A 144,179-nucleotide genomic window follows, 5' to 3' on the forward strand; every position below is an offset into this window, starting at 1 on the left:
TTCTGTGGGGAATGCAATCAATACAGATCAAGGTCTTGGTATCTAGATGGACTCTTCTTTGAGTGTGTTTCTCTCACTTCTGTATTTTATTCCACCATGGTATTTTTGGTGACCCTTTCTTGCCGGATGTGATTTGGGTCATCGTTGTTCTTATAGTACTTTGTCTTTAATGCCTTCAGGTCAAGAACACTCAAATTTCTTTTGGAATGAGCCCATGTTGGAATGATGGGGGTGTAGGCTGCCCTGCCTCTTATGATGAAAAAAGGTCTGACCCCCGTGGCACTTTTGACGATATGCCTGTAGACCACTATGGCACATTGTACCACTTCATGGCAGTAATTCCATGATTAACTAGCAAGCTATGGCGACTTTTTGAACAACACATTCATCCTTTGAACCTGACCATTGCCTTTGGGGTGATAAAGGGTCACCATCCTCCATGACGAATACCCGTAGACTTCAAAAAGGAAACCATCTAATGCGGGGTATACTGTGCAGAGTAGTTCAGCATCAAGAACTCACGGCATCTCTTATGCTGGACGGTCTGGGAAAGATCGTGTATGCTAGCACTCGTGGTGATTTCTTGCAGGAAAGTGGCCTCCATTTATTTAAAAGGATAGACTGTCAGGACATTAGCGTAATGCTGATCAGGTGGCATGTTGTCCGTTGGGCCACATAAATTGCTCCCTGCCTTCTCTCACATGGTGCCAGTCCCCTCTATGCATGCCTATAGAGTTGTGGATGTCGAGTGTTGTTTCTCACCATCTTAACCCGTCGAAAATGAGATGACGGCACTGTTTACCTCCATATACCTAGCTGGCCACCAGTATTTCTGCTGGAGGCAAAGTTTTGTGATCTCCTTTAGTTTAGCAGTCAGTCTCTTCAACCGGGGGACACATTCTTGATGTCATTGTGAGCCAGTATATGAACCAGAGGAAAATGGTAAGCACAGAAGGGAAATTCTGTTCCTCGCATGTAGGTATGAAAATGCTGTGGGTCAGACGCATGCAAACATTTTATACGCTATCGCAGTGTAGTCCTTCACTGGGTCTGCAAGAGACTGAGGGACAGATGCAACCATGTGTTCTTTTGCATCAGCCTTCTGCATCTTTACAGCCCCTAGCTCATGGGGGCATTCGAATGAAAATGGTGAAGAGTCAGGGCATTGAGGATGTCCAGCTTTATTCCTAAAAAGCTAACTGTATGGCCGGAGACGACTGGAAAGTCCTTCTTCGTGACAGTGCGAAGTGGCTCAGACTTTGTGGAGAACCCTTCAATGAATTTGAGGTAGTACTACATGAGCCCCTCAGAAGGAGCGAACATGATCTTTGGATTGGGTGCAGGCTCATCCTGAAATGGATGTTCTAATGCTATCTGGGCAGTACATCTTCTGAGGAAAGTTCATTGTCAAGGTCGCCCAACTTTATCCATCAAAACTTCACACTTCCCGTTGTGGAGCATCATTACACTATATTGAATCGTCCTGACCACCAAGTCGAAAAGGTACTGTGTGTCTTTTCACATTCTCCACAGACTAACATATCGGGCCTCATTACAAGTTTGCTGGTCCGGGAACAATGGTGCCGGTAAGCTACTGGCAATGTGGTTACCGGACCGGCAAACTACGAGGTCTGCGAGCGGGTGCCTTTCAGCCCGCCAGGTCTGACCTGGTGGGCGGAACGGCACCCACTCGCAGACCTTGACAGAGGCACCGGCACCATTCATGAATGGACAGAGGGAACATTCTGTGACTGCATTGTTATTACGACTGCAGAAGTGAACACAAAGTTGGTGGCCCTTGCTGTTTGGTTTATGAATGAGGACTACAATCATTCTCTGGACTTCACCATTTCAGTGATGCAATCACTCACGAGGAATTGGAATAGACCAGTGAGTTCCTGTTGGGAAATTAAAGGTCCTGTATGCTGGATGCAACATAATCATGTGCACATAGTTCTTGAGGGTACCGAGTTCCTTGTGAAACATTTAAGCATACTGTAGAAGCAGGTCTTAGTAGGAGAGTGTTTCCACAGTGAGTACTTGCTCGGGTACACAGGGATCTAATTTGATCTTTGCAAGATGTTGTTCATCCAAACACAGGCAGGCCTTTTTTTGAAAGATAAACTTTGCTTTTGGCTTGCCTGTTCCTGCAAACTATTGTACTGTTTTTGAAGGGCAGCAGCTGAATTGTCTGCCTTTCTTTGAACCCAGAAAAATATAAAGTGTCACCTTACATACCAGGGGAAACAGTTCAGCATGCACTGCCTCAGGTATAACTCTGTATCCCGACGCAGACTCAGTACAGGTTTACTTATTTGCCATCGTTCAAAAGTGTACAGTATGGTTTTCTTCTTTATCAGAGTCTGGGATGGTGGTCAAGCTAAGGAATATTTGGTACATGGTATCTGTGCATGCACAGTAAGAAACCTGCTGCCGCTGCCCTGGAACATTTAAAATTGCACACTTTTGTCATGACCTGTTTTCTTGCATGTAGAATACTCAGCATTTCTTCAGTGGCATGCACAGTCGTTTTCAATGTATGTCCCACTATCACATCAAAACAATTGATACGATATGATGAGTCATTTATAACGCACCTGTGCACAAGTGTTTCTAGGCGCGAAAGTTGACATGACAACCTTTGTGCCTTGTGCTTATCTGTCTTATCATCTGGGTGATTGTGGTACTCTGTCCTCATTGCCATATGTATCAACGTTAGTCTTTCCTTACGGTGCACACGTCATGCAGATTTCAGTCTTAACCACTTCTTTCATGCAATGCAGGGAATGTTCAATAGTGATGACTTGCTCTAATCAAGGGTCGTTATGCACCCAAAATGTACTTTGGGGTTATGAAACCGCAGAAGTAATAGGTCTCTAATGAGCTTGTTCAATCCTTGCTCTGCGGGACTGCCATGGGCACCCAACATTACTCCAACACATCTTTATTCTCTCTGTGCCATCCTCTCTCTCTCCATGTCTCCTCGTCATTTTCTAACTGTGGCACGTTCTGGGCTCCACCCCTTACAACCACTACAGTGAGACTCAGGACATTAAAACGTCCACCGGTATTATATATCGGGTTCATTACACTTCTCCATTTCTTCAATGAGTCTATGAAGTTGACAAGCTCTTTGTGGCCTCTCTGGCCTCTCCCCCATCGCTCCTCCAACCTGTCTTTCACCAGAGTGTCCTGGGAATCACTGCCAGGCTCCTGCCCATGTCCTTGTTAGGAGACATAAGACTGCTGAGTATCCTCTCCGCCTAATTCATCCCTTTGAGTTCTCCAGACTTCACCAATCACCTTCTTAAAGTCTGATGAGTTTTGAGTTACTTGCCGATGATCTCCCTCTGCTGTTATCAAGGATTTTTATTTTCTTGGTGACTACTAGAGGGTCTTAATGAAATGTGGCTATGTGTTTGTGGGTTTGTGGCTGCTTCACCACTACGACATCCCCAACCTCCAGACTGGACCCTTTGGCCCTCTGCCTCATATCTGCATACCTTTTCATCTTAATAAATGTCTCAATCTCGCTGCACCATCATACCTTTCACAAACCATATCAAGGACCACATCCTCCCGCCCCATCAGAACAAGCTACACCAATCAAATTAACATCCTGCACATCAACAGGGCCAAAGCAGGGGGGATAGGCTTCCCGTTCTTAGCCCCCAAGATCTGGAACGCTCTCCCTACTGCCCTAAGAACTGAGACGTCCCTTGCAGCCTTCCGGAAATACCTGAAAACCTCCCTCTTCAATTAACACCCTTCCCTACTGCCTCCTGCTACATCAACATCCTACATCCCATACACTTTCACACATTTTCTCACAACGCACTATGTACATCGTGTAAAATGTAATGTGTTAAGTTTGTATTATGTTTTTATTGGCTTCCACTCTGCAACTAAGCTCTGCCCTAATCTCTGTAACTAAGCTCTGATCAGTCTCTGTAACTAAGCTCTGATCAGTCTCTGTAACAAGCGCCACAATGCCTAAGGGCTCCTGTTGCCTCTACAAATATGAATACATTAATAAATAATAAACCTTCTTTTTCGCTTCTTCATCTTTCCTTCTTCTGTCTTCTTCCTCTTTGTAGTCTTCTGATGCCTTTGGGATGTATGGTATTCAAGTTCATAAATTTCTTCCAGACATTATTTCCGAGAGACATTTCCCTGTCGTGCTGTTTGGCGTGCTCCAGTAGTCATATGGTTTTCCAGTGAGGTTTGCTATTTCAGAGGAGCACACCTTCGGTTTTCCATGAATCTCTACACAGTTCTGTTGGCCTGGGGCCATAGTGGTGTCACCTGCCGATATTTAAGCCCCATATATTCCGGGAATGTTCAGATGTCTGGGCCTCGTTGTCTGACTTAATGATCCTGGGTATGCCATATGCAGTGAACATCCTATCTAGAATCAGGATGACATGGTGTGCAGCAGTGGATCCTACCATTTGGGCCGCTGGGAACCTGGAATACTCATCTATGGCTATCAGTACATATTGACCTCCATCTGCTGGCCCAAAGAAGTTGATGGCAACCATGTCCTATACATTCTCTGGCAATTCTGTCATTTGAAAGGTTCAGTCTGCGTAGTGGGCATTATGAGACAGCATGTGTGGCACCCTTTTATCAATTCCTCTACTTGACTGTCGAGCGTTGGAAACCACAATTTCTGTCTCAGTAACCCCTTGGTCGAGACTATGGCCCTGTGTCCCTCATGATCTATTTCCATGACCTGTCATCTCATGGTTGCCAGTAGGACCAGTTTTCTTCTTTGAGTAGCAGCCCCTTTCTTAGACATGGATAGTTCATCTTTTACCAGTATAAGGTTTATGATGTCATTCTGTACGTCCGGTGATCCCCTTTCCGATGCTTTCTTAGTACTCCACCATTTCCCTGATTTCAGACATTCTCTCATGACTTGGAAGGCTCTGTCTTGTTCTGTCTCCTTTAAAATGTGCAGCTGGTCTGGGCACAGCTTGTTTGACAATGTAGTGATGTATCTATCAGTCACCAATGGTCCTGTTATTGCTGACTGGTTGGCGTGTCGGGATCGGAAATCAGCTATGTTTTCTTCCTTCCCTGGTGTGTGGATTATACTGACTGCATATTCCTCTAGAAGTAGACCCCATCTTGCAATACATGGGGTCATTCTTGCTTGAGGGTTCCCATAGATGAATAGCAAAGATTGATGGTCTGTGACTATTGTGAGGGGTTTTCCGTATAGGAAGAAGTGGAAGTCCTTGCACACCCATACCATAGCCAGGCTCTCTTTTACGGCTTTTGAGTAAGCTTGCTCTGTCTTTGAGAAACTTCTGCTGGCATACAACACAATATGTTGTCAATGTTTCAATGTGATGCATCTTCCCCCACTTGGGCCAGTATGGCTCCCAGTCCCAATGGGCTGGTATCCACGGTCAGTTCAGTTTCTCTCCAGGTGGCAAAATAGGCCATATTCTCTGCAGTTGAGATTCTACTACATATGTCGTTGAATGCTTCCTGGCAGCTGGACAGCCATTGATACATGCTGCTTTGTGAGAGCCTTCAGGGGCTTGCTGATGGTTGCAAAGGCTTTGATGTGCCTCGTGCAATAGCCGGTGAGCCCTAAGAGCGATCTTAGCTCAGAAACATTTGTTGGTTGGGGTGTCTCATTCAGGGCTGCAACTTTGTTGGGATGGCGTGTTATACTTTGCTCTGAGGATATGTGCCTGGAGAAATGCAAGGTGCCGTTGCAAAATTCATATTTGTCTCGGTTTAGGGTGAGGGTGGCTGCCACCAGCACCATGCACACCCTGGCTAGTGTGTGCCTTTCTGTGTTGGTGCCAAATACTAATATGTCATTGCTATATTATAGGCAGTTCGGTATGTGCTTTATGACATTATGAATTTCAGGCTGAAATATTTCTGCTGCCGACGAGATTCCGAAACTCAGTCTCTTGTACCGGTATAGCCCCAGGTCCACAAACATGGTGATGTATCTTGTTATGTTATGCATGTAACAGGAAAGTCTTCAGCTTCTTCCTTAAGGTGAGTACATTCCTTTCCAATCGCAATTCCAGCCGGAGGTTGTTCCAGAAACGTGTTGCTCACACAAAGGGAAAGACTGACCATTTCCCCATGCACGCTTTATTTTTGGACAGGCCAACAATTTCACGTCTGTAGATCGAGTAATTGTGACCGATTGTCGAACTGAAACATGTTTTTTTAGGTACAAAGGAGCTTGACGAAACAAATATCCATGAGTAATGAGATTTATTTTTAACTGAATTCTTGTTTCCATCGGAAGCCAATGAAGCTTCCTTCTAAGTTCAGAATCTTCCATAGGTATACTTTTTACAATTCTCACTTCATCATTTTGCAGTGTCTGCAGTCTCTTCATACAGCCTTTTCCGGCGCCCCCCAATAAAGCATTACAGTAGTCCAGCCTCGGTAAAATCAAGGACGAACCAGTGTCCCACAGTTTACAGGGGATACTTACGGCTTCATCAGGCGTAGGAGTATTAGTAGCATCCATACTAAGTGTTGAATCTAGCATTACAGCAAGCATCTTCACCTAGTTCACCTCTTTGATCATATGTTGATCAATGCTGAAACTTGAGAACTGTGCATCCAATTTGGCCTGTGATTTTAGAGACCCATAAATCAATAATTCAGTCTTGGAGCTGTTTAGACAAAAGCCATTCCTAGTCATCCAGGATTTAATGGAGTCAAAGATGAAGGAAATGCGCTCAGCATCTTTCTCGTAGTTACCACTCAGCTCCCGAATGAGCTGAGTGTCATCTGCGTAATTCGTGAAATAGAGTCCTAGGGAATCTAGAGATTGCATAAAGAGCGGCAGAACACATTGAAAAGTGCTGGGGACAAACATGCACCCTGGGGCACTCCACAATTTATCTTCTTGGCCTCAGAAAGGGCATTCCCCCGTGTAATGTTGACCATTCTGTAACTCAGGAAAGATTCAAATCATGCAATCGCACTTTCAGAGCATTGTCGAGTAGTAGCTAACCTATTACCAATTTTTCATGATCGTTTAAATCAAAGGCTGCTGATAGATCTAACATCATCAGCAGCCCAGATTTGCTTTCATCTATGATGCTTAACATTTCTGTTTGCAGGTCAAGTAAGGCGCTTTCGGTGCTATGCCGAGATCAAAACTCCAATTTACAGGCATGCAGCATGTTTCGCTTATCCAAATGTTCTGGCAATGTAGCTATTTTGTCTATCAACTTCAGGAGAAAGGGAACATTGGTGATAGGTCTGTAGTTGGCCAGGTTTTTAGGATCTAAAGAGTATTCTTTTTATCAATGGGGTGACGGTCACATTTTTCAAAAGGTCTGATACCTTGTTTTCCTTAAAAGAGGCATTAACATAACACATCAAGAAGGGGGAAAACAGGTCTACATACTGAAGTACAATCCTAGATGGAATAATGTTGTTGGGTGCATGCCTTTGAGCGTTTTTTGCATGTGCTTGATGGTAATATGAAACGCAAATAAAGGTTTTCCTGGGTCCGGGGGTTCTCCTGAAGATAATTTTTAACTGTGCAGAGCAGATTTTTTCTGAGAATACTTCCTGTATATTATCCCAGTTGTTGTTTGTAGGAACAAATTGATTTTATAACACTGAGGGCTTTCAATGTTTCTCGGGACATCAAATAACCTCTTTGCGTTATTTCCTGAGTTAGTGATCTGTACATTAAAAAACTCTCTTTTAGCCTTGAACATCTCATCTCAAAATTTTCTTTTAATTGTCTTCCATTTATCTCTATTTGTCTGAGTTTGTGTTTTGTCCCAGGTCCGCTCTGCTCTTGTCTCTCTCTACTCTTATTTGAGAGCAGAGTTAGTCGGAATGTACCATTTATGACTATTACCTCTATCTCTGACCACTCGAAATTTAAAAGGAGCAACCTTATTCAATATCTGTTAATTTCACTTCGTAACTTTTCACCAATGAGCATGGTGAATCAGAGTCGGAGGTAGAGTCCCGGGAGGATAGCTTAACGGCAACGTGCGTGCCTTGGAAGCAAGACGACACGAAGCAACACAGGTTCGATCCCCGGGTCCGCGCTTAGAAACCTCTGGGTGTTTAAGCGCGTTATGCCCGCGGGCTGTGTGAGCGCTTTAAAAATGCAAAATAAAAAAAAAATTTAAAAAAAGAGTCCCAGAGATCCCCAAGACAATGTCCCACGTCATTTTCAGTTATGTTATTGATGTTCCTACTTCAGACTTTTTTTACCCTGTTTTATTTAGGCTTAACCTCGGTAGGAAGAATAAGCACAAATGTAATAGTGTAGTGATCCGACCAGTTACAAGGTTGAATATGTGCTAATTGCAGGCACACCTTTTTGGCGCTCTCCCACTGTAGCGTATTGCCAAGTATATGTGTAGGTTCCTTACTGAGCATGTTGAACCCACGAAGATCAAGCACATGTTCAATGATCATGTCTTCACAATCTAGTGGATTTCCCAAGCATCTGTTAAAGTCACCACAGACTACAATCGGATTGTTGGGTTTGTTATAGTACGATAGGACCGGCAACAGGGGAGACGGTACAAGAGAACGAAGTTTAAGCAGTCGCTTGGAGAGGGGTCATTTTTAAATGGATTTTACACTCCTCAGAGGCAATGGGCTTTTAAAACATACCCAGCACCTGTCTTGCAATGATGGCCACTCCCCCACCCCTCCTGGTATCTCTATTTTGACCATTAAACGTGTACCCATCCCAAGTGGGCCCAATGTTGGGCCCACTTGAGGCCTTCATCTGGGTCTCTGTAACACACATAACATCTATTTTCTGGTCTAAGATGTATTCCCGAACGTCTATGGCATGCCTCTCTAGAGACCTTGTGTTTAAAAGGCACATTTCTGTTACGTCTTGAGGTAATTGTGCGCATGCGCGAGCCTCGTTCTGGCCGCGCATGCGCGTTCGGAATAAAGACGGTCCGTGCGGCAGTTGCCGCCGGGACCCTGGAACGTACGGACGTGTGATTAATGGTGTAAGTGTATGCATGCGTGTATGTGCTAGTACAGGGCGGCCCGAGGCACGGGTGCACCCATCACATTGGCGACGAGGTGGGACATGGGGAGAGAAACGCTCGACACGTGAAAATGTGTTGTTATGAGCATTTCCTCTTCGCGTGTGCTACGACCTTCCCACTAGTGATGGCGGCCATTTTGTTTTCAGCATATACGGCAGTGGCGGCCCGCGAGGGCGCTCGTGCGCTGCCCAAATACTGAGGGTAAACAATTCCTCAATTTTTGGACACCCTGCAGCCCCCCCAGTTGGATGGCTGCACTTCTGACCTGGGCATACAGGTTTTAGGAGAGAAGCAGCCAAAGGACATCACCACAGTACCTCAGCCCAAGAGTCCAGGTACGTCGAAGCCCATTTCAGCCAGGTTTGCGGCCTCTACTACGGATTGAGGTGCCTGTGCGACCTGTGAACATGGCGGACAGCGACGGAGAAGCTCCTGTGGTGGCAAGAGTGGTGAGAAGGCAGCATGGTTCCTTACAACCCATGCAGGAATTTGATACATCAGGCCCTCATTCAAAACTGGGCCCAAGATGGCTTCTATGGATCAAAAAACTTGACATGTTCTTCGCTGCTACCGGAGAAACCGACAATGATGCGACAGTAGTGACGCTACAATATTCGGAAGGTACAGAAATACTGTGTATTTACGAATCCTTCTCCTTACCAGCAGCAACCTACATTGCTGTCAAGACTGCACTCCATGATTACTTTATCCCTCTATCCAATGTTGACTTTGACAGATTTGTCATGTGCGGGGAGAAGCAGCATGAAGACGAGTTGTTAGATCAGTTTCGTGGTCGCCTAAGACAGCTAGCAAGCACGTGCAGATGGGCAGATACAGATGTGATGGTTCCCAATCAACTGATCCAGGGCTGCAGCTCCGGCAAGCTGCGGAGGAAGATTCTGATGGAGCCGGGCATGACTCTAGCTCAAACATTGGACAATGGAAGGGTGTACGAACTGGCTGAAAGTAGAGGGGCGAAGATGGACGCAGCAGTACGCCCAGGCAAACACAAGGAGGCCTTTGCTGTGGGGAGACAACCTCAATCGAAACCCCGGTGGAGCCAAAAGAGGCAGGAAGCGGCATCCCCGCAAGGTGGCGTTGCCATTTGCCAGTATTGTGGGTATGACTTGCCGCACTCCGAAGACTGTCCAGCAAAAACGAGAGTCTGCGGGAGATGCAACACGCCCGGACACTATGCCAGGATGTGGCGGGCCGCTGCCCCGATCACCACGCAGAGAGGGCCAGCCAGGTCAGGTGGTGGTTTCAGGAGACAACGCAGTGTCGCCGCACTGGAGCAAGATGCCCAGAGGCTCAACATAGCCGAGGAGGAAGAGGATGATGAATAGGTCTTCTTCATTTCGAATTTGGGTACGGGGGCAAAGAAACGCAGACAACCGACGTGCATTGTAGAGATTCAAGGGACCCCCACACAAGTGCTAATAGACACAGGGGCCTCGGTGTGTGTACTGGCCACAGAACATTATGAGGCCATTCCATGCCCGCCTCCCCTGGAAAAGTCGAGAGCCAGAATTTTCACATTTGGAGGTGACACTCCCCTACCAATCAAGGGGGTATTTGTGGCCCCAGTGTCCCGTGGAGGCAAAGTGATCAAAGCCAGGTTTTTCGTCACCGACGTCAGTCCACGTTCCCTGTTGAGTTGTGCTGCCTCGGAAGCGTTGGACCTTGTGAACTTTGCGCTGGAGGTCTACCAAGGTGACATTGAGACGCTTCTGGAGAAGTTTGCTAGCACCTTTCAGGGGACTGGCATGCTGAAGGCTGAACCTGTGCGGCTGCACATTGATGAGACCATCCGGCCGACAGTGCTGAAGCACCGCAGGATTCCATCCTCCTCCGTTCCCAAGTGGAGGAGGAACTCAAAACACTCATCAGTATGGACATTATTGAAAGGGTGGAGGGGCCGACTCCATGGGTCTCGCTCATCGTGGTAGCGCAAAAGCCCAAACAACCTGGCGCGGTACGCATGTGCGTAGACATGTGACTTCCGAATGTGGCCATCAAGCGTGAACGCCACTTAACTCCCACGCTTGACGACATCATCGGCGAACTGCAGGGAGCCAAGATATTTTCTAAGCTGGATCTGAGAGCAGGTTACCACCAGCTTGAACTGCACCCAGACTCGAGGTACATTACCACCTTTACCATGCACAAGGGTCTGTACCAGTTCAAGCGCCTCAGTTTTGGCATATCCTCGGCCGCAGAGGTTTTCCAAAATACCATCAGAGGTGCTCTGGCAGGACGGGTGTTATTAATATGAGTGATGACATTCTCGTCTTTGCTACGTCCCATGCAGAGCACATGAAGCGGCTGGAGGCGACCCTGAAAAGGCTGAGTGACCTAGGCCTACCCTGCATAGGGAGAAATGCGAGTTCTTCAGGGACCGCATTGGGTTCTTTGGGTTCGTTTTCCATGCGAGCCGAGTGTCTCCAGACCCGGAAAAGATCAAGGACATCTGAGAGGCGGCAGCGCCCCAGTCACCCACGGAGGTGCGCAGCTTTCTGGGGATGGTGAATTATTGTGGCAGATTCATCAAAGGACTGGCCTCTCTCTCCGAGCCCCTGGGGGCCCTGACCAAGAATGACGCTGTGTGGGTCTGGGACAAGTGTGAACAGGAGGCGTTCTTGGCGATCAAGAGCGCACTATCGGACCAGGACACGATGACATACTTTGACCCCACTGCAGAGTCTGAGATCGTCGTGGACGCTAGTCCCGTGGCCTGGAGGCAGTTCTCATGCAGGCGGATGCCAGGGGCGAAATGCTACCCATTCGCATACGCGAGTAAGGCCCTTACAGAGACAGAGAGACGCTACTCACAGATTGAGAGGGAGGCGCTAGCGATCCTTTGGGGCTGCAGGCATTTTTGTTTGCACATCCTCGGAAAGCCGGTTACTGTCGTGACCGATCACAAACCTCTCCTGCCCATCCTCCACGGATAGAGCGGCGGTGGAGGCTCGCTCTCATCGAATATGGCGTCAAATTACTGTACAGGCCAGGGACGAACAACCTGGTGGATTATCTGTCCCGCCACCCCAACAAGGACTGCACGACAGGCCAAGGGGCGGTGGTGGAGTGCCAAGAATTCATCCACAACATCATTGAAGGGGCGATGCCGGTAGCCTTAGCCAGCGAGGTGGTGGCAAGTGAGTCATCCAAAGACGAGGTGTTTAAGATCATCCAGGCCGCGATTCGCAGCGGGGAATGGAGAGATGTCCTGCTGCAGAACAACACTAGGCGGGAAGACAGAGCCCAGAAGGACTTGCAGTCGCTATGGAAAGTCCGTGACGAACTGTCAATCTCGGATGACGGACTGCTGCTGCGGGGGCGGCAGATAGTCATACCTCAGGCGCTATAGGCCAGAGTCCTGGAGCTGGCCCATACAGGGCACCAAGGGGTAGCGAAAACAAAGGCAAGACTGCAACCCAAAGTATGGTTCCCCGACCTAGAAGGCCTAGTTGAGTCACACATGAAGGGGTGCCTGCCGTCTCAAGCGGCAAGCCCCCTTCAAAGAGCACCACCGATCAACTCCATGGAAAGGAGTGAAAGTCCGTTGGGCACTGTCCATGCCGACTTCGGGTCAACTGGGAGGGGCATGTACATTTTGGCAGTGGTGGACCAATACTCAAGGTATCCAGAGGTGGAGCTAGTGGACTCAACTGCTGGGGAACACATGATCCTGGCCCTGGAAAAGATGATTGCCACTCACGGCTTCCCGGAAATCCTGTGTTCAGACAATGGACTGCCCTTCACCGGAAGCCAGTTTGCGCAATTTATGAAGGAAAAAGGGTTCCATCACAGAAAAGTTTCACTGCTCCGGCCCCCGAATGGCGAAGCGGAGAGGCTCATGAGGACACTCAATAAGGTCTTCCGCATAGCGGTCAATGGTGGAGGAGAACTGAAGAGGAACCTCTTCAAATTTCTCAGGGAGCACAGAACAACCCCCCACCAGTCGACGGGGGTTGCACCAGCTGAGGCATTGTTTGGGCGCTGCCCGAGAGGCCTTCTCCCAGAAGTGGAGGGCCGTGAGCCGGGGGGTCATAGACAATGACCGAGTGAGGCAAGAGCGAGAGGCCCACAACGAGAAGGAAAGCGGAAGGAGAGGATTGCAAGACAGGGAAGTAGTTGTGGGAGACTCTGTGCTAGTCCGGAACCGCAGACCCGAAGGGAAGCTGTTGCTGCCATACGAACCGCAACCCTGGACCGTCACCCACGTGAAGGGGTCGATGGTAACTGCGGCTAGCGAAAGGGGGACGGTCACCCGAAACAGGTCATTCTTCAAAAAGGTCGACGTCCGGCCCAGAGAGACTGGTTTGATGGAATCGGCATCGCAGGAGGACAACGCAGAGAACCCTGAAGGAGACCCAGCGATGGACCCGCCGCCAGTGGTAGGGACCCCGCTACCGACCCCGAGGAGCGGGAGGCGGTACCCGACGTGACAGAGTCGCAACCCACCTGTTCGGCTCAAGGACTACATCCTGGACTCAGGAGACTGAACACGAGACTGGCAGATGTCAGCAACCCATTGGTGGGCAAGTTAAAGTTGTTGGTTATTGCATTGTTTTGTTTAAAGAAAAAAAGGGATGTTACGTCTTGAGGTAATTGTGCGCATGCACGAGCCTCGTTCTGGCCACGCATGCGCGTTCGGAATAAAGACGGTCCGTGCGGCAGTTGCCGCCGGGACCCTGGAATGTACGGACGTGTGATTACTGGTGTCAGTGTATGCATGCGTGTATGTGCTAGTAAGGGCGGCCCAAGGCACGGGTGTGCCCATCACAATTTCTATCTCTCTTGTCCTTCTCCCCGGATAACGGCGGGTTGACATTTTCCTGCCTGAACGCTGTTGTATTAGCCAGCGGGTTGTGTGAAAAACAATTTGTCATGCTTAAAGCTAAGTGTATGTTAATTTAGAGGAAAGACAACCATACTATAACAAATAACACACTGTATAATAAGCGAGATATTAGCTGTCCGTTCAGAAAGGGAAAGTAAAGAAACACAACACTTACCCCTGTATAGCGACCAAGGCTGGAGAGAGAGTAAGGAGAAATAATGCTAGATGGTTGGCGTCTGCATTGGCACGTACTGCGTGGAGTCATGCAGACTGGCTAAACGCTGACGTGCGGGCGCTGACGCATCTGACCAGTAAAAGTATACCCCAAGGAACAACACACGATCTAGGGAGCGGTAGTTTGAAACTATTTAAATTCTCATGGCGGCAAGCAAAGCAGGCACCAAGCATTACACGTATTCCGAAGTTTAAATATATAAAAACAATCCTAAAAGCAGTACAAAACAAAAAAACACATTTAAAAAGGCTTACATTCAATACATTTCTACTCTCAAAACACAATGAAATCTACTTAGCAAAACTAATTCTGCTGCAACAAAGTAACTCGTGCTATGTTAAATGAGTTAAAAGTGCTTTGTGCTAAGTTAAATGAGTGCTTCAAGTGCAGGGGGGCAAGGACAGGCTATTTATCGTTGCGCAGACTGGTTAACATGGACGCGCTGGCGGTGACGTGCCTGAACAGTAAAAATATACCCTAAGGAACTGCACACGCTCTAGGGAGCTGTAGTTTGCAAGTATTTAAATTCTCGTGGCGGCGAGTAAATCAGGCAGCAAGCGTTACACGTACTCTGAAGTTTATATTTATAAAAACTATCCTAAAAGCAGTACAAAGTAAAATAACACGTTTAAAAAGGCTTACATTGAATACATTTCTACTTTCAAAACACTGGCTCTTTGATGTCCTGCTATAGTAGCTTATGTAGCTCGTTCTCCACTTGTTTTTGAATGTTCATGGGTATACCCTGGTAGTGTTGCGCCACACGTGTGATGGTGGGGTCTATATACATTTGAATCTGCCTCTGTTTTAGCTTTCCTAGTCTCCTGATCAGTGCTGGGAACAGCTTGTCCCTCTTGACTATGGTGTTTATGTACTTGTGCACCAATTATCTATAAAGGATGTGGATTGAACCCATTGCCATGGCAGCCTTGAAACTGAGGATGCAGCCAAAATCTGCCGCCGCCTCCAGTACGTCTAAAGGTATCTTCTTCTCCTGCGTCTTATTTAGGAGTGCCGCCTCAAAATATTCTTTGCACGGTAGAGGAATCTTAGATCCATAGGGGTTGATGTCTGTCTTTAAATCTCATTGGCCCTGGTACTTCTCTTTTGCCTTTTGGTGGGTTTCTCGGTATTCCGCATACTGCCTTGAAGTGGTTTCTGCCCCACACTCCAAGCATAGTTCATCTATCACTGGACATGATCCTTCATGTGGAAATTCATACCTACACTGGAAGCAGAATTGGTCGGTCTTCCCGTGTGACATGGGAGCCATGGACAACTTGTGGATCGAGTATGCAGGTGCCTGCATGATCTTCGTCCTGTTCATGCCTTCTGCCTGTCGTTCCACTGCTAATTCAGCTCTTACCAGCATCAATATATCTTCCATCGAGCATGTTTTTGAAGGAGTTTCTTCCGAAGGTTTGGGGACTCACAGCCAGCAATTATTTGAGAACTCAACACCTCATTATTAGTAGTTGTTGAAGTCACAGTGCTTCAGTCTTATCTGCAGGCACATTACAAGCACATCCATGGTTTCCCCTTTGTGTTGGATCGTGGTGTGGAAGATGTGCCTCTCATAGTCCACTTTGGGGAGTGGAGTGAAGTATCCGGTAAACACCATCTTCAGCCGTGTCTTGAGGCAGTTCATCTATGATGTCCCTTGTGGCCGGACCTACTGCCTTTTTGAGGAGACATTTCCATCTTTCCTACGTATACCTCAAAGTTCCTCGCCCACCTCGCCCATCAGGGTCCCATGTTGCTGGTGTCTGTGATGTCAAACACCACAGGAAGATGTAATGACAGTGCCTCTTTTAATCTTGCCTGACCTGGGTTGGGTGGAGTTACAGTCGCTGTGGCGGGGATGTCCTGGCCTGACATGCTTGGATCTTACAGTGAGTGTCTGCACCTTCCTTACCTTCTGTTGTGCTTTATTTACATGTTCCTGGTGATGGGGTACCCTGGTGGTGATTGCTCCTCCTTCTGTGAAGATGTTTGATGTGGTTGTCTGTGGTGCACCCCCGTGAGCTCAGATGCCACGTGCACTGTCAGGCAGTGTGGCTGTGTGCCCCTGTTCTGGGCAATGCCGCAGGGCAGCCCAAAGCGAGGCAGAGTAAATGATGTTACCATCCGGCAGGCTAGGAGAGGGGCAGCTCCCGCCCCCACGCCTGCTCCTCCCCCCCACAAACGCAGAGACACGCAGTCTCTGTCACACAAAGCCGAGGAAGGGTGAGGTGTGAACAAGCGCCTCACTCTTCCTCCAAACAACAAGGTGCTAAGCACCTACGGAAAACCAACAGGCACGCAGGGCCCAGGTTCAAAGACCTGCCCCCTCCTCAGGGGGCCAGACATGTCGGCTATCTGGCCGGAGGCTGGTGCACAGCCCCCACTACTATACACATCAAAGTCTTATAAATAGACACTACTATACACAATCTGTTTCTGGACCCTGAACGGGGACCCAAACTGACAGGAGGTTCTCTGTTCACTCAGCGTCTTCCACACTTTGCTTCTTTAGCAGTCTTTAAAAGTTCACTACTTACGCAGCGTCTTTTCTCCCCTCCTTTGAACATTGTACTGTTCAGAAAACGTTCAACTACAGGCAAACGCAGAGAAACTGCACTGAAACAGAAGACACCCCGGGGAGAACGCGTGTAGAAGCAGGATCCAAGGCCGGCACGAACGAGCATGGAGGAAAAACAAACAAAGCACCCAGATGCAGGCATCCATGTCTATTTCAGCTTTGCAGACCTAAAAAGACATGGGGCACAAGCGAAAACCACGGGAACCTCCAGCACTGTCCCAGAAACCGAAATCACCCCACTTGCTAGCAGCCATGGAGGCAGCGGAGCACTACGGCTGGACCTGGGTCAGAGAAAATATGTACAGCTTACCAAAAGAAGGGGTCCCCATACCAACCAGGCATGGGGACGAGACGACACCGGTAAAAAGAAGGAAGTCTGCGGAAGGCATGGGAAAAAGTAACAAAAAATGGTCTAAATTGTACGAGAACATGAGTGAGATGCAGCAATTATTGCTAGAAATTAGGGGCAAACACACACTTCACACAGCTGAGTCCAGGCATGCAGACCCCACCTCACCACTAATACCGGACATCACAGTTACCACCCCCCCACCAGCAGCAGCTGCAGCAGCACCAATGCCAGCAACACCAATAACGCAGGTGCCAACAACACCAACATCAGCTGTCACAGTTTTAACTATGCCAACTACGACAGCTCCTGACACAACGGGTGCTTTAAAAGCATGGTCAGTCCCCAATACAAATACCCCATGACAGTCAGGAGCGAGCAAAAACAAACCGTCAGACACAGTAATGATCAGCAGTTCTCAATTAGACCAAAAACTTAAATCTTTTGAAACAGAAATATTGAACAGATACAAAAGGTGTTTAGCATGGAACATTGACATAACAATCAAAGAAGCCATATGGGCAAAAGAGTTCATCGAAATCCTTTCACTGATAGAAGCTCAACGCAAGGGGAAGGATGCTTTTAGGGATCCAAAAAAGATAGAGGAGAAAGCCATAGCCAGAAACGCCCAGGTAGAAAAAAATTGGGACAGCTGTCTACAGGCTTTCGCCATCTTGGCAACTATTTACGAAGAAAAATTCCCCCACGATGGCAGAAAATTATGGGCATACGTAGATAAAAACAGAGAAGTAAAAATCGCGCAAAAAGGGAAAACCTGGCTAGCATACGATATTAGATTCAGGAGAAGCATGTCAGAGAGACCAGCCATAGAATGGGACGAGGTCCAGAACGACTTATACATGTTAAACGCAGCGCCTCCTTCAGAAGAAGAGACCACGCAGACAACCCCCAAAAATGGCAAAAACTCACAGGGCCCCAGACCCTCCGACAATGAAAAACCACAAAAAAGGGGAACAGCCCTGTCGGAAGAACAAGCCATGGGCGGCTAAATCTAATACCCACAGGCAGCACAAAAACCATTCTCAAACAGCCAACACCCCATGCAAGAACTTTGGGAAAAACTAGTGCACATCTGGAAAAGAATGCTGGAACAAACACATGTGCACAAACTGCAACGGTGACCACGCAGCAAGTAACTGCACTAGACTACCAGCCAATAATACAAAAGAATAGCATCAGACGCACCCCGCCAACCCCATCGCTAACCATGAGCTGCTCCCCCATCAATCCAGACAATTTTAGAGAGGCCCGCATGAATTATCCAGACAGAGAAACCAGCGAAACAATCCGGTAGGGTTTCACCAAGGGTTTTGTCATCCCGTTCAAGGGCATCGGGTCGCTGAATGTTCCAAACAACCTAAAGTCAGCCAGGGATAACCCACAAATGGTTGAAAGCAAAATTGAGAAGGAATTACTATTAGGCAGGATCGCGGGACCTTGGGACCGCATGCCTCTCAAAGAGTACATAATATCGCCTCTAGGACTGGTCCCCAAAAAAGAACCTGGGAAAATGAGGCTAATTCATCACCTATCTTATCCCAAAGGCAATCACTAAACGACGGCATTCCGCACACGGAATCCGCGGTATCATACACACATTTTCAAGAAGCGGTAAGACTCATACAGGAATGCGGCACGAATGCCCTGATGGCCAAACTGGATATCGAATCCGCTTTCAGATTACTGCCAGTTCATCCAGACTCACAGCGATGGCTAGGTTTCACTTTTAATTTTTTTTTTATGTAGACAGGTGCCTCCCCATGGGATGCGCAGTATCTTGCGCCCTATTTGAACAATTCAGTTCCTTTTCCAATGGGCCTTTCAAAGACAGAGACCATGGTCCAGGATAGTACACTACCTCTATGATTTCATGGTAATGGTGCCAGCAAATTCTGAAGAATACAGCAGAGCCCTAGCGATGTTAGAAGAAATGGCCACACAATGGGGCATCCCCCTGGTAGCCGAAAAAAATGACCAAACCAGCAACCAACATAATTTTTTTAGGCATTGAAATAGACTCCGCAAAGGGCCTATGCAAAATTCCAGAAACAAAAATATTAGAACTCCTGGAAAAAATACAAAGCTTGACAACAAAAGACAAAGGCACAGTGAAAGAAATCCAGTCACTAGCTGGAAGCCTCAACTTCGCAGCCAGAATTATCCCTCAGGGTAGGGTATTCTCCAGAAGTCTGGAACTAAAAATCAAATCTTGCACCAAATCCCACCTACACATCCGACTAGGCGCAGAGGTGAAACGAGATCTGGAAATTTGGGGGAATTTCCTTAAAGATTTTAACGGGACAACACTTTGGCATACGCCATTGAACACATTGACAAAAAGGGTCCTTTTCACTGATGCAGCCGGGAGCAGGGGGTTTGGAGCCATACTAGACTCAGAATGGGTGGCAGGACACTGGCCCATAACATGGCAAGCGGCAGGGTGGACAAAAAATATCACCCTCCTAGAAATATTTCCAATTCCGCTTACTTTACACATCTGGAACAGTCAGCTAGCGAACACGGAACTCTTGGTCTGGTGCGACAACATGGCCGTGGTAGGCTCCATAAACAGAAGATCCACTAAATGCCCTTTAGTGCTGAAAGTCCTACGAACCATTACAGCCATCACACTACAAGAAAACATTGTGGTCAAAGCAAAGCACTTTGCAGGAGCAAACAATAATATTGCAGATGCTTTATCTCGCTTTCAGTGGCCAAGATTCTGGGAGCTAGCACTGCACGCCCACGAACAGATGACGCCAATACCAGCAGAATGCTGGGCAATAATGGGAACTAAAAAATAACGGCATCAACACCAGCGCCAAAGAGCAATGGACGGGTTACCCAACAAGAACCAGGCACCTCAAAAACAGGTGCCAACAAAATAACGGCATCAACGCCAGCACCAAAGAGAAATGGCCGGGTTGCCCAACAAGAACCAGGCACCTCAAAAACGGGTGCCAACAAAATAACGGCATCAACGCCGGCGCCAAAAGAGCAATGGCTGGGGTGTTCACCAAAAAACAGGCACCTCAAAAATGGGGGCCTACAAAATAACGGCATCAACGCCAGCGCCAAAGAGCAATGGCCGGGGTGCTCAAAAAGAAACAGGCACCTCAAAAAGGGGTGCCAACAAAATACCGACATCAACGCCTGCGCCAGTGAGCCCAGGCCGGGATGTCCAACATGATACAGGCACTTTTAAAACGGGTGCCAACAACTCACTGCCCATAGAAAATATGAATCCTGGCCCAGGGTTCTTAATATAGATGGCAGAGAGAGCACTGGCAAGCACTACTGCAACTCAGTACAGTAAGTGCTTACAAATGGTATTTAGAGCCACAGGGTTAAACCATGTCGAGTTAATAACGATTAAAGACATAGAAATATTCTTAAAATGGGCGCATGAGCAGGGCTTTAAGAAGAACTGGGCAAAAAGACACCTAGTAGCAATCTCATATTTCTCAAAATTACGTGGTGACTCAGATCCCACCCAGAACACCCTCATTTCCTATGCTATGAAGGGATGGGCCAGAGTGGAAGGGCCCCAGATAGACACTCGCCGCCCCCTCGATTTCCACAAACTGGTAAAAACAGCAGACCAGTTGGAAGCCATATGCTGGCAACCATATGACATCGTACTATTCAAAACAGCATTTTTTCTGGCCTACTTCGGAGCCTTCCGGGTGGGAGAGCTCATCGCCTCCAGCACCAAGGCCATAAACGGTTTAGGCGTCATGGAAGTCAGGGTCAGACAAGACAGCGTCAACATAGAAATCCAAAAAACAAAAACTGGGGCCAAAAGAACCATTAACATTTGTTGCATCGACGATGCAAAAAACTGCCCAGTATGTATCACCAACCTTTATTATGCACAAAGGCCCAAGGTTGGGGGGAGGTTTTTAATCCACCGAGATACATCGGCACTAAGCCGCTACCAATTTAAAGGGGTGCTGATGAAAGCGATCGGCAACGCGGGATGGGACCCAAAGGACTTTGGTACCCACTCCTTCAGAATAGGTGCCGCCACCTCAGCGTGGCAGGGAGGCCTGGCACCAGCACAGCTAAAAAAACATAGGGGGATGGAAATCAGATTGCTACAAAAGATACATCAGACCACAGCTAATATAGCCATCCCCGTTCTTTTTCTCCCCCCCCCTGTGGAACCAACAGGCGACGAAAAGACCTTGCTCAATTCAGCATGGATTGTCGGCCACTCATTCGTCTTCAGGACAGGCCGATGGCAGGAAGAAACCAAAGAAGGTCAGCTGTCTAAAAATACCATTGCTTCATGGTGGGGTTACAGGCGCCGACATCCACGAAACACTAGCAGAGCTGGTCGCATACAGAGACCCGCCTGAATTTCTCATAATACACTTGGGGGGCAATGACCTGGTGAACTCAGGAAGGAGAAACTTATTTGAGGAAATCGGCTCCTCCTTGGCGGGCATTTCCCACAACTGGAGGGAAACAGAAATATATTTTTCTGCCATCCTTCCCAGAAAGAAATGGCTGGGGGCCCACTGTTACAAATCCGTAGACATTGCTAGAAGAAAACTCAACAGGGGACTAGAGAAATCTTGTGCAGCAAGAGGGCTGGGTTTCATAAAACACCCAGCCATTACCTGGGTGATCCGGATCTTTTTCACAAAGACGGCACCCACTTATCAATCCAAGGCATGGAACATTTCTTTCGGGAAATCTCGGCAACTCTCGCATCTAGAGGCTATTATTAGGAGATACTTTCGGGGGAACACGGCCAGACAGTAACCTGCCCGTGTGTGGCGGCACGGGCCAGAGGGGGTAACCTCAGGACCTGGTGCCCAAAAGTATGATATTATTATGATATGTGATTATTTGTTTATCTGCATAACCATATCTGTACAATAAAATCCTACGGCCTTTTATTGCCAACACTTGACAAAATGTTGTGAGACAAATCATTTCGGGTGAGGGTCGGGTTTCGGCCTACAACGATGCATGCATATGGGTTCATCAGTTATGGGCAATGCCGCAGGGCCGCCCAAGTCGAGGCAGAGTAAATGATGTTACCATCCGGCAGGTTAGGAGAGGGGCAGCTCCCGCCCCCACACCTTCTCCTCTCCCTCACAAGTGCAGAGACACGCAGTCTCTGTCACACAAAGCCGAGGAAGGGTGAGGTGTGAACAAGCACCTCACCCTTCCTCCAAACAACAAGGTGCTAAGCACCTACGGAAAACCAACAGGCACACAGGACCCAGGTTAAAAGACCTGCCCCCTCCTCAGGTGGACAGACATGTCGGCTATCCGGCCGGGGGCTGGCGCACAGCTCCCACCACTATACACATCAAAAACCCAGGGCTTCCCTGGGTCTTATAAATAAGATCAGAATGCTCTAAGAGAACACAATCTGTTTGTGGACCCTGAATGGGGACCTAAACTGACAGGAGGTTCGCTGTTCACCCAGCGTCTTCCACACTTTACTTCTTTACCACAAAACCCTTCCACCCTACAAATAAGGGAGAAGAACAAAGGAAAAGAAGTACAGGGCACTGTACGGTGTCCACAACGAGTCGTGGGACATGAGAAGGCGGCACGGGCCAGAGGGGGTAACCTCAGGACCCACTGCCCAAAAGTTTAATATTATTATAATATGTGATTATTTGTTTATCTGCATAACCATATCTGTACAATAAAATCCTACGGCCTTTTATTGCCAACACTTTGTTGTGAGACAAATCATTTCGGGCGAGGGTCGGGGTTCGGCCTACAACGATGCATGCATATGGGTTCATCTTTTATTATCACGTGTAGCGACGTATCTCACCTCTGCAGCGCCTACATTTTCTTTTGTTCATCACCACCCCACAGCGTAAATAATTCTAGTGGACGTGCGCCACTGTCCCGATTTCACTGCTGCTGCCTGCGGTTCACTGGCGCACTGCTATGCCCGATCTGGCACTGAGAGCCCTTGGAAATGCCCTTGCGAACCACCATTACAGCGGTGACCTCATGCAAGTGCGAGCATGTTCGCCTGTTGCCAGTGTTCGATCCTTGCTTTATGGGACTGCCACGGGCACCCAACGTTAGTCCCACATTGCGTACTTTATTAAATAAGGACGCACAGACAACTTCAACACATCTTTATTCCTTCCGTTCCATCCTCTCTCACCCTGTGCCCCCTCGTCACTTCCTTCCACCATCCACTACCTGGGTTCCGCCCTTTAGAACCACTAGAGCAAGCCTCAACACATTACAGAGTTGTTCAGTCATTGACCCGAAAAAACTTTGCTTGAATGTTTTGTGACATCGAAGACAAAGTTCTTAATGGATTCAGAGGTCACTAGTACATTATAGAACTTTTGACATTCCAATACTATGTTAATCTGTTTTCCAGCAATACTCTGCACTGGCCAGAGTTTCTTTGAAGACATTACCATAAACCAAGTCATTAGAGTGCACAACCAGTGCGACCAGTCTCTGGACCTTAATGCCAAGTAAATTAAGAAGCAGAAGCAGGACGGACTGCCTGCTTTCATCAAAGTAAAGGCATTGCACTCCTTTTCAGGTAGGTCTCAAACGATGCCTTCAATTGCTTCGAAGGAACACAGTACTGACGGAAAACCATGGGGGCATCACAGTCTGGATGTCTGGTTTTAGCTGCAACCCAGACATCCGCAGTTGCTCTGGGCCCGTGGATGAGTCAGCAGAGTGGAAGCGTCACTTGTTCTGCAACGTAACGTCGAGAGCACAACGGAGGTTCTTAGCTTTAAAACGTATCACTACTGTGGTGTTTGAAAAAAGCTTTGGCAAAGCCAATAGTTTTGGCGTTTACTGCTGGCGTGATATTTCGAATTTATACGCACCAGGGTGTAAGGCGGAGAGTGTAGAGTTTCAAAGGAGGATGCGATAAGGGGTGCAAGAGAGTGAGAATGCGAAGGGACTAGAACAATGGAGGAAGTCATTGATAGAGGGTGTCACTGATGATGAGAAAGAGGAAATTAAGCGAGAAAGGGTGAGTGCGAAAGGGTAAGAAATAAAACGAGAGTGGGAGAGGAAGGATGAGAGGGGGTAGAGAGAGGGGGTAGGGTGGGTGGAGGAACAGAGGGGGTAGGGTGGGTGAGGGTAGATAGAGTGGGGGTAGGGTGGGTGATGCAGAGATTGGGTGTATGGTGGGTGGCAGTAGAGAGTGGGATATAATGGGTGTGTGGTGGTAGAGATAGTGGGTGTAGCATGGGTGGTGGTAGAGAGAGTGGAGGTGGGTAGGATGGGTGGGTGTAGAGAAAGTCAGGGTGGGTGGGTTGGGTGGTTAGATTGCATTTAAGGTGGGAGGGTGGAGGTAGAGAGAGTGGGGGATAGTGGAGGTAGAAAGAGTGGGGTTAGTGTAGGAGGGTGGTGGTGGTAGAGAGAGTGGGAGTAGGATGGGGAGGCGGGGGTAGATATAGCGGAGTACAATGGGAGGATGAGGTAGAGAGAGTGGGGGACGGATGTGAGGGTGGGGTAGAGAGAGTGGGGGTAGCTTTGGAGGGTTAGGGTTTAGAGAGGTGGGGTGGGTGGGTGGTTGGGGTAGAGAGTGTGTGGTAGGTTGGGTGGATGAGGGTAAGGTGAGTGAGTGGGTGTAGCATAGGTGGGGGTATATAGAGTGGCGGAAGGATGAGGGGTAGAGAGAGTAGGGGTTGGGGGTCGAGATAGTGGGGCAAGGTGGGTGGGGAAGAGAGAGTGGGGGTAGGGTGGAAATAGAGAGCGTGGGGATTAGTTAAGGTAGAAAGAGTCGGAGTAGGTAGAGAGAGTGGCATAGAATGGGAGTGGCATGGGTAAAGAGTGGGTGTAGGGTGGGAGGGCAGAGAGAGTGGGGGTATGGTGGGATGGTGGGGGTACATAGAGTGGGCGTAGGGTAGGAGGATAGGGCTAGAGATAGTGGGGGTAAGGTGGGAGTGTGGGGGTAGAGTTGGTGTTGTTTTGGAGGGTTGGGGTTTAAAGAGTGGGTGTAGGGTTGGAGGGTGGGGGCAGAGAGAGTGGGGATAGGGTGGGTGGATAGGGGTACAGTGAATGGGGGTAGCATGGGTGGTGTGGAGAGAGTGGGGGTAGGTTGTGTGATGTAAGAGAGCTTGGGGGAAGGGTGGATGAGGGTAGAGAAAGTGGGTATGTGAGGGAGTAGAGAAAGTAGGGGTGGGGGAGTGGATGAGGAAGGCAAAGTGGGGGTGGAGTGGGTGGGTGTTGGTAGTTGGCAGAAAATATGAATAGGAAAGCAGCGTCTGGAGGGCTTGTCAAAAGTAGCTAAACATAGCTCAAACAAACCTAACCATCATGTGTAATGGGGGTTGGCTGGGGAAGTGGGGGTACAGCGAGTGGGTCTAGGGTCGGTGGGGGTAGAGAGGCAGATTAAAAAAAGATCTGCTGTCAAAGGTAGCCTAAAAACAACCCAATTGTATTTGAAATGGTTAAATGTGATTTTACCTACGGACATTACAGAGACATTTCATTGTGGTCAAAACACCGAAAAAACACCACATTTGTTGTTTTGTTTTATTTGGGGGGTTCCCTTCCAAGCCCCTTGATTTTCCAGCCTTATAACATCACCACAACCCCATCCCGACCCATTTTAACCCCATACCCCGCTACCTTTTTTATATTTATTTAATGTTTTTCAGTGTTATAGTCCGCAGTGAAATGTACCACTCTTTAATGTTTTCGATAAATTGACAGGGCACCTTTGAAACTGCCCAACATAGCCTAATATCACAACTTTACAAATCAATGTCCGGCTGGGAAATGCAAAGCCTGGCACCTGACTTCTTTTTTACAAAGCTGCTGACTGCAGTAGATATTGTTAGGGAACTCCTCCTTGGGTAGTACAGCGAAGGAGTTTGTGAAAATAAACTTGAGGGATTTGTCATTTTTATGCCGTGGCATTGCCGGATGCAATGGCAACCAGATATTCTCAGTTCAGAACTCCCTTTCCTCTGTCTCTTCTGTAACACTGGTTTTTGCAATTTTGTGGCCAAAGTGCCACAACAATTTGCCAAAAAGAACAAAAATGGTCGCTCACCTCTGTTTATTCAACGCCTTTCTTTGACCTCTGTAGCGTTTGGAAGTAACCTCCATATCCAGGAATGCTATGCAAAGCAATATGTACACAGTTAGCAGTATGCATAGTAGAGATTCTGCTGCCACTCGCCTTTCTGTCCTTTCACTTCCGCTGCATGCACACTGGGGCTATGTGAACCATGGGACGTGCACGTCAACTCAGATGCACTGGAATGGAGGTATGCAGGTGACTTGGCTAGCCACAATCCGCTTTCAACAGGCAGGCAGTGCTCGACTCTTTTTGCACAGGTTGTTTGCCGTTTGCAAACATATGGCAACGTAAAAACCTTACACAAATGTTAAATGTTAAATGTTAAAGGTATTTTTACCGCGCACCGTCACCAACGGAATTGGTCGCCAGGCGCTCAGGCGGATCTGTAAATGATAAAGGTGGGATGGGTTAGTAGGTTGAAGAAGGGAGTAGGATAGTGATGGGAGTAGTGTTCTGTTGGCAGCTTTAACTCAGTATACACTGGGTGCTGAGCTTTGGTGCGGGTATCGGATCGGAGTCAGTCCGCGTGTGCTGTTGTTACGGCTTATGTGTTGTTGCAGTGTTGTGAAGTGCGTGCGGCTTGTTGTGCGTGAGATGGTTGTGTGAGTTTTATGAGTGAGATAAGTATGCAGAGTTTGAGCTTATATTGGTTAGTGGGTTACCTGACCTATACCATGCTAACATTCACAGTTCTGTGTGAGTGTGGCACTTATTGGCCCTCACATTCCCATCTAGACGCGGCGCAGGCCAATGTTTAGGACTCCATCCAGGTGTGGGCATGCCAACATTCACAACTCCATCCGAACCCCACGCAGGCTGGTGTTCACAACTCTAAGTGTGGCACATGCTAGCATTCACGTTTTTTCTAGGCGCGGGCATGTTATCCTTCAATCAATCCTATCCAGATGTGACGCAGGCTAACGTCTATTTAGGTGCGTCTGCCGGTCTGGATATGTTCGTCCGGTACGTACGAGTGAGAGAGTCACTTGAGGGCTTTCGCCTGGGTCTAGGTATGTGGTCAGTCTCTGCAGCCTTCCTTTGTGGCTATTTTTCATGATGTCTTATGCTCTGTCGAGTGGTTGGTTCTTTGGTTTGAGTGTTTGTCCAATTTGAGAGTGGCTGAGGTTGGAGTTATTTTCATCATTGTTTTAATGTCTGGGCATTCTAGTGCATCTCCGTTGTGGTTACGCTTTGAAGAGCCATGAAACACAAGGCTGTGATACAGCTGGTTTGTAACATGTGGTCCAACGTGTATTTTATCCTTTCCATATAGTTTACCTAAAACTAAACTGTAAGGATTGTAAAAGATGTCATAATGGCTTTTTTTGGCTGGTTCACCAATCTACTTCCCAGTTTTGTATTACTTTTTTCAAATTTGTGATGCTTTAGCTGGTGAGGTGACCGTGGTGAAAATGGTTAGGGGGTATTCAGGCTCAGGGCTTAAGCCCCTCCAAACCACCCGTTTCCCCATGTTTTTAACCCCAGCAACACTCTACCCACCTGTTGTAACCCCTTACCCATATATATATATATTTTTTTTTTTCTTTATTTTTTTAAATCGATATTTATTTCGGTAAAATCGGTTAACCCAGGCATTTTGGTGAAATTACATCATTGCTAGGCATCCTTTGTGTGGTAATCTATTTTATTTCCAAATGTTCTCATAGGAAAAGTGTTGGGCTTCCTGAAAATGGGTAATATGGAGCCACTGTGAAGATTATTTCCGCGGCCTCTTCTGGTTGCCAGTCAACCCCTGATACGGAGTGGGACAAACCATGTTTGCTTCATTCGCTATTATACAAGCAGCAAAATGTTTACACTAGTTCAAATGTTAGATAATTTTGCCCTTGGTGCTCGCTCATTCACCGTCTTTTTTTGATTTCATAAAGCTTCATATATTTGTAATTGTTTGCATCAAAGCTTGATGTTTATTATAACAAATGTGCATTGCCTGCCCTACTGAATTCTCTACAAATGACTGCATGCGGCATGTATGCTGTATAAACTAGCAATATTTTACTTTAGGTTCTTGGATGCGCATTAGCCTGTGACAGAGCAAAAACGCAGCCATTTCTGTTGTAGTGACACAGTAGCTTCAGCCATACTATGGGAGGTGGCGCAGAGCAAAAGATGAGTGGTTGGCAATTGCATAAACGCCCATAAGGCCATGTGAGCACGATGTTAGCCACTACCTGAGGCACAGATACGCTCAGTTACGCTCAGATACGCTCAGTTACAAGCCCCATGTTATGTCATTTTTGAGTGCTGTGCTGGTGCTCCCTGGCTGTGAGTGATTAACGGAGATGGGCCGCAGCACGTACATTCCTTCCCTTCTCCATGAAACAAACACATTACATTATACTCCTGGTACATCATAAAAGCCTTTACTCGTGCACATAGTCACTTAGCTCGTCTGGCAGCCGCAACGCCGTTCTCAGGTGGTATCGACTGTGCTGCCGTCTGGTCAGGCTCGGATGGGGGCTGGATATCTACTATTTGGCCAACTGTTGTCCTGAGCTGCCACTCGGCTCGGATTCAAGGTTGCCATGCTCCCCTTCGTCCCCGTCCGGATGCGCCCTGTCCTGAGAGCCTCCTGTCTGGTGCCAGCTCTCCATTTGTCCTTGCTGACTTGTTGTTGGTTCACCTTGACGTCTGTCCTCATTTCTTCTCAGGTCACAGCTTTCTTTCCATAGTGTCCTCGGCACTTGTTTGAACCACGAGGCATTCCGGATGAGCAGCTTCCCATCTTTGCTGGCTGTGACCATGGTTCCTTTTTGTCACAGCACTGTCAATGGCTCAGTCTCATAGGTGCTTGCTAGCTTCGATCTCGATGGGTTGTGGTGGACTAACACCGGGTCCCCAGATTTGGTATGTGACTTCCTGGCTTATCTCTTGCGACTCATGTATTTGTTCCTCCTCAGTCTCTTCTGCCCTGTTTTCCTATTTTCTATCGACTTGGCTCTGTTCCGGCTCTGGTGCCTTATGGAGGATAATAGCATGGCCCTAAAAGTGACATCGTTTGGGGGGTGTTTGTTGATGCGTGGGGAGTCATGCAGGTCCCATGGGGCGGATTGAGACTTAGCAATCCTCAGGACTTTGTTCAGCGTCCTCATGAACCGTTCGACATCCCCATTTGCCTGTGGCCATCTTGGCATGATGAGGTGGTGTACGATCTGGAGGTCTTCTATGTATTTGGCGAACTCAGCTCCTTGGAAAGGAGCTCCGTTGTCCCTCTTCAACTGCTTTGGCATACCTTAGGTTGCAAACCTTTTTTCAAGTGCCGGTATGACAACTGCCGCTGCAGTGGAGCGAACAATCTGAACCTCTGGGTAGCGAGAGTGTTCGTCAATGATGACTAGGAGGTAGGTCCCCTCTTGTACAGTGTAAAAGTCAGTGCACACTGAGTCCCAGCGTGATGTGCCCCTCAGTGCATTTTGGATTGGTTCATGCTTTGGCAGGGCTCCGGTGGATAACCAAGGGAGGCAGGTCGTGATCACGTCCTCAACTTTGGAGTCAAGGTGGGGGCACCATGCCCTATCCCTGATTCTTGCTTTTGTGCGCACCATCCCCTGTTGTCCTTCATGTGCCAGTGTGATTATTCTCCCTTGTAGGGACGGCAGGATCATGATGCAGACCCCCTTTAGGATGAGGCCTTTCTCCGTGATTGATAGTTCATGGCGGACGGTGAAAATGGCTGTTTGGAACTCCCTTGCTTCTGCGGTGTGGTTGTGCTTGTGTTGTGGTTGTGTTGGAGGAACCTGTTCCATGCCCCTCCTAGAATGGCATTTTCCAACATGGTGCAGCAGGGGTCGTTGTTTGTGACTTCAAATAGCTCTGGTATGCTTACTGCCTTGGGTTTCGCCATATCCACAAGGGAGCAGATGTGTTCTTCAGTCTTGTGTGACTCTGCTACTTTGGACATTGGGGAAGCACGTTGGTGTCTCGACCGGAAATCTGCAGGGTTGTCCGCCCCTGGTTTGTATATAAGGTCAAAGTTGTATTGTTGTAGTTGGAGCAACCACTTGCCCACCCGTGCTAGAAGGTGTGGCGCAGAGCCCATGAAGATAGGGATTACCGGCTTGTGATCTGTAAATGTTTTGAACTTTGTCCCTACAAATAGAGGTGAAAATGTCTACACCTCCAGGGCTCTGGACGCATATGGTATGGGACGTGTGTCTCCTGGTGGGGAGGTTTGCACCAGTACTGCTCCCAATCCGACCGGGCTTGCGTCGAAGTGTAGCTCTGTCTGTATGTTGACGTCATAGTATGCCATTGTGGTGATGGTCGACAATGCTTCCTTGATGCTATTGAAGGCATCCTGGCATCTCGCATCCCATTCCCACTTTGCACCTGTCTTGGATAGTGCCATAACAGCTCAGATAAAGTGGCCAGGTTGTTTTTAAATATTCCACAGTAGGTTGCCATGGCCAGGAAACTGCGAATTCCCATTGGTGTGGTGTGGGCGTTGCCTCCTTCATGTCGGCATCCGTCAGTGGGTCAAATGACACGCACCGGCTGTTGAAAATTTACCCAAAGAACGTGAGTTCCTCCTTATGTATGGTTCCAGGCTTGCATGTACAAGAATATGGTTACTGACGTTTAGGACTCCCGGAAGTTCTTGCAGGACAGTGTGGATTGTCTGCTGGAAGACTTTGGCTGCTGACGAAATTCCAAAGTTTAGGTATTTGTACCTCCTCAGCCCAAAGTGTGTTGAAAATATGGTGATGTACCTTGAATATCTGTGTAGCTTGAGTTGATGGTAGCCTGCCTTTAAATCAATTTTTGAGAATATCCTGGACCCTGTGAGGTCTGCAATGATCTCGTCGAGGGTCGGTGTGATCTGTCTTTCCCACACAATGGCCACGTTCGGGAGGTGCATGGCGATACAGATCCTAATCTTACCAGGTTACTTCGTATTTTTGTGACAACCATCGGGTAGACCCATGGTGTTGGCCTGGTCACCTCCTCAATGATCCCTGCTTTTTCCAGGTCATGCAGCTCCTTTGTGACCAGGTCCCTCATGTGAAATGGGGTCCGCCGATGTCATACTGCCTGCGGCTGTACGTTTGGGTCGATGTGCAACTTTATGACCCTGCCTTTAAGACATCTGATCTCTTCAAATAGTTTGGTATGTTGTGCTAAGTTGTCGTGGACCTCATTGTTGCTCGAGATATCAAAGATTAACTTTATGAGGCCTAGATCCTCTGCAGAGTCCCATCTGAGCAAACATCCGATCCCTGCGTCCACCACATATATTTTTGACTGAATAGATGGCCCCGCCGTTCGGCTGAGTGTGGTGCAGAAATGTCCGACTATGGATAGCGGCTTCCGGCTCCCATATGTGTAGAGCTGGGTGTTCGTAGGCTTCAATGTAAGTCGGGGTATTAGTACGTGTAGGGTTCTGAGTGGCATTACGTTGACTGAGGCACTGGTGTCGATCGTCATAGTGACCTTGTGCTCCCCTACCATGATGTTGCATCAAGGCCTCCTTTTCTTTCTTCTGTCTTTCTGGTCTCCTCATAGTAGCGCTGATATAAGGTGTACTATCCCCTTCTTTCTCCTGGCCTGGTAGGTTGCAATTGTCGCCATAATTTGGCTTTCCTTCCCTTCTGATTCTGCTGACGAGGAGTTGTTATCCGCCTCGACCTGGTGTGCCTTAGCTTGTTTCCTGTCTCTGCAAGTCGGTTTGCCTGCAGGGCTGCGCTGGCTGACTGGGTTGATCGAGGACTGGCAGACTTTGGTATAGTGGTCCATGCGGCTGCATGCGCTGCACGTGGTACCCTGTGCCGGGCAGTTGCGTTTCCTGTGTTGCTGTCCACCGCCCCACCCAAAGTTGTTTGTTCCAGGTATTTGATGACGCCCCACCATGCGGCGGCGGTGGTCTATCAATGATGGCAGCCACCATTGGGGTAGGATGAATTTGCAGCCTGTGGAGCTTGGTGCCCATGTGTGTGGCTCGGGAATGTGTGAGTTCTCTCTGTCGGCCATATTCTAGGATGAGAGGCAGGGAGATTCATTTCTCACTCAGTACGATCCTCTGTAATTTTTCAGAATGCATCCCATTGATGACTTGCCATCTAATTTCTCTGTCTACAATTTAAAATTTGCATGATACGGCAAGTTGTCGCAAACGAGTGTGGTATGAGTCAAATGTACCTGCCTCATTTTGTACAGTCGTGCAGAAATTAAAGATTTCATTGTCTGGGTTGAGTTGGGGCATGAATTGATGTTTCAGGGCGTCCTTTGCTGACTGGTATACATCATCTGTGTCCTGGTCCAATGGCAGCTAGTTGAAATGTGCAGTGTGTTATCACCTACGCTCAGTAGCACGTGTGAGTGCATCTTCCCGACGTGGCTTTGTCTTTGCACTCCATCGCCATCTCAAATGTCTGTAGCCACAGGGCCCAATTGGGTCCCACCAACGATGGTAATAGGTATGGGTCAAACAGGGCCATGGGAACTCCTCCATGCCCCCATATCCTTGGATGCATGGCGTGGGGTTAAGATTAAAGTTTGTGGCCAGCCTGGCAGGGGTTGCTGGGGTAGTGGCCATCATGTGTGGCTTTGCGTTGTGCTGGTGACTGCTTGTAGATGGCAGCATGCCTGTGCCTCTCCCCTGCCTGCAGCCTTGATTGGCGAGTGTGTCCTGACTCACCAACTGTTTCTGGTGCAGGGGCTGCTGCCGGGCGACTGCTTGGCCTTCAAGAGTTGGTGAGGGAGAGAGAGAGATGCTGGCGCTGTGCTTGTAATTACTTCCAACGCGGATTGATCCCGCCTTGTCGCCAGTGTTGAGTGCTGTGCCGGCGCCCCCGGCTCTGAGTGATTTACGGGTATGGGCTGGGACGCAGTGTGCACTGGTCGCAGCACGCAAGAACATGCCACACCAGTTTCACTTTTTGCCCATTACTGACTTCCTTGTCAGGAGATGTCCCAGCGTTTATTTCACGTCACCAGGTGGTCTGTATCACATGGGTTGGTCGAGCGTAATTGTACCAAGCTTAGATGGTGCTGTAAACCCATACACCCCACAAGGTAAAGAGGATGTACTGTTTTGAACACCATTGTCAATGTAACCAACTAAATGTATCATAATTATTTTTTTGTATTACGCTCGTTGTGCAAAACCATATGAGACCTTTGAGGTTGCTTTGCTCCGAGGACTCTGTTTTCGCATGGAGATACTTTGTTAGTTTGTTGACCCTTGTCCGTATAGTTATATGGAAATAAACCTTGTCTCTGGGTATTTGGTGATATGTTGCAGGTTTCCACACGGCTTTCATTTATTGTGGGAGTTGTACTCCAGTATTTGCACTGCACCCTGATGTTAGGCTTCCAGTTCTTAGGTACTTGGGGTTGCTAGCTGTATTGAGTGCACACATTATTCATTCTGTTGCATTTAAAGCACATTTTGTTGTATTTAAAGCACATTATAGTTATATTACGTTCATACCAAGGTAATGTATGTTTGCAGCTTAACTAGTAGGAGAAACCAGAAGGTGTCTCACCCACTAGTCCCTGGGGATCTGTTATCCAGGTGGCCAGGACACGGCCATCGCTAGCGGATCCAGTTCCTGAGGGTGGACGAGTGCGGGGGGATCACCTCGGTGAGGGGCCTTCGGGTAGTGGGAGTGGGACACCGGATGGTGAGATGCGGTATCCCCTTCCCTGTAACACATTTACCCCATCCGGCTATTGATTCTTTTGTGTGTTATTTCTGAGAAACGACTCCAGGTGTATTAATTTGGATTGGATCATTGCTAGAAGTGCTGTTTGATCCTTTAATGTGTTGTTCATCATTTCATACAGTTTGATGTATGGATTTAGAGCTACAGCAAGGCCGGCCACTATGGTGTTTTGAATTTGAGATAGTGTGGGCACTAACATTTGAGGGTCCATCAGTTCCCTCGAGGAAGAGGATGATGAACTTCTTTGTAAAAGAAGACAACTCTGTTGATGAGTGAGAGGACTGTAGAATGTTAGAGTTTCCTGCTTGTTGGTCATGGTCAGCCATATTCAATGAACTCCCTCTTGGCTCATTAGGATTTTTAGGATTGGCCCGGTGGCTTGGTTGCCACATTGGTCTTTTCTATCTGTCGAGTTATGTCCAGTGAGCTTGAGAGGTTCCCCGTAGGTGACGAGTGTACCTTTAGCCATGAGCCACTCAGTCTTCTTTGCCATTCAATGGTGGATCACATGTCGATGATATCACGAGAGAGTCGCGCCACGAGGGCAGAATGTTGGTCTTCCAATGCGTTGTATGTAGATGGTTGTTCAAGCATTGGATGGGAAGCTTCAGGGATTTAGATAGCCAGAAGCAATCTTGTTGTAAAGGACGTTACGGACTGAGGCCTATCCGGTATAGGAAAAACATCTTCCCAATAGGTAAAATCGATTCCTAGGGCAAATGGGCCATTTGTAGGGACTTGTTCTTTATAGCCGTCCAGAAACTCAGAATAGAAAGGGATCCCCGACTGAGATTGTCTTGATAATTCCAAGTCATTTACTTTCCCAATAGTCGGGGGCAGCTGGTTTATTTTTGTTTTCAATAAAATCCCTGTTTTGTTAGGGTTGCTAGTTATCAAAGCATTAGGATTATTGTCTGAAAACTCCTCAAGCGACGTCATCAGCTCCATATTATCATTCATTTGCTTTACAGTGTTCATGTCTTTTGCATCCACTGTGCAAATTGCTAGGATGGTGATCGTATCACTCCTATCTTCCTCAGGCTTCTGTTACCGTTGAGGTTCCTCCATCAAAGGAGTGAATGTCATGTTGGAATTTAAAGATGATGAATCCTTTAGCACAGACCGTTCTGTGGATTTGTGGGAACCTAGTAACGGCATTATCTGTGTAGCTCGCTCCACATTGTTTGGAGACTGTGCTGATGCTGCCTCCTCACTTTTCTTGATTTGTCTCCGTTTGGAGCAGATGTTTATCATTGTTTCCACTGGTAGAATGTTATATTCAGGCGAAAACAAGTAACACAGGGACGTGTTCGCAGCAATAAGATGGAGGGGACAGGATATTTTGAAGGCCGTTCTTACCTCGTTTAGATTTCTTAGATTAGGGTTTCCAAGACTTGCCTTCTCCCCTCCGACCTGCAGGGACTGCAATGACGGCTCCTACTCTGCATTGAATCCGCTGTGCACTCAGCACACCGTCAGGGGTTTTAAGGAATAGAAGGCTCCTTCTCCACGCTGGTATCAAGGGCAGCAAGTGAAGGCAGACTTCTGGATTCAACTGCAATGACTGCTCTGACTCTGCAGTGACTCTGCTGTGTTTTATGGTCACTAAAGACACAACATCAGCTCTGCTTCCCCATCTAATTTCACTAATTTCACCTTTGAACAAATCTTTGATCAACTACTTACTCTGACCCCCTCATTATCCTTTGCAAATACTGCTCACCTGACACCCACAATCGGTTCTTCGCTGACCTTGACTTACTATTTGAATCGCTCCAAAAAGATATCGTTTATGGGAGAACTAAACCTGGCCCATAAACTTCCTCTGGATCTCCCCAACCACTCCTTGATCACCTTACACATCTTTCCTAAGTACGCTCGTTTGACCTTACCTTCATTCTAACCTTTCTTGACTCCGCTGATACCATGCCTCAACATCTGATCACTCACTCACTCATAAACTTCAACGTCCCCATCTCCCCTCACCTCCGCTGTTGCTTTCTCAACCATTATGAACAGAAAATACAAACCTGACTCTATGGTCACCTATTTTAACCATGCACCTCAATACTGAATTAGCAATTACCTTTTGACAATCAGTCTTCAGCCCACTCCTTCCCTCTGTTCTGCTTCCAACCATATATCGCCCCACCCATCCAACAACTAAGGGCAACCATAAGCCTCTAAATATATCTTTGGTTTAAAGCTCTCTTCACTGCTCGCCCCACTGCTTACACTTACTCTTTCTTCACTTTCCCACTACTCTTGACTCTGCCAAATCCTCCTAATACATCAATCTTATATGCTCTATTTGCTCACACCCTCGCAGGTTGTGCATTACTCTCCAGAGCATATTCAACCCCTCAAACTCTGCTCCATATAGTCCTCTTTCTCTGCTGATGATTTTGCTTTCTACTTCTCTAAGATCACCAAGATATGAGATCATCTATCCACGCTCCAGTTCCCTTCATCCTTCGCTCCTCCTTCCCCTACCCCAACCATCTCTTCTCTTACTACTTGCCCATCTCACCTGCTGAGCTTACACCCATCATATCCTGCCATTAATCACTTTGCTCCCTGCATGATACATTAGCTAACTCAAGTCACCTGTGTTCATGTCTCCCCCCTCTTCAATCTCTTTTTAGCATATGATATCTTTCCAGCCTGCAACAAGGTGGCCATGGCCATACCCATCAAGAAAACAACTACTGCTACCCCTAACAATCTCTCTTTAACACAACCTGTTTCTATCTGCCCCACGGCTCCAATATACTTGAGAAGGTAGTCTTCAAACTCATTGCTAACTACCTTGAGGAACACTCACTATTCAACATCCTCCAATCTGCGTTATGTAATAAACACTTCACTGAAACTGCTCTGACGCAGGTCTCCAAATGTCCTACAACTGCTCACTACTTACACATCTCCTCCATATTTATTTTACTTGCATGCTCCACCTCCTTTGACTTACTCATGCGTGATCTAAAAGCCACTCACAGTCTCTAGGTTTTTATAGTTTTGTGAGTCCTTCTTTTTGGTTCTGTGCCGTTTTTGACTGAAGCAGGGGTCACCAGGGCCACGCATTGGTCATCCTGGACTCAGCTACCAGGTATTACTACCCAATACCTTAAGTTTACGACAGGGACAGGCTTCGGTGGTGCACTAACCATTAAACCCCCAAGTATTTTCTTCCCCTTTGCCCACAGGTGGTCTACAAAAGCCTCCCAGATTAAGGCTGGACTAGGGATTACCGTAATACGTTTTTCCTGCTTAGATCAAACCCATTTGCGCTAACATAGGAGCATGCCTCAGACCCAAGTCTAAAAGGGGTCTACTCTCTTTTATTTAATTCCAGTACTTGCTCCACACTTTTAGTTCAACAGCTCTTCAATATTTAGGGGACACATTCCCTCCTCCTTTCTAGCTATCCATTTCCCCACTGGATTAATTTCCCTCTCCTCTCTTTGCTGTTCCTCCTCCTCTTGGTGTTGGTTTTGCTGCACCTCCCTTCCTTCACTCTCCAAATTGTCTTCTTCTGCCTCCTTTTCCTCTATCTAGGAGTTCTTCAACATCATCTACTTTTTGTGTTCTGAGATGTCGCTCTTCCACGTCCTCCCTTTCCCCTCTCTTTAGGAGTTAATTTCACCTCCTCCTTCACCTCTACTCCTTCTTTCTTTAAATATTCCACTTCATCCTATGATTCACTTTTCTTTAGGAGTCTCTGTTGCACCTCTGCTCCTTCCGCTCACTTTATATGTTTCACCTCCTTCCCTCCTTCTTAGATATTACACCTACTCCTACTCTCTTCCCCTCCTAGATGTTTCTCCTCCTATTTTCAAATATGTTTCCTTCTCTGCCTCTCTTTTCTCTTCTTATATTTCACCCTCACATTCTCTGCCTCAATTCGCTCCAACCTCTACCTACTCTCAACTCCACCCTCCACTCCACTTGCCTCGCTGTGAGTTCTCCAACAGTCGCTTCACCCACATACTCCCTCCTTTGGTATCCTTCCTTTACCTACTCCATTCGGGGATGGAATGAGGCCTATGATAGGGTGATGCACTGCAGCTGTGCGCTACTTGGGATAAGGTCTTTTGATTGGCTGGGATTGTAGCAACCTACAATTCCCCTAGGTTTTGTTGTTTGTCTGGTGAGTGACATGGAATCTCTCCATGGCAAGGTGAGTCCAAGAGCAGTCACGATTTTCCAGTTAGGTGATCCTTCTTTCATGGCCACCCGACTTATGGGTAGTTAAAGCCTGGACATCTGCTGTTGAATTCCTCTGTTTGTGTTCTCCTTTTGACTGTAAGGTCCTTTCGATTGATGTGGGGCTATTCTGTGGTGCATCCAACTAATTATGCATGTGCCCCTTCTCAGCACTGTCACCTAGCATGTATCAACGGTAACATGTGGTTTGCAGAGCCCCATGATCACATGTTTGTGAATGCTGATTCCCATGTACCATCTGTCTCTTTTCTCAGCTTGTATGTAGTATTTTAATGACACAGGAGGGATTCCATGGCCTTTGTGGATTACATAACACATGAGGCTAAGGATGGGGTGGAGTCCATGTGGCCTTCCTAGTATATCTGCATCATGGAGCCAACAGTGGTCCCTGTCCCCATTGCCACCTAAACCACATTCCTTAGCCTCTCAGCTGTAACTGAGTCGCACATGTCAGTCCCAATCTTGACAGTAGAAGGGCTCCCAGACCTTGTTGTGCATTTTTAGGCACTTTGGGTTTCACCCTGAGTTACCCAGGGTAATCTGGATCTGGACCCCTTGTTCACTGTGCTTAGAGAGAGTCACAGCTTCACCTCACTGATGAGGCCCGACTAGGCCAAGAAATGTGTCTGGGGTTGCTGTTGGTAACCTTGTTCAGAGGAGAATTGCTTAGAATTTCGGTGCTGGACTGCCCAATTGGGTGGGACAAAGATTGATATGCAAATGTATATTTCTCCTCTGTGAAAGGTACAGTGAGCTAAAACGTGGTTGTAAACTCTCCCGAGTGGGCAACTTCCCATAGAGCATGTTATTTGGCTGTGTTCGTTCTCAGTAGAGGGGCTTCCAGACCTCGTTTTGCATGTTTAGGAACTTGGGTTTCACTCTAACTCACCCAGGGTTATCCAGACGTGGACCCCTTGTTCACTGTGCTTAGAAAGGCTAAGCTTCACCTGATGAGGCCTGACTAGGCCAAAACACGTGTCTGGTGTTGCTGTTGGTACTCTTGATCAGAGGAGAATTGCCTAAAATTTCGGTGCTGAACTGCCCAAGTGGGTGGAACAAAGACTGATGTGCAAATTGATATTTCTCTTCTGTGAAAGGTACAGTGAGCTAAAACGTAGTTGCAGACCCTCCCGAGTGGGCACCTTCCAAAAGAACAGTTTATTTGGCTGTGTTTGTGCTTGGTGAACGGGCTCCCAGACCTCTTTTTGCAAGATACAAGCAGTGCAAACCCCAGACATTCTGGCTGAATGAAAAAGAAATCCGATATAGGTGGGGCTTCCCCTTCTCCTTGATTTTCCAATACAGGGATTCACACTTTCAACTGATGGACACGGAAGATATCCTATCGCTGATGGTGGAATTGCAGGGAAAAGTGGACCTGGGCATGGGTTTGGAGAGTGACGCACGGTGGGATGAGTTTTTAAAGGCATTCTCCAGGCATGCAATGAGGGGGAAGGTGACTGGCATGAGGAAGTTCAACAAAGTTGTCGCGCTGTCTCCCAAACATCAAAAGGGGCATACTTAACTAAATGGTTGTTTAAGTCAGAGCAATGAAAGACGGCCCGAGGAGTGCATGTTGCTCATGCTAAAGGGGGTTGTGGGAACTATTGTAAATGGTGGACACATTTTTTGGGGAATTTCAACAGGGGCTGAACTTAAGGGGGGAGGATGGGATGAAAATGGCGGCTTGCAGATCACCAGGTGTCACAGAAAGTAGTTATGCCTTGAAGAAGGACCTATGATTCTATATGTTGTTTTGATTCGTGTTTTGGTTTCTATAGTTCAAAAGGGGGAACTGAGCTTCCAATATCTTTCTGATAACCACATGGAATTTCTGCATGCTAAGGTTTCGGAAGTGGTCCTTTATGCAAGGGTGTGAGGGCTAGTAGGAATGCCTTTTCTACAAAATGACATAAGGTACGAGTGGTCACCATCAATGTGAATGGACTCAACTCCCCAACTAAGAGATCTACGCTGGGAAGGGAAATGTAACAGAAATAATTTTGTGTTCTGTTTATCCAGGAAATACACTATAGGAAAGGGGTGGAGCATAAACTCCATGGTAAAGGAGTGGGGAGCCAATTCTGGTCCTTTGGACACATGAAGAAGGCGGGGATAGGTGTTCTACTGACACCTGACACACAGTTGCAAAACGTGGAAATAAAGACCAGCAGGGAAGGAAGATGGCTGGGGATGAGGGTGAAATTAAGGGGGAAATTAAGTGGAAGAAACATCACGTTCGGGGTGTCTACGCCCCAAATGTAAACACGCTTCAGTATCTCAAAGACACCTTTAATTGAGCAGACGACTGGAGATTTTTACATGGTGATGAACTCTGTCCTGGACTGGCTTTCTGGCAGGGGGAAGCGAACAGTACGTTAAGGGGATGGTGGGTGGTCATAATTTCGAAAAAAAATGTCGACAGACAAAAATGTCGACAAAAAAATGTCGAAAAAAAAAATGTCGACTTTCATATTTTTTAATTATATATTTATTTTAGGGGTTCGGGAGTTAAAAAAAAGTGAAAAATTAAAAAAAAAATTAAAAAAGGGGGGTGGGGGTGGGGGGGGGAACCCCCCATTTAAAAAAAAATGCATTGAAAAAAAAAGTCGACATTTTTTTTTTCGACATTTTTTTTTCGATATTTTGACGTTCGACATTTTTGTTGTCGAAATTATGACTATACACCTAAGGGGACAGCAGTGCAAATTAGAACAATAGGTGAAACATTTCAGGTGGGAGGATGTTTGGGGGCCAATACACCCAAAGGGGAAGGGATATACTTTTTATTCACACCCCCATGAATCATTCTCTAGAATTGACTACTTGCTGTTGGAAGGGGGGAGTGCACCTTGTACTCAAGGATTGTATTGTCATTGTTGGATGGGCGGATCACCATATGGTCAGTGTGGATCTAAAATGTGATGGCAACCACGACAATGCCGATGGAGAGTTAATGCACTTTACTGAAGGACCTGCTCTTCAGAGAATTTTTAAGGGATGAAATAAAGCAGTATTTTACAATTAAAAGCTCCAGAGAGGTGGACTTGCACACAGTTTGGGAGGCTGGGAAAGCCATGATAAGAGGGTTGCTCGTGGCTGAAGTGGAAAGAAAAAAAGAGAAAGATTTTTAACAGCATCTGAGTTGACTAGGGAGATTCAGGAGCTTAAAAGTGGTCTGGGCGATCCAGGGTGCAACCAGGGAGAAAGAGTTACGCAAATTAATTTGAAAAACAATCTTTGAGAGAACTGGAGAAGGGAAAGGCCTACAGGCATAGGAATAGGGTAAAACAAATATATTACAAAAAGGGAAGGAGGGCTGGTTCACCACTGGCCAGTAAGATATAGTTCAAGGCAGCCGGGACAAAGGTTCACAAGATAATGGATGGGGGTGGTCAAGTCCAGACCGCCCCTGTGGCGGTGGATTGATTTGATGACTTCTACCAATCCTTGTATGCAGAGGAAAACATCCAGAAAGATGGCGATTACTAAAGCTATTGAGTTACCCTCCCGCACCTATTCCCAATAGAGATAGAAGTCCTGGACAGGGCGATATCCTGGGAAGGAATACTGTCAGCAATTAGGGCGCTGAAATTGGGTGAAGACGGCTACACCCCAACATTTTACAAAACATATGCAAGGTCATTACCCTCTTTTTTGGGAGGCTTTATAACAGCCTCCTTTTGGGGGAAGCGGTTCTGCCTTCATTACTCCAAGCACACATTTTTGTGATACCCAAAGAAGGGAAGGACCATACGAGGAGCAAGTCCTATAGGCCCATCGCATTACTGCATCTTGATGTTAGGATTCTGACTAAAATACTGGCTATTAGATTGGAGAAGCTCCTCCCCCCCTTGTTGCACCCTGCACAGGTAGGGTTTCTCAGAGGCCACCATGTGGCAGATAACATGCAAAAAGTTTTTGACCTACTGGCGACCCTTGGGCACATCCATATGGATGCGTTCATTCTAAAACTGGACACAGAAAAGGCCTTTGACAGGGTGGACTGCGGTTTCTTAGGGGGTGCTTCACATGGCTGGATTTGGGCATGGTTGTCTGACTTGGCAGAGTAAACTATATTCTGAACCTACTGCTAGGGTTGGGGTTAACGGACAGCTCTCACAAACCATCCGCTTGTGCAGATCTATGCGGCAGGGGTTCTTATTGTCTCTGCTGTTTTATGATTTGGTAATGGAGCACCTGGTAGAGAGGCTGAGGAAGAACACAGCGGTGCAGGGGCTGACGGTGAAAGGTCAGGAATATAAGCTTGCATTGCTCGTAGATGACATTTGGGTAGTGGCAAAAGATCCAGAGAACATCCTGGGGGCCATCATGGAGGAGTTGGATTTGTATGGGTGATATTTGGCATTCCCGGTAAACTACACCAAGTCAGTGGTTTTTCCCACAGGTACCCTGCCGCTCGCAGCAAGGACATTCCTGATAGGTCCATGTTTCGGTATAAAGAGGATACAATTAGATACTTAGTGGTAGAGGTGGCTAGGTCTAACGAGATCATGTTCAATGACAATAAAGCACACTTATGGGAAGATGTAGTAACAGACGTTGATAGATGAAATAAACTAGTCTTGTGTTGGATGGCCAGAGTGAATATTATTAAAATGAATATCTCCTGCATTTCCTGTACCTATTTCAAATGCTCCCTATATGGGTCCCGAAGGCTTTTTTTACAAAACTAAAGAAGCTCTTCTGAACGTTCTGTGGAACAGGGCAACGCCTATGATTTCATATAGGGTCTTGATCCGACTGAATGATAAAGGGGAAGTGGGTTTCCCGGACTTCGAGACATACTTTAAGGCTTCCCAATTAAGAGTCATGCTGGAACACCTTACCCCAGAAGTGGCCAAATATGGGTGGACCTAGAAAACGTGGTGCTGTACCCATATTATTATTATTATTATTATTATTATTATTATTATTATTATTATTATTATTATTATTATTATTATTATTATTATTATTATTATTATTATCCATGGGAGACGGGCTATGGGTCTAAAGGAACAAGATATGTGACAGAATTCTACACCACCCAGTACTCGGGGTGCTCTGGGGCCTGTGGAGAGACAGCAGTGATAATAGGTGGCTATCCACTTGGCAATCTCCACTACGCAGCATTTGGCCAACTCTGACTTGAAGGGGGGTTTCTGTCAATTGCCCAGTTCGAGGACTTCCTGATAATTGGACCCCTCTCAATCTTTTTATATTTGCAACTAAAAGGAGTTCTCTTGGACAGAAGGTAGGAGGCCAACCTGTGCAGGGAATTTACCTATTTTGAGACTCTACTAATTAAGAGAGGAGACAACAAGGATTACATACCCCGGATATATAGGGCTCTGTTGTTATCGGAGCCCTTGGATGGCATGGAAGTTAGAGCCCAATGGGGAAAAGATTTAGGGCCTCATCACAAGTCTGGCGGTAACCCTTAAATGCGGCGGTAGTGCTATTACCGCCGCATTTAAGGATCCACCGGATCATGGGCTTGGCAGATTTATGTTATGTTAATGAAACGTGTTAAGCGCACGTACACCCAAAGGCATCATGGCGCTAGACGCGATCCAGTGAGACACAGTCGAAAAAAGGGATGCTCACAGTTATTGAAATAAAAAGGTTTTCAGATGACGGTGAAAGTTCAAGTGGTTTGACATACTTCGAAGTTCCAAAGGCACCCTATTCCATAGACAGGCAGAGGCGACAGAGAAAGCTCAGTGAATTCTTGGCACTAATACCCAGAAATCTGCAGAAGAGCGGAGTGGGCATGCCGGCACATAGAAACAGAATTTATGCTCCAAATAATCAGGCCCTTGGCCGTTAAATGCATGGTGAACTAGGCACAATGCTTTAAACTCCACTCGTTGAGCCACTGGGCTACACCTTCCTGAAGAAACATGATCACGGGAGGAGAGGCCAAGACCTGCTCGGACTGCAGTGTTTTGCAATATCTGCAGTCAATCCAGAAGATAAACTGGTTGAGCCATGTACAGGGCATTGCAGTAATCCAGAGTACTCAGAATCAGAGAGGCCAACAATGGGGCCTGCAGGCCAACAGACAGAAACAGAAGTATTTTACGTAAAACTATATGTTTAAAATGGCTTGTTTGGCAAACTTCACTGACCTGTGCTGCCATTGAAAGGGAGGCCAGTATCTTGAAACCCAAAGTCATTGCCACAGGTACAGTTTGAGTAAAAGAGCCAGTGCTAATATGTCTATTGAGGAGAGCACAAGCAGAGAAACACAGATGATGGGGCTGGCATGAATAGTCTTGATATTTAGAAATTGTTATTTAAAAGAGGTTGACACACTAGGAACAGTTTGGAGTAGATAATGGGTTGAGGTAATATGAAAACATAGAACCATGGAGCTCTGTAGTGAGAAAGAGGAACATGAGGGTTTGAGATCAAACATGTTAGGATTTCATTTTTGTTTTAGAACAAACACTTATGATTGATGCCTGTAAAACTGTGAAATGGGCTGTTCCTTCTTTACTAACTTGGTTGAAATACAAATAAAATATATTTGGAAAAAAGAGTGTCTGTAGTAATTGTGCACATTAGGGAGGTTTATCAGATCTGGATGAAGCTTTGTGAGCCCAGAGTTTGTGGTGTCAGGCTTAGTTGTGGGGATGGTAGATGAGGCAATCAACCTGGAAGGGCAGCAGATGAAGAGGCATGAGCAGACACAAGCCACTTTAGAGAGATTCAGGTTGGGCAGGGTTACTTGCACATTATTCCTATGTAGCCACACAAGGTATTGATGGTAGATTTGTCTATTGTGCAGAAGTATCTGTAGTTGTCATCAAGATGTGTAATCAAGAGTTTGAATGGATACAGGCTTCCTGTGACAACTACCTAATTAAGGACTTTTCATATCACACAATAAGGCGGTGCAGATGACATATATTACTATCGTGAGGGGCTTTCGGTATAGGAAGAAGTGGAAATGCTTGTACACCCATACAATAGCCAGGCTCTCTTTTACGGCTTTTGAGTAAGCTTGCTCTGTCTTCGAGGAACTTCTGCTGGCATACGACACAATATGTTGTCAATGTGTCAATGTGATGCATCTTTCCCCACTTGAGGCAGTATGGCTCCCAGTCCTACTGTGCACGTATCCACGGTCAGTTCAGTTTCTCTCAGGGGCCAGATTACAGAAACTTTGCACCACTGCAAGTGCAAAGTTTGCACGGTATTAGGACTAGGGCAAAGTTTGCCCTATTTTTCAAAACACTTGGACACATTAAAAAACCATTGCACCTCGACAAGTGCAGTTTGGCATATTAAAAGCACCAGGGCAAAAATTGTCCTGGTCCAAAAAGATTCATTTTCACTACATGTTTGCACCAGGGCAAAGTTTGTCCTAGTGCTAATACAGAATTGTATTAGCACTAGGGTAAACTTTTCCCTGATTCAAAAATACATCAAAAATGTATCTTTTTTGCACTAGGGCAATTTTAGCCCCGTTGCTTTTAATATGTCAAAGTGAACTTGTTGAGGTGCAATGTTTTTTTAATGTGTCCCAGTGTTTGCACTTGCACCGGGGAAATGTTTCTGTAATATGGCCCTAGGTGTCAAAATAGGCCATATTCTCTGCAGTTGAGATTCTACTGCATATGTCGTTGAACGCTTCCTGGCAGCTGGACAACCATTGATACGTAGTGTGCTGCTTTGTGACAGCCTTCAGGGGCTTGTTGATGGATGCAAAGGCTTTGATGTGCCTCGTGTAATAGCCGGCGAGCCCTAAGAACGATCTTAGCTCGGAAACGTTTGTTGGTTGGGATGTCTCATTCAGGGCTGCAACTTTGTTGGGATCCAGTGTTATACCTTGCTCTGAGGATATATGTCTGGAGAAATGCAAGGTGTCATTGCAACATTCGTATTTGTCTTGGTTTAGGGTGAGGGTGGTTGCCACCAGTACCATGCACACCCTGGCTGGTGTGTGGCTTTCTGTGTTGGTGCCAAAGACTAATATGTCATTGCTATAGTATAGGCAGTTTGGTATGTGCTTTATGACATTATGAATTTCGGGCTGAAATATTTCTGCTGCCGACGAGATTCCGAAACTCAGTCTCTTAAACCGTTATAGCCCCAGGTGTGTCACAAACGTGGTGATGCATCTTGTTGTGTTATGCATGTAATTATTATGCATCGAAAGCCCACAGGCATCAGGGCGTGGGAAGACAACTACAGACACAGTAGCAAGAACCTTTTAAGAACTGAACAAATAGGAGGGAAAACTTGTTAAATAAACAGGAAAGTCTTCAGCTTCTTCCTGAAGGTGAGTACATTCCTTTCCAACTGCAATTCCAGCCGGAGGTTGTTCCAGAAACGTGTTGCTCACACAAAGGGAAAGACTGACCATTTCCCCATGCATGCTTTCTTTTTGGACAGGTCTACAGTTTCACGTCTCTAGATCGAGTAATTGTGACCGATTGTCGAACTGAAACACGTTTTTTTAGGTACAAAGGAGCTTGACAAAACAAACATCTATGAGTAATAAGATTTATTTTGAACTGAATTCTTGTTTCCATCGGAAGCCAATGAAGCTTGGCCATGTTCACGGCTAGGTGCAGCCCTTCAGTCTTTTTCGTAAAACATTGGTCCATTCTCTGAGGCATTGCCCATATATCTGTCCCTGATGTCAACATCAGAATTGTTTGCCTGGAATTACATCTATTAAACAAAAGAGTCAATGCCAAGGGTGAGCTTGCCACCAGGACCAGCAGGGTCATATATTACTCTCCTGGCAACCAAAGACATTCATTTGGAAAATCCACTGATGCTGTACTTATACTAAAAGTATTTGGCCAGAGTAAGTGTCAGGATTACATCAGAAGAGATTGAGGCATGGTTATCTTTCTCACAGAACATTCAAATTGCATATACGAAAGTGATTGTTATAGTTATATTGTTACCTGTTTCTATTACCTGTCTGCCTTTTTCAATTGTCATCTCATGATGCACCTTGGAACGTTGGGTTTTAATGATATGAGCAGTGATCATATTTTTCCCGGACTCTCCTAAAGACACTTTGCCTGTAGCATCTGGGGCAGAAGGATGGGGAGCCTTTTGCTAAACCTCTGCTAACATGTAGTTATCTCTGCAAGAGTGGTACTGAGCAGGTCTGCAGCACCCCTTGAATACTGCCTGCAAGTGTGTCAAAAGTATCTGTGAAGGATGATTGAAGTGGCAGGTGGCAACTTCTGAGTATTGACTGCAACTGAGTCTCAAGGAATGCCTGGGGAACAAAGAATAAGTGGCTAAGAGGATTGGAAACCAAGAGCTTGTTGAAGGCTGCACGCCTAGGGGAGCACAAAGGAATAGTCTGAATTGAAGATCAAGCTGCATTATGAGTGGCTGTCATCTTGTAAGAACATTAATCTGTATTGTGTAGGACCTCCATGCTGCATAGCTCCAAATGTCAAATATCATGGTGTGCCAGGAGACTAGTTGGGCGACAAGCATTTGTCTGTTTGCAGTGAGCACTGCTATACTGATTGGTGACTCCCAGTGACATGCAGCCCATATGAAAGTTGTTAAGCTAAATATGGGTATGGCATACTCCTTGCCAGAAGGTTAAGGCAATGCCCTGCACTGTCACATGTTCCCCACTGATTCCACAAGAGCCAATAAAGGAGCTGTTTTGAACAAAGGGGTGCAAGCATTTGGTCTCACCGTGCTTGAGCAAGCAACACAGCAACAAAGTACCAACCAATGGCACAAGGTATTAAAGAGACATCACTCTGGTGAGGCCTACATAATGTAGTTCAAGGATACTCTGAAGGGATGCCTTTCAAGTATAGTTGAGGGTGGCATGTGGTCATCGGTTTAACAATGCTCAAAAGGAGGCACTGCCTGGTCATTTATTTATTTATTTTATTTGACATTTGTAAAGCGCACTTAGCCCAGAGGCATCACAGTACATCAGTACTTAGGGTGACGGTTACAGAGATTGCAATGGGTAACATAAGGTGACAGTTACAGTAAGTGAGAGCCATTTGCAATGAAATACTTAAGATAGCTTAAAGGTGTTAGTTACAGTAGATGATAACAGGTTACAGTAGAATACATGAGGTGATGGTTGCTGTTTAGTACAGGTGAAATCAGCCGCTCAAGTGAAATCAGCCACTCAGGTACAGTATGGTATAGTTAAACAAAAATGACATATCTATTTTAGTATAGTGCATCTTACTTGGAGTGTACATGCTAGTGTCTAATTCACCTGCGGCTAACATATGTTTGTTGTTGTAAAGTCTAGTTTTCAGGCTTTTTCGGAATGACCATATGGATGGATCATTTCTCAGATGTAGTGGCAAGTAGTTCCATAGGTTGGCTGGAAAGCTAGATTGACCTGCTTTTACTCTCTTGAATCTGGGAGTGGTGATACAGTTGGAGTAGGAGGATCTGGTGGATCTGTTAGAGTGTCTTCTGGTGACTTGGTTGCAGAGATAAGCTGGTGCGTTGTTGGCAAGGCTTTTGTGGGTGAGGATTCTGAATGTGATCCTATCATGGACCGGGAGCCAGTGTATGAGTCACCTAATGGAGGATATATGCTCCTTATTAGGTATGCTACGTCCTGCTCTAATAGTGTTGTTTTGTACAACTTGAAGTTTTTTGATGTTTCTTGTGCTAGTGCCTGCAAAGAGTGAGTTACAGTAATCTAACCTCGAGAGGATCAATGCTCTTGCTACAGTAATGCTATTGTCAGTTGAGAGGAAGGGTCTACTGGCTCTAATAAGTTTGGATGTGTAGGCAGCAGAAGAGACAATGGCATTGACCTGTCTAGTGAGGGAGAGAGTTGAGTCAATGTAAACCCCCAATGTTTTTATTTCTTTTGCGACTTTGATCATGTTGCCGTCGATATTGAAGGATTCATATTGTTTTGGAAGATTATCTAATTTGGATTTGTTCCCTATTAGAATTAACTCTGTTTTGTCATCGTTGAGGCATAATTCATTTTGTGCCATCCAAGCCTGGATGGTGAGGTATATTTTGTTGGTATTGTGAGTGTCAGTGTCCTGTTATTGGTATTAGTATTTGTGTATCATCTGCGTAATTTGGTATATGTGATACCCATGTTGTCTAATTTATCGAATAGGAGCTTTGTCAAGGCGTTGTATAATGTGGGTGATACACATGAGCCTTGTGGGACACTGCATGTTACCGGACTGGGGGTGGCTGCTGATGTAAGAGAGAAGACTCTCATTGTACGGTTGGAAAGAAAGGATTCTATCCATTTGATAGCTTCAGGGGAGAAGTTAACTGCAGTTTCAAGGTGATGACATAATATTTTGTGGTTGACCAGGTCAAAGGCAGCAGAGTGGTCTAAAAGAAGGAGGATACAGAGGTCTCCTTTGTCTTTGATCTGGTCCATCTGTATTTTTAAATCTAGTAAGGCCATCTCTGTGCCGTGGCCCGGTCTGAACCCCGACTGTCTTAGTTCTAGTATTTTGTTTGCTTCTAGGAATTGTTGGATCTGCAGGTAGGTTGTGCGGTCAAGGATTTTTAATAAGAAAAATACTGTAGTGATGGGTCAAAAATTAGATGGGATATTTGGATCCAAGGTCATTTTTTTTAGCAATGGTAGTACACAGAACTATTGATGATGGCAGTGATGAGTGGGGCTAGTTCATGTGCACATTCTTTTATCAATGTTGCAGGGCAAATGTCCCCTTTACATCTGGACGGTTTTAGTCCTTTGATGATATTAGTAGTTTCTACTGTAGACACAGTTCTAAACGAAAAATTGTTAGGCAAGGGTGATCCTTGGGTCACAAGTAAAGGTTGGTGGTCCAGGTCAAGTTTGGATTTTTTAATTTCAATTTTGTTTTGCAAGGGAGTGATTTTGTCTGCTAAAGGTTTTTGGACATTAGTGCACCAGAGTTGATCTTTGATAGAGTGGTCTGGGGCTGGGGCCGGTGATTTAAGTTCCCGAAGGATGGCGAATAGTTCCCTCGGATGTGATTGGGCATTCTGGATTCTAGTGTTGTATAGATTACTTTTTGCTTTGGTGATTGCTTCCTTGTAACTGTTGGCTAGATATTGGAATATAGCTTTGTTTATGGGTGATGGTGATTTCCGCCGGTTACATTCAGCTGTCCTTTTGGTTGCATGCAGAGTTTGTAGTTCTGAAGTGAACCATGTGTTAGTATGAGTTTTAGGTTTAACGTTCTTTGATTTCATAGGAGCAACTATGTTCATTGCTGCTGACATAGTTTTATTATATAGCTTGACTAGAGGAGATGGATCATTTTCCAGGTAAGTGAGGTTTGTTAAAGGTGCTAGCAGGGGTAACATACTATCACGACTGATATTTTTTAGACTTCTAGATGGCAGTATAGGTGACGGTGAGGGTACTTTAGTACATATGGGAGTTATAGTGGTGGAGAAAATTATTGTGTTGTGGTCTGACCATGGTGATGTGGTGTTAGATAAAATGTCCGTGACACAGTTGATATTGGCAATCCAATCTAGTGTGCAACCTTTTTCGTCTGTAGGTGTACTGATGTGAATTTTGAAACCTTGAGCTTTCATGGAATCTGCAAGAGAACCTGCGAGAGTATCCGAAGGATCATCTAGGCCTAGGTTAACGTTGCCTAGAATGATAGCTTTAGAGTGTAGTTTCATGTTGAAGGCTAGGAGAGAGGTAATGGGCCTCATTACGAGGTGGGTGCAAAGGGATACCAGGCACCGTTAAGGGCATTGGTGCCGGTAATCCCTTTGTGCCCTATTCCGAGGTCCCTTAGCGGGTCCCGCTATGGGCGCCTGGTTTTACCAGGCACCCTTAGCGGGAGCCGCAAAGGGACCAGGGAGCAAATAACGGTAATTGCGGGACCGTTATTAGCTCCCTCCCCATTCCCATTGAGCCCTATGGGGGCTCAAATGGGAATGGGTATTGCCTTTTTCAATGGGGACTTACCGGTCCCGCAAAGTTCGGAATAGAGCGACCCATTGAACCAGGGCGGACTCGGTACCGGTATTGGAGGTAGTCATGGCACTAATTTATTTATTTATTTATTTATTTATTTATTTATTTATTTATTCGCATTTGTTAAGCGCACATACAGCCCATAGGGCATCGTGGCGCTTGTTACAGAGATGACTTGTTATACATACAAAGAAGTCATTACTTAGTTACAAGAGAGTAGTAAGGAGAAGATAGGAAAGGAAGAGGAGATGATGTTGTACGACGAGCTAGTTGAACAAGGTGGTTTTCAGTTTTTTTCGGAAGGCAAAGAGAGATGTTTCTGCTCTGAGTGTGCTAGGAAGTGCGTTCCATAGCTTCGGTGCAATGTAAGGGAAGCTTATTCCACCTGCTCTGGCTCGTTTGATGCGTGGGACCCTAAGCTGGTTGGTGTGGCATTGTCTGGTTGGTCTAGTGGAGTGCGATCTGACTAGCGTGTCAGACAGGTAGGAAGGTGCAGATCTTTGACAGTATTGACGGAGAGGGTCTGTTGGGGGTGTAGAGCCCTATAGTGTTCTGCTATTTTAGTTTGGAGAAGGTCTATTTTATTTAACATCGCTGTTTGGATGCTATTGCACCAGGCTTCATCCTTAACGATCTCATCTGTGCAGATAGGGGGGATAGTGAGCTCTTTAAAGATGGTGAAGAGCTCTTAGCGCCATGACTACCTCCAACTTCGTAATGAGGCCCAATGTCATCTTCGAAGGTGGATGGTGGACCTGGTGGACTGTATACGATATGTATAGTTATGTGCAAGTATGGTTAAGCTAAATTATTAGGGTGATCACTTCGGCCGAGGTGATAGATAGTACTTCTGGTATTCTGAGGTTGAATTAGTTTTTAGCTATGAGGGCTACTCCCCCTCCGGACGTGGTTCTGTCCTTCCTGTATATGGTGTATCCTTCAGGGATAGCTAGGGTGAGGCTGGGACCTTAGGCCTCATTCAACCAGGTTTCCATAATAGCCAATAGGTATATGTCATGGACTTTAATAAGGTCTGCTATGCCTAAACCATGGGCAGTGATAGATCTTGCATTAATGAAGGCACTCCTTAGGTGTAAATTGTCTTCAGATTTAGTATGAAGGGTGGTGCGAGGCTTAGAGTTTAGGCTCTTGTTGGTTAGGGAATTTAGCAGATGTTGAGGTATTAGGTTGGGATGTGTCATCCTTGTTGTAGGTAGTGTTCTGTTAGTTGACTTAGGCAGTGTCAGTGCTAAGGGGTTCGAAATCTGCTTGGTAGATAATGTTTGCCATATAATTCTCATTGAATGAGTTCGCATTTATTATAGCCTAGACAAACCGTTTGCAGGAGGGAGTGATGAAGAAGCGAGATCCAGCTTCAGCGCTCATTGTGACACTGCACTGGACAAACATTAAAACTAAATTTGGGAACAAACCAAACATATTCCTGGAAAGATGCAGGTTCTTCTCCTGCAAACAATTCATAGGCGAAGTAGTAAATAATGACATTGTTATCTTGCAGGTGTTAATAGGCACATGACAATTCATCGGCCCAGTAGATAAATATATGTGGAGATAAGTAATGAGGCATTAGGATTGTGTATGCCAATGAAACGTTAAGGGTGATCCAATCCAAGGAGAAGGGAATTCATATGGAGGACTGCATGGAAAAACAAAGGATTGCAACAATAATTATCTACAGAAATGACAGGCATCAGACCTGCAAAGGCAAACTGGTCCAAATGAAGGGATATTAGAAACTAGGGGGAAGTAACCATATTGAATAATGATGCCAGATGCTGCAGGTGTCATATAGGAACCGCAGTGAGGACCAGGAATGTCCTGCCCTTAGAGGAGATTGTGCTTGATGAGGCAATATGAAGCTCTTTTCTGGGTGTGTTCAATGATTTGTGCAAGCAGGGTAAGGGCAAGTCATGTTGGTGAAGAGTCAGAGGATAAAGACTCCCACTTCCTCTTAGCGGTAATGGACAAAAGAAAATAGGACTGCAGGATGTGGCGCAGATAGATGATGAGGGCATCAAAATGTTTTTCGACCCAAGCCCACCTTATACCTTCAAATCAAAGCACATATAAGCATCTATTCTTAAAGGAGGGGCAGTAAACCTTTCACATTAAATATTTTTAACAAAAGGATTACTGCTTTGCAGGAGTAGCAGGATCTCACCTTCACCCATGCATGAGCAGCACAAGTGTCACATGTGCAACTGCCAGTAGGGTCCTGATGGGTCAATGGGTAGCGTGCTCCTCTACCCGCGCACTGAGCGAGTGAACTGACACAGCTTTCACACCACTTCAGGGTCCACCACACCTCATTCCCCAGATGATCCTGGTGCTCGCTGTTGCTGCACATGCCATGGCCCCCAATCCCCCCACTCCATTACACTATGGAAGGGCGGGATCCCTTCCCATTCTTCTCTTCACGCAAGCCACCATGACCACATGACAGCACTGTCATTCGCTCCAGGCAGTCTCAAGCGTGCATTGGCTCAGACCCCAACCCAGTCCTTTGCTGAAACCCTAATGGCAGCCCAGGACTTGGACGTGCATGGCCACCATATCTCCCCTTTTATCTCATCCACAGAGCAGTAAAATATCGCTCTTGATGATGCCATTATGGAGCGGCTTTCCCTTCCTACTTATGTTAAACGTATTTATATAGCGCACCATCACCAACGGAATTGGTCCCCAGGCGCTCCGGTGGATGTGTAACCAAGAAGGAGGGTGGGTCGGGTTAGTCGGTCGAGAGGGAGTAGGAGAGTTGGAGAAGTGGTGTGCTGTTGGTGGCTTCAGTTCGGTATACACTGTGCGCTGAGTTTTGGTGCAAGTATCAGACTGGGCGAGACCTCGTGTGCTGTTGGTGCTGTTTGTGTATTTGTGTGTTGTTGATGCAGTGTTGTAAAGTGCGTGCAGATTGCTGGGTGAAAGATGGTTGTGTGAGTTTAGGGTGGGTTAGGTATGCAGAGGGTTGAAAGTAGAGTTAGTGGGTTCTGTATCCTGGCTCTAGGTGGGGTGTTACTGATTTCTTATTGGCTGTCTGGCTGTATCGTGTGATGTTGCTGCGCAGTCCCAGCTCTATTCTCTGAGCATTGCACAGTGTATTCGGTATGTCTAGTTTCTATTCCTCTATTGTGGGAGCTGAGGATGGGGGTTCCCTATTCCCTTGTTATCTATTGTGAGATTGGTCTGTTGGCGCTAGGTGTGGTTCAGGGCCAGGTTCTATTGATGTGTCGTCCTAGTACTCCCGTCTTGGTCAGCCTATGGATTCGGTATTAAGTGTCCTCCTAACATGGCTATCTTTCAGTTAGTCGTTCGGAATGTCGTGGGGTATCTTCCTTAAAATCTATTATTCGGCTGTTGCATGTGTGATGGTGCAGCGCATTCCCAGCTGTATCCTAATGAGCTTTGTATAGTTTGATTGGGTATGTCTATTCCTCACCGTCTGGTTTCAGAGCTAGGAGATGGGTGTTCCCTATTCTTTGAGGGTGCCAATGATGATTCGTCCCAGTACTTCCATCTTGGTTTTGCTATGTATTCGGTCTTTAGTTTCCTGTCATGGCTATCTCTCGGCTAGTCGTTCGCTATGTCGTAGAGTGTCTTTCTTGGAATCTGTTCCCATTCGATTGCTTGGTTTGAATCGGGGTCTGTCTCTTCACTCATCGTTGTTTCGGTTTTGTGTGTGTCCCTGTAGGCGGTCTTCCAGTTATGAAGTGAAGAGCCATGTTTTAGTAGTTTCCTGAATAGTAGGTGGTTTCTAGTGTTGCGTATGTTCTTTGGTAGGTCATTCCAATTTTTCGGCGCCAGGTGAGAGAAAGATGATCCTCTGAGTTTTCTTTTTTTGTAGGGTTTCAGTTCCAGGCGGATGTTGTTGCTTGATCTGAGCATTCTTGTTGCTTGATGTAGGTGCAATCTGTCTCTCAGGAACTCAGTGCCTTGTTTGTGTACTGCTCTGTGCGTGATGCACATTGTTTGAATGACAGTTCCCGGTCAGAGCCCCAGATGGCTGTGCAAGGCAGCAGCCCTCAGGGATTATTTCTGCCTTGCTACTCCTCTCTTCATTTTAACCACCTCTATACAGCTGCTGCTTGGCTTTCCCCAGCCAGGCTGGTCACCTGAAGGTGTTTGCATCCAGACCACCATTCTAGCTGGACCATACAATAGTGACTCAAGGTATGGCACAGCTCATGGCCTGAACTGCTGATAGCTCAACACACAAAATAAAATATTTCACATCATTATTAAATACACTATATTGAATTAATGATTGTGTGTGTGTGTTGTTCTTTTTCAGTTTATGGCCAGCAGTAGATGTTTACATGATATAATCGAAACCTGCGCCTGTTCTATTTGTGCGATGAGTTACACCAAGGCAGCAGGAAGAAGGAAGTCTGAGTGTCACCAAGCCCCGGAGCTTTCACTATGTGCTGGGTCACTTAAACTGATCTACGGCTGAATTCAATATGGTCCCTCGCCTCCCATTTTGGGTGACATTACTCTGTTCCCAAACACCGGCCTTCCTCTTCCTCTTCTGCGAGTCAGGATAATCTCAAAGCTATGGGAATCTTCCCACTTTCTTCTTTCCTCACTTACTGTACAGCACTTTAACACTCTGCTACATGCTCATTCACCCACCACTCCTCAGTTCTCTCCTCCCATACTCATAGCATTCCTGCTCCTTCTCCCATTCTAGCTCAGCCCCTCCTGGGCATAATAACTCCACCTCTCCTCCTTGGCTTTCCCTTTTATACTCCTCAGTTATCACAAACTCTTTAGTCTTTCCCTCCTTCTTATTTCCCTTGATGTTCCTTACTGCAACACCTCCTCCTCCTTGTCAACTGCTCTTTACTCTTCCCCTCCTTCTTCTTACTTTCCTCCTATTTGTTGGAGTGCCTAACTTTCCTCCTTGTCTGCTCTTCCATAACTTTCACCTCCTCTTTGTTCTCCACCTCATCCTCAATGAAACAAGTCTTTTTAGCAGCTGGAGACCACCTTATATTTGAGCAATGCCCATGTCTGGTGTGGGGGTGGGGTGCGTAGCAGGGTTACTCACTTTGCAGTTTTAGCAAGCACTCCTTGCTCGCAGACTAGATTTCCAATGCACTCTAAGGCCCTTGCTTGGTGAGTGGGCATCTCACCGACTCAGAACCAGGCATGATTTGATGGACATTTTTTAAAGGGTGGGGGGCGGCTTCAGAACCAAAGGACACTTTCATGTCAGGAATAAAGGGGCCAAACAGCCTTGTGTCCCTTTGAAACAAACCCCTGCCATGCGACTGTGGTGTAGTTGGGTAAGCCAGAAATCCTCCTGTCACCAGGCCTGGGATGATCTTCACTTGGCAGGCAGCAGCACCAGACCCCCATGGCTATTCCCCGTTATTCCCAATAGTCAGGCAGAGGACTGATATCACAAGGAGGAGGCCCATGAACAAATGTAATCCAATGTTGATATCTAGGCTAAAAGCATTGTGGTACACTTGTTCAATGTATTACAAAGTGTTAACAGTAACAAACCCAAAATACATGAGTTCTAAGACACTAGCAATGCATTGAAGTGCTAAGAGTTGTACGTGGGAAGGTCGGGAAGACGAGAAATTAAGCCAGATGCGAGATGATAAGCCAGCCCAACCTGTGTGCATTATTCTGCTGCGGTTATAGGGTGTAGGTGAGGATAACGCACCCGATCTAAATACACCCACTTGGATATGGTTTATGGGTTAAAGATATACCCGCCTGTGGAGAAGGAGTATGACGCCGGGAACTCAGAGAGGGTTACCAGGATGACCCAGACCATAATGCATCATATTGGAGAAAAGGACCCTATAGATGCGTTCAGACACGGGATAACGTAGCACTGGCTATTTAAGACGTGAGCGTCATAAGGAAGGTAAACCCGGCACAGACGAGTCGCGCAGGCATACAAAGGGATGTTTTCCTGTGAATGAGTGAGGCCAAATGCGACCGGAAGCGAAACTGCACACCCAGGGCAGCGAGAGATCGAATCTACTTAATCAGGTAAGCACTCATAAACCGCTGCGCGAAATGTTCAGTGCAGGGCTAGATGTAGTGATAGACTAGGACATCTGAGCCAAGCACGGATGACTGATAAACTAGCTTTAAATGTCTGTCTATTTCCCTTTAGATTGGGACATGCTGAAGAAGGGGATGGAAGGACAGATGACCGTGCCCTTATCCTGATGTTGCATATTGTTTCCATATACAAGAGAGGCGAGAGGTCAGACCTGTTGAACTACAGACCGATTGCTCTTCTAGATGTAGAAAAGCAAGATCTTTGCAAGTGTTCTGTTAGGCTCCTGGAAACACGGACAAAGAAGACATGCAGTTTAGACCGCTTCCAAACTGGTTTTCGGAGCAGTCACTGCACTAACATAAGTGGAGTTGTTCTGCGTGAATTACAAGAATCAGCCTGGAGTTCTCAAAATTAAAGTATTTGGGTCACGTCAATAGATTTGTCTGTAGCATTTGATAGGGTAGATTGCACAAGGTTGTGGTCCAAATGATCTAAATGGGAGTGCCCGAAGGCCTCCTGCTTTTAATGATTTGCTTATACTCCAACACATCAATTTGTATTCGATTAAATCAAGCTGGTAATCTCTCACGTAGAATTACAATTTACCAATACTTAAGACAAGGCTGTGTGTTAGCTGCCTGTCTGTTCAATCTGTATGTTTCTGACATTGGGGAGACCCTTAATCGAGCTGCCCTAATCCCTCCTAAATTCGGTTCACTAAAAACTACATGGATGGCCTACACAGACTATTTTTTATTATTCGATCAAGCAAATATTGGGATGCGTAGAAAACTGTTAGCATTTACCAACTATGCAAATAGTTTTTTGTGATTAACCCACAAAAAACAAAAATGATGGGGGTCTCCAGGGCTAGAAAATTCAATCCTCGTAAATGGCTGCTTCAGTCTCAAAGAATTAGAAGTTGTTTCAAGTCTGATATATTTGGGCTTTCATTCCTCCTCAAGACCTAGCTTTGAAGCAATGCAGGCCTCAGTAATTGTAAGGCAAAAAATCTAATTAATCAATTGAGTTTCAATGATAGAAAATATGTGAGGTATTCTATCAAAGCAACCTTACAATTCTACGAGGGGAAGATAATTCCAAAGCTGATTTATGGGCTGGAGCTATGGCCTAATAAATCCCAAACCTGGTTAGACACCATAGAAGGGAAAATGTGGAGACAGGTTATGCGAGTACCCAATGCGGTCCCGGTAGTGGCCATAAGATTCAAACTAGGACTTGTTTTTGCTCAAGCCTCGTGTTCAAAGGCAGATGTTACTTTTGTACCATACAATTTTGATATCGGAACATGATACCTTATATTCAGATACCCGTGAGGTCCGTCATCGCCATACTGGGCCACGCTTGGTTGGTTTCGTATCAAAGCTGAAATCCCATTGTGAACTAACACTTTCCGTCTTGGGATTGAATGTGGGAGTTTTGAAACTCACACAGAGCAAGGTTAAAACCGCCCTACATGATCAATACTGGATAGAAACAACTGATGCACTATGTGGTTTTGTTTCACTACAACATCTGTCACACGAAGACAAGCGTAGAGGCTTCGTAGCCCCTCCTCTCTTGATCTTTCCAAACAGATACTATTGTTGTTTGATACTGCGTCTTCGATGGAATTTATTCCATACTAAGGAGATCTTAATAAGAAGGGGAGCCGTCGATCCTTCGGATTCTGCCTGTCGACATTGTAAAGACACCAATGTTTTAGAGAATATCAAACATCTGTTTATGGTTTATCTTGCCTTGCTCTTTCGAACGAACTTTAACAAAATTGTGGGTGCACTAATACATTCCATTTAACTGAACTGTGGAAAAACCAACTGAATCCGATATCGACTGCCGAAGCAGTAGCAGTTGCTGCATTTGTAAAATAATGCGAAATCTCAACTTTTAAAGCATCATTTTAAAATGTATATATGTATGGAATTTTTAAGAAACACACGTTTGATGCAATTGTTTAAGAAAAAGCTTATCTTGTTTTTCTTATTACTTTCGTCTTTGCTATTTGCACAAGCAACACTATGATGTTATAAGTAAGGTTTTTTTAAAAATATTGCAATATGTAATGTTCGTTATTTATATATAAGTTGTCTATGTAATTAAGCTTTTTTGTTCTTTTTTGTAAAGGTTTGGACAAACCAATCACAAATAGAATTACAAGCAATAATTATCCCAACTTTTCTGAACTTCTTTTACAGTATGCCATTTTGATTATAATGTTTTTGATTTTTTTGAACAGCGTGTGCCCCAAACTGCGCGGATTTGGATCATCAGTATTGTTTTCATATTGAGGGTGAAATTCCTTCTTGCGAGTGCCTGCCCAATTACCACAATATCTCCGGCACATGTGAAGTGTAAGTTTTAGCACCTCAAAGTATATGCATGGACATTGCGTTCTGGTACTGAAAAATGAAGCCTTTCCTAAATACTTTTATGCTATGTGCCATTTGCATGAAATATATGATACAATGGTCCTCTTTAAGCAACAAAGAAGGTTCTCCATTGATATGACAAACACGTGAGTGAGGAAAATATCTGTATGTGTTTTCCATAGGTCAGCTAATCTAGTGTGCAGTTCTTCTTGGACAGGCTAAGGCAGCGCAACAATACTTGTTGTTGTCATGTGGTTCTTATTAGGGCATATCTCTGCCTACTATTGTCTTCAGTAGTCTTCAGCACCCATGGAAAAGCCGGTTGTCAAAGACTAGCGCTGGGGGAAAGAGTGTCGCGCATTAGTTTAAGATCGAAGACTATGTGGCATTATTTGAAGATCTAACAAAAACACTTTTCCTGGCTCTCCACTTTTATTGCTCCTGTCTCTTATCAAAACAGGAGATGGGCACAGTCAAATATTTGGAACAACCTAGAACCTTAAATGAGTAAGTTGAAATGCCACTAACATTTCAAAACTTGCCACCACCTCAGAGTTATTTCCCTTTAATCTTTTTTATGCATCATACATCCTTGCAGGATTGTTGGTTCATTAATGCAGCTATGCAGCAGGTTTTCCTTTCCATACATGGAGCGACAAAGGGTCGCTGGAGATACGTTGGATACATGAGCAGGCCTATTTGAATGGAGTCGCTCAGCAGCAGCACCTGGCTGTTCTCAACCACTGTCTAATTTGGTGATTAGGGCAAAGAATATATTCTCGGACCACAGTTTGAAGACTCCTATAGCAGATGGAGGAGGAAACTAGGAAGGCACATTGCTGTACTCTTTCCACATAGACACCACTGCTAATTCTTCATGCCACCTTGTCTATCAATTCATGGAACTGTCCATGGTCGCGAGCATCAACTCCTCCATTGAATGGTGAGTCCCCTTGCATCGACTTGATTCATGAAGAAGTCTGCCACTGGACCCACTGTTCAGAGGATATGGAGAGGAAGAGGCTGGTGTCTGTGAGGGGCAGCATAGTGGAAGAAGCAAGTCCATCCTCTCTTGGACAGGCGGAGCCCTGAAGTGCCCTGAAAGCAAAGAATCTGAAAATAGAAGATTTCTACACATGGACTTTTCCTGTCTAACACCCCATTTCTAGATTATTCGGATGATGGGTTCCTGACACCAGCATCTTTAATAAAACCCAGAAAGAGTATGCTGGGGGTACTCCTTGTAATAGCTCATGGGTCATCTAGAAATGCCGTGAATCATCCACAGCCATCTCCTGCAATACTGCATCATGTTAGCATATTTGGCTATCCAACACAGTCTATGCAGTTCCTCAGCATTTCATATTATCATGCGCCTAGTAAATCTGATACTTAGGTTCCTAAAGCTGACACAAAATACATCTTTTTGGCATTGTAACGTTTTCTGTTCACTCCCTATTCCTGTTCACCATCACCCAAACAGAATGAAGACCTTCCAATAAGTAACACCGAGAATACAGACGACATGCAGCCTGTCTCCTAAGAGCAGTAGATGGGACATTCTAAGAAATGTGACTGAGACATGTGAAATACTACTTCATGCATTATTTTGAATCTATCTGGACAGTATTTTAGCTATGCAAAATACAAGAGGTGATTGCTGGAAAGTTTGGAATTAATGCAGACCTCTGGCATTGCTCTGGGCAACACTCCAGACCATCTTTCTTCAGCGTGCCAAGCCATTACAGAAGGAGAAAAACACTATGCAAATTAGGTTTGGAGCCATCCCAAAATTGGCATTCCAGCCCACACTGCTAGGTCATATCCCTTCTGCACTAGACCTCAAGCATCCCCAGACATGTTCCAGCCTCATTGGGCGTCGTCAGTGAGAAGTGGCTTTGGATCTCTAGGCCCAACAGGCTGGATCGAGACCCATGTCTGGGCATACTCTTCCCACTCAGGGTGACTATGCAAATCAAAAGAGGTGATGGCTGGAAGGTTTAGAATTAATACTAACCTTTGGTATTGCTTTGGGCAACCCTCCAGACCATTGTTCTTCAGACTGCCAAGCCATTACAGAAGGGGAACAACCATATGCAAATCAGGCTTGGTACCACCCCAAAAGGGGCAGTCCAGCCAGAACTGCACAAGACCACAAGCATCCTCAGACATGTTTCACCCTCATTCTTTTCAACTATACACCACATCTAACCTTGACATATCAGCTGTCTACATCATAACTACGTCAACTTTAAGATCTCTTTTACAAAATGACTTGTATTATAATGCATTATGATGCAGGTCTAGGAGGCAAGAAGACTGCTAAATGTGGCAATGTGGGAAGTATTGCAATACATGTGATAAATGAAAGGACAGCTTACAAGACGTGAGATTGCTGTTACCATTTCTGAAGTAGAACTCAGAAAGCCGAGGATAGTGCCCAATGCCTCAAAAATAACATTTGTAGTCAATATCCCTAGAAAACATTTGAAATGTATCTAGTAGGTAGGTCACATGCCTCAATATCACTGTCTGTTCTGCAGTGCCTTGACTCTCTAAATAAGCACTTGATAAGCACACTAACAGTCAATCCTTTTTAAAAAATCATTGATTCCTCTAAAGCAAGTAAGTCATTGAATTACTTGACGTTGGAAGCCTTCAAATAGAACTAGATAAGTACAATGAAGTATGTCATTACTGGACAGATTCTATTTGAAGGTCAATAGCAAAGACTAAGTTGAATGTATTCACCTTCTAAACCGTCTATAGCCAAAGTTCTCATCTGTATGTTGCCATTGGATTATTTCCACTTGATGGGCATTATAGATTTTCAAGGGTGCAATGATTTCTCTACTATGCTTCAATAATTTCATAGTTCTCTACAACATGGAATGGAATATATTATTGGAAAGGTTATATTAAGGTGTCTGTATTAGGAATGTTCCCAGTCATACTGGCCCCTTTCACTCCCAGAGATGTGTGTTTATGCCATATGAGTTTACATGGTGCATAAGTGTTAAAGTAATTTTGTTCAGCAGGCTCATCCTCTTCTCCAAGATAACCGATCTCCTCCTTGCCCAGTTCCGTCCAAAACTGTTACCCTATTAACGACTTCCTTTGGCCTGCCATTATTTCTTGAATTGTTCTGAATCATGTCTGTTGATTACTGCATCACCTCTTTCTTTCATTATTAAAAACGCCAATTTTCCATACTTCCAAGGCATAAGTCATGGGTATCTAATGGGGAATTTGGGTTATCCCTTTCTCAGGATCACTCCACACAGGAGTTATAGAAGCGGGGTATAGTGCATTAAGGATTTACTTCCTCTTCCATGTCTACCTGGCCAGTGTCTTTCTCATAATGAGCTCTTCTCCCTCCAATGATAGGCCTTTTGTCTGTCCACAATCAGCAGGATCTGCTTCTTTGGTAGCTACTGTATTGAATACGCTTGATTTCTTTTAGCACTCCTGTCCCTTTATTTCATGGTGGCAATAGATGGAATTCTGTTTCTCATCACCTAACTGGACATGACACTCTTCAATAATATTAGTACCCTGGAGTTGGGGGCCACCATCTGTCCTCTCTAGCTTGGCAGGTAAGTGCTCTTCACCTGCCCCCCCGCTTCGCATCCCCCACTCCCACTACCCCTTTCCACATATTTCGCCGCCCCACTCTCTCCCCACTTACCTTCAGCTTTATTGTTTGTTGCCGGCACCCAGAATTGTAGTGTTCCCGGCACAGCTCCAGCATCTGAATGACTGCCATGGAAAGGGTCTAAGTGAAGTCCCTTTTCCCCGATCCATGGCGGCCATTTTTTTTTAAAAAGTTGCGAAACAACAAATCTGTTGTTTCGCAACTTAAACACTATTAGTATCCTGGCAGTGTCAGGATACAAATAGCAATAAAACTCCCGCTGGGGTGTGCAGGGGGTGCTTAGCTCGGCCCTATAACTATGGCCCCGGGGCATTACCTGACGTGGTAATGCCCCCCCCAGCTCTGGGTTTATTTCTTAATTATCCCCTTATGGCTGCACTACTGCAATGAGATATTCAGCTCTCAGAGATAAAGTGCCTTTAACTCAATGTGCAAAAGTACATCAAACAAACACTAGGGCAGCTACACTTGTGGAGGAGGGAGTGCATGTCATATGTTTTTGCTTTCTCCATCATGCAGTTTAGAAAAAAGCCTCTGACATCCTGCATCATCCTTCACAAAATCAAATGACTCCTAAATCTCCACCTATCAACCTCTTAAACAGTGACCTCTGCCCCCAGGGATCTATGATAGAGCCACCTGGCTTCCACTTTTACACGTATACTGATGACATATATATAACGGTGGTCTTTATAATGCTTGAAAGGAGTCAGAGGTTTGATAGCTCTGGGCAGAGCAGCTGAGTGGCTAGGGCTAGGCTCTCTGGGGGTTCGATAGGCTTGTATATCTCTCATGGATATTAAAGAAAAATAACACAACAAAGTTAGACCCAGTGAAAATATTCATAATTTCAAAATATTTATCAGTGTATATACACCCTTAAATAACACAAAAACATGCACAGAGCATATTTTGAACAGAAGTTGTTACACTTTGGAAAAACGGGCTTACTTTTACAACAACCTCTATGAATGACAAACATGTAGCAGTTTTAGTGAAATATTTGGATTGCTAGATGAAGAGGGGGAAATGCAACCATTCATTAAAGTTTCCTTCGTAGTAAAATACACGTTCTAAGTCTGCTGTATACAAGCGCGAGGGTCATTTCAGTCTGTAAAATAACATAGGGCCATAGAAGCAGATGACAGACTTTGGGACACCAGTGAGTTTGGTGCTAGTTCCATCAGCAATATTGCCATATTTGCACAGCTCGGAAAAACTACGAATGAGCATCTTTGTACTGAAACCATTTCAAACAATGAAAGTAGACTGATTTCAGGAAGTGAAGGTGGAGAGCAGCGTGACGAAATGACCACTGCTCTGCAGGGGTGCGGTGATCAGTAGTGGCTTAATTGTCTACTTAGCACCACACTGCAGCCAAACCAGTAGTGATCCCAATCATAAAGGAGAAACAGGCAAAGCCCAAAAGATATACCTCTTTTTCCTTGTGTGGTGGTGCAGGCCAAGGGCAGGCTACATCTTCAGGAGGGGTGTGAACTGATAACAGTAGCAACTCAAACAATTTAAGTACAATGGTTCCAAAATAAAAGAATGTCTGCAGTTCTATAAAAATATATAAAGGCAAACAACTGATCAGAAAACACTACAAGAACCCACTCCTGTAGAGGAAACGCAGAGAATGCAGACTTTTATGAAAGGGCACCCTGGATAGAGGAGCAGGGGTGTTCAGGCAGTACATCGGCAACAATGTCACTGTTTAAGGATATGTCTTTGAAGAAAAAGGTGGCAAATAGGGGGCTAAACGTCACTATGGTCACAGAAAGTGGACTGGGGGAAAGGGGCTCTTTAGAGTACCTTTATTCTTGTCTTTGGACGTTCAACAGCCTCATGCTGAGCTTCTAGGCACTTTTACTGCAGTCGAGCTGGTGTTGAAATATTCCAGTCCATGAGATCCCACTGGCAGTCAGTGGTGAGTCAGTTTAAAGATGCAGGGCTTCCAATCGGTTGAGTCGGCGTTCAAGACAAGACACTGGGCCTCATTACGAGTCCGGTGGTAAACGGCAGTGGTAAAACCGCCTGGTTACTGCCGGATTCGTATTACCATTTTGCTTCTGTGATTCCCGGAATTACCGGGGCATTACAACCCCGGTTTCCCGGGAATCACGGGAAATCCCCATTCCCATTGTGTCCCATGGGAATGGGGATCATGGAAACACCGGCAGCATCTCGTAATGCTGCCGGTGTTTCCTCGTCCGCCAGACCTGGCGGGAACATCACCTCCCGCCTGCAGGAGTTGTGATCGCCTGGCATGGAAACAACGGTGGCGGCGGTAATGGATGATTTGTAATGAGGCCAAATGGCTTCCAATGGTTCCAGGCAGCAGAAAGATGATGGCTTTGCTAGGTTGTGTCGGAGTTCAAGGTGGCAATCTCAGTGGCTTCCAACAGTCATGTCACTGCTTGGGTTAGTTGGTCCCACAATGTCAAGCCCACGATCAGGTTGAGACAAGTCGCTCCGCTTCAATGGGTTGAACCAGCATCTACATGGCTTGAAGAGCAGCAAGTGGTATACATGTGCTTAAAGTGCCAAAAATTGCGCCACCGTTCCTGTGGTGGCTTGAAGGTGGTGAGCATGAGCGATCAGGCTCAAACATATCTCATGGTAGGAAACTGGATTCTAACTGCTTCTGCGTTGCTGGCTGTCCCAATACAGGGGCTCCATGAAAATGTGAGTCCTTCTGTTCTGTACTCCCAGTCCAGTGAGCTTGGCTGGCACCTATAGGGGATGCGTCACCTCCAGTGAACAGGAGCCTGGTTCCAGTGCAACCACCCAAGAGGCTGTGCTCCACAGTCATTCACTCCCACTGCTCCCGGGAAATTATTAGGGGACAGAGCTCTCCTCTGCCCTGGATGCCTTCTGTCTTAACCTCCCTGGCAGAAGACTTTGGACAACAAGTGCCCTTCACCTTCTGACATTACACCCAGAGTGTCCAGTTTGCACTAAGAAGCTGAGAGCCATAACAGAAACCAAGATGGTGTAACCCTTCTCTCATCCCACAACTCCCTTCTAACTTCTCTAACTTTGCCCTCTTACCATGCCTGATGACTTCAAAGTGACTCCAGTGGTCAGCCTCCTGGTGTGAGCGTGGCTTTGTCATTTTGTGAAAATGGCTTTTTCAGTGCTGCCTTTAAAGCATTCACTCCCAGACGACCATCTGGGGGTGTCCCTATGCCCTTGGACAAAGTTGTTGGCCTTCCTCTGAGCAATGAAAGAGGCAGCATCCTGGTCATTGTTCCACACGGCAGTTATGAAAATAGTCACACCAGATACAAATCCACATAATTCCTATCATAGCTGTTCGCTGCTCACAAAGCTGACACTATTTTGATTTAATAGTTGCTGTAGTTATATAATTGTGTGCTATTAGCAGTCATCATGCCACAAGGCATGGCTTATATTTAAAGATACACATGCCACTGTACTGCTTAAGGCCTACAATTATTATAATTTAGATCAGATGTGCAGAAGAGTAAAAAGCCACCTCTGCCAGCAGGATCGTTGTGTTCTGGCAGCAGTCTGGAATGCACATGTGAACTTTGAACCTGCACTATGCCAATGTAGAGTTATGGCTGAAGGTACATACAGGCTACCTCAGCAAAGGCCAGGGGTGTTGCTAGGTGTGGAAATGATCCGGGGCTACACTAATGTCAGGACTGTTGGGACTGGGGGCTAGCCAGCCTTTTGGTTGTAGCCCCTGAGATTCTATCCAGGGCTACAACCAAAAGACCCGGGGCTATAGTCCCCTAAGCCCCCCCTTTCAACGCCTCTGCAAAGTCGCTTTTTTAAACTATAAACTTGTCATGGAGCATTTATAAAAGGGGGCCTGATTGGCAAAAAACAGAATAACCCCCATCATTTTATGTTACTAAAAATCAAAAAAAGCAGGGCTTTCACGCAGTCGCAGATGGCAATCCGCACGGATCAGTCTGAGGAGATGTTTTTTTGTCGGTCTTTAACGGGTGCTTTTCTTGGCAAAGGGAGCTTGCCGTAGACACTAAAAAGAATTTCAGGGAAAAGGAGGATGAGCATTTGCAAGTTTAACATAGACTCGTTTCAGGAAGACCAGTTTTCCATTTAGGTCAGGAATGAACAGGGTTACTAGGGGAAAAGTGGATTACGTGGCATCAACATGAGATTACTCCTGGTCAAGGTGAACAGATTAGGGTGCCTGAAATGGTTTTCTAGGCACTAAGTACTAAAAAGGGGTTGGGAGGTAAATTAGAAGTCCCTTTTAAAGGGGAAAAGGTACCATTTTTTTTTTTTTTTTTTTACTTGTGTTTATTTGTATTACAATTTTTACAAGATTTTTCCCTTCACTCGATTCATCATGTTTCCTTTTACTGTTTGGTTTATTTGTGCTTTCTGCTACCTTCTATGATATTCATTTTCTTCTTAGAAGAGGAGAACAATTTCCTATTTGTTCTCAGGTGTCTTTTCTTCCAGCTTCAAGCTGTCCAGAAATTTTGTCACTATAGTCAGGGTAGTTGAATCCCCGCTCATCAACCTGTTCCACCAATCCTCTTCGCTGACAGTCTGATACTTTAATCCGTGTGGGTGGGAATAGGTTTGTCTAAGTTTGTTCGTTCCTGGGCAGTGAAGAAGTAGATGTCGTAGTGTTTCGGTATCCAACCTTTTACAATAACGGCAGTTGTTATTCTCCGATTGTTTCCTGAGAAAGAGAATCTCATTTGTCTTCAGAACATTCAGACGTGCTCTCAAGAAGATTTTTCGCAGTCTTTTATCTGGGAACTTTTTTAGATAGTTTCTTACTTCATTCAGCTTTTGAGTGTTGGTTGTATGATGGGTCGGGATTGTGTATTCTTCTGCTTTTTCTAACGTATCGATCCAGTCTTGTAACTTCAATTTCTTCTTTATTTTCCCTGGAATACGTTCGATTTCCCATTCAGAACAACCAATTTGTGCTGCTTGCTCCAAAAGGCTGTTATACCAAGTTGTTAACATAGGGTTTTTGCCGCTCTTCATTTCTTTGAAAATGATGTCCAAAATGTTTGGTCTGGGCAGCCTTAAGATTTTTCCCAGAAACAGCAGACTGTTTCTCTCCACCACTGATTTCAATGATTGCAAACTTAGTTCGCGTCGGAGGTTTGCCACAGGGGTGGAGTTTGGCAAACGGAGCACCCTCCGCCAAAATATGCCTTCCAGTTTTGCCCACAGCGTCTTCGGGAGATGACATTGCCTCTGCTCCATAGGTCAGAGCCGGGGTGACTTTTGCTTTAAAGAATGTTATTATCGGTAGAGTTGAAAATTTACCGAATTTTCGTTCCAGGGATAGTGCTTGGGCTGCTAATGTTTTCACCTTAGAAAACAGATGTTCTCGCATCGTTATTTCAATTCTGCTGCAAGATACTTTCACTCTCAGGTTTGTGAAACTCTTTACTGCATCCAGTTTTTCTGAGTTTGCAAACCATTGAAGGCATTTACTTGGTCTAGATGCTTTTCCCAAGATCATTATTTTGGTCTTTGAAGTGTTTAATTCCAGGTCGTTTTTCTTTAAGTAGCGGGTAAGACTATCCAGTTGTCTCTGGAGCCCGATGGGCGTTTGGTCCAGTAAAAGGATGTCGTCTGCGTAGAGCAGGCGAGTCACTTTCGACTCACCTATTTGGGGAGGAAAGGAACGGGTGTCATTTTCTGCATCCATTATGTCCGCCATGTATGCCTTGTACAGCGCCGGCGCCAGGGGACAACCTTGCTTGACTCCTCTGGCCGTCTGTATGGTTGTTGACAACAAGCCGGCTGCATTGAGCCAGACTCTGATTGAAGTGTCGCTATGCAAGGCCTTCATGGGTTCGAGGATAAATAGTGGGCAGTTTTGTTTTTCCAGTTTTTTCCATAATTTGCCTCTATTTACACGGTCGAAAGCTTGGACCAGATCAATCGTGGCGATAAAAGTTGTAGGTTGATCCTCAAGGACTTTGGATTTCAAGATGCTAATCAGCATAATATTGACAGAGGTGCCTAAATTCTTTTCGAACCCTGATTGTAATGGGTCCTCTGTTTTTGCCTCCTTTTGCCATGTCTGAAGTTCGTCCAACACCAAGGAGCCAAAAAGTTTCCCGAGCACATCCAGGAGTGCAATCGGCCTATAATTTTTTCGGGTCGTTCCTCAAGCCCTTCTTGTAAATAGGAACGATATTGGCTGTTTTCCACGTGTCGGGAATGGATCTCGTAATCCTGCATCTTCGGAAAATTTCCGTTATTAACGGTGCCCAGGCTTTTGCATCCTGTTTTAGGTGATTGTTAGAAATTCCATCTGGGCCAGGTGCACGAGAGTTGTTTAACTTCCTGATCTTTTTCAGAATAACCTGCTCGGAGCATGTTATCCATTGCGATGTATCCCGTTTTACCACTTTAGTTTCTTTTGGCGTTGGTTCTTTGAATAGTTCGGTAAAATATTCAACCCATTTCTCTTCTGAGACACTGTTGGTAATGGTCTTATCTGCGACTGCCAATTTGTTTTTTATTAGCTTCCAAAAGTCTTGCGAGTTCTTTTTACACACTGCTCTCAACATGGACTCTGCGTCTTCTTGATACAGTTCCCATCGAACCGATTGAACCCATGCTTTGTAACCTTTTTTTTGTGTAGTTACCAATTTAAGATTTGTTTGTGTTGGGTTTAGTTTAGCCTGTCGTGTTACTTTTCGTAAGTAGGATTTCATTATCCTCAGTTCTTCATTATATTTATGCAGATGAGTTTTTTCCGGTCTTCTCTTATGCATTGGGCACAAGTAGGGAATGAAGAGTGGACGGTAGTCCAGTTTTTCAGTGAGAATTTTTGCACTGGATTGTCTATTATAAATTGCTGTAATGTCAATTAAGGCATCTGATGTCATTTTCAACCGATTCCCTTGTGAATTTGTTTCGAGCTTGTATGGCATTACCAGCGATGCGTGTGTTGTTACTGACCATGTCGCAGTTAATAGATTGTGATCACTGCTGGTGGTTTTCACTACCGTAAAGCTCTTGATTATTGAATATAGCTCTTTAGAGGCAAAGATGTAATCGATAGTACTTTCCTTTCCTTCACTTTCCCATGTTGGAATCTTGGGACTAGCAGTTTCTAGGGAGTTCAAGTTATATAGGTCCAGGGATTTCATCAACTCAGACCATGCAAGTCCTCGTGCTGTTGATTGTAAATTAGCTGTGTTTCGCAGTGTCTTTGTAGCTTTAGAAACAGGACAAGTAGCGTTCAGGTCGCCGCATATCAAGATGTGATCCACATCATAAGTTTCAGCGACATCTGTTAATATTTTTTCCACGGTGATCAGAAAGTCATTTGTTTTGGGTTCCATTGGGTTCCAATAGATGTTCAATAAGAGGATAAGGTCGTGACTTGGCTTTTCCTGGGATGTTTCCTCTTTTGCCCATTTCAACAGTATTGCCTGGATTGCCAAGGACGATCTCAGGTTGTGGGCTATTCTCAAGGTCCCCCCTGACCTGACAGCTGTTAAAAGGCCTGATTTAGGTCGGCCTCTGTCCCCTTTTAGAGCAGGGGAGAGTAAGACTTCGTAGCCATCCAAGCTAGGCGGGTAGAGCAGCCAGGTCTCTTGCAAGGTTATAAGGTCAAATCGGCCGAGATTTATCTCCCCAGGTTGAGTCAGATGGGTGTGGCCTCTGGTGTTCCATGAGCCAATAATGATCTTTTGCTCCTGCTTCTGTGCGCCATGCATTTGCTTTGATGAGACCCTTCCACTACTCACCGGGGGACGGTTTGATTGCTATTTCTTGACATAGCGTGTCAGTACCGATGGAATCCATGCCCATTTTTTGGGATCGTTTTCAACCTTATCTGCGTGATTCTGGGTCAGAGGCTTATCTCGTACGCTGTGTGTTTCTTTTTCCCTTGCGACCAATCGGGGGAGTGGGCCCCTTGGTTTTCTATTTGATATACTTCCTGAGGCCTCCTCGTTTGTTCTCCACCGCCCTTTGATGGTGGAGCTTTCGCTGGTCTTTGCTCTTTCTTTATCTCTTCTGATGTATGACGAGTTTGGACTTATGGTTTCTCGAACTATGCTTCTTTCATGTGCGTTTTTTCGCTCATTCTTCTCTGGTGTATGCTTACATTTTCTCTTCATTCTAAGAGTGTCTTTCACATTTGGAGTTCTCTGTGCCGGTTTCCATCTTTCTTTTTCGTTGGTCTCATAATTACGTTCTGGTTTTGTTACGTGTGAATGGGCTCTCCTGTGACCTCTTTCTTCTGATGTAGTTTCTCTTAGGAGATACCCTCTCTTTGACAGTTCTCCTGCCGCCAAGAGCAAGAGTTTTTTTACTGTCTGAGACGTGAAATGCAGAAAGATACTGTCTGTCCTAGCTTTGTGTGCGAATTCCACTATGTTTATGTCCGCACTTCTGATTTGGTCTCCTTTATGAATTTTTTCCAAGAGCTTCATAGTTGCTCTTCTGTTTAGGACAATTTTTTCTCCCGTTCTGTCACGTCGTTCTAGTTTCAGCGTGCGTGACGAGTGACTCTTGTGAATGAAGATTGCAGATGTATGCGTAGGATTTTGCTGTGAAGGCGAGACAAAGAGTCTTCGATTTGATCTGGTTGTCCTGTCCAGGGATTTATCTCTTTGTCTGGTTTCTTCAGTCCTGTGACTAGTTTTTCTGTATGTTCGAGTATTCGAGTTTTTTTGTTTTTCACTTTGATAAATCGAGTACTTGCGTCTACAGTGAAAGTCACTATTTGGTGTCTCTTCGAGTCTTGCAGCATCGAGTTTTTCCTTTTTTCTATGTAAACGAGAATAATCGTTTCCTCCAGGCTTCAGTTCGGTTTTGTTGATCTTTGTATTAGCCAAGCGGAACAGCGTTTTCCTCTCTGGAGTAATCTGACTTCTTCTATCGCTTGTGTCTTCTGCTTTATCTTTCTTTTTTATTGATGTTGATATTTGAGTCTGATGTTGTGTATCCTTTGGACCTTGCTTCGGAGATTTGTCGTCCAAAAAAGACACCTTTCTTTTTGTTATGGACGGTCGAGGTATTTCTGACTCCGATGTTTCAATGGAGCAGACACTTAAATTGGATAGGTCAAGTGAGTTATCTTCAATGACTTGACCCGACTCTCCTGATTTGATGTTCTGTTGGGAGTAGTTTTTCGTGGGCTTTGATTTTTGATCAATCACCGTTATCCATTTAGTCATGAGTTTGTTTGTGTTGCTTTCGGTTGACATTTTCTTCTGTATGTGGAGTGTTTTTATGTTTTGTTTTTCTTTCACTAATGATTGATTTTTTATAGTCTTTTCTCTCAGCAGTTGTTGGACACTTTCTTTGTTCTGCGAATTGAATTGAACTTCATCAGTTTGATCTTTAGGAATCTTTTCCATGTTGCAAGGCTTTACGTGTGAGCTCTTGTCTCTTTTAGTGATGCGTGATTGTCGTGAATGCTCCTCGAGTGTTTCTTTGTTATAGGTATATGTTGGCCTCTCGCCAATTTTATTAATGGTCGTTGAGTGTGCATCTTCAATTTTTTTTTCCTTGTTCTCAATCCAGTCGGTTTGAGAACTGACGTTCACTGATTTGTTTTTGAACTGAAATACCTCGGGATTATCAGTCATGGAGCCTTGGTCGTTTGTGCTTGCCTTCCATGCTTCTAGGGCCATTATATAGCCTTCAAGATGGATTAGCTTTGAATTGCATGCCGCTAGTAGTGAGGTGTGGTCCCTCAACGTATCATTAATGGTTTCATATAATTTCCCAAATGGTGCGAGCGCAATAGTCACGGCTGACATGATAGGTAATATGTCAATGCTTTTGGTGGGTGAGTTTTTCTCCTTTTTTTTTGCATTTCATTTTCCATCATTGCTTTATCTGGAGTAGAAAATTGCAGTCGTAAGTCGTCCACTGAGACGTCGTGCTTTCTTTGGTGAGGGGCAGGTTTCCTACTTGAAATTATGTCTCTGAGTTTTAACATGTTTTTGTAATTTACTATTGCCTCCGCCAATTTGATTTCTTCCTGTTTTCTCTGATGGTTTGGTTGTGTCATTGTTAAATTGTTTTCCCTTTCTTTCTCCTTCACCATATTAGTTTCATCGGATAGTTCAACTTTTTCCGTTTCATCTAACGATCCTGGTATCAAAAGCAGTAGTTTTTGGCTCATGGTAAATTCTGACATTTTTGCTACTTCATGATTTCTTTCTTCGATCAAATCTAATTGTGGTATAATTTCTTGTTTCTTTTCTTCCCCATCTGTGGGGACAGCTGGTTGTTTCGGGACATTTCTTTGTCCTTCATTGTTGTTTTCCGACTTTTGCTCCGTAATTCTTGAATCTGTGATAATGTTGATTGTTTCAGTTTTTTGTTGAGATGTGGATGGGTTGTAGTGCCAGCGTATTTGTGGTAATGAGCTGGCATTTTCCATTCGCTGTATTAAAACTGGTTGTTTAAGTACGTTTCTTCGGGGAGATGGCGGGATCCCCTCCAAGATTTCCAGGTCGGACAGTTCAAACCGGTTCACCGGTGGGATCTTTCCCAATTTTTCAAAGAACCTTCCGATCGGGTTATTTGTCGGGGTTATTATTTTTCCTGTTCTTTTCATCTGTGTTTTTGATGGTAATCTATTATTGGGTGTTGATGAGCCAGTTGGCTTAGATTTTTTTTCCCCTTGACTTTTTGTGTTTTGATTAAATGAGGTTTCCTTTGATTTGAAATCTGGAAGGTTTACCTTTTCATCACCATCTTTTCGGAAGTTGAATGAATGATCCAAAGCTGTTTTGGACTGAGATCTGTCTTGTGCTTATGTCGTTGAGTAAGTGTATATCTTGCCCCAGTTGTGTTCTCTCAAGATGTTCAAATCATCTGTTACGTCTGCGTCAGGGTCCTCCAGGTATGATATTGTTCTGTTGGAGCAATTTTGGTTCCTGTTGTCCATTAGATCCAAGTCAGGGCTCAATAGAGCAGCTCTTATAATCACTGGGTGAGTCTCACTTTCAATCCTTGGTTTTTTGCAGGGTGCGCTTTTTTCCCCACCAGTGTATTTTTTCGCAAAAGTTTTATCCAGAAATTCCTTCAATCCTTTCTCAGTGGTTAGGTTGTTACCCTTGACTTCATCTGAATTCCCTGCTCCATGTAGCGGTTCCATTCTGCCACCAGAGGGCATGTCACGGCAGCACTCAGTCTCGGGCTCTCCGCCCTCCGCTTCCTGAAGCGCCGGACTCGATCCCGGGCACGCTTGGATAAGGCCCGGCCCCGCCCCCCCCCTCCTCCACACCCGGGCCCTCCGAAATGGGACCCCCAGCGACCCCAACGGCACCCCACTCGGGGGGCGGCGGAGCCAGCTCAGTCGCCGCCGGGATCCCGCCCCTGCCCCCACGGCCCCGCCAAGAAGCCGGCGGCAAGGCACCTCCACCGGAGAGAAGACACCCCCCGGCCATCCGACTCGCTCCGGCGCCCGCGGGCCCAACGTCCGACGACGCGGCCTCCCCTCGAGGTAGGTCATGTTGATGCCGATGGGGAGATCTAAGGGGAGGAATCGGGGGTGAGCGTGTAGGCGTTCCTACTTGCTGCATATCCATCGTACTATTTTTGATTTCTTGTTTGGTACGTGCGTGTGGTTCAAATGACAATTTTAATGTTAGAAGGCCACTTCTTAGCACTCGGCCAGTTTCTTCGTAATTAGTGGGCCCTAGCTCGGGCTCTTCTATCGGGGGGGGGGTCCTCCATAAGCACGCAGTTTGCAATCGATGACAAGTGACCGTATAGTATTCAAGAGAATTCTTAGTTTCTTGTACTTAGGCGGATTTAACAGGGAGCGGTCCGGGGAGCAATCCGCCAACACGCCAGCAGCCGGACTGCCAGACTGCACCTCCTCGCAGCTCTCCGCGGCCGCTCCGTGGCCGGAATGGGTTTTTAAACCCTGTGCCTTAATGAAAGGCAAAAACAGACTTCAGGTAGCAGAAAAAACAGACTTCAGGTAGCAGAAAAAAGGTTCAGGATTCACTGCCAGACTGCACCTCCTCACAGCTCTCCGGTGTTTCCGAGGATTTGTTTACACACTGCGATTCTTCCTGAATCTGTGCACTCTCTGCATTCCTCATGGTGCTGGCAAGTTCCCTCCAAAATCTAGGGAACTTCGTCAAGTGGGAGTCAGCTCTACTCTTCGTCAAGCAGAGGTCAGTCAATGGCTTTTTTCTTTCCAGGTAGTAGGTTTACTTGTTTTCTTGGGTTAAAATTGTGAGGGTGTTCTATGCTTGTTAGCAACAGTGATCGTAAATCGGCAGCCAATGACTTGCATGTCGGTCTCTTAGCTTCCAGCGGGGAAAATGGACTTCAAGTGACAAAAATGTAATGGGTGTAAAATGGACATCCTAGTTTTCAAGGGACATGAGGAACTTGCTACATGCAGCTAGAAGTCAGACACTTGGGTATTTTTCTGGATATTCATCCTCTGGGTGGGTTGCTAAATTCTGATCTAAGTTGTGATCTTTTGTACTAAAGTCATTAAGGACATTATTCCCTCAAGACATCTACAAGCTGCCTTAGATTCTGGACACAGTCTCCACGAGCGCTGAGACAGAGGATCACGTGTTTATGGGCAGGTGGGCAGCGCGAAAGTGCCTACGGGTCATAGAGCACGTGGAGCAAGGTATTATCACAAGTGTTTGTTGTACACTATGTAGATGACTGTGACATGTCCAGTGCAAAATGAAGTGTAGAAAAATAAAGACCATAAAAGCCACCTTTTTAGTTTTGGCTATTAGGTTGCACTTTAGCGCCACCTATAAGCCGAAACCATTGCATTAGATTACAGCAAGGGAGAAATGGCATCTGAAGAGGTGCACAAAACGTGTAGGTTTTATTTGGTTATTTGCCCACCCATTGACTGCCCATGGCCATGTTGATCCCTATGGCAACTCCAACCCAGATCCTGCCTTGCTCGCCGGAAACACATCCTCCTGGGACCTCTGTGGGATGGCTTCATCAAGCCTTACCATCAGGAGTGCCTGGCAGTGGGTCTTCTGAGAGTTAATTACTTATTTCATCCTTGTAGCCAATGATATGAAGTGACCTCCTGGTACAGATGACACTGGAGTCTCAGGTACACAAGGGGCACAGGTAGGGCACATACTTCAGGAGACATCCACCAGCAAGGTAATGTCAGGCAAGCTCTCTCCAACTGACCCTCTCAGAACACATGGCTCATAAAATTCTCTCAGCATACTGTATTCAGGCACTCATAACACTCAATCACAAGTCACAACAACCTACACAAAGGATGTTTACATAGTTGAGTCCTGTTGGGATGAGTGATATAATGGACATGGTTTTGCAGCAAGATCAACGAGTCACCTGATGCTTCAGTAACCCCATTGCAAATCAGCTTCTGTGCCTTTCCCGTTTTTTCCCTCTGTCTTTCTTTATTTACTTAACTTAACTGACCCTCTCCTAGTCGCGATTTTCCCTTTGTTTTCCTTCTTTCTTTCTTTGTTTCTTTCATTAACTTCTCATACCCTCTCCTCATCGTGCTTTTCCCGTTGTATTTCTTTTCTTTAACCTTTGTGAACCTCTCCTGGTCGTGCCTTTTCCCACTCCTGCTCCCTCCCAGTTTCGCTTCTTGCCCTTTCACCCTGCGGGCACAACAAGCCTTGATTGGCTTTTAAGACACAATGGCTCCCAGAGCACTAGAGTCTTTACCGTGCACATTGCTCTCTCTTGCCATTTGCAGCAAGATCATGACACATGACGCTGCGGTAACTCCATTGGAAATACGCTTCTATGCCTTTCCCGTGTTTTCCTTCTGTCTTTCCTTGTTTATTTACCTTTTCTGTCCATTTCTTGGTAATGGTTTTCCCATGTCTTTGCTCTGTCTTTCTTTATTTAAATTTTCTGACCCTATCCTGGTTTTTCTTTCTTTCTTTCTTTCTTTCTTTCTTTCTTTCTTTCTTTCTTTCTTTCTTTCTTTCTTTCTTTCTTTCTTTCTTTCTTTCTTTCTTTCTTTCTTTCTCGTGAACTGAAGTCCTCCATTTTAGTGGCACTCTCAGGGCAGCCTTATCCTGGCTGCCGACTAAGGGCTAGAGGCAAATGGCATCCCCCTAGGGCAGCCCCCCATGTCTGTTTGCCCCTGTGCGCCCATGGATGCTTGACGAGACATCCTACAGCGACGCCCAGTTAAGGTGGTACGGACGGGGAGCACAGCCATTACTGTTCTCTAGAAAAACACTGCCACTCCCACATTACTATCTCCTACTCATTCATTGTTGATCTGATCTTTGCACTGGTATTACAATGCATTGAACTTAGGTGAATTGTGAGGGTAGGTCCATGCTTGAACCTAGAGGAACAGCCAGAGATAACCCATGTATTACATTTTGAATTGTTTAGTTTAGCCTATGCCCTGCACTTAGATAGAATTGTGAAAACTAGCCTATGCGTTGCACTTAGATTTGTGCAATTTAGCCTATGCGCTGCAATTAAATAGAATTATGAAAACTAAACTATGTGTTGCACTTAGATACAATTTGTGTAGTTTAGCCTGTGCGATGCAATTAGATAGAATTGTGAAAACTAGCCCATGAATTGCACTTAAATAGAATTGTATAGTTTAGCCTGTGCGCTGCACTTAGATAGAATTCTATAGTTAGCCTATGCACCACACTTAGCCAATGTATTGCGAAGGCTAGCCTATGTATCGCACTTAGAAGAACTGCTAAGGTTAGCCTTTGTACTGCACTTTGAAGATGGTGAAGGCTAGCCTATGTGCTGCTCCTAGAAAAATCTTGAAGGTTAGTCCACTTATTACACTCAGAATATTTTGTAGGTTAGACAATGTTTTGCACCTAGAAGAGATGTAAAGGTTACTCTATGTAGTGGTCTTAGAAGAATTGGGAAGGTTAGCCAATGCATTGCACTTGAAGGAATTGCAAGGATAGTCATGTACTGCAGTCAGATGATTCTTTGAGAGTAGCCATTGTATTGCACTTATATCATATTATTGATCGAATCTAGGTTATTGCAGAATATAGCCTATGCATTGTAATCCAAGTGAAGGCATAATGTAGCCTGGTTTTGGAACGTAGGTGGATGTGACATGTGTTCATTGTTTTGAATCTAAATGGGTGTTAATTGTAGCCTTGTATTAGTCTAGGTAATTGTTAGAAAGTAGTCAATGTATTGAGCCTTTCACATTCCATGCTTATCAAAATTAGCCAAAGGCATGGTCACCAACCTGCACGCATCTGCCATCATACACCACTCAAAGACACTTCGCACAACCCCTCTGCCATAAGCTTGCCACTCGTCTGAACCATTTGAATACCTTAAGTTCTCTTGACATGTGCTAAATGCCTTTACTATGAGCCAACTGTTTGCCCCAAGTTCCCTTGATATGTAGTTAACGTCCTCTCTATGTAACATGTAACCAGCACCTTGATGCCTCCGAGTTTAGTGCGCTTAACAAATGAAAAAGTAAATAAAATGAATAAATGCAACTACTGTTCATGACAAAAATTCGATAGATAACTGCACACATAATGACCAGTCCGCTCTTGCATACCCACTCTAGACTGCCTCTCGGCACCCATCACACATGCTGGCTCGACATGGGTGGCTAGCAGGGACTTGGCGTCCTCTTCCTATCTTCATACTGGCCGTTATTCACACAGGTATACTAGCATTTCTCGATTTTCCCATACCAGGACTTTGGTCGCCCAAGGACGTTCAACCTAAAGCGCGTTGTGACCATACCAATGGTGAAAGGTGCTATACAAAGGATGCAATACAATACCAAGTATAAATGCACAGGTTCCACTGGCAGTAGGGCACCTCTTCCAAACACCAAGTAGTAGGGTGTAAATCAGGTGCCATCATTATTTGCATAGTTGTAGGTATGGATGAGGTTGGCCACATGCTGACTTTATCTAGGCTTTTTTTCTTACCACAGGGTGCTCAGCATCTTCAAGAGAGTGTGATTGAACATCTCGACTTGGGCCTGTTCCTACAAATAAAAAGTGGTTGTATGGGTCTTTCTGATACCAACCAGCTCCAGCATCTGTTTGATGAGTGTTGACGCAAAATATGGTTGTTGATCCAAGGCCAACCATAGCGTACAAAGTATTTTTTCCACAGCACGCGGGCAAGTTTTAAAATATTTTTTTAAATGTATTATTTATTTATTTCACCCTTTATAGCACGCACAATTGACCCTTGGGTATGATGGTGCAACAAAACATAGAATACAAAGAGTTATAAACAAAAAATAAACATGAAAAGGAGCTATTACTATCCAGAAAAATACAGCCCAGACTTAGGAGAACCAATAACACATGGCTACATCTGAGAGATCAATTCAGACAATATTCATCTTTGAGATCGATGATAGGTGCTTCAGTTTAGAAAGTCAATGTAAAAACAAAGGTAAGCTGCTTGATCCGCATCCCACCACGATACAGTGATGATGGTGGTATGCTGTTACGTGGTTGTAATTGCCTATTCATACAGAACAAGGTGGCCTGTTACTACCATGATGCTTGCACCCCTTTACCAATCCATCTCTAGACTTAGAAAGTTGATGCAGATGAGATCCATGGGCCAAGAGCACTACAGGTTGTGAAATTAGGCTGCAAGATGAGCCACCGTCTTTCTGTTGACACACCTGGCAAAAGTGCTGGCATTGATGCTCTGCATTGGCAGAGAGTTGTAGCCAGCACATTTAGTAGACCAATTGACATGATGTATTGCTGCTAATATGTATGCTGGTCGTGGAGCATGCACAGTACAGCCTGGCAGAATCGATGTGGCAGCACCAGGCAATGTAATGTCCAGTCGTGATGCTCATTGTACAGAATTCCACCATTCTATATGAACATCCTCATTCCCTCAGCAATACTGCATGGCCGTGGTTCTCTGGGTTGCATTTGGGCACATGACCTTGACTGGTCTAGTTTGAAGGAGAGGGTTATGCCAGGACCCGCTTGCTGGGATAGCTAGATCTCATCCCGGGTCAGACACAGTAGCTCAGATGAATCCAGACTGGTGATGTTGCAGTACACTGCTGGCACAGCCTCAGCTGGTACTGAACAGTCCACTCTCCTGGCTCTGTCTATTTACTGGTAACTGGCAGTCTGGCAGACAGCTCTGACACCTGCGGTAGGTAGCCTCCAGGAGATTGCATCATCATTGATGTTGATGTGGCCAGGTAGGTGAACCACTGAGGTCCCGTGGCATCCAGCTTTGAATCCTTTAACACATAAATAAGGGGGTCACTTTCTGCCAGAGGACATAGCACCTGAAGTGTATAGGGGCGGGTGCATTGACCAGGATCCCAATTTCTCAGGAAAGGCCTACAAGTGTGCCAGGAAGATAATGCAGGGCACTCTCATAATCCAGAGGAGTGTGAGTACACAACCTACAATGTCAAGAAGTGGAGGCTGGAGAGGGAGCTGTCCCAGTGCATGGATCTGTGAGGGTAGAATGCAGTGAAGGTGTCCAGGGCTGGGGCACTCACAATGTTCCCATATGTGGAGGGAGTGGAGTGTCACTGCACAGGTAAGGATAGCCCCATCATCCCATTCAGGTAAAATGGAAGCCGCTTTGGAGGCCCCTCGCCACTAACAGCAGATAGCAGCAGATGGATGGGTAGTACATGTGCGGGAAGACTAGGGCCCATCATAGATCCTCACCCGAGGATGTTCAGGTGGTGCTGTGGAAAAGTCGGTGTAGTTTTGTGCAGCGCCTATTGAGGTATAAAATTGCATAGGCTTGCCTTTTGGACTGGGCAGAGAAGCCAGAACAAGGGATGTGCCCTGAGCTTTCGGGAAAGAGAGTAAAGTTGTCCTGCAGCTGGGGTCTCTTTGACCCCAGTGGAGTTGTGCTGGTACTGCTGGAGAGGAGAACTCCCTGCTGGCCAGGGGTGGGGATGGGAGAACATGAGGGGGAACACCAAGATGCACCCCCACCTGCCCCACTCTGTAAAAAATCAATTGATCAATTAACTGGTGATGTTCTGAATGAAGGTACCCTCTGGGGGGCTGCAGCTGTCCAGTTTGCATAGAGGGAGTTTTTGCATTCTTGTTTTGCATGCTGCTGCATTCAAAGTGCTGTTACCTATTCACTCACTGATGCATCTGAGGGTTCTATTGCCTACCCACACCCTGTCATATTCAAGCCGCTATATTGCCTATGTTGCTGGGACTTATGAGACCAACTGAATGACATGGTTGGACTGTTCAAGAGGAAGTGAATGACTAAATCCCATATTGGTTGGCAATTTAAGGTTTGTGTTTGCCATTGATGTTTTTAAATGTATTGTGAACACGACACAGAGAACAGTTTTCCTGCTTTCTGGGATGCTAATACAGCAGCCTGACTCTCCCTGGGGTTGCCAGCTCTTCCAACTATTAACCTGGACTTCCAAGACTGTCCCACATTCCCATCTGATCCCACCTAATTTCTTTTACCAGTTGGTGCCTTAGCTATTGCCTTGAATTTCAAATTTGGGTGTGTTTGGGAAAGTCAAATTTGGGTGTGTTTGGGAAAGTCAAATTTGGGTGTGTTTGGGAAAGTCAAATTGGGGTGTTTAAGAAAGTCAAATTTGGGTGTTTGGGAAAGTCAAATTTGGGTGTGTTTGGGAAAGTCAAATTTGGGTGTGTTTGGTAAAGTCAAAGTTGGGGGTGTTTGGAAGAGTCACATTTCAGTGTGTTTGGGAAAGTCAAATTGGGGGTGTTTGAGAGAGTCAAATTTGGATGTGTTTGGGAAAGTCAAATTTGGGGTTGTTTGGGAAAGCCAAATTTGGGTGTGTTTAAGAAAGTCAAATTTGGGTGATTTTGGGAAAGTCAAATGGGGGGTTGTTGGGAAAGTCAAATTTTGGTGTGTTTGGGAAAATCAAATTTGGGTGTGTTTGGGAAAGTCACATTTGGGTGTTTAAGAAAGTCAAATTTGGGTGTTTGGGAAAGTCAAATGTGGGTGTGTTTGGTAAAGTCAAAGTTGGGTGTGTTTGGGAAAGTCAAATTTGGGTGTGTTTGGTAAAGTCAAAGTTGGGGGTGTTTGGGAGAGTCACATTTCAGTGTGTTTGGGAAAGTCAAATTGGGGGTGTTTGAGAGAGTCAAATTTGGATGTGTTTAGGAAAGTCAAATTTGGGGTTGTTTGGGAAAGCCAAATTTGGTTGTGTTTAAGAAAGTCAAATTTGGGTGTGTTTGGGAAAGTCAAATTTGGGTGTGTTTGGGAAAGTCAAAGTTGGGTGTGTTTGGGAAAGTCAAAGTTGGGTGTGTTTGGGAAAGTCAAAGTTGGGTGTGTTTGAGAAAGTCAAATTTGGGTGTGTTTGGGAAAGTCAAAGTTGGGTGCATTTGGGAAAGTCAAAGTTGGGTGTGTTTAAGAAAGTCAAATTTTGGTGTGTTTGGGAAAGTCAAATTTGGGTGTGTTTGGGAAAGTCAAATGTGGGTGTGTTGAGTCAAATTTGGGTGTTTAAGAAAGTCAAATTTGGGTGTGTTTGGGAAAGTCAAAGTTGGGTGTGTTTGGGAAAGTCAAATTTGGGTGTGTTTGGGAAAGTCAAAGTTGGGTGTGTTTGGGAAAGTCAAAGTTTGGTGCGTTTGGGAAAGTCAAAGTTGGGTGTGTTTAAGAAAGTCAAATTTGGGTGTGTTTGGGAAAGTCAAATTTGGGTGTGTTTGGGAAAGTCAAATTTGGGTGTGTTAAGTCAAATTTGGGTGTGTTTGGGAAAGTCAAATTTGGGTGTGTTTGGGAAAGTCAAAGTTGGGTGTGTTTGGGAAAGTCAAATTTGGGTGTGTTTGGGAAAGTCAAAGTTGGGTGTGTTTTTGAAAGTCAAAGTTGGGTGTGTTTAGGAAAGTCAAATTTGGGTGTGTTTGGTAAAGTCAAAGTTGGGGATGTTTGGGGAAAGTCAAATTTGGGTGTGTTTGGGAAAGTCAAATTTGGGGTTGTTTGGGAAAGTCAAATTTGGGTGTGTTTAAGAAAGTCAAATTCGGGTGTATTTGGGAAAGTCAAAGTTGGGGGTGTTTGTGAAAGTTAAAGTTGGGTGTGTTTGGGGAAAGTCAAAGTTGTGAGTGTTTGGGAAAGCCAAATTTGGGGGTGTTTGGGAAAGTCTAATGTGGGTGCGTTTTTGTTCACCTTACTTTGGCCCTAAATTGTTACCTGCTAGCCCAGTGACTGCTCCATACCTCTGATCTTGTATATTTCTCCTACTGCCTCCTCTCTCTACCTATATGCAAAATATACAGAAATATACAGAAATATACAGCATGTAAGGAATGTAAAAGCATGTATTTACAGTCCTGAGCAGGAATTCCTAGGCTTGGGTAGGTCCAGGCAGTAGAAGATCTAAGGTGTGTCTGCGTTTTTGATCCACGTTATAAGGTTGTGTCTGAAGGTGGGGTAGGGTTGGTCAGTCTTTAAGGTGGATGGTAGGGCGTTCCAGAGTTGAGCTGCCTTAACCTGAAAGCTGCAGCCACCGACTTTAGTCAGTTTGACTCTAGGTATGGATAGGTTATTGGAGTTAGCATATCTAGTAAGTCTTGTTGGTTTTAGTTTGGTGAATCTGGCAGATAGGTACTGGGGTGCGGCGTTGTTAAGGCATTTGTGGACCAAAGAGGCAACTTTTAGTTGGATTTTCTCCTGCGTAGAGAGCCAGTTGTTAGCTCGTCTGAGTGCGGTGATGTCGGCTCTCCTAGGAATGCGAAGTGCTGCTCTGAGCGCGTTGTTCTGCAGAATTTGGATTCTTTTGATGACTTCCTTGTTAGCCCCAATGTAGAGCGAGTTGCAGTAGTCCAGTTTTGATAACACGAGCGCTCTCGCGAGTCTGATGCAGCTATCGTTTGATAGGGAGGGTTTGCCTGCTCTTATCAATTTGCAGGTGTAGGCGGTTGCTGAAGCCATCGCATTGACCTGCTTGTTGAAAGAAAGGGTGGAATCCAGGTAGAGACCCAGCGTTTTAACCGCATGGGTGGTTGTGTTTCTCTATCAACTTTCCTTCCCTTCTCACTAAGTCTGGTAAGAAGAAATTAAAAAGGATACCTTGGTTTCCAACCCTGGTCTCCCCATCGCTGATACCTATTCCAGCGCCTCTGCCAGACAAACCCTCACTGACATCCTCGTTTTCGGTCCCTCACCAGATCTCTGGACCCCTCATATGATCTCTATGCTCTGTCCTGTCTCCTCCTCTCCCATTAATGGTGGTACCGCTGAGAAGTACGTATGGATCTCTTTGACTCCTCCATTAACATCTATCTAAATGGTACTGTCATTGTGCAAGGCCCTCAGGCTAATCTCCTCCTTTTTGATAGGCAGTTCCCTCGCCTCATCAACTTCCTCTCATCTCCAGCTGTCCCCTACTCTCTTCCCCTGGCTACCTTGCCCTCCCCCCCTTCCTCCTTTGTCCCATCTCAAGCTCCTTCCACACCTCTGCAGGGCGTACCTCTGATCTGTACCCCTCCCCAGAATGTCTTTAAGGCTGGCAACCTTCTCCATCTTGCCACATTCAATTCTCGCTCGGCTGTTAAACACTCCTCTAACATCTGTCACCTCCTAGAAGAACTCGACCTTGATGTCCTCGGTCTCACTGAGACATGGTTCACAGCCAGCTCTATCACAAGTTTTGACACTCTCCTCCCCAGCGGCTACAAGATCCTCTCAGCCCCAGATCCAATCGGCCTGGAGGGGGTGTAGCCCTTATCTTCCCTGAGTGGATCCCTGCCTCTCTCATTCCCACTCAAGCTTACTCCTCATTTGAATGCCTAGTCTGCAGGCTCTCTCTCTCTCTCTCTCCTAGCCACTCTTACTGTTGCTACTCTCTACCGGCCCCCTAGTCAAATCACCTCTTTTCTCTCCGAGTGGGCTAACCTCTCCTCCTCCCTCTTGGCCTCAACCACTCAACTTCTCCACCTTGGTGACCTAAACATCCATCTTGATTCTACCTGTCCCTCATCTTCACTCTTTCGCGACGTCTGAGATTCACTCTCCCTCTCTATCCTTCCCTCCGGCCCGACTCACTTGACTGGCCACACACTTGATGTCTTGATCGCTTCAGGACTCCCCCTCTGTACCTCCCTTACCACTCCTCTCTCCTGGAGTGATGACTGCCTCCTCTCCTCTCATCTCTCCATCTCCTCCCCCCAAGCCAAGTCCACTCCTAGATTGCCACCCACCTTCTCAGATATCCGGCCCATGAAGCGTGTGTCAGTCGAGGCCTTTGCTGCAATCTCCCCACCCCTCCACCCCAGGCTGACTCACACCCTGACACAGCCCTCTCTCTTTTCTGCTCCTCTAGTTCTGCTACTCTTGATACTCTTGCCCCCGTCATGAGGATCCGTTTGAAGTCCAAAGCCAAGTGTAATTCTTGGTATGACTCGGACCTAGCTACACTTAAACGGAAGTGTAGGGTAACAGAGAGGAAATGGAGGGCGTCTTGCTGATCCTCTGACAAACTGGCCTGCCGCCTGCTCCAAAGGCAATATTGACTCGCTGTCCGCACTAAGAAGAGAGTCCACATACAAGCCTGCGTCTCTGCATCATCTAACAATTTGGCCGAACTTTTTAAAATCTGCAAGGAGCTAGCCAACCCTGCTGCAGTCTCCACCCTTCCTCACACCTCCCAGGATCTTTGCAATGCCCTTGTCTCTCACTTTATCTCTAAAACCCAGGACATCCTGTCCACACCCTCTCCTCTGCTCCCCCTCCTCCCTCTCCCTTTCAGCCTGCTGACCCTCTCTCAGTTACCCTCCATGCCCCTTTCTCCTCCTCTCCTCTTTTCTCCCCTGATGAGGTATCTAGACAAGTCCGATCTATAAAAACCTCGTCAAAACAGTCCATCCTTGTTCCTCTAAAACCATTAAGGACCACATTGACACCCTTGCGCCGGCCCTTGCTGATTTCTACAACCTCTCCTTTGCCTTTGACTCTTTCCCCTCCCCTCTTAAACACTCCCTTGTGCATCCTCTCCTCAAGAAATCCACTGCTGATCCATCATGTCTGGCAAACTACTGCCCAATTTCCATTACTCCATTTCTGGGTAAGCTCCTGGAAAAGCTGGCCATCTCACAGCTTAATCTCCATTCCGACTCTGTTGGATCGCTCCATGATTATCATTCTGGCTGCAGAGCTGCCAGAAGTACGGAAACTGCTCTCCTGAACATCCGTGAAGACCTGCACTCCAACTTCGATTCTAACATTCCTTCTGTCCTCATCCAACTTGATCTCTCCTCTGCGTTCGACATGGTCATTCATACCACCCTGCTCAATCGTCTTCGTGACAACCTGGGTACACTAATTAGGCTCTGGCCTGACTGACCTCTTTTCTCTCTGATCGACCCTCCCAGGTACAACTTGGGTCCTTCCTATCTTCAATCTCCCTCTCCACATGTGGTGTCCCCCAGGGGTCTATCCTCTCACTCTGGATTTTCAACCAAAACCTGGCACACAATGTTCTGCTCAACTTTCCAGTGCTATGCTGATGACACCCAACTCTTTTTCAGGCTTTCTTCAGCCTCCTCCTCTCCTTCCCTCATCTCTGATTGTCTAATCGCCATTCAAAATTGGTGTGCCGCAAATGATCTATGTCTAAATGCTAACAAGACTGAGATCCTCCTTATTGGTACACCATCTCCATCCTTTATTCTCACTCTCTGACCGCATCACTTGGCTCTCCTCCCAGCCCCACCTGCGCGGCTAAGAACCTTGGGGTTATCTTTGACTCTACACTTTCCTGATGTCTCCAAAAAATCTAACTTTTTACTTCACCTCCTTAGAGGTACTCTTCCTTTCCTCTCCTTCCCTCAAAAGCTCACTGTCTCCCAAGCTCTGGTTCTTCCCAGACTGGATTAGTCTAACAGCCTCTTTCTAAATCTACCTGCCTCCACTCTCCGCCCTCTACAACTGACCAGAACTGGACTGCGAGACTTGTCATTGGCCTCAAGCCCTGGGATCGTATCTCTCCAGCCTTGAAATCGCTTCTTTGGCTCCCAGTGGATGCAAGGATTAAAACCCTCTGCATTGTCCACAAGGCTTTCTGGGGCCTGGGTCCAAAATACCTTCAACTATCCCTCTGTAAATACCACCCCTCCCTTCGCTCCTCTACTTCTAACTCCCTCAGGGTTTGTCATTTTGCAAAAAAACAAGCTGGAGGTAGATCTCTGTCTTTGGCTGTCTTCGGCTGGTGCCTCCCTTTGGAACAGCCTCCCGGCCACCTTGAAACTTGAGGAAAAACATCTTCAGTTCCGGAATCATCTCAAGACCTTCCTCTTTGCCTCTGCCTTTGCCCCCCTTCTCCCCTGTTGATCTGTTTCTTCTCTTGGCATTGTGCACCTGGCCACCCTCTGTTCATTCAGGCCCAGGTACCTGCTCACCCTGCCACCCTCCTGCACTGCCTCCAGGCCACTATCTGCACTAGAGTTCTGTATCTGTACCCATACAGTCCCACTCCCACTTTTCTTCTGCACTTATCAGATAAACCTTTCTGACTAACTTTCACCTGCCACTTGCTGGCTTCACTACCATGGGATATCGCCCTTGTTTATTTTTTATTCTATTTAATATTAATTTAGGTTTTCTCTTCTCTGCCTCGTACTTTCCACTCTCCCCCCCCATGCACTTTTCCCCCGTTTTCCTTTTCCATGCACTTGCGCTTTCTTAAATGTCACTGGGCCTAGTAAGATCACTGTTTTTCTGTTTTTTTCTCCCTTGTTCCCCACCATTTTTGCCTGGTCGCGCTCTGAAACACTTGTGTACGAGCACAATATAAATAAAATATCATTTCATTTAATTTCTTGCAGCTCTGACACTCCTGCAGTCTCAAGTCTTCTAGCGCAATGCCTTTTCATACTGCTTCAGACCCAAAATGTTGAGCGTGCAAGAGTGGAAAAGCAATGTGCCCTGGTTCGGTTGTTGCACAGTTAAAGTACTATAATACAGAGCCTGTCCTCTGTAGCGGTGAATGCTTGAGTTTATCTCACAAGTACCACCATAAATGTGTTTTTGCGAGTTGAGGCATGCTGACATTAAGAGCTAGGGAACCATATAAGAGAGGAGAGGGGGCAGAAGTCTAACAATGGTCAAATATAGTGACTATTCAGCTGATTGGTGGGCAGGTTCAACTGGTGGGTGGAATCTGAGAATCCCATCACACTCCACCTCCAAGTATCTCTTGACACTGTCCCGAGGATCCTGGCAATCTGGCTTTCCTGGTCCCCAGTCCTTTGCAGCTCTTGAGAAGGGGACAGGACACTGACTTTGTCACAGGTTAGAAATATTGTGGAGAGAGGATTTGGGAAATAGACCGATTTTCAGATGCCTCTTGAATTTCAGATAGTTTTCTTTTTTTTTTGTTTATACCTGGGTAGGGTTTCTCCAAAGCATGCTGCCTGCCACCCCAACGGCTCTCCTACTCACTGGATTTCCTAAAATGTGGAATGAGTAGTTATCTGGATCCACAAAATGGTAGATCTCTTACAAGAATCCAACCAGTTAATTTTGCGATCACTGCTGGCCAAAGCTATACAATTCAGGCAGAGGAATTTACTTTTTTTTGTCAACAGGAGGCCAGTACAATCCTGCTAATTTCCCCTTACACAACCTCCAAAAGAACAATCAATCTGGATTCTGGCCAACATGCAGAACTGAGACTGGCACCACCCAGGCCATCAATGATGACACTGTGCTTAGCTGGATTACAAGCCAGGTCTCTATGGTCTGATCAATGATGATGCAGAATCCAAGAATCCAGCTCCCTCTGAAATATACATGTGTAAACTCATATAGTTGTATTACTGGGAACTAATGGACTTTGTGTTCCAAAGACCAGTACACTCCGAAATAGAAACTGTATGTAAATAAAGTCCCCGCAAACAACGCTATGTAGTTGTAAAGGTAGAGCACTGGAAAGGCCCAGCGCTAGCGGAACACACAGGCACAAAAGTCCTGCGCCCAATTATGGAAATAGTCACGGTAAACGGCAACGGTCTGTTTTTATAAATAATATAACACAGGGACAGCAATACACACCAAGGTCTTCACACTCTCCTTCTGAAGCATATCAACAGAACACAAAACACATTGAGACTGAAGTTTCATCACAATCTTGTTCACAAAAACCTACAGGGACTGGGGATTTGTTAGTGGAATTGTCTATAGATGCAATGTGTAAGGGTTAGTGTTATCATTGGATATAGATATTTGATGGCCGCACCTTAGACCACCCTATAAACAATACAGTTAAAAAGACATCATCAAAGTAACAAACTATTGGCTACTGCAACTGTTACAAGACGGCATAATTTGTGAGCAGTGATTGGTTGGCCTTGGATTTGCTAACCATGCTACTTGGCAGGTCATCAGCACATAAGTAGAAATAGTGGTAGGGGGAGTGGCATCAAGGTGCTGCTTCTTCCAATTAAATAAGACACTATCTCTGATTTCCTTGGCCACAAGCCAGAATTTTAGCTTTGAACTTGGCTTTGTATGGTAACTTTGTTCTGAGAAGTCAAGGGGAGTGAATGGAGTGTGGTAAGGGACTAAGCGAAGGTAAATACCGGGCATGGTGGGCCATTATGCCGGTCCGATAGCACAGAGAGTAGAGCACTTGCTTTGACATCCGTGCAGAGCTTGCTAATGCAGGTTCGAATCCCGGCAGGGCCAATCTCAGCCTTTCATCCTTCCAAGGTGGATGAGTGAGCACCACACACTGTGGGTAATAATAAGCAGCGCTCAGATACCTGAGGGTTCGTAGAGCTATATAAATGCTAAATTATTTTTATTATTACCACATGGCATAGCCCAAGCCTGAAGCCTCTCTGGGCAATAGCATCCTTCAGGGTTCCCAGAGCGCAAAGGGAAATAGAAAACAAATGAGGGCAATGAAAGGATGTGGAGAGGTCAGGTGAGAGAGAAGGCATGACGTTAAGGTACAGCAGGCCCAGAGAGACTGGAGAAACAGGAGTAGGCTGAAGAAGAGCTGGGCTGGAAATGCGGTGGCTGGAAGTTACGTGTGGGGAACTGTTACCAACTTTGATACTGGATTTTCCTTTGGTTTTGCCATGAGGCTGCTCTGATGCGATGAGACTAGACAACAGCTGTACAGCTGTGCCAAGCAAGGTCGCATCGCTGGGCAATGCGTCTTACGCCTCAGGCAGCCCGGGCAAGCTCATGGCCCCCTCCTTAGAAGATGCCCAGCTGATGGCACTGCAGGAACTTGATTGGATCGCCATGGCCAGAGGCCGCCTCACAGATATGACAGAGAAAAAGCAATTTGAAACTGTCCTCCCTTTTCCTTTCCTTTTGACTTTTTTGTTATTATCCGTGCTGTTTCATGTGTGTAGAACGGGTTTAGCCATTCCATTTGTATATAGGATGAGCTGGGCCTGGGGGGAGGGTGGGGTAGAGCAGTGAGCAGACCTCCCATCCGCTGGTCTGTGTGCATTACATGCCATTTGTCTTTACTTCTAGTCTCCTGTGTATTATTTGTTTCTGAGTTCCAGAGGGGTCGTGGGGGAGCAGGACGAGTCTGAAACAGGAACCAGGCAAAATGGCAGCCTATTGGAGAATGGGGAATGTGGGCTTGTCCTGCCAGATAAATCGTCACATTTCTCGTGTCCTGACTAGATGCTCAAACTCCTGAACCAGGGCAACTAACCCAGCCCTTTAAGACAAGGTAGCAATACTTAGAGATGGATGGTGATGCAGAATATACTCAAACATCAATAATCAAACAGACTCAGGAAGTTGGCAAAGTTCAACTGTTTTAATGTCAATTGTCTAAAACAGGGAGCAGAACGGACATCATCCGACGTCGCATAGCAATCTCTCAAAGCATTTCTGAAAAATCAACATTCTTATACTAAAAGTTCATCATCATTGATGACTACCTGCGTGGCAAACTACAAAACCTACTTGGAATGGTGATAGACTTACAGGGAACATCTAGGTATATGTGCCATACTGGTTAAGAAAGGTGATTGGATATCTAATATCAGGTGGGCAACTAAGCCCTCCCCTAGTGCACTCATCATGAACGCCATCAAATACACGACGTCCCATTGATTACACAAACTATAGGGCTCTCTATTACGTGTCCCTCTATAATTGGTTGGCACCCTTGTACCCCTGTGTAATATTCCACATGCATAAGCAGCATGCAGGCTGGCACCCAGGTGCTTGGTGGGTTGGTCATAACCATAGCCTCCCACCAATTAGCCTTACAATCCATCATCAGTCTGCTGTCTTCCAGTCAATTAGCACTTTGAAGACCGGCCTTGAGTTTGTTCTTTGTGCCTGGGAATATGAGGCAGTGTAGGCATCCCCTGCCTCCCAGTTTCAGTTCAGCTCAGCCCACTGTCTATTTTCATCCTTCCACGTGACTGCAGACCATGATTTCAGAGCATTTTGCTGTATTAATGTCAAAACCGTAAGGGATGATAGGAGATCGACCCCCTCTCCCGAACCACAGAAGCCGAATAGATCGAAACTCCCACCGTGGTTGGCACGGGCGTCTGAGTATTAATATAACAGAGAACCACGTGGCAGCCAATGGGGGGAAGACGGAGTTAGGAAAAGGGGGTGGATTGACAAAGGAAAGATGGGGAGACAACATACAATTCACAATTCCTATACAACAACTTCCTAGCCTCCTACCGAGTCTGTACTCCTAATCCTGATCACCCACCTATCTCAGACTCTGAAATATCCTACCTAAACCTGACCATGTAAGTTACATAGAACATGAATCACCAACATTGTGCAGCAATGACATGAAACCACATAAGCAGCCAGCTGGATGAGACAAACAAGGAAGCTGCTTCCATTATGAAGAAGACATGAACACATGGCCCAAAGGGCAGGCAAAGCAACATAAACACATGAAACAGAGCAAAATATTGGGACAAGACTCTGCCCCGTGATTCAGGTGCAGATAAGTAACAAGGTACCATATGTCAGGGATTGTTTAACACTCATCAGCATAATCATAGCATGTGTGTGGATTCCCTGGTATGTATACTTTCACACTCAAGAATGGTCTATTGCCACATCATAGACCTTCACTCTCGTAGAAGACGAGTGCAGAGCTCATGGAACTTAATTTGGCGTACTCCAAAACATAAAGGCTCCATCAGGAAATAGACATCCTCGTGTCTCATACGGAAAACATATAACAACAGAAAAACCAGTTATCTGTATGTCCGGGTGCCTTGTAAGCGCACCCGGACACCCAGCAGTGGCGCAGTAAATCCTCTGTGAACTGGATGCTCACTGCCGAGGAAGGCAGCGGTGCACGGAGCTCAAGCACCGCTTAACAGCTTGTCCAAAGTGCTCCCAGCTGTCTCCGGCAACCAAGCCTCGAGCGTGGAACTCAGCGTGGCTCCGCTCATGATTCACTGCTCGGAATTAGAGTCCACGCCTGCATGCTTCTTCTTCCGCTGGCACCCAACATGAAACCGCCGTGACCGCCCGTGCTGCACAATCAACAATTATCAGCACCAGTACACGGGCGGCCAATGGTTTAGTAGATGCCTCAATCACCAGCAGCTGAATACTGGCGCGTGACCTGAACTACAGCCGCCCCTCAGACTACTGAGAAATGTAGTTTTCTCATCATTTCTTGTGATACGGCCGCCTAGGCTTGCCCCATTTCTGATTTCTGACAATTAAACTCTGTTAAATGAAGAACCTCTGACGTCTTTAGTGCTTCTCCATCTCACCTCAGTAGGAATTTGTTCTTTTCACACGTTAATTGTAACTTCTGCAAGAACATCTTGACCCACAGTGTCCTTGACTGCTTGGTGCTAGGCCAACCAAGCCCTTCTTGATTCATCTCCATGGTTAAGTTTGATTTCGAATTGCAACATGCTGAAAAAAAACCTTTCGTTCATGGTGTCCAGCTCCTGCAAAAGTGCATTAGGAATATCTGTATTCCATGTATTCCGATACAGATACGTTGGCGCATTGCTGCAATCTATCCACTATATAGCCAGCCTTAAAGAATACTTGTCTACTTGCGTTGCTGAGACTGTACATTTGAAAAATGACTTAATATCTTCTTCATTATTTCTGTAGCATGAGCAGCTTCATCTCGAGCCCAAAATATTGCTCATCTTTAGCATTTCCTCCTTTCTTCTATAGATGCTTATATTCTTTAATCTCTTCTTATGAGTGTGTCAGCTCTTCTCTGTATGACGTTACCAATCCGCACTTTCGCCCGTCTTTCTCATTTTCTATGGGATTTCATTCAAATGGCCATCATATTGTCGTGAATGCATGTATGGCTTTCTCAATGGGAACCTTTCTTCCATGATCCTCTTTGGTATTGGTATTCTTACTGGCACTGCACTTGTCTCACACTCTGGCTCCCAACATGTAGGCAACATGGGGGAGGAGCTTTTGGGTGGGGGTACTTGGCTCCAACTTTACACGCCCCCGTCTGGGCGATTCATTGACCACTCTCTCTTCAGTCATCACATCTAGTCACCCTTGTCTGCAGAAAGGCTTCTTTGGGACCCATATCTTTATAAGTCCTTTCAGGCATCCCGCTGATTTCACATGCTCGTCTTTATTCCAAAACATAAGCATACATTGTCCACTTGGACTACAGTAAATCCATTTTCTCACATACTTCTTGTGGTTTTCCAGGTACAGGAACTTTGTTCCCTCTGGTGCAGGAATGATGGCCTTCACATAGTCTCTGATTTCTTCATCTGTCAGTTCTTTAGTCTTCCATCTTAATTCACCATCAATCATGATCTTCATTCCTGCCGCTTCCTTAGCAGTTTTCTTGCATTGTGAGATTATTATCCTGATCAGACAGAATCCAAGCATTAGCATCACTATCATGGCTTCAAGTAACTTGAATATATCTGCCATCCATTGTCGAACCCACGAAAAGAGTGATCCAAACCAACTATCATGAGCAATGTCTTCCACTTCGTCTATCATCTGGCCGTGTAACTTCGTCAGCATCTTTATGGATTTCGTCAAAGTACCATTCTCGTTGTTGTGAGAAGGTATACATGTGCAACATGATTCTTCAATTTTGGCACAAGCACCTCCATCCATAGCTGTGATCATGTCCAAGACACATCTGTTCTGAAGAATCATCAGTAGTATGGCGCTCAGCTCTTTCCTGATAGCATTAAATCCCTTTATGGATGTGTTAATCGTCTGAAGAAGCTCCTAGGGTTATCTGCAACCATTTGGTGTTTGCTGCAGTCTGGATCCTTGGGCATGAAGATTATCATGAATATTGATGAAGTCTGACTGAACAGTCTGTGCTCATATGGAATTGAGTCAAAAGCTTCTAATTGACTTGGCTGAACAAAAACTCACTGTCTTCATTCAATTTAGTAACTCAGCAGATCTCTTCTTCCTCAGATGAGCATCTGCTTTCGGAAATTTGCCAATGTTCAGGTCACTTTTAGGAATCACTAATGTTGGAACATGGACGTTCACTATAGGACATAGCCCTCGACAGTCCTTAGGCAGCTTCATATAAGCTCTGGATCCACAGTCCCAGTAGTGATCCATTATCACTACTGTTCCAATGCTCATTCCTGGCACGTCAAAGATTGGACCACAATTCTGGTTTTCTCCCATTGTTCTTGTGCCATTATTTCTGAAACACAGCTTTGCACTTTCCAGAGGCACTATCTGCAAGGGTCCTCCTTTATCTTCGAACCATGTCAGTAATTTAGCAAGTCTTGGCCATAAAGGCTTGAATCCATCCTGTACAATATCAATAGTCGGTTTGTAGGATCCAATCACTACCCAGGCTCTGCAGATAACCACTCCTTCTTCCCAACTATCTGGAGAAAGCACTGAACCCCAGATTTGCATTTGCCCTCTGTTCTTCCAGCTTCAAATTTCTTCTGCAGACTTCCCTGGACTTTCAAGTCTTCTGTTTACTTCCACTCTGATACCAGCCCCTTTCACTCCAGGCTGTTTGTATCTTATTACATGATTTTTGGTGTGCATTCTTGCTCTTGTCTTTAAATCTTGTACATAATCATCTTCATATGGATCTGTCCATTCTGTTGCCCATGCTAGATTAATAAATTGACCTCTTGTTTGACAGAGTCCGATGTGAGGCAATGTGCTATTTGAACATCTATTTCAATAGCTATGAATAACTTAGATTTCCCCATGCTATAAGGCAGGAGTGCACATAGATATCATTCCTCCTCTGAAGTTAATTTGTCTACCTCGTTCATGTGCTGATACCACACATTATTCCCCATAGATGCTGTGCTGTCTAGATTATCATTCAATTCATGATCATCTTCCCTTGTATTTCTCTTAGGTCGCTTTCTTGCTTCATGAGCTCTTAAAATCATCTCATGAAGTATGTCAGCATAATTCCTTCTCACAGGGGGAATCATGGAGACATCTGTTAGTGCAACTGGTGTCATTACATGTGCTACTGGTGTAGAATCAGTCACAAAATGTGTCTTTCTTCTGGCATAATAAGAGGGTAACCAACTATCATGAAAAACATACAAAGCTGTCCTCCCTCCAAATAGAAGCTTAGACGTATCTGTCCCAGGACTAGGCACTTTCTCATGTACCACTGGAGTAGGAATAATCACATAAGGCTTTGGTGGTCTTATACTTGCCACATCTGTACCCTCCTGCTTCATAAGAAGATACACATGAACTATTGCTTATTTGGATCTACATAATAGACAGTACGTACTGTAAGAGAAAGTAGAATAATGATTAACATAATGATTAACATAATGCAGGTATATATGATATATCTGTAGGTCCAGCGGATGCAGCAATAGCCTCTTTCACGTCATGGTGGTCTCTCATTGTTTGCCACATTATTATTACTATCCATGTTGCCCATTTTCTATTTTTACTTTTAAGGAAGAAAAAAACAAATTTTATTCGGGCAGTCTCATAAAGTATTCAGGAAGTTGCTGGATCTGTTCCACAAGCTCCACGAGCAGCTGGCCGATTGCAAGACGGTTAACAGGGTTCCTGATGACTATAAAAGAGCTGTCCTTTCACCAAACCAGATGTGGATGAACTTCCAATAGGTAATTGAAGTCCAAGTAGTAAGTTTTAAATATCCTCTTTCGTCAACACCACCAGGAAGCTCACTGCATTTCCGCAGAAAATAAGTGGACTTGCTTGATGATGTCACGTAGCAATTGATTGATTGCAACTTGATTCCTAGGATCTCTCAGGAATGAACGAGCATCAATCTGTCTTCCAACAGGATGCAGCATTCTTGAATCAGGTAATAAAAGACCATTCCAGCTAGTCTATGAGCATTGTCATCAGACAGGGGCATCAGTACTTTCCATATGTTACTCAAGAAGCTGTAGTATGTGCTTGATTATAGCTGTGAGCAATCTCCTCATGATTAGACAATTTTTAGGATTTTGCAGGAAAATGTGTATGCTAACAGTTCTCCCAACCAGTGCAGGATAAGCACGAAGAATGAAGAGGAAAACAGCAAATATGATCCGATGAACGTTGCCATCAGGCACCACCATGGGCGGTTCCAAAAAGAAACTTGGTGAAAAAGAATCAGGATACTGCTTCCTCTTCCAGTTGCTGACACAGAAGTTCAATTTTCGCATTCTTTGTTACAATCCAAAAGTCTCTAGTGCATGTACCTCTGTGGCTCAAGAACAATAGCTTCTTCACGCTTTACTTAGCAGCTGCAAAGAATGTCTCAAAGAAACCACAGTTCAATGAACTCTTTATTTGTCTCCTGGACAGTCTCTGTGTCCTTCTTCCTCGTCATTGATCTAGTCTGCATATGCAGAACTTCTTCTCCGTTGCTTGCTTCCGAATGGGGTGGGAATGTGGGGGCCTCGCCGCTGTAGATCTTCATGTCACTAAGTAATATCCATGCACATCTTCCTTGCACCTTAACTGCCGATGGAGTGACGTCCTCTACAACAAAAAGACCATTAGACTGGGGCTGATGCCATTTGCGAGCAAAGTTTTTAATCAGGATTCGATCACCGGGAAAAAGTTTAGGCAATAAATGTTATTTTAGTCCGGTTGTTGTATGGTCTTCATCTGTGTTCTGAGACCTGCACCCCGTCTATTTGAGTTGATCTGAAATGACAGAGACACTCGTTGTCATACATGTTAAGTACGCACGTAACTCATTTATTTATTTATTTATTACATTTATATAGCACGCAAACAGCCCAATGGCATTGAGGCGCTGTTACTTCCAAGAGCTTAGTTACAGGTTTACAGAAGTGGTAGCAGTAGTATGGTGCATTACAAATCAGTACAAAACTACAAATATTACATAATTCCATCAATACAGCTTATGCAGTGGGTAGGCAGTAGAAGTGAGTATTCAAGTCTGATAGAGTGGGCATTATGAGAAGAGGATGGTTTTCATAGCTTTACGGAAAGAGATGAGGAATGCCTCACCTTGGAGCGTGGGAGGGAGGATATTCCAGTGTGTGGGTGTGAGGTACAGGAAGCTGGATCCGCCTGCTCTGGCTCTTTTACTAGGGGAACACATAGCATGTTGGTATAGGGTGATCTGATTGGCCTCTTGGAGGAGACGGGGTGGATCCTTTGTGAGAGGTATTCAGGAGCAGTGAGGTGAATGCATTTATGGGTCAGTGTAAGGGCTTTGAAGATGATTTTCTCCTTTATTGGTAGCCAGTGAGCTAGCTTCCTGGCGTCAGAGATGTGTTCTCTCTTAGCAATGCCTTGGGCTGCACGGAGAGCACTATTCTGAATGACTTGGAGTCTCTCCAAGTTTTTTGTGGAGATACCTAACAAGAGTATGTTGAAGTAGACTAGCCTAGAGCCAGTAATGGCTCTGGCTATGTTTGTGCAGTTCTCTTTGGAGAGAAAGGGCCTAACTGCATTGATTAATTTAGCATGATGTGTGGCGGAGGAGGCTATTGCATTGATTTGCCTGTCCATGGATAGGTTGGAATCCAAGTAGACTCCAAGAGTTTTGACTTAGTCTGAAACAGGTATTTTGATGGAGTCAATGGAAAAGTGACTGAATTGGGAGTCTAGATTTCTTACGGTGTCGAGGGAACCTACCAGGAGGAGTTCGGTCTTGTCCGAGTTAAGGCATAGCTCATTGTCTGCCATCCAGGCTGGATGGTGTTGTAGAGGTTATTGAGTGTCAAGGAATCTGTGTCATAGTTGCCAGTGAGGGTGAGGAGGATCTGGGTATCATCTGAGTAGTTGGTGAAGGAGATACCCATAGTGTCGAGGATGCGGAAGAGGGGCCGTGTAAAGATGTTGTAGAGGGTGGGGGAGAGGCAGGAGCCTTGGGACACACCACAAAGCATGATGGTGGGTGAGGCAGAAGCTAGGTCCTAGAATACTTGCATAGTTCTGTCTTGTAGGAAGGAGGTGATCCAGGCTGTGGCGTTGGGGGAGAACTTGGCATTGGAGGAGAGGTGGTGGCAGAGAACATCATGATCTATGAGATCGAATGCCGCTGAGAGGTCAAGAAGTAGGAGAAGTGCTGGTTTTTCCCATGTCTCTGGCATCGTCCATCTGGTTTTTCAGGTCAAGTAGGGCGGTTTCAGTCCTGTGTCTAGGGCGGAACCCAGATTGGCGGAGTCCTTAGAGTTTATTCTTTCCAATGCAGTGTTGAACTTGCAGGTAGGCTGCTTTGTCCAGTATTTTGAGGAGGAATGGGACAGTCGTGATGGGTTCATAGTTGTTAGGGGAGGTGGGATTGAGAGTCATTTTTATTAAGTGAGGATGGACCCAAGCTTCCTTGAGGGAGGTGGGGACTATCCCTGTGTCAAAGGAGGCGTTCACAAAGGCAGTCAGAAAAGGTGCTATGGCTTCAGTACAGTCCTTGATGAGAGATGCTGGGCATGCATCACCTTTACAGTTAGAAGGTTTGATGTTCCTCGTTACATTGATGATGTCTTGTTCCTGTATGGGTTTGAAGGAGAAGGGTTCGTTTGGGTCTGAGGCTGGCGGTGGGGTGGGAATTTGAGTATTAGGTAGAGCTTGTTTGGTAGCTAGTATTTTATTTTGAAGAAGGCTGAGTTTGGTTTGCATGGCCAATTGTATTTCATCGCACCAGACTTTGTCTTTGGTGAAGTTCTGGGGGGCGGGAGTGGGTGTCTCTATCTCTCTAAAGATGGCGAAGATTTCTTTTGTGCTAGATTGGGCTTCAGAGATTCTGGAATCAAAGGATTTGGCCTTTGCTTGGGTGATTGCCTTTTTGTATTTGTTGGAGACAGCTTTGAAGATCGTCTTGTCTTTGTCGGAGTGGGTCGTTTGCCACTGTGTGAGTGCAACTTTTTTCTTGGTGCGACGTAAGAGAAGGTCAGGGGTGAACCATGAGTTTGAATGGGTAGTGGGTTTGGATCTGTGGGGTTTGATTGGGCTATGGAGTTGATAGCTGCTTTGATGGCAGCATCATAGGTTGATGCAAGGGTTTCTGGCTCTGAGGAGAAAGGTGTCTGAAAGTTGGACCTCATCTCCTAACAATTCTGCTGTTGTCTGGGCATCACTTCTAGTCCTCGATGGAGAGTGAGAGGCGTTCTCATTCACCTCCTCGTTATTAGTTCATGGGGTGTAAGAAGGTGGTCAGAGCCTGGCTGATTCCTCAACGCGTATAATGCAAGAGGCAGCCAATGCAGTCATCCTTTTTTCAATGTTAATTTAAGGTTGGCTATCCTTCCTTTAAGCAGGCCGTTTAGCCTCTCACAGATTCCATTTGCTTGCGGGTGATAAGCTGAAGAAAACCTATGCTTTATACTGAGTAATAAGCTAATTTGCTCGAACACTTTGTTTACAAAATGTGGGCCATTATCTGATCTTAATACCTCACAAATTCCCCATCTGGGAAAAACTTCTCGAACCAAAAATTTTGCAGTGCAATTGGCATCTGGATGTATGCACAGACCAGCCTCGATCTACCTTGAGAAAGAGCACACCACCACTATAATATATCTGTATCCGTTACAGACCCGCAGCATGTCAACATAATCAATATGTAAATGCTGAAATGGACCCTTGGTCGAGGGATAACACCTCAGACTTTTGGCAGCATGTGCCCAGCAGTAAACCTTTGACATACGATGCAATTTACTACAAAAATGCAACGTGTTCTAATAAATTTGATACAAACAATTCCTCAGCAATTGTTGCTGTGAGGCTTTCTCTAGTTACATGCGCGGGGTAGTGTAGCTGTTCCAATGCCACCCTTAATAACGCTACAGGCATCACCTGTTTACCAGTGCTTTCCTGTCACAATTCCTTGGACGGGGATAAAGAACAGCCCCTCCACATCCACAAGTCTTTCTCGTCCTGTGGTGCTTCACCTTGGACTTCCATTAATTGGGTTTTAGATAAATTATTAAAACTTTCATTTATAATCATCTTCACCACCATTTGTTCATTCACATCAGGTGAATGAATGTTCATTCACATCAAAGCTCATTATATCCTTTGAATATGCAGCCCTTTTGGCTTCTTCATCTGCTGCTTGGTTTCCACATGAGATAAAGTCTGCTCTCTTAGTGTACGCTGCACACTTAACTATCGCGATGGCTACCGGGAGTTGTAGCACCTTAATAAGTATGTCCAATTAAGTTGCATGCTGCACTGTAGTGCCATCCGCTCAGAGGTAACCCCTCCTTTTCCAACGTGCTAGCCCTGCGTGTACTGTCAACGTCACATAGGCAGAGTCACTGTACACAGTTACTTCCTGGTCTGCATGATTCTCGAGTGCGACAATCAGCGCCACTAATTCTGCAGCCTGTGCTGAAAAGTGAGACGGTAGTCGTGCACTCGCCATGAATTCAAATTCCCCATTAGCCATGTGCCTTACCACAGTGGCACCTGAATATCTTTGGCCATCAGTTTGATCAATTTTCGACGAACCATCAATAAAGAGAATCTCCCCAGCTGCTAAAGTGTTTTCTTTCACCCTCAGAATCTCATCATAAAATTCCTCATAGTTTGAGCAATCGTGTGCATGCTCGTCTGCTGACAGTGGTTCAGCTACAAACGTGGCAGGGTTAACTGTTTTACATCTGACTATTTTGATCACTGGATTCGATATCAGCACCTCATAAACAGAAGCTCTTTGAGATGTCATTGTACCTTTAAGCTTCTCTAAAACTGAAAATAATGCATGCTCAACAAACATTGTCATGGAACACTCTATTACTTTGCTGGCAGACGTTTCAATAGCGAACGCGGTGGCTGCCAGCGATTGTTTGCAAGGGAAGTGACCCCTCATTGTTGGGTCTAAAATCCCACTGTAGTATGCTAAAGGCTTGTACCCCAACGTAGTTCTCTGCGTGAGTACTGCCGTCATTACTGTTCCATTTGTGTGCAAGAATAAAAATAATTCCTCCGAATAATTGGGAATCCCTAGAACTGGAGCCATGCGAATTGCCTTTTTTAATTCATCAAACCCTTTCTCCATTTCCACAGTCCATAAAATATTTTCTTGATTCTGTTGCACCTTTTTCAGGACCTGCAACAATGGCCTCATATATGTATTATAATCAAATACACATGCTTTCACATAGTTGCACAATTCCAAAAATGACTGCATGTGCTTTATCGTGTGTGGTTTTGCAGTTTTCAAAATTGCCTCAGCCCTTTCAGGTGTAACTTTCTTTCCTTCATGCAAGATTAACTGGCCTATGTATAACACCTCTTTTTGGCAATATTGTAATTTCTTTTTGTCCACTTTATATCCCTTCTCAGCTAGAATAATCATTAGCTGAACTGAGTCACGTCTGCACTCTTCTTCTGACATGCTGCAAAATGAAATGTCATCCATGTATTGCAGTACGACACTTGGCAAATCAATATTGCTCAGGCCATCTGCAGGACTCTATTGAAAATCGATGGAGACTCACAATACCGCTGAGCTAATCTCGTGTTTTTTTTTAACTTAGTCTGTCTGAACGTAAATTATATCAAATCTTGAGAATCTTTATGCAATGAGATTGAGAAAAACGCATTTTTTAAGTCAATTGCCGTCAAATATCACGCCTCAACAGCGATACTACACAGAATTGTCGTCGGGTTAGGAACTAGAGGAAACTCAGCTTCTACAATCTGGTTAATCAGGCGCATGTCCTGAATTAAATACCACAACCCCCCCTTTGATTTTTTCACATACACTACAGTATTGCATGGCGGATATCGTCATAAAAATACCCTCGTTTGCCTCTCGGGACATGGGATACTGTCGTACTCAAGTCAAAATTGCTCCTGGCTTCAATTTAATTTTGACTTCTCCAACCCCCTTCAATAGGCTTAAGTCATATGGGCTGTAATCCATAAAAAATTGGCACTTTTATCATATCTTCATTAAAAAATGTGGGATGATGTTGCACTATCATAATTTTCTGTTGAACCTTGCGTCTTTCTGCTCTTACCTAATATGTAATACTCATTTCAAACCCTACCTCATCATCAGATTGGTCATCCTTGAATAGGTCCTCAGCGGTGATGTCAGTAAATCTGTAGCTTTCCCCAATAGCAATTACTGTGCTCCATGATCTGGCATTGTCATCAAAACCGTTGAGCATAGACAAGATTCCCTGCACTACAGCTGCTTGCAGCTCTAAGGGAAATATTCGTCCACCCTCTTTGTCCATGGGAATCTCGGGCCTGAAGAGAAACTCATCAGGTATTCTCACAATCTTACCCACTAAACCAGGCAGCCATGTTAACAGAATGTGCACTCCATAATTAAAAACCTCTGGTTCTAACGGTACTCCTAGTATGGCTTTTTGCCCTGTGAATACCATGATAAATGTGCTTACATTTAAATAATGTATTCCTGGCATTGAACACACTATGCCTTCATCAGTGGAAGAAATCGTCATATTCAATTTCGTTATTAAATCTCGACCCAGTATGTTAACTGGTATCTGCCTTGAATACAACAATGGAACAGACATATCGCATTCTCCTATAGAGACTGGTAATTTCTCAGTAAAATGAACTCTACTTGTAGCTCCTGTGAAACCTTGAGCATTGCCTCAAATCGTGATGTCAACCCTCGGTTCCTCTTGAAGATTAGGCATTACAGATAGTACTGAACACATCAAGTCACCCAGTGAGCTGTCCTATTGTGAGTACATACTTACTCCCGTGCCCGTGAAAGGATTGCCACCCTTGACGGTGACGCCCCCTATCCTAGGAGTCATTAACTGTTCTGTGTTTGTGCTCTGCTGTATTAGCATGGGCGTATGCTGCGACTGCCCTTGTGGCGGATCTAATGGTGCTTGCTGTGACTGCAAAGCCTGTTGTGTTATTGGCGCTTGTGTCTGATATACTTTCTGATCTTGGGCAAATCCATCTCTATTTTCTGAGCTATAGGCAGGCAGAAAATTGTCCCCCCCTCTCGAGGATTGCCCATTCTGTACATATCCTTGGCTCAAAAATGTTCTTGCTATGTGTCCTGTTATTCCACATGTCCAACATACAGGGGGAAATGTTTGAATCTGTCCTCCCTGCATGCCTTGATTATTGTTCTGTACAGGTTGAAGACCACGCCGGTTATTTTGGAAGTTTCCCTGATTATTCTGAAAGCCTCCTCTTCCACGGAAGTTTCCCCTTCCTTGTGATGCAAATCCATTCCCCCCTTTATCGAAACTGACATTGGTTGTTCACCTGTGGCATAGCCGTTACTTGATGCCATCCTGGACCTTCTCCACTGTTCAACATTGCCCCTTCTATAGCATATTCTGATTGCTTTTTGTGTACTAACTTAGACTCCTCAAGCTTTCTACCTTCTTCCTTCTTTTGATATTTCTCTTGGAACAATTGGCAATGATGCGCTATGGTCAGCTGTATTTCTGGCCATAGCTTTGCCTACATACCCACCAGCTTCTTAAACTGTCTTTGCACTTTATCCGGTAACCCTTGACATAGTATATGATAAAATACCAGAATAGATTTTCCCCACGCCTCCCGCGTTTCCAAAGACCATTGCTCTTGGAAATTTTGAATGTAAATCAATGGGTCTTCTCCTTCCTGCATCTTTTGTGACATTATAGTTCCCATATCGGATGTGTCTGGATACTGTACTCGAAGCGCTTTCCAGACTGCAGCGCTGCAATTATTAAACGGTGCTCCATCATGAGCAGTGACTCCTGCATATCCTGCTCTTGACCAAATGTCATCTGCTCTCTCCCCAAATATAGCTGCTAGAAGACCTTTAATGTCCCCTATAGCCAGAGTATTTTGTCCCATCATTTTTTCGAAGTCATAGATCCAATTTCAGGCACCCGACGTCAGACTCTGGAGTTTACACTTTAAATTATCCTTGTCCATCAGGGGCCATGGTATATACTGTGGTCTGACCCCTCCTTTCTCTAACAATGGGAATTGTGAGATCCCAAAATCACACTCATCCCCCATCAGCTGCCTGTCCATAGCAGGGGCAATGGTTCTGCACCGTCTTCTTCCCGGTAATGACCTTAACCTGCTCACATAAGGTGGCAAATCCCCCCTCACACTATGGGATCGCCTTTCAGGTCGATCTAGCTGCGCCAGTGATTCTGGCGTCCTCAATTTGGGTAGGTCTAGATCTGACCATCTCACTTCTCTATCTGTCCGAGAACACCCCTAAGGACCACATGCACTGACTCCCTCTTCCCCATGGAAGGTTTCTCTGTCTTCGTCTGACATATCCTGTCCCCAACTGGTATGTCTTCCTTCTTTCTCATCTTTATTCAGATTCAACCTGTCAAAAGACAAGGCTTTGTGCTCGAGGTTAAATAGACCTCCCTCCTTGCCTCGCGGCTGTGCACTTTCAAATCGATCAGTTTTTCCCTTATTTTTTGATTCGCTCTTGGCCCTCATATCATGATAGACCTTATCATATTTTCTCCTATAGATCTTATATCATAATCATCTTCTAGGTCTAACCTAAACGGTCCTGGTAATGGCTCATGTGTCGGGAAGAATTCTTCTAGGTCCTCCCATACTAATATTGGCTTAGGCTTCATTAATTCCTTTTCTATGCGATGGAGATCACATGCTTTTTGCCTTCTCTTTCATTCCATCTCTTCATCGACTTCCCTTTGTTTCTTAGATTCTTCTCTAATCCTATCTTCTTCCTGTCTTTTTATCTCTCTTCTTTCGTTTGCTCTACACACTTCTTCATCTCTGCATCTTTGAATTCTTTTATCTCTTAATTTCTGTTCTTCTCTCTTTTTGAATCTCTCTCATTCTTCGATTGCTCTCTGTCTGTTATCATGCTTCCTTTGCTCCTCTGCTTTTTGCTGTTTTTTCAACTGCTCATCTGGATACAGCTGTTCTTGCCTTTGCGCTTTCTCTTAGCCTAATCTTCGTTCAATCATTTTTCTCGTTCTTTAGCTTTTCTATCCTTTCCATCATGATCTTCCTATTGCCTTACTTCGCCGATGCTCTTACCATCAAGTTTGAGCAATATTTGACCGCCCATCCATTCCTTCTGTATGAGCGCTGCCTCGTCAGCTTTATATTTCTCTCCTTTCCATCTCTTTATTTCTCTCTCTATGTCCAAAGACATAGCTGGTTTGTGACTTCTCTCCTTGACGCTCGGGACTTTAGGGATTACGACCCTTTCTGGAGTCTTTTCTGGACTCTCATCGCTGCTGCATGCAGGTGACTTATACATTGGGTTGCTATACCCTGTTGCTGCCTTAAGCTCTCTAAAAGGATATAATCCTTCATCTTTTGGACTATCATCATTTATCTCAGGCGCAGTTGGGGGAGCATAAGGCTCTCCACCCCCCTCTTTACACTGGATACGCATCCAGTGCTCAGGAGGTGGGTCTTCCAGTTCCTCCTGGTACATCTTCCAGAGCTCTAAGCTTGCTAGCCTTTTTTCTAACTTTTTCCCCGCATGTGCAGCATGCAAATATGTCGTCATATGCTGCAGAACTGCTTTAGACAGTGATCCCCCTTGTGGCCATGGCATGAACATTTTATCTGCCATACCCAAAACCCATTCCGCACTGTACTGTTTCAACTTAGGTGCGTGTTTCGGCAGCTGTCTGCACAAATGTACGAGCAGAGTATGTCCTCCATCATGATTTTAGTCAAAATTGACTATCACAGTTCACCGTTATTTTACAAAGATAAAATACTTTCTAGAAAAATAATACAATATGATCATGCACCAATCGTCGCAGCTCCAAACCTCTATATCCCGTTTTATTTCAATTCTACTTATTTACCGAACATCATCAGTCACTAAATAAATAAATAATACATTTTCAAATCTCTATATTTCCACCACAGTCTATCTCTCTTGTTTTTTTCAATATATAATTTCTTTACCACATACATCATATATAATATCCAGACAGACAGGACAGACAGACAATATTAACAGACCGGCCGGCCCACATATACTTTGGCCCACGCTCCTCGTGACCTTTCCTCTGCCCCTAAAATGACTCAGATGGAGTGTGAGCTGTCCTCTTTAACGACACCATGGTCATTCTTAGTATATATATGTCCCCTCAGACTTTAGGACGAGTTCCTTCTAAACGTCCTTGATGTAGGTTAACGGGCTTCACCTCATAGAACGCTCTTTTCCTATAGGTCCTTAAACTGTCAGGCTCATCATCTCGCATAAATAATAAAATAAAATGCCCCAACCAACCCTCCATTACTCTATCCTTATTTATCACTCTTCCCGACTTGATACTCATTCAGTTTTCCGTCTCACTCGGCCTACTCACCATTTGCGTTTTCGACTTCCAACTCTCTGGATCGTCTCCTCCTCAAACCAGCTGCTTCAGCCTTCGGTTCGCTCATCTTCTTGTAGAAGTCGGGAGGGGATTCGGCTTGAAAACAAGGGACCCATCCCACCTGTACTTTCAAGTTTTGCTTAAAACTAACTGCCGCTATCTACAAGGAGCCTCACATTCTTTCAGCTAAATGGCGGAGGATGTCCGATATTGCCGGGACCCCAAAGCTTACTAACTCGATGGTCTTTAAACCATCCTCTGCTACCACGTGAACTGAGGCAACTAATCTGGCCCTTTAAGACAAGGTAGCAATACTTAGAGATGGATGGTGATGCAGAATATACTCAAACATCAACAATTAAACTGACTCAGGAAGTTGGCAAAGTTCAACTGTTTTAATGTCAATTATCTAAAACAGGGAGCACAACAGACATCATCCGACGTCGCATAGCACTCTCTCAAAGCATTACTGAAAAAACAACTTTCTTATACTTAAGGTTTGTGATCATTGAAGTCTACCTGCGTGGCAAACTACAAAACCTACTTGGAATGGTGATAGGCTTAAAGGGAACATCTAGGTATACAGTCCATACTGGTTAAGAAAGGTGATTGGGTATCTAATAACAGGTGGTCAACTAAGCCTGCACCTAGTGCACGTTATCATGAACGTCATCAAATACACGATGTCCCATTGATTACACAAACTATAGGGCTCTCTATTACATGTCCCTCTATAATTGGTTGGCACCCTTGTACCCCTCTGTAATATTCCACATGAGTAAGCAGCATGCATGCTGGCACCCAGGTGCTTGGTGGGTTGGTCATAACCATAGCTTCCTACCAATTAGCCTTACAATTCATCATCACTCTGCTGTCTGCCAGTCAATTAGCCCTTTGAAGACCGGCCTTGAGTTTGTTCTTCGTGCCTGGGAATATGAAGGAGTGTAGGCATCCCCTGCCTCCGAGTTTTGGTTCAGCTCAGCCCAGTGTCTATTTTCACCCATCCATGCGACTGCAGACCATGGTTTCAGAGCATTTTGCTGTATTAAGTGAAGAACCTCTGACGTCTTTAGTGCATCTCCATCTCACCACTGTAGGAGTTTGTTCTTTTCACACGTTAATTGTAACTTCTGCAAGAAAATCTTGATCCAAAGTGTCCTTGCCTGCTTGGTGCTAGGCCAACCAAGCCCTTCTTGATTCATCTCCATGGTTAAGTTTGATTTCTAACTGTGACATGCTGAAAAAACAACTTTCTGTTCATGGTGTCCATCTCCTGCTCAAGTGCATTACGGAATATCTGTAGTCCATGTAGTCCTATACATGTACGTTGGCGCATCGCCGCAATCTATTCACTATATAGCCAGCCGTAAAGAATACTTGTCTACTTGCGTTGCTGCAATTGTACATTTGAAAAATGACTTAATATCTTCTTCATTATTTCTGCAGCATGAGCATGTTTATCTCGAGCCCGAAATGTTGGTCATCTTTAACATCTCCTCCTTTCTTCTATAGAATGCTTATACTCTTTAATCTTTTCTTATGAGTGTGTCAGCTCTTCTCTGTATGATGTTACCAATCCGCACTTTCGCTCGTCTTTCCCATTTTCTCCAGGATTTCATTCAAATGGCCAACATATTGTCGTGTATGCACGTATGGCTTTCTCAATGGGAATCTTGATTCCATGATCCTCTTTGGCATAGGTATTCTTACTGGCACTGCACGTGTCTCACACTCTGGCTCCCAACATATAGGCAACATGAGGGAGGAGCATAGGGTGGGGGTACTTGGCTCCACCTTTACACTCCTATGGATGGTAATGAATGAGGTCTTAAAACCAGACCAGGCATTACAAGACAAAGAGACCATCTGGAAAACGTATTGTTGATGTTAGCTGATGATGTCCAGATGGGAAAAGATAACTGCGCCAGATCACCACATTAGTAGTCTAAACCCGACTAAATGTTATCTAAATGTTATTCAACAAGGGATATTGTAAAATGTACATTGCTGGTGATTATTAATTAGACAAGGCATGTAAGCAAAACAAGGTGCCCTAATCAAGTGTAGATGTCAGGAAGCAGACGAAAGAGCTGTGTGACTTCATACATTGAGGGGACTACGGAGTCTAAGGAGTGCCCAAAATTCACAAGTAAAGAATAGGGAGGAACCCTTCGAATATTATCAGTTTAACAAAAAGCAAACTATATGTGCTGACGTCTTGAAATAAAAGGTATAAAAGGTATCCTGCACATTCCTTTGCTATGTTTTCACACCTTTACTGAGAGAACACCGTGTGGGCTGCTGAAAGCATGACTGTCTTTTCATGTAAGTGCTCGCTAGGTGGTGCTTTACGTGCGCAATAGGTTAGGCTTTGACGACAGATCTTAAAACGCATGTACAATCTTAGGGGCTCATATTATTCTGACCACACTGGTAACCCCATATTAGATTGGGTATTCATGGATGTATGTCGGAACTTTAGTGAATGCACTAAAAATGATTGCTGCGCCAAAAATTAATTATATTTTGAGTATGCTTCCTCTGAAAATTGGCCATTATTGTTGGAAATTGATTGATACCACTATCCAGTCCTTTATTTGGCATGAGAAACCGCCAAGACTTAAGCTTTGGAAATTTCAGCTTCCTGTCGAGAAGGGGGAGCTTGATGTCCCGAATTTTAAGGCCTATCACTTAACCTTCTCATGCCAATTCTTCCTTCCATTTTTGAAGGAATCTCCAAGTGGGTGGGCAGTAGCAGAGGCAAGCGTGACAGGCCCGCTAGCCCCGAGAGCAGTCTTCACAACTGTTGGCAGACACGGTAAAAGATGTCCCTTGACTGACTTTCTCCGAGACGTCTGGAGGAATATCTATGATAGGTGTGGCTCGGTAGCTCTGAAATCGCCGGATGCATCTATTTGGCAGAATAAAGCTATTACAGACAATGGCAAGGTGCTGTTTTGGCCGGAGTGGTTTCTTGGCGGAATTCAATGGATTGGTGATGTTTATAAGAATGAGAAATGGATTGACTTTGCTGAGCTGTGTGCAAATTTTACTGTTGAAAATTTCTCTATCTCGGACTTCAGGAAATTGAATAGATGTATTGGTGAAGTACATTGTGAAGGGGATGCGAATTCTGAACTTTTCACTACTGGCGATCAGTCAGTTGCAAGTAGGGTTTATCATCGAATTGTTGCGAATTATAACGAGAATACAGACTTGCTGAATGAATGGAGCAAAAGATTGGGTTGTGAAATCACTTCTAACCTATGGCTTGAGATATGTGCGAATGTGAAGTTTTGCTCGATAAGTTTGGTTGAACGTTCTAGACAAATCAAAATTCTCAATAGAGTTTATTGGAACCCGGAAAGGCTTAAAAATAGGGGTTTGTCAGACTCTGATGTTTGCTGGTGTTGCAGGAGTGAGAAAGGCAGTATGGAACATCTGCTGTGGGATTGCATAAGGGTTTGTGGCTTTTGGCATGAAGTTTGTATAATGTGTCTCAGTGTCTTGAACCAAAATGTTGACTTGGATTTTAAAACAATGGTTTTGGGTTGTAGTGACTTACTTGAAGACCTTTCCTTATGAGAAAAGATATGTTTGTTCAGAGGTGCTTCTATTTGCAAAAAAATGATTTTGAGGAGCTGGAAATCTTGTATTTCACAAGTGTCGGAGGAATGGATTGCAGAAATGAACTGCTTGGTGAACATTGAGAAAGTTATTTACAGGAAGATGGGAAAGTTGAATTTACATACGAAGGTCTCGGGGGCTATTTTGAGTATGTACTAGTTCAGCCTTATATTGTATATTGATATGTTTCTTTTTTGTTTTTCTTTCCTTTTCCCGTTTCTTCATGTATCTTTCCTTTCATGTTATGTTATGAAGATTTGTTGTTTATTGCCCATTCATGTACTGGTAACTAAATTGTAAATAAAGAATTAAAAAATAAATAGATGAAAGAATTATGGAAATGTCACGTTCTATTATTATAGAATTCTACTTTCTCTCCATAATGCTTTTATAGTGGGATGTGTTTTGTGCATCTATTGCTGTTGCTCAATACACCATAAGTGTTCCTAACCCCATCAACCAATCTTTTTTGGGGTACAGTATCAACTGTTCTCAGATCCATCCAGAAACAGCACAAGACAAGCTCAACGCAAGTAGAAAGTCTTCCTTAGCTTTGGCGCAATTAAAGACAGGTCCAAACACAATCCCGCCCTGGGCTCTTCCTCCCATATGTAATGTGGATGTACATAGGGGGGGGGGGGTTTAAAGAGCCCATTGTGAAGCTGCATGAATACTATTCGAAAATGGCCCCTATTCGGAGGGATTTAGTACTCCGCGTCCACTCAACCCCAAACATGGTGGTACCCTGATGGGTGCCTGGACACAGGGCTAAATTGCCTGCGTGCAAATACGCCCATTGGTGCTTCTTCGTGAACCATAAAGCACTCACTGTGATTTGCTCACTGGCAAAATCCCCCACCTCCAATGGCAACTGCCTAGCTTGCCCAATCTGATCGCATGAAGAAATCTGAACCCTATGGCAGCGTACCCCTCATCCTTCATCCTCTCATCAACCCTGTAAATGGGGCAGACAAAGGTATATAGAATCAGTTGCCCACTGCGGATAGACAAGGGATAATGACATCAATTGCTCCCCTTGTCTGCGCTTTAAACCTTGCACTTGCCACATTTCCCGGCTGCACTACCAGTTGTTGTTTATCCCTTGCACAGCACATTCCACCTCTTCCCCTCTCCCTGGCTCTTTCCCCCTTCCCTCTCCCCTGCACTTGCACGTTCTCCATGTCACTGGGTCTAGTAAGATCGTTGTTTTGTCCACTCCTGCTCCCCTTCCTTGCCTCGTTGCGCTCTGAAACACGTGTGTATGAGTGCGATACAAATACAATGTCAATATCAATATCTTGGCTATATAGACAAAACAGTGAATGCTTGCTTTAGCTGCACGTGATTTACCAAAACACCCCTTGCAGGGGGGGTAATGGGGCAAAGAGAGGTGCAGCGGCAAACGGAGCACAATTTATCATGAAAGTGTTGAGTTGGCCCTAAACACCTGTTATTTCTCTGGACCGCTTTCATGAATTGTTTTGTAGCTGATCTGCTCATGGGACCAACCGTTTGAGACTAATGCGAGCAGTCCCACTTGGAGTGCTACTTTTCGTCTCCTTTGGGCTGGTCGCATGCAGCCCTACGCGAGTTTTGGATGTTGCAGACTTTCCCTGACATTTGTGGCAGGACACAGGAGTTTTCATTTTTGCTGTGCTGCCGCTGATCCTGGGCTTACTAGATCTGGGGGTCATGAGTGGCTAACCAACCCCCGCTTTAGCGACATCTCTCTGGCAGATCTGATATGGAAATGGAATTTGGACATTTTAAGGAGCGCTGAGCTACTGGATTTCCCAATTACTGCGCCATCTCAAGATATGATCATAGAAGGGGCTCGAGGATTGGCTTCTGCCAGGGCTGGGCCCCTGGGTAATGCTGGGACTGTGCAGATTATTTAAAGACTACTTGCCCTATTTTCCTAGCACCATGGAAGGCAGTTAAATTCCATATTATAATATCCCTTGCAATTGAGCAGGGGCTGTTGGCTCCTAGCATGTCAGATACTGACTGTCCAAGCAATGTTACCGGGGTGTGGTCAAAAAGAACATGAGGACCCTGAGGCAATTCTTTCTGATGCAGACCCTGATGAGGCTTATTAACTAAATGGTTCTATAGTTCAGGAGGTATATTTATCATACTTTCTGCATGATGTTAGGCAAAACCTGGGAACTTTTAATGTACCAGAAGATGTATATAGAACACACAGGGCCTCATTCCAAGTTAGGCGGCCTGGTAAAAAGTGGCAGTATTCCTGGATGCCAGCACTTTACCGAACCACCCCACTACGGGTTTCCGGTGGGGCCCCTGGAGGTAAGCTAGGTGCATTAAAAAGCCCTCATTAAAAGCCCTCGTTACCAGCACCGCTAATTCTGCTGCTGGTAATGATGGCAGATCCCCTCATGGAGTCCTTTTGGACTCCATGAATGGAGATTTACACCGTCATTCCGGCACTCAGAATCTGGCGGCAATACCTCTGGACCGAGTGCCGGAAACGGTAACAACATTTGCCGGTATACTGGCGACTCTACCTCCAAGATACTGGCAAAAGTTGGGATGAGGCCCACTTACCTTTTTCGTCATTTTGGATATTTCTGGGTCATGCGTCCCTTTCTGAACGTGTTGATGGTAAAATTGATGTGGCAGTTAGAAGCCATTCTCTGCTCCCACTTTTAATATTCAAGCAGACACTGTAGCAGATTAGGATGTCCAGTCACTCCTGAAACAAGTGTTACAGTTCCCTGGCATGGTGCAAAGGTAAGATGACTTGTTTCAACCTTTTGGGTCTCCTGTAGCATCAGGCCCACTTTCTGTCTGACCTAACCTCCCATCATCCCCGACAGTGGCCACTCCTGGAGTGGCCCTGGTGTCACCAAAGCAAATTTGGCCTGCGCCCATAAAGGCTGATAGCTGTCAGAAAAATGTCTAAACCCCTGTTGTTTGTGTCAAGCTGTTTGGACTTCATTTGGACGAGATGGGTAAAAAAGGGCAGAAGATCAGAAGGCACTGTGCACTTTTCGCCAACCTTCTCAAAGGGGCGGATCATTTTTTTGAAACCATCAAGTCACAAGTTACGCTATGCTATATGACAAAGCTTTCATATTCTTTCAATCTTTCAAATCCCCACTGTAGTGGTCTCAGTGCACCTGGCTTGTCCTGAAAGTAGGCATGTTATATTCCCATTAGGGATGACCAGACCTTAGATAGCCAGTTGAAGCCAAAAGTGATTGGATGCATGATGGGCCGGAAAAGTACTAAATATGCCCAGTAAATACAGAACAGAACACCTCTATCTGGATTGAGTTAATCCTTGCACCAGATCAGATCCTGTAGAGAGAGGTCCGGGCTGCTAGGCCTTGGCATGACAGGGTCCTGCCCAGGGTGGGCTGTATGACAGATGAATACGATTGAATTACGACAAATGAAGGAGTAGTATTATATATGAGTAGCCTATTGTATGGCAATCAGTGTCACATGGCAGAAGTGCAAATACCACACAGAATCCCCTAACTGTGAATCTGCCATATCTCCCCAATGGCATAGCACCCAGAATCAAAGCACAAGGGCGGTAAATATACCATAGAATCACCCAAAACTGTGCAGTTTCCTATGTGCTCTATGGTATAGCACAAAGAAGCACAAAGGCAGTACAAATACCGCCCCCCCCCCAACAGTGCATCTGTTGCGTGTGCCCTCTGTGACCAGAGCAGCAATACAGCATTGCCTTCCCTATACCCCATGGTAAACCAGCTGAGAAAGTTGAAAAAGGAAATGTGTATTATCAAGAGGCTTACAATCCCAATGCACTGGATCAATTATTTTGTCAAACCCTGGTCTACTGTTTAAGGGTGACTTGTGGAATGCTGCCAGTAAGATCTCCTTTAGACCACTGTACCTAGTGCATAGAAATATATATATATACATATATGTATATACATTCACTGAAAACAATTTGTTAAAGGGATGTTATGGTTAAGTTGCACTAGTAAAAACCTACACAATTCATAGAAAAACGTTGTTAAAGGGACGTTATGGTTACAAGTAAACCCGAAAAACCTCAGAAATTCACCAGTTATGGTAAGATAAGCAACCATAACTCGCGCCACCTCCGTGCACTGCTAAGACTAAACCCAGGACATCAAAGATGACATCACAAATGTGTGTAGACTCAATATGATTTTCTAACATTGCCATTAGCATTTTGCATTATTGGAATAACATGGCGTTTATCCCCCGTTCCAGGTACTAGAACGGGGGATAAAGGCCCGGCAGACCAAGTTATCGGCCCAAGCGAAGCGAGGGCGGATTACGAGGGCTCCAGACCGTTATCGCTCCTTTCAGCCCCTGCAATGGGGGATGAAGGCCATTAGCACCCCAGGTTTCAAAAGCAGGACCTTGGGGTGCTAAAAAGAAAGGATCTTTCTTCCTACAACTGGACGCCTGCGTCCCGCTGTAGGAAGAAAAATCCTTTTCCAAGATGGCCACTATGGAAAGGGAAGGCGGGGCTCCGCACAGAGCCCATCTTCCCTTTCCATGGCAGCCTGCAGAAGGCGAAGAGAGAACCCTATTACCATATTACCACAAGCACATTTCATTTTTTTTCCCTTTCAAACCTATCCCACCTTCGAATATCGTTACCACATAGCCGGTTCCCGGTGGACATGGCCACTTTAACCCCATTTGTCGTCCCTCGTAGTCATGGCCAGTAGCCAGATTGTCCGGGTCATGACCTTACGCCATGGGCCAGACAATCTGTCCGCTGCCCATGGCTACAGGCTATACTTCAGTCACCAAAGGTATATCACTATTTTTTTACCTACATTTTGACATTTGTCAAAAAATAAAACATGGCCCATTTGCAAAACCATGCTTTAAGGTCCTTGCCAATGCTCCTTACACAAGTTTGCTGGAAATCCGCCCATGTTTTATTTTTTCAAAAGTGTCGAAATATATGTACATACAATAGTCACATATCTTAGCCCCCACTTGAAAACATCCATTCAGACTTTACACAAACATTCAAAGTTGGGTCTATAATCTTTCTGAAAATGTTTGTCAAACGGCAACAAAGTTATAAGCCATCTAAAAGTGTTGAGACCCCTATCTAATTTAGCCCCCTCTTGACGAAATCCCACCACATTTTACAAAAATATTTATATCTAGATCTAAAACCTTGTTGCAAACGTTTGTGTAGGTAAGTCAAATGGCACCACATTTATAAGCCTTTACAATATTTTGGGACCCCAACGCTGATCCTGGCGCTGAGAAGAAGACAACCGCATCTTCCTTCTCCACTTCAAGGATAGATAAAGCTAAATTAGGCTATAACTTAAAAAGAGGATTCATCAACAGGATTCTAAGACTGACCTTTAGTGAAAACAACCTTTCATAGCTAAATTACAAGGGTGTATACTACTATTACAATTTACGTTTTTTCTCTCCTGATGAACCATAGCATAACCTATGGGGAAACACGTTTTGAGAGAGATGAAAATATAATGTGTATGAAAACAATACGGACCAATCTTTGTTTTTGGAAGAATATGATATTGTATGAAAAATAATGCAAATCATTTGAACAGAACAGGAATAAATTAAACCTGAATACAGTAATTCAGCTTGAAAGTGGGTTTTTTCTTTTCTGAAGTTACTGTGAGCGCACAAGAGGTACCAAACCAGTATTAAGGCAAAAACATTTATATTTAGATTTTAAATCGTTTTGCAAACTTTTGTGCAGACTTGTCAAATGGCACCACATTTATAAGCCTTTACAACATTTTGGGTGCCCCCCTCTAATTTTTTTCCCGCATGACAAAATAGCTACACACTTTCCAAAACCATTCACAATCAGTTCTGGAATAGAATTCCAAACGTTTCATTGAGTGGCGCCAAAGTTATAAGCCATCCAAAACTGCTTTTCACCAACACTGTTATGCAGAAATTGGCAGAGATGTCCCCGAACATTGGACTGTTTGCGGACTTCGGGGATGAAAAACACCTGTTTTTTGGCTTCTTACGGCCATACCCCATCCCATCCTCATCATCCCTCAGCTCCTCAGAGATTGTTTGATAAGTTTGACAAGTGCAATGTTGTGTTTTTGAAATGTTTTTACTGCGATGTTCGCGGACAACGGCGGCTGTCCGTGAATCCAACATGGTAGGCCTTTCCAAAAATCTGACGCACTTCATGCATCCAATGTCCGCAGACATCACGTTGCCCTCTATCAGATGCCCGTCAGCGGGCCGAACAGGGAATGAGTCGGCGGACCGAACTAGGATATCACTCATTTTATTTTACCCACTTTTGTGCCGTTTTAAAAAAAAAACTATTTGCACCAAATTTACAAAAGCACACTTTTGGGACCAAGCCACTGCTCTTGCAGCAAATTTGGTGAAAATCTGTCCAGCGGTTTGGGCTATAGACGTGAGGAAATTTATTTTCAATTTCGTTAATGAAAAACCTGAAATTTGGGGACCCCCATATAACTTTGCCCCTCCTTGATGAAACCTCACTGAAATTCACAGAATCAATCTGGGGCCATATACTTTTTTTGCAAAGTTTGGTAAGAATTCATCCGTGGGGGGCAAAGTTATAAGCCGCCCTAAAAGTGCTCTTCCTATTGGTTGAGCAACTTAACCATAACTACAGAGCCGATTAGTTATGGTTAAATTGCTCAGCACATCGGAAGAGCAGTTTTTTGGTGGCTTGTAACTTTGGCGCCATTTGACGAATACTCACCAAACCTTGCAAAGGAACTATATAGCCACCTCCAAATGACTTTGCGAAGTTTGGTGCAGTTTTGGCAATGGGCGCAAAGTTATAGAATGGTCCCAAAACCTTTGAAATCCTCATAGTTATAATGGAAAAAAAAATATTGCTCATGCATACAGCCCAAACAGCTGGATGGATTTGCACTAAACTTGTGGGAGGAGTGGCCGCTTGTTAGGGAGAATTCTCCAGAATGGCTAATTTCCCTTACCTACTGAGTCCCTCAGCAGCTTTGCTGGATTTCTAGGATTTATTTTTTTCACCTGGTAAGGGTGTGAGCCTTTTTTTCCCACTCTTACATGTGTTTTGCTGTGTGTGTTTTAAATGTGTGTGTGTTCTTGGACTGTGGAGCCTCACCTACTCCATAGGCATCATCTTTTTACTGTGTGTTACGCAGCACCTTCAGTGCAGTGACACAGGGTTGTCTTTTAGACTTCACAACTCAGACTCTGTTTTCTGGGACTGACTACTGTCTCCCAGAGCAGGTAAAGTTGACATTAACTTTATTTAGTCTCTTTAATCCACAGACCCAGTACACCTCATCTTACATGGAGTATTGGAAAGGGTTAATACTTATCCCTTTTTGTCTCTTTCTCTTGGAGCACTGTTTCGCTCCCTTTTCATCAAGACTTGGCTGGTGGCAGTGGTAACTACCCTATTTTTTGAACCGCGGTTATCTTAAATAACCTTGGTATTGTTTTAGGCTATCTTGGTAGCCTCGAACTTAAACCCGCTAGACCATATACATTTTTATACGGTTCTGGCTCGGTTTAGTCGCCATTTCTTTTTGAAAATGTCTTTCTCGTGTTTTACTCTGCGCACCAAACCAGGTTTGGTTCCTTTGTCCACCGTATTTTCGCGGACTTCTATACAGAAGCCCTCCTTAAGGCGCCTGAAAGTCTGGGTAGGCAGGATGTTAGGGAGGGGATTTAGGACCCCTGCCATGGGTTCCCTTGGTAACCCAAGTTGCACTCCTGTTTGATTGGCTGGGTGACTGTCCCCGCCAGGACAGCCACCCTGCTGTGTGATTGACAGCCCGGCTGTGTGAATGGGGGAAAACTGCATGAAAAGCAGGTCTCTGGGACTGGAAAGGCAGAGTCGCCACTGGAACGAAAGAACCGATGAGGAGCTGACAGAAGAGGACCCCTCTGACGACTGAACCGCCCGGTGAAGCCCTGCTGCAGGTCCGAATCTTCAGACTCCAACGACAGAGAAGATCATCCCAGAATCTTCTTCCCCTAAACTGGTGGGACCAACCAGTTCGCCCAAACTGCAAGCCAGGACTCCCTCCTCTGGTCGAATTTGCTGTACAGAGCTACAGTGGGCCGGATAGCCAGGAAGGTCGGACCCTGCTTGGGTTTTAAGGAGCGCACCTTTTATTCGTTGCTTTGCTCTGCTGCTGGTTTCTTCAAAATATACTGGTGACTCAAAAATCGCGAATTCTACCTGCTTGCAGCCTGCTGTTTGAAATCCAAGCATTAATCTTGGAAGCCCCAACGCTGCAGTGCGCTTGCTTCCTGGAGGAGGCAGAGCGCGGTCACGATCACGTGACTGATCACGTGACTCATTCTGGGCTTTTATTCGAGGGCAATCCGCCCAAGCGGTGTGGATACTGGTGACTCAAAAATTGCGAATTCTACCTGCTTGCAGCCTGCTGTTTGAAATCCCAGCATTAATCTTGGAAGCCCCAACACTGCAGTGCGCTCGCTTCCTGGAGGAGGCGGAGCGCGGTCACGATCACGTGACTGATCACGTGACTCATTGTGGGCTTTTATTCGAGGGCAATCCGCCCGAGCGGTGTGGATACTGGTGACTCAAAAATTGCGAATTCTACCTGCTTGCAGCCTGCTGTTTGAAATCCCAGCATTAATCTTGGAAGCCCCAACGCTGCAGTGCGCTCGCTTCCTGGAGGAGGCGGAGCGCGGTCACGGTCACGATCACGTGACTGATCACGTGACTCATTCTGGGCTTTATTCGAGGGCAATCCACCCGAGCGGTGTGGATACTGGTGACTCATAAATTGCGAATTCTACCTGCTTGCAGCCTGCTGTTTGAAATCCCAGCATTAATCCTGGAAGCCCCAATGCTGCAGTGCGCTCGCTTCCTGGAGGAGGCTGAGCGCGGTCACGTGACTGATCATGTGACTCATTCTGGGCTTTTATTCAAGGGCAATCCACCCTTGCGGCGTTAAGCCCGCTTTGGGGACAAGGGCGCTGCTGTTTGGGCTGTTTGGCTGGTCGGCTGGGCACGAAAAGATACAGGAAACTCCCCGCGGAAGTCACGTGCAGGTGGGTCACTTATTTTAAAAATCATCTGTACATCTGGGGGATATCCCAAATCTAAACAAGTCATATGACCAAAGGATAAAAAGTCGCTAGGATCAGCCCGGATAAACAAGCTAACATCACCAGTTGTTTTTTTTGCTGGGGTAGGGAGACTGTTGGGGCTTGACCCCTTTGATCCCACCCTGCGAATCGATCAAAAATTTAGATTTAAAGCTCTAAGGAAAGGGAGAATGCTGGGGTTCGACCCTTTTGATCCCGAACACTGCAAACAACTGACATAACCTGACAACATCAGGGGAAAAGATACTTACAGCCCCATTTGAAGGTTAGATATCAGTGTTCCAAACTAATACACATACGATCTCCAAATACCTAATGGCAGAAGTAGAGCTATCAACTAGATTGGGTGACCACCCTCTACCAAACAACCATATAGATGATTTAATATTATCCGAACACAAGGATAACAAATCAGTGCTAGTTAAGGAAAGCATGACTCCGAATCACGGAACGAAAGATTATAATCAAGGAGCAGTACTCGGTCCGTTCATGATAGAGGTTAAGATCGGCAATCAAACAGGGAGGGAGCTGCTACAGGAAGACATACAATTAAACTCAGAGAGCAATGAGGTCAACCCACCCAGGAACAATTTCATATTCCATCAACTTGACAATACGATTGAAACGGACGAATCACCTCAGCCTCAGGAAAGTTCAGCTGATGCAAAGCAGTCTAAGGAAGTTCTGGCCCTCATGGCAAATGACACATCCGACAAAAATGATCATGACTTAGAAGCTACAAGGGAAACTGACCTTTCAAAGGAAGATGTGTCAGAGAAGCCATCACCTGTACTAGAGATAAGATCAAAAACAGTAGAAGAAAATATTCCTAAGGCAAAGGATTTAATTCAACTATCTGAGGATATTGCCGGGTTAGAACCCAATACTACGGTGGAAGATTTAGCAAAAACAGTGAAAGGAACCTTTAACGGAACGAAAGGTAAAACAATAACCCCTAAACCAATTAGAATGGACTTTATAAGAAATACAGACCTAGAAAAAAAAATATGGAAACCCAGGACCCTATCTTCAGGGGATGCTCAAGACAGAAATAATCATTTTTTTGGGAAACAATCCTTACTAAACTGGGGGACAGGCATTTCTAGGAATGTACCCAAAAGGAAATCAACTCATAAAAACACCACGGCAAACAAAATCCCTGACGCTGTTATGCTGGAAAACTCAATCTTAATAGATAAAGAGCCACAGACTGTAGAGACGGCCGTTCAAACCATGAAAGGGGAAACCAAAAAACAGTTAATTCAAACAGATAATGACCATGACTCAAACTTGAACACGCTACCATCAACGATAGAAGCACCTCAGAAAGAGAGGGAGATGACCAACAAACCTAAGACAGGGGGAGAAAAGTGTGAAAAGGGTGACTTCCTGATGATTACAACAATGGCAGCGATCCTGGCCCCTTACATGAAACTACACGAAGATGCTACGGATACTCTGAAGGACCACACTACATTGCTAGCAATGGTTCATTCTAAGACAATCTTCATTGAAGGATTCATATCGGCCATCCAAAATAATTTGCAAAATGTTGAGCAAAGAATCTCCGATATGTTACACACCATCCTAGAACCAATTATGAAAGAGAAGGAAAACCGATGGAAAGATACTAGGAGAGACTCTCTAGGTAGTTCGGACTGCTCCGTTTTTCAATCAAAAGAATTAGCAAAATTGCAACCACAAATAGAAGAAAATGCAAATGAAGAACATTTGAAAGAATGTACTGGAATTATGATTGAAAAAGGGACCTTAGAAGAGCTAAGTAATCAGGTTGAATGTCCAATCCCAACTCCGAGGAAAAGAGAAACAACTAAAGATACAATGAACACAATAAAAGGAAAGGAAAAAAATAAAGAAAATAATGAACTGGTGCCAAATACCTCAAAAATCTCTGCGGAAAGCGAAACTCAAAGAGGAGCCACGGCGAACAACGATCAGAAAGTAAAACAGATCACAAAAAAAGGACAACACACACCTCAAAAAACCTTAGACCTTTCGCAGCACGAAAAAGATATTGAGGTATCAAAAATAGATAAGCAGAATTCAAAATTATGTGAAATCTTTAAAAAAAAGGACGTAAAACAGATGGAAGGTATCACTGCGTCGCAACGAAAGGAGCAAATCGCTACGAATGATAAGAAAGCGAAAACTACTCAACCATTACAGATACTTAAAAAAACAAAAAATCAACCGCCGCGGAGGGTATGTAAATCAAATAAAAGCAAATCATTTTTCAAATGTCTGAGTACACCAAAGGAAGCAGCAACTACTGTGGTAAATCGAAACATTGGTAGCCATACGCAAACAAGTACGAGTCTAAAGAACAATGAAGCAGTAGAAACGGATGACTCCGATCAGGAGTTAATCGATATGTCCACTTACTAGATCTCAGATGACAACGTTTCAACTGATAGTGACTCAGAAGAAGAGGAAATTGAAATAACTGATGAACAAGTACAGACGGAACGAGAAAGGGGAGTTAAACCAATGTTGGATGACAAGAGGATAATTGGGGAAAACGCAAAGAAAGCTGAAACAACAAAAAAGGAAAATAATATAGTCAAGCTCGAAACTGTAAGCAAGAAAAAATTTAAGACAACAATGACGGGAAGCTCAAACATACCAGTTAAAAGTCCAACAAGAAACCTGGAAAGTCAAAATATAAACAGCCCCATACCTACTTGGAGTTCAAGGAATACACCACAGAAGAAAGTGAGCAGATCAGTGGAACTGTTGATTTCCGGACTAGTCCCTTGAGACTGCCGAAACGCAGATTAAACCCGGAAAAAAAGGGCAGAGGTCTTCTTTTGGAAAGACTAGTACATACAGACGACGGTCTTATTCTAAACCGGGTAAATGTCTTAAGGTTGTTCCACCATATACCAGCCTTGAGATTAATCAGCTCTAGTGATATAACCCTGATAGAATTTCCTGACAAAAGGTATATGGATAGTATTCGGGTTTCCACATGCTCCCAGGTGATTCACCAGCTATTACTATCCGAAGAGAGGACCATAAGAAAGAAGGGGTTCAAGATAACCGAAAAAAATAAAGAAACAGAACCAGAAGTACTGGATCAAGAAACTATCTCAAAGAAAGCTCGCTTTCAAGAGGCGCACGATACGCATAAAAAAGCCATGAAACAATCGCAGGTAACCCAACCTCAAGACGGAGAACAGGAGAGATGGGTATGGTTGGCCAACCTAGCAGCAGGAAAAATGAAGACACTATAGAGCCGGAAAGTAACACAAAAGGAAACATGGTCCCTTATTTCCTGGAATACAAGGGGATTCAACCACCTTCTAACAAAAAATGAATTTGAAAAAGAGATGCCAGATGTACTATGCCTGCAGGAAACGTGGTTGAGAGAAACTCCCCTGATCGAAGGCTATTCAGTAAATATAAACCCAGCAAAAAAAGGAGAAAAAGGAAGACCAATGGCGGGTCTGCTGATAGCGATAAAAAAAAACTAAACTGGAATGTGATTCATTCTTGGAACTTGACTCCATATATTCAAATCTTAGTCCTGGAAACATCATCGCCCCTAGACGATCAACATCACCAGCACGTTGTGCTGATGAATATATACTGGGTGGCAGGAGCTAAAGGAAACAAATCCCTTCCAAGGGACGTAGCGAAGGCAATTGATGATCTGAAAGCTAAATGGCATGACCCATGGATAATATTGGTGGGCAACCTTAATTGCACTTGTCTGGACGAAAACAATAAAGTACTCGAAGACGTACCGAAAATGGCCACAACCAAACACAAAAGAGGGGTCAATTGGAGGTCCACGTTACAATCTAGAGATTGCACAATCCTAAATGGAGTCACGTTAGGCGACATCCCAGGGAAACCGACGTGGCGAGGGCTGAAATCCAAAGCCATCTTAGATTACGTGACAGTTTCAACTAATATGTCAATGTTTATTCAAAAACTTGAGGTGCAACCGACCAAGGCTAGTGACCACAATGCTATCAAACTTACTTGTTCTAGTTTTCTTCCTAAGAAAGTAAAGGAAATATATCTATTCAAGATAGAAATCAACACTGGGAGAACTCGAGTTAAAATGAATCCAGCAAAATTACCAGCGCTGAACGATAACTTGACATCCACCCTAAATGATTAGTATCTGCAACTACCTCTGCAAACCATCGATTATGTTCCTCTGCTAAAAATCTTCCATACTAGAATTAAACCCGGGACTACAAAACCAATAATGTCACATCGACATATATTCGATCAAGCCGTGGCTGATAAAAAAAAGACTATGAGGAAACAGCTAAAATCACTGAAAGTCTTGAATGAGGTAAATAAAACTGATAAAGTACGAGAAATAAAACAAACCTTTAGAAATTGGAGAAAGTTGCACAAAAAAACAATGCTAAACCACGACTCCCAGGCAATGTTAAGAACGATATGTGAGAGAAATACAGCAGAGACGTGGGCCTTAATAAATAATAAAGAGACTTTGCAAGATGCCATAATAACAAATCCAGTCACAGAGAAACAATGGGAATTATACTACAAACAACAACAGCCAGTTCTAAAACCTCTCATAAATGATTGGATTATAGCAAAATGGGATGAAAGTTTGCTGACCATAGACAGTGAGACATTAGAAGACATGATTAAAAAGCTAAAGAACTCTAGAGCACCGGGGCCAGACAGCCTGACTAATGAAGGTCTGAAAAAGGACCCAGCGGAATGGGCTAAAATCCTACACCAACTGTTTAAATATATCTTGGCTTCGGGGAAACTACCGACTTCGTGGAAGACGAGTATTGTGGTGCCAATCTTTAAAAAGGGCCTAAGAACAGTCCCAGAAAATTACAGGCAAATTGCCCTTCTGGATGTGGCTGGAAAAATCTTTGCCTCAATTCTTTTAAAATCTTTGACAAATTGGGCAACACAAACAGGCCGTAAGGACGAATGGCAATCTGGGTTCGTAAAAGGACAAGGCACTCCATTAAACATCTTTATTCTAAATCTGTTGAAAGCTCGAATCCTGACCAACAAAGAGGCGAAATTCTATACAGATTTTGTTGACCTATCAAAGGCTTTTGATGCAGTTGATCGAGAGAGGATGTGGAGGAAATTAAAAAAATGGCATTGTCCAGAAATTCTACTTTACAACATAAAGGAATTACACTCGAACACCTCAATTAAAGTGAAACTAAATAAAGCCTGCCTGTTATCGGACACAATTCCTATGACCATTGGGCTTAAGCAAGGATGCCCCTTGGCTCCAGAATTATATAAGCTATATTCCTCAGATAGAAAAAGCCTTTGTAGATATAAGATCCTTTCCAGCAAAACTTGCTAATATAGCAATTGGATGATTGATCTATGCAGACGACATAGTTTTAATCGATCAGACTCCTATAGGACTTCAACATCAACTAAAAGCATTAGAAACATATGTAGCCAAAAACAGAATGACCATCAATCCTGAAAAATCTAGGATTTTGACGTTCTCTAATACCAAAAAGAAGAAAAATATAAACTCACCCCAATGGCATTTATCCAATAAAAAGATAACGGAAGTGACAGCTATTACGTACCTGGGGGCTTGTATCAATACCAACAGATATGAAGCCCCGAGATGTCAGGACTTAAAAAACAAACTTGGAAACCTAATAGGCCAAGCTAAGATTCTACTGGCGCGATTTTGTAGATTCTCCATGAAAACACTGATAGACTTCTATCGTGCAAATGTAGTGGCAATCCTAACATATGGATCAGAAACCTCACTCTTATTGGACAACAAAATATGGTCACGTCTAGAAGGCAAGTTCTGGAGATCTATTTTGGGATTGCCAAAATCTTTCCCAATTCAATTAATTAGAAGAGAGCTGGCACTATCCTCTCTGAAAGTCATCATGGAGTGGAAGATATTGCCTTTCTACAGAAGATGTCTAGAACCGGCAACAAAGGGGGGCTTTGCGGCCATAAAAAAAGCAATGGAAGAGAGGTCGGAACCAATATTGACTGAATGGGCCAAAATATGCCAGATGATCCTTCTTAATTTAAATGAAACGGAAGAATCCTTCTTAAACAATCCAGATCACGTAAAAAAAAATGTACACTAGAGATTGGATTGATACACTGGACGAGCTCACTAAATATCGAGGCTATGAAGAATTCTGGGCAGTCCCGCGAAAACTGAATATACTACCCAAATACCTAACTCTTTTCCCCAATTGGTTCTTGAGGCAAGGCTTCTTAAAGCTGCGTTTGAATCTTTGGCCAAGTAGAACCAATCATTATAGAAAAAGAGAGAGAGATGAACCAAAGAACTGTAGATTATGTAAAAATGTATTAAAAGTTGAATCATTGAAACATCTGCTGCTGGAATGCCCACTGTGAGAGGTGAACGACAGACGTACTTAGGTCATATCTGGCAGGAATACAGATTCAAGGACATTGAACTTTGGTGGTCATACCTGCTGGAAGGAGATAAGATCTCAAACAATCTTGCGGTCATAAAATTTATCCAGTTCATCTTTGAAAAAATTGAGGGACAAGACGAACCTCTTGGAACAGTGAAAAGGACCTGAAATCAAGCAGACTTTTGCGGTGTTAAACACTAAGCAACATAAAAGAAAAGAAAGAGAAAGGGAATAAGAAACAGGCATTTTTATAAATGTTTATTAATATTTTAGCATATCTGTAAAACAGAAGTTTGGGAAAATGCTATTCTTGTTGGTTTGGGTTATTTTTATTCAATTATTCTTGATTTTTAAAATGTTCTTTAAGCTTTCTTTAACGATTGAATTAACTCTCGTCTTGATTTTTTATAGTTGAACTCAGCCAATGCTACCACTTTACTGTGTAGTACAGGCTTGTACCAAAGGTAAATTTGTACTGTCACTTGTAGTCCTAATTGTGTGTGGTGTTCCCAAAGGGTACTGCATATAATTCTGCCTAACAGTGGTGTACAGCGGTGAGAATCAAGTATAGTAATTACACTAAGAGTGCTGCTATTACCTTGGATCAACTAACCACAAGGCTAAACATCACTAAAAAGCAATATTAATCATGTCTGATATGGAATCAGGAGACCCTCCTTAGTTACACTGTAGATTATCTGAAAAATCTGTGTAGAGAAAGGAATCTCTCTGTTAAGGGCAAAAAGTCTGAATTGATTGACAGATTGTTAGAGAAACAAAGTCTGGAGGGTGGGTCTGAAATACCTGACCCCTCAGCAAATGTGGAAAATAGTGAGGATGATAATCTGTCTATTATTGATGAGTTAGAGGAAGAAGATGTGTCTCCTAATGTAGGCCTCACTGCTCCCTTACCTGCTCAGCAACCTCAATCTTTGTCCACTGGGACCCCACCAGGTCCTACACTCATTCCTGAATTCATTGCTCTAGCAAAGATGAGGCTTGAACTGGAATTCAAAGGTTTAAATGCTCAAATTGAACAAAAACACCAAGAACCTAAGCTCAGAGAAATGGAGTTGAATCATGAACTAGATATGAAAAGGATATCTCTTGAAAATGCTTCTCTCCCAGAGTCTTCTGGTCTTCCAGTCCTAAGAGACCCTGTATGCCTAAAGAAATTGTGGGTATGTATGAGGTTAAGCTTGATATTTTGGATTGGTTGGCAATGTTTGAATATAACCATGATATTCAAGGTCTTACATGGAATCAGTTGCTTCCCTGGCTCTTCTCTAGGCTACCCACTGTTGCATATGATGTTGTGATGGAGTTGGGGGAGGTGGATAGGATGGATTATGAGTGTGTGAAGTTAGCTTTAATTGCTAGATTTGGGAAGACACCATCCCAGTACCTTAAGAGGTTTAGGATCCTCAACAAGCATGATGGTACCCCTTGGGCTACCTGGGTATGTGAATGTTTGAAAAACTTAGATGGTTGGGTTAAGGGTTACAGAGTAAGCACTTATGTAGGTGTGAGGAATCTTGTTGTGTTGGAGTCAATTTATGATGCCTGCTCTCCTGAGCTCAGACAGCACTTGGCTGATTCTAAGGAGATAGATCCGAAGAAGTTAGCTAAGGCTTCTGACTTGTGGGTTGCCAACAGGGCTATTCACAAGGATTCTGGGGCAACTCAGAAGAAGGATGAGGGAAAGCAGCCAAAGAAAGATAACAAGGAGAATTCTAATACCTCCAATCCAAAAGAGGGCCACAAACAGCAACATAAGGGTAAACCACAAGGAAGCCGAATCAGGCTAGTGCACCATCTGGACCCAAACAAGATGGAGGTCAGAACAAACCCCCATTCATCAAGACATTTGGGAAATGTTATGTTTGTGGGTCAACTGACCATGTGAAAGGGGATCCCAGATTTAAGGGTAAACCTTCAGGGGTCCACACTGTCTCCTTAGCCTTCTCCCCAGAGGAAGAAGTACCTATGGCAAGTGGAAACTTTCACCTACTGGCTGATGAACCCATGAGAGTCTCAGCTAGTGTTCCTTTAGTGTCCCTGGGCTTGTGGGAACAACAGAATTTAGATGTCTTCAATTCCATCCCAGATAATACTAAAGAGTATTACAAAGATAGTGTTCTTGTGAACGGCCAGGAGACCCCTGCCATCAGAGACACTGGAGCCAGCATAACTGTGGTGGATGAATGATTTTTCAAGGTGGAGGATGTTGCTAAGGCACCCAAACACTTCACCAAGTTAGCTGGAGGCCCTGTGCAAATGCTTCCCCAGTTACTGGCTCTCATCCAGTGTAATGATATGACTGTTAAAATACCTGTTAGTGTGCAGAGTGAAGTGCCTGGGAGAGTTCTGTTGGGTAATGACCTGAACACTCTTGGAGTTGTGTCAAGCACCCCCAGGCCTCCCAGTGAGAGGAGACAGGAGCTCACTAGGCCTGCAAGGGAGAGGACCTTGAGAGGCTCTCCAGAGGAGCTGATAGAGGAAACTATCACTCCCACTCCACATGAGTTGCTCACTGCCATTTAAGAAAAGACAGAGGCAAAGTCAAAACCCAAGACCTCAAGGAAAAAGTCAGACAGCACCCCTGTGCTATTAACAAGGACATCCCCAAGATTATCCAAGATCACACATGTGATCCCTCCACCTACTGAGGCAGAGTGTGAGGTGCAACATTGTGTGGTTGAGCCAGTTTCCGAAGAGTCAGACCTGGAAGAAGACACTGTTTTAGTTGGAGATCTTGACCCTGTTGACCATCCTGAGCTGCAATCTTTACTGGCAGAAGGTGGACCCAACAGGGCAGACTTCAGGAGAGGACAAAGAGAGTGTCCTACTCTTGAGGATCTTAGACAACAGGCTGCTAACCAACTTGATGGGCATGAGGTTAGAAAGCACAGGTTAAGCTGGGAAGATGGCCTCTTCTACAGTGAACCGACTGCGTCTATCCCTGCTGACTGCAAAAGAATTGTGGTGCCCCTAGAAAACAGACTCCAGTTCCTACAGTTGGCCCATGAGATACCTTTGGCTGGTTATTTGAGTTTCAAAAAGACCAAGGAAAGGCTCTCCTTATACTTCTACTAGCATAAGATGGATTCAGAAGTTGACAAATTCTGTAGGAGCTGTCACACTTGCCAAACCTCTGGCAAGAGTGGAGCCAAGAATGTGGCACCCTTGGTGCCTCTCCCAGTAGTGGGAGTTCCTTTTGAGAGGGTGGGCATCGACATTGTCGGTCCCCTTGACACTCCCACATCTTCATGGAACTGGTTTATCCAGGTTGTAGTAGACCATGCTACAAGATACCCCGAAACCATACCTATGAGAACTGTTACGGCTCAGGCTGTGGCTAAGGCTCTACTTGGTATTTTTACCAGAGTAGGGTTTCCTAAGGAAGTGATATCTGACAGGGGATCCAATTTTATGTCCCACTACATGCAAGCCATGTGGAAAAACTGAGGTGTCACTTACAAGTTCTCTACAGCCTACCATCCACGGACAAATAGACTGGTAGAGAGGTTTAATCATACTATAAAGAACATGATAGTTGCTTTAGAAGAACCCCTTAAAAGAAAATGGGACCTTCTACTGCCATGCCTTCTCTTTGCTTATAGAGAAGTCGCTCAGGAGGGAGTTAATTACAGTGCCTTTGAGCTTCTCTATGGCTATCCAGTCAGAGGTCCATTGGCCCTGATTAAGGAGGGGTTGGAGAGTGCTCCTTCCCCCAAGCCAGTCAGAGTGACTGACTATGGGATAGGTCTCCGGAGGAGAATGTCACACATGATGGCAGAAGCTAGTGATAACTTAAAAGCAGGTCAGGCTCTGGTCAAACATTGGCATGACCAGAAGGTCAGCATGGTTGAGTTTACTCAAGACCAGCTTGTATTAGTTATGGTGCCAACAAGGCAGATGGCCTTGCAAGACAAATGGATAGGACCCTTCAAGGTTGTGGGCAAACTTGGAGAGGTAAACTATTTGGTGGACTTAGGCAGACCTAAGGAGGCTCCCAGAGTTTTTCACACCATCCGTTTGAAGGCATATGTCTCGAGACCAGAAGTGGGAGCTTTGCTTCTAGCTTCAGCTCAAGATTAAGAGGAGAGTGAACCTCTACCTGACCTCCTCAGAGGCCAACCTTAGGATGAGAAAATAGAAGGAGTCAATCTCTCTTCTCAACTGGATTCTGAGCAACAGGAGGAATGCAAAGTTCTGTTAAATCAGTTTGCCTCCCCGTTTTCACTTTCACCAGGCTTGACCCCTTGGGGCCAGCATGATATTCTCACTGGTGACTGTTTACCTGTGAAAAGCAGAGGCTACAGAATGTCAGAACATTTGAGATCCCACTTCAAAGAAGAGGTCGACAAGATGCTTGATCTCGGGGTTATAGAGCCATCTACAAGTCCCTGGTCTAGTCCAGTTGTTCTAGTACCAAAGGCAGGATGCAAAGAGCTGAGATTCTGTGTGGACTATAGAGCTCTAAATGCAGTCACTAAGATTGATGCCCATCCGTTGCCAAGGACAGATGAACAGGTGGATAGACTTGGTTCAGCCACGTACCTCAGTACATTTGATCTGACGTCAGGCTATTGGCAAATAGCCCTGACAGACCATGCCAAGGAGAAAACAGCATTTTCCACCCCAGCAGGCCTCTACCAGTTTAAGGTTATGCCTTTGGATTAAAGAATGCACCTGCTACATTCCAAAGGATGGTCAATCAAGTTCTGAATGGGATGGAGAACTTCTGCATGGCATACTTGGATGACATTGCCGTGTTCAGCCCTACATGGAAAGGACATATTGATCCCTAGGATATGTTTTGCAGGCTCTTAAGCAGGCCCATCTGACCATAAAGGCAAACAAATGTCAAATTGGTCAGGTCAAAATGTTCTACCATGGTCATGAGGTAGGAGGAGGTGAAATAAGGCCATTGCCTAGCAAAGTACAAGCTGTACAAAACTGGGCCACCCCTACTACTCAAACCCAAGTGAGAGCTTTCCTAGGTGTCACTGGGTACTACAGGAATTTCATATAGAACTATGGGACCATAGCTTCTCCCTTGAATGTGATCTCCTCTCCAAAATTCCCTAAAAAGGTTAGATGGAATGAGGAGTGCACTCAAGCCTTTGAAAACCTGAAGAAAGCCCTTTGTCAAGCTCCAGTCCTGAGAGCTCCTGATTATCACCAACCCTTCATTGTGCAGACAGATGCCTCCAATACAGGTATAGGTGCAGTCCTTAGTCAACTGAATGAGAAAGGTAGGGAGCACCCCATTTGTTTCATCAGTAGGAAACTGAAGGAACCAGAAACAAGGTGGCCAACCATAGAGCGTGAATGTTTTGCCATTGTGTGGTCTTTGAAGAAGTTTAGCCCATACTTGTATGGATCTACTTTTGTGATTCAATCTGACCACCAACCCTTGAGATGGTTAATGCAAATGAAAGGGGAAAACCCAAAACTTCTGAGATGGTCAATCTGCCTGCAATGGTTTGATTTCACCATTGAGCACAGAGCAGGATGTCACCACCAAAATGCTGATGGTCTCTCTAGGATGTTTTTAACCGATTAGAGGTAGAGATTCATCCAGGAGTGGATTACATCATCCTGTCCCTTAGTCTGGGGGTGGCGGGGGTGAGTGTTAGGGAGAATTCTCCAGAATGGCTAATTTCCCTTACCTACTGAGTCCCTCAGCAGTTTTGCTGGATTTCTAAGATTAATTTATTTCACCTGGTAAGAGTGATAGCCTTTTTTCCCACTCTTACATGTGTTTTGCTGTGTTTGTTTTACATTTTTATGTGTTCTTGGACTGTGGAGCCTCACCTACTCCATAGGCATCATCTTTTTACTGTGTGTTACGCAGCATCTTCAGTGCAGTGACACAGGGTTGTCTTTTAGACTTCCCAACTCAGACTCTGTTTTCTGGGACTGACTACTGTCTCCCAGAACAGGTAAAGTTGCCATTAACTTTATTTAGTCTCTTTAATCCACAGACCCAGTACACCTCATCTTACATGGAGTATTGGAAAGGGTTAATACTTATCCCTTTTTGTCTGTTTCTCTTGGAGCACTGTTTCGCTCCCTTTTCATCAAGACTTGGCTGGTGGCAGTGGTAACTACCCTATTTTTTGAACCGCGGTTATCTTAAATAACCTTGGTATTGTTTTAGGCTATCTTGGTAGCCTCGAACTTAAACCCGCTAGACCATATACATTTTTATACGGTTCCGGCTCGGTTTAGTCGCCATTTCTTTTTGAAAATGTCTTTCTCGTGTTTTACTCTGCGCGCCAAACCAGGTTTGGTTCCTTTGTCCACCGTCTTTTTGCGGGCTTCTATACAGAAGCCCTCCTTAAGGCGCCTGAAAGTCTGAGTAGGCAGGATGTTAGGGAGGGGATTTAGGACCCCTGCCATGGGTTCCCTTGGTAACCCAAGTTGCACTCCTGTTTGATTGGCTGGGTGACTGTCCCCGCCAGAACAGCCACCCTGCTGTGTGATTGACAGCAGGTCTCTGGGACTGGAAAGGCAGAGTCGCCACTGGAACGAAAGAACCGGCGAGGAGCTGACAGAAGAGGACCCCTACAACGACTGAACCGCCCGGTGAAGCCCTGCTGCAGGTCCGAATCTTCAGACTCCAACGACAGAGAAGATCATCCCAGAATCTTCTTCCCCTAAGCTGGTGGGACCAACCAGTTCGCCCAAACTGCAAGCCAGGACTCCCTCCTCTGGTCGAATTTGCTGTACAGAGCTACAGTGGGCCGGATAGCCAGGAAGGTCGGACCCTGCTTTGGTTTTAAGGAGCGCACCTTTTATTTGTTGCTTTGCTCTGCTGCTGGTTTCTTCCCTGGGTAGTGCAGGACCCACCAGTCTTCCTACTTCGTGTTAGTCTGGCAGTCGCTTCAGGAACCGTATGCCTGCAAGAACTACCAGGAACGTCTGCCTCAGCTACAGCTTCTTCTCCATTTAAATGTACTGAGCAAATCCGGTTGTGCGTTTCGTTCAGCCGCGGTGAAGGTGTGTGAAACCTTTCGCCAATCCGAGGGCTTGTCCTTCTCTTCTCTTTAAACAAACTTTTCTACTGACCAACTTCGTCCAGAACTCTTGGCAAAGACTTAACTGCAAACTACCCTGAACTGTGTGATCTTGAGCAAAAGACTTTTGTCCTATTGACTTTGGCCCTAAGCCCTTTTGATTAGATTACCTCACTGTAGTTCCTCTTTCTAGATTGCCCTGCTTACTTACCTGTTGGTGCTGCTCAATTTTAGTATAACTTTGTCTTTCCCTCCCTTTTTAAATTGCTGGAGTGCCATTTTGCTCTCACTTCATTTTGAGTTTAAACTTGTCCGGAATCTGTTGGGAGTGGTGTGGTGTATTGGCAACGTGATTTTTCAACTGCTTTACTTAGTGAAATGTTTCTAACTGATGTGTAAATAAATGTATATTCTTTTACTCAGAAACCTTGAGTCAGTGTTTGTTTGAATCATAGTAATTGCTGTCCTTTGTGTAACTATTTGATACTGCTCAATTGCTCTTGAGATAAGTCTGGCTGCTCAGCCATTGCTACCACTTTACTGTGTAGTACAGGCTTGTACCAAAGGTGAATTTGTACTGTCACTTGTAGTCCTAATTGTGTGTGGTGTTCCCAAAGGGTACTGCATATAATTCTGCCTAACACTGATTGGTCCTACAATGGGCAAAAAGTAGGGGGAAAAATGTGTATTTTCTGTGTCTGGTCCACTGACTCACTTCCTGATTCGGTGTCCGCGGACACCTCTGGACCAATTAGAGAGTTGCGTAAAATTTGCGGACATCGTACACACCTGCTGATTGGTCAATATTGGATGCACGAACTGCGTCCGTAGTCCGTGAACGTTGCAGTAAAAAATATTAAAAAACACAACTTACTTATCAAACTAATGAAACTATTTCTGAGGAGGTGAGCGATGATGAGGATGGGATGGGATATGTCCAGAAAAAAATCAGGAGTGTTTTCTTCTCCGAAGTCCGCTAACATCTCAGATGTTTGGGACATTGTTGGGATGTTCGTGAACTTTACAAAAGTTTGAGGACATCCATGCATATTTCATATTTCATTATAGTGTCGCTGAAGAGCAGTTTTTGGATGTCTTATAACTTTGGCGTTATTTAATGAAACTGCATGAAAGTGTGCAATAACATTTAAGACCCACCATTGGCTGCTTTTGCAAAGTTTGGTGCCATTTTCCCTAGGGAGGGCAAAATTAGAGGGGGGGTCCCAAAAGGTTGAATGGCTTATAGATTTGGTGCAGTTTGACAAATCTGCATACAAGTTTGCAAAAAGATTTTTAGACCCAACTTTGAATGTTCGGTGGGAATTTGTCAAGTGGGGGCAAAATTAGGGGTGGCTGTCAACTTTTTTAGATGTCTTATACCTTTGGCGCTGTTTGACGAATCTGCACAAATGTTTGCAAAATGATTGTAGACCCAATCTTTAATGTTTATGCAAAGTTTGGATGTCAAGTGGTCACTAAGTTATATCACTATTTCTTGTACCCACATGTTGACACTTTTCAAAACGTAAAACATGGATGGATTTGCAGCAAACTTGTGCGGGGAGCATTGGCAATGACCCAAAAACAGGGTTAAGCAAAGGAGTCAGTGTTTACATTTTTTGAAGTGTCATAATGTAGGTGCAAAAATAGTGATATACCTTTGGTGACTGAGGTATAGCCTGTGGCCATTGGCAGTGACCAGATTGTCCGTGTCATGACCCGAAAGATTTGGCCACTGGCCATGGCCATCAGGGACTGGCAACTGGGTTAAAGTTGGCATGGCCACAAGGGACCGGGTATGTGGTAAAGTTTTTAGAAATTGGGATATGTTTGAATGGGGAAAAGTATTCTCCTCACGGCTACAGCCCGAATGCAGCAAACTTACATGAGAAGCATCAGTAAGGACCTGAAAGAATAGTTTTACAAATCTGTCCTGAGTTTTATTTTTTCAAAAGTGTAAAAAAGTAAGTACATAAAAATGGTGATATAACTTTGGTGCCCTCAGCAAGGACATATGTCTACTCTGATTTGCTTATTTTGACATGCGGCATGGCCGAAGCCCTAGGTTTGAATGGGAAAATAAATTCTGCTTGCGGCTGCAGCCCCAAGTGCTGGACGGGATTGCAGCGAACGTGCATGAGGAGCATCGCAAGGACTTGAAAGCATGCTTTTGCAAATCTGTCCTGTGTTTTACTTTTTCCAAAGTGTCAAAATGTAAGCACAAAAAAATAGTGATATAACCTTGGTGCCTGGGTAGTGGGCCTGGCCCTCGAAAGGACAAATGTCTACTCTGATTTGCTTATTTGCGTATGGGGCATGGCCGAAGCACATGCCCCAGGATTGTAGAGACTAGCCATGGCTCTAAGCCATGAGCACTGGCCATTGGTCACATTATAAGGGTATAGTGCACACTAAACTAGGATGCAGGGTGTTTGTGGTGGATAACGGGGGTGGTTTAGTGGGACTGGGGTCATGGGGGAGCCTCATGCTGTAGACAATTAAACCATTACTTGCATGCCCTGTATGTGCTACTGATAACGACACACATCATTATGCGCTGCAAAATATGTTTCTTAAAGGAGGTTCATAGTTCTTTCATATATTTTAAAAGAGGAATTATTAATAACTTATATACAGTGATGTAACATAATAAAATATTATCACCTGAAAAAACGTCGTTAAAGGGACGTTATGGTGAAGTTGCACTAATAAAAACCTATAAAATTCACTCAAAAAACTTTGTTACAGGGACATTATGGCTAAGTTGCACTAATAAAAACCTATGAAATTCACTGTAAAAATGTTGGTAAAAGGACATTATGGTTAAGTTGCACTAATAAAAACCTATCAAATTCAGTAAAAAAGCTTATTTAAAGGGATGTTGTGGTTAAGTTGCACTAATAAAACCTATCAAATTCAGATAAAAAACTTTGTTAACGGGTCATTACGCTTACAAGTAAAATCGGAAAAACCATGTGCCAGTTATGGTCAGCTATGCAACCATGACTCGCACCACCACCATGCACTGTCAAGACTAACACTCAGGACATCAAAGATGACATCACAAATGGCATCATTGATGACATCACTGAGGATGTAGCAAGGAGAAATGTATTTCAATTCATGCGTGTTTGTTTGTTTATTGATTTTGTATGGCGCTCCAAACCCAAAGGTAACTGGGTGCAACAGAGAGCAGAAAAACATGAGTACTTAAAAATGTAGTTACAGGATAAGGCACAATTTTTTTTATTTTTTTTATTGTATTTAACTGTTGTTAGCAGTTTTTACAAAAGTGAAGTGATTCTCATCAAAAACGGGCTAAGTCTTTTAAGGGCTCTCTGAACCTTCCCCGATGGCGTCCAACTTCAGACTGTGTATAAAGTTTACCACAGCGATGACCGGTCTGCGACTTAGCCCGTTCATCAAGTGCGCCCACCAGTAGTCCTCGTCCATCTTTGAAAAGTTTGAGTAAAGGTGGTCCAGGTGGGTTTTCCGTTTGCTAACAGTCCCTGGGCAATGGATGATCAGGTGTCTTAGACTTTCCTTTAGCTCGGGATTCCGGCAGAATCTACAGCCATCGGATTTGGATTTTCCTCTAATTTTCAGTATCTCGTTGGTCTTTAGAATGTTTAATCTTGCTCTTAGGAAGGTGGCTCGGTGGGTCTTGTTCGGAAATGGAAGTAGGTAGCCGATAGGTTCATTCAATTTTTGGGCAAACGCCGGCAAGTGGGCTACTGATTTGTAGTTTGCTGATGTTTGTTGGGTCTCACACCAATCTAGATCTTTGAGTTTTTTAGCCGTTCTCTTCGGGTTTGCCAAAAGCTCCTCGTCTGAGCTTCCAATTGTAACAAGGAGCTTTTGATTTTTTTCCCACCAGGTTTTGAGAGTTTTGTTAGACCCTTTTCCAATTTCCTCTCGAATCAGTGCATATATTTTCTCTGCCGATAATCTGACTTCTCTGTAAAACATCAAGGTGTTGATGGATACTATTCCTAGTAGAGAAGTGAGGCCCAATTCCCTTCTTATCAAGGCTATTGGAATCGAGGGTGGTAAACGGAGCACTTTTTTCCAGAGTGCGCCTTCCAATTTGGGCCATGTTGAATCGGGAATACCAAAGAATGCAGCTGTCCCATAAGTGAGTGCTGGCACCACTTTCATCTTGTAAAAATTTGTCGCCGCTTTTATTGAGAAGCGGCCAAATTTTTTGTCCACTATAATCAGTTGGTTTAGTAAAGTTTTCTGTTTGTTGGTCAGTAGGTCTAGCATAGGTTGCTCGTTTCTGTTGTTGCTGAACATCGTACCCAGGTATCTGAAGGTGTCGACTTCTTCCAGCCGAATGTTGTTAAAAAACCAAGCCTTTGAAGTTTTGCGTTTGGCCGCTTTCATTAGTCGCATCACTTTAGTTTTTGTGGTATTGCTCTCAAGGTCGTTGATATGGAGATATTCATTCAGATTGTCTAGCTTTCGCTGTAACCCTATCCTTGTCTGGTCAATAAGGATTATATCGTCCGCATAGAATAATCTGCTGACTTTCTCGGATCCTATGGAGGGCGGGAAAGCTTTAACGTTCTTTTCGGCGTGTTGGTAATCACCAGTATAGGCGTTATAAAGTGCCGGTGCCAGAGGGCATCCTTGCTTAACTCTGCTAGATGTTCTTATCACTGCCGATAGTAGCCCAGTGCCATTCAGTCTAACTCTCATGGATGTTTCCGAGTAAAGCTCTTGAATTGGGTCTAAAAGGTTCTCGGGGCAGTTCCAGTTGGCAAGTTTTAGCCAAAGTTTTTCTCTGTTTACCTTATCAAAGGCTTTTGATAAGTCGATAAATGCCATGCAAAGGGGAGGAGCTCCTTCCTGCACTCTGGCTTTCAAGATGTTAATGATGAAAATGTTCGCCATGGTGTTCAAGTTTTTCCTGAACCCTGTTTGAAAGTTATCCCATCCTTCAGAGGACTCTATCCAGGTTTTGAAATTGTCCAGTAAAAATGAACCGAAGAGTTTCCCAATGCAGTCCAACAATGCTATTGGGCGATAGTTATTGGGATCGCTTCTGTCTCCAGATTTATAGATGGGGACTACATTGGCTGTTTTCCAGGACTTCGGAACAGATGTAGAGTTTGAACAGGATTTGAAAATTTCGGCTATTAAAGTTGACCAGACTTTTGGGTTAGATTTTAAATCCATATTCGACAGACCATCAGGACCCGGAGCTCGTGATGATTTAAGACTCTTAATTTTATCTTCAATGCTGAGTGGGTCAGGTTCTATTGCCCATCGGTTAGGTCTGTTTTTCCTGGGTTTTATCTCGTTGTCCACTGGGCCAAAAAGGGTGGTGAAGTGTGTTATACAAGCTTCTTCTATTATGCTTGATGTTAAGGCGTCTTTGCTTGATGAGGTGTTAGAATTGACCAGCGACCAGAATGATTTTGTTTGCTTACCGGCCAGCACTCGCAGCATTTGTTCTGAGTCGTCTTGGTGAAGTTGTAGTCTAAAGCCTTTCAACCAGGTCTTATAGGCTTTGGTGGCTTTCGAAGCTGTTTCGACGTTAACGCGTGATGGTGAGCTCCTGGCCATTCTCACAGCTCTTCTCATCTCCCGTCTTTTATTCCTGAGGGTTTCGTTGTTGTAATGGTTGGTCTTTGCTTGTTTCCTGTTTCCCGTCTTTTTAATGTAATATGGTTGGAGTAATGGGCAGTAGTCCATAAGAAGTTTATCTTCTTTAGCATTTGCCTGTGCTTTTATTTGGCAGTAGTTAGAGGTTAGTGTCATTACTGCTGAGGTGTTCATCCTTAAGCGCGTGGAATTTGCATAGGTCTCCATGTTGGTCGATCTCAGCGCCACGTCACTCTCGTGCTTTTTGAAGCAATAAGCTGACCATGTCAGTTTCAGGAGGTTGTGGTCACTATTAAGTGTTCTAGTGATGTCAAAGCCGGTGACCAGCGGGAGGAGATTTCTGGACAGATAGATGTGGTCTAAGGTGGCGCTCCTTCCGGCTAATTCCCAGGTCGGGATAGTCGGTTGCGATGCTTTTCCCAAGAAGTGTGCGTTGTGTAGATCGTTGTTGTCCATCAGATTTGACCATTTATTTCCTCTATCTTGTGAGTTTTCCGGCAATTGTGGCCGATTTGGTTTTGTTTGGTAAGACTCCTGTCCATTCTTCTTGATGTTGACGTTTAGGTCTCCGCAAATAACTATTCTTTCCACTAGGTCGTTTGATATGGCGTCTTTTAAAAGGTTTTCGATTTTCAATAGAAAGGTGTCTGTTTCACATTCTACCGGGTTCCAGTATAAGTTAATCAGGAGGTATATCGTTTTTTTTCTTTTATCCAGATTGTTTTGGTTGTTACTTCTCTGTATCAATGTTGCCAGGATGTGCGGCTCTGTCTTTAACACTTTGAGAATGTGAAGGTCAGCTCCGATTCTTATTGCTGTGAGTAAGCCTGCTCTTGGTCTCCCCGATATTCCTTTCAAGGCTGGTGAAAAAGCAATCGTATAACCTTCTATCGACGGTTTATGTTGGATCCAGGTTTCTTGTAGACACCAAATGTCTGCGGATCCTAGGTTAACGTCTGAGGAGTTCATCAAATGGGAGAAGCCTCGGGTGTTCCACGAACCTAGGGTTATGTTGATCTCCGAATCTATGTTCACTAAATGGCCTGAGTACCTCTTATTTAGCTGACATTTGTTTGATTGCTATTGATTATTGTTTTTTGCTAATGCTTTGGGCAGCCATGCCCAGCGATTGACTTCTTCCTTTGTACTTTGTTGCTTCTTCTCCCAGTTTAGCTTTTCTTTTCCTTTTAGCGGAATATCTTGCTCAATTGTGATGAACCAATTTTTTTGGGGGCCCGAGGGTACCCTTTCCAATTCTAGAGAGCTTGGTCGGTGGAGCTCTGTCTGCTTTCGTGTAGTCGATCTTGGAAGGTGCTTGTCATTCAGTACCGGGGTCTGGTCATTCCGGTATGTAGGTTCGCTCTTTACGTGATCTTTCGTCTTTTTCTCCTGGGGACATCTCACTGGGTAGTTCGGTGGGTCTTGTTTAGAATCAGTGCGCTCTTTGGGTCTTATGTAATCTGTAAGGTCATAGCCCAGCGCTCTCAGTTTGTTTTTTTCTTTAGTTAAAGCCGATTTGATGGTTTCAGATTGAATGTGTAAGTAGACACTGTCCACTCTTTTTTTTACCCTGAATTCCACAATTGTAATGTCATCTGTGGATAGAGTTTTTAAAGCTGGAACTAGGTGTAGTATTTTTAGAATCGTTTTTCTGTTTAGGATGAATGATGGATCTTCCTTCCAGATGCTTTTCAGAGTGAAGGAGCGAGTCTTTGTAGACCCTATCAGTCGGTTTATGAGGTCTCTTCTTCTTCGGTGGTCCTTACTTTTACCCCTCTGTGTAGGAGGGTGCCTCTGGTTTCTGCGTCCTCTGGACCTTGACGTACAGTGGTGGTTTGATGGGGATGAAGATCTCGGTCTGTATTCTAGTTTATGGAATCTTTTTGGACTTCTTGTTTTTGAGGGTGGACGCTCATCTTTTTGTGAACTTTTGTGCACTCTGGAACGCCAACGTGAGGTGAGCGCTAATGGTCGTTCCTGTGATGTGTGTTTAGCGTCCTGACTCGACGGTTGCGTCCTCCTAGAAGGAGGAGATCTAAAGTTGTCCCGTGCTCGGAGCGTTTCCATTTTCATTGTAGGCGAGTACTGGGAAGTTTCTCTATGTTTATTTTTTTCCAAAAGTTTTAGTTTTTTTTCCTCCAATGTCAGAAAAATTGGACTTGCTGGCTCTTGAGCTGATGGTTTGTTATTTCTTGTAGTTTTTCTGTTTTCTTTTTTTTGTTTCTCGTCCAAGGGGTCGGCCAGAACCGCTGGGGATTGACTATTTGCGTTTCTCTTTCTTTTTTTCACCGGCGTCTGGTCTTCCTCTTCCCAATCCTCACTCATTTCTCTTGTGTTTAGAGCTACGTCCATCAGCTCGCTTTCAGTAATTGAGCACACGGTATCTTCTACGGCCTTCTTTTCCTCACTCGGTATTGTTGGGGACTTCGGTGGTAGGAGAGTAGTGTGGTCAATTAGTTTTGGCTCGAAATGTAGGTAAGATTGTTTAAGGGAAGCTGGCTGGTAGCTTTCGTTGGTTTTTAGTCTGGTTGTAGGCTTACTCGTTTTTCTCTTTGCGGTGCCTCTCAAAGCGGGGTCGTCTTTTTGAATGAATCGGTCTGCTGACCCAGATGCACATCCGTTTTTTGAGTGGAGGTCGGGTCTTGTTTTTTCAATAATATTATTCGGCTTGTTTTCGTGGTCTAACTGTAGTTTGATGTTCGAGAAGTTTGTTTTTTCTTTTTGCTTCGTAACCCGAGGCTTGTTTATAGTGACATTCTGTGTTGTACTTGTTGGAGAGTATAGTAAAGCCTTTTCATCACTGTTAGAGTGGTCTATCGCTGTTGGTATAGCCGAGGCCCCTGTGAAGTTAAAGGTTTGAAAACTCGTGCCTCAGTTTGGGTAGATCTCGAGCACTTTGGACGGTCTGCGAAATGGTCTAACTGCTGTAGGGGTTGCTCTAACGGTTGGTGGGTGCGTTCCTTTGCTGTTATATATCCTTCAATAAAGGTGAGTCTCGTTTGTATGTGCGCCAGAATAGATGCTTGGTCTTTTGTTGAGTCGTTCAGTGCTTCATACAATTTGGTGAACGGCGCGAGTGCTATTGTTAAGGATGACATAAGGGCCAAGAGATCTGTTTTCTTTTTTGATGGTGGAGATGGTAGTCCAATTGTAGTTTTGGTAGTTAAGGATTGATTTGAGATTGTATCATTTGCTGAGTATTGACAAGCGTTAGTTGTGAGACAGCCATTTGGGAGGTTTTCTTGTTGTAGTTTCTCGGCAGGTGGAATCTCTTTCCTTATTTCTAGGATAGTAGAGGTTTTTTTTGCTTTATTCAAAGCTTCCTCTTGGTGTCTCTGCTTTTCATGATCGTCCAGGTGTCGTGGCGCCCGAGCGTCGTTAATTTTGCTGGTGATCGGGCCAAGTAGACGCTGAGGTGGCTCCGAGTGTGCGGGGTCATTTCTCGTTGTCCGATTGAGGTCCGTAATTTTTAGGGAGTCTCCCGATTTAGGTCTTTGTGCTTTTATATGCCATCTTTTCAGGAAGTCAAGCTTACGTAGGGAGTCTTTGTCATTTTCTAAGTTCTGATCTAAATGGGATCCCTCGAGTAGTTCTGCGTCTGATATTTCAACTGTATCTTTCTCACATGGGACTTTGTTTTTTATTGCAAAAAAACTGGGTATAGATCCTTTTGTAAATGTTTTTTTACCTTTAAGTAAACCCTTTAAGGGTCCGTGGGGGTGCGTTTCCTTTTATCGGCAGTTTCCTGCACAGTGGCTCTACCGTAGAGGTGGCGACTGACGTTGAGCATGACTGAGGCTTAGGTTTGGTGTTACCTGTATTCATAGAATTTGTGCTTTTTGTAGGATTTGCTGCGATCGGGGTTGAATGAGTTTCTGAGAAGTTAAGTCTTAGTTGAATTGTAGGAGATTTAGTCGCTTCTTCCAGCTCGTCTTCCGAATAGTCGACAGTCGAGTACGAATTGTCGCTGTTGCTGTTTTCCGTCGGTCTGTTGGTTTCTGTGCTGGTGGCTTCTTCGTAACTTGGCGGGCGATGGATTTGTGCTCTGACTATCTCTTTTTTCTCCTGGGCAACTATTTTTTTTGGCGACAAAGTTGTTGACAATGGGTTCTGCAGAATTGGAGCTTTCGAGGGGGTGGTTTTGAAGTCGAACACCTCCCGCTCTAGGAGTTCATTTGGCTTAGGTACTTTCTTGGATTTTATGTTCCTTGTGGGTGTGGTACTTTGAGAGGGCTCTCCGTCTTTCTTACAGGTCTGTTCCAAGATTGCTGGCGTCCGGAGCTGTGGAGGATCCGAGTGCCGAGGGGTCCGCGGGGCAGGCACGTTGGCCACAGTTGTCCATTTTGTGCTTTCCTCCTCTTTCCACTCCCGGCACGGCTCTTCGACCTTTTTTGCAGTTTCTCCCTTTCTCTGGTCTCGGCGCGGCTCATCGGCAGCAGGGCTCGTCGCCTCCGCAACGAGCTCCCGGCCAGAGACTGCTCCCAGTTGAGGAGGGAGAAATCCGCTCTGGGTGATCTGACGGTCTCCAGGGCATAGGCCGGCGTCTTCGCTCGCGGGCTCTCCAGCCCATCTCTCCACAACGACTCCACCTGGGGACCGAGTGGACTGGTCCTTCTTCTCATGGACCTGCGGGCTGGTGGGTCTCCGTGTTGGCTTTTCACCATAGCGTAATAAGACGAGTGTTGATGAATTGTGGCTCGGAGGAGTCTGTTGCTTAGACGGAGCCTCCAATACTTCCTTTAGCGGCTGGTTATTCGGTTCCCTCTTTAGTGGTTCGATATCCTCCGTTGATTTTGCAGGTGAGAGTTTCTGGTCAGTTAGATTTGTTTTCGAGCCATCTTTGCTTTTGTTTTGAGGCATTTGGAAGGGCACTTTAAGTGCTTTGGGTTTTGTCATGGCTGCCGAGTCTTTCAGCGAGTGAGGTTTTCTCAGGTGGCTCGCCCGCTTTAAGGGGCTTCGTCTCTCTAGGCCACTGTCTTTGCTTTTCGTTCTCTGGCTTCGCAGCCAGTGTCCTTCCCCGCTTGCCTCGCCCTCGTGCATTGCGACGTCGGATGGGCCGCGTCGCAATGTCCCAAAGGTAACTGGGTGCAACAGAGAGCAGAAAAACATGAGTACTTAAAAATGTAGTTACAGGATAAGGCACAATATAAATATAAAACATTACATTTCGGCAAATCAGTTAAAGAATATACATATATACAGTCAGATTGAGTAGGATCTGTTGGTGTAAATAGAGGCATGGTTAATCTTGGGGGTTGTTAGAGCGTAGCCATGTGAGAGTATTCCGCCTAAAGCTATTGTAAGATCGGTCTGTTCTAATGTTAAGTGGGAGAGCATTCCAGTATTGGGCTGCCTTGACTGGGAAGCTGTTGCCGCCCGTTTTTTTTAGTCTAAATTTGGGTACCTGTAGGCAGTAGGAATTGACGGTTCTAGTGGGGCGGATTGATGTTTTTCTCACTATTCTTGCTGCCAGGTAAGGGGGGGGGCATTGTTAAGACATTTGAAGGTGAGTGATGCCGTTTTAAGTGAGAATCTGTTGCAGATTTTGAGCCACTTGTATTCTCTTCTTTTATTGGAAATGTGTTCTTTGGAGGGTAAGTTCAGGGCAGTTCTAAGGGCATTGTTTTGCAATGTTTGAAGTTTGTCAATGATTTATTTGTTGGCTCCCAAATACAAGGC

The sequence above is a fragment of the Ambystoma mexicanum genome, chromosome 9, assembly GCF_040938575.1.
Source record: "Ambystoma mexicanum isolate Mex_15411 chromosome 9, UKY_AmexF1_1, whole genome shotgun sequence".
Lineage (NCBI taxonomy): Eukaryota > Metazoa > Chordata > Amphibia > Caudata > Ambystomatidae > Ambystoma > Ambystoma mexicanum.